The 144,179-nt window shown below is 36.0% G+C and overlaps 3 protein-coding genes and 2 long non-coding RNA genes across 8 annotated transcripts in view; 4 read left to right on the top strand and 1 right to left on the bottom strand.

Moving 5' to 3' along the window:
- LOC138324901 (protein FAM110B-like) overlaps positions 1-33,257 on the top strand; it is a 44,968-nt gene extending 11,711 nt beyond the window's left edge. The window contains exons 3-5 of the mRNA XM_069270131.1: positions 24,404-24,524; positions 28,040-29,053; positions 30,812-33,257. Coding sequence (XP_069126232.1) covers positions 24,404-24,524; positions 28,040-29,033 — 1,115 coding nt within the window. The 3' untranslated portion in view covers positions 29,034-29,053; positions 30,812-33,257. The remainder of the gene's footprint in view (positions 1-24,403; positions 24,525-28,039; positions 29,054-30,811) is intronic.
- Positions 33,258-33,780: 523 nt separating this feature from the next.
- LOC138324899 (myb-like protein X) lies at positions 33,781-43,411 on the bottom strand. The gene is given in 6 exon segments (XM_069270130.1): positions 33,781-36,289; positions 37,039-37,152; positions 38,229-38,321; positions 38,650-39,862; positions 39,865-41,998; positions 43,063-43,411. Coding segments are annotated over 5 exon segments (3,657 nt in total). The 5' UTR covers positions 41,986-41,998; positions 43,063-43,411; the 3' UTR covers positions 33,781-36,173.
- Positions 43,412-43,423: 12 nt separating this feature from the next.
- On the top strand, positions 43,424-53,849 carry LOC138324900 (uncharacterized). Its single transcript, XR_011208701.1, has 3 exons — positions 43,424-43,581; positions 46,871-46,975; positions 53,819-53,849. It is a non-coding gene; the product is annotated as an uncharacterized lncRNA (long non-coding RNA).
- Positions 53,850-68,282: 14,433 nt separating this feature from the next.
- On the top strand, positions 68,283-80,933 carry LOC138324898 (CYFIP-related Rac1 interactor B-like). 4 transcript variants are annotated; one of them, XM_069270129.1, is made up of 8 exons: positions 68,283-68,382; positions 68,863-68,999; positions 70,129-70,203; positions 70,936-71,138; positions 72,216-72,342; positions 73,268-73,338; positions 73,964-74,565; positions 74,906-80,933. In XM_069270129.1, exons 2-7 carry the CDS (start codon positions 68,907-68,909, stop codon positions 74,028-74,030), a joined length of 636 nt encoding a protein of 211 aa, XP_069126230.1. In that variant the 5' UTR covers positions 68,283-68,382; positions 68,863-68,906; the 3' UTR covers positions 74,031-74,565; positions 74,906-80,933. The 4 variants fall into 4 exon arrangements, with proteins under 4 accessions (XP_069126230.1, XP_069126229.1, XP_069126228.1 ...); XM_069270128.1 differs by having other exon boundaries at positions 74,873-80,933; XM_069270127.1 differs by having other exon boundaries at positions 73,964-74,752; positions 74,862-80,933.
- Positions 80,934-82,634: 1,701 nt separating this feature from the next.
- On the top strand, positions 82,635-142,141 carry LOC138324897 (uncharacterized). The gene is made up of 4 exons (XR_011208700.1): positions 82,635-82,736; positions 122,139-122,330; positions 139,016-139,152; positions 140,025-142,141. It is a non-coding gene; the product is annotated as an uncharacterized lncRNA (long non-coding RNA).
- The last annotated feature ends 2,038 nt before the right edge of the window (positions 142,142-144,179 follow it).

The raw sequence follows: 144,179 nt of genomic DNA, 5'->3' as shown, positions 1-144,179 counted from the left end.
TGTCATCTTGACTGTCTTACTTAAGACTGATTAAGACTGACCTGGTCACTTAACGACTGACCCTGGTCACTTAAGAGTGACTATCACGGTTCACTGACTCCACTGGGTCACTTTTAGACTGCCATAGCCACTTAAGACTGACCCTGGCCACTGAAAAGACAAGACCCTGGCCATTTAAGACAGACCCTGGGCCACTTCAAACTGACCATGCGTCACTGACTCCTGGTCACTAAATTAAGACTGACTTAGACTGGTCTGACTAACTTAAGACTGACTTAAGACTATGGCCACTTAAGACTCTGGTTCACTGACCCTGGTCACTTAAGGACTGACTGGTCACTTAAGGGACTGGCACTTACAGTTCCATGGCCAATTAAGACTGACCCTGGTCACTAAAGATGGGTCACTTAATACTGACTCTGGTTCACTTAAGATGACCCTGACCCTGGCCACTTAAGACCTGACCAATAAGGACTGGTCACTTAAGACTACTTTTTGGTCACTTAAGACATGACCCTGGTCACTTTAAGATGGTCTCTGGTCACTTAGACTGACTCTGGTCACATTAGAAATTGACTCATTTACTTACTACTGACTCTGAGTCACTTAAGACTGACCTGGTCTGGTCACCCTTAAAGACTGACTTGGCTCTGGTCACTTAAGACTGACCCTGGGTCATCCTAAGATGACTCACTTAAGACTGACTCTGGTTTACTTAATAATGACTCTGGTCACTTAAGACTGACCTGGTCACTTAAGACTGTCCTTTGGCTCAGGTCACTTAATACTGACCCTCTGGTCACTTAATACTGACTGTGGTCACTTAAGGGACTGACTCTGGTCACTTAAGAAGGTACTGACTTTGGTTCACTTAATACTGACTCTGGTCAACTTAATATGACTCTGGTCACTTAATACTGACTGGATCACTTAAAAAGACTCCTGGTCACTTAAGACTGACCCTGGGTCACTTAAAGACTGACCTTGGATCACTTAAGATGAGCTCTGGGACTCACTTAAGACTGACTCTGGTCACTCTAAGACCTTGACCCTGGTCACTTAAGACTGACTGACTGACTCTGGAAATTGGTCACTTAAGACTGACCCTTGGTCACTTAAGACATTAAAATTGACTCCTTCTGGTCACTTAAGGACTGACCACTGGTCACTTAAGACTGACTCTGGTCACTTAAAGACTGACTATGGTCACTTAAGACTGACCCTGGTCACTTAAAAATGACCCTCTGGTCACTTAAAATGACCCTGGTCACTTAAGACTTAAGACTGACCACTGGTCACTTAAGACTGACTCTGGTCACTTAAAGACTGACTCTGGTCACCTATTTAGGATTGCACTGGTCACTAAGACTGACTCTGGTCACTTAAGACTGACTCTGGTCACTTAAGACTGACCCTGGTCACTTAATACTGACTCTGGTCACTTAAGACTGACCCTGGTCACCTAAGACTGACCCTGGTCACTTAATACTGACTCTGGTCACTTAAGACTGACCTTGGTCACTTAAGACTGACTCTGGTCACTATTAAGAATGACTCTGGTCACTTAATACTGACTCTGGTCACTTAAGACTAGACTCTGGTTCAAATTAGACTGACTCCTGGTTCATTTAAGACTGACTCTGGGTCACTTAAGACTGACCCTGGTCACTTAAATACTGACTCTGGTCACTTAAGACTGACTCTGGTCACTTAAGACTGACTCTGGTCACCTAAAGACTGGAATCCTGGTCATCTTAAGACTGACTTTGGTCACTTAAGGACTGACCCTGGTCACTTAAGACTGACCCTGGTCACTTAAGACTGACTCTGGTCACTTAAGACCTGACTGACTCTGGTCACTTTTAAGACTGACCTGGCCACTTAAGACTGACTCCTGGTCACTTAATACTGACCTGCTTGTCACTTAAGACTGACTCTGGTCACTTAAGACTGACCTGGGCTTCATGGTCACTTAAGACTGACTCTGGTCTCATAAGAAGACAGACCCTGGTCACTTAAGACTGACTCTGGTCACTTAAGACTGACTCTGGTCTCCTTAAGACTGACTCTGGCACATCACTTAAGACTGACCCTGGCCAACTTAAAGACTGACCATCTGGGCCCGCTGGCACTGGACTGACCCTGGTCATTTAAGACTGACCCTGGTCATTAATGACTGACTTGGTCACTTAAGACTGACCCTTGGTCACTTAAGACTGACCTTGGTCACTTAAGACATGGACCTGGTCACTTAAGTCTGACTCCTGGTCACTTAAAGACTGACTCTGGTCACTTAAGGACTGACCCTGGTCACTTAAGACTGACCCCCTGGGTCACTTACGGATGGACCCTGGTCACTTAAGAATGACCCTGGCCACTTTAAGACTGACTCTGGTCACTTAAGACTGACCATTGGTCACTTAAGACTGACTCTGGTCACTTAAAGACTGACCCTGGTCACTTAAGACTGACCCTGGTCACTTAAGACTGACCGCTGGTCACTTAAGACTGACTCTGGTCACTTAAAGGGACTGACCCTGGTAAACTTAAAATTGACTGACCTGGTCACTTAAGAATGACTCTGGTACACTTAAGACTGACTATGGTTCCACTTAAGACTGACTCTGGTCACTTAAGACCTGACCCTGGTCACTTAAGGATGACCTCTGGCACTTAAGACAGACCCTGGTCACTTAATACTGACCCTGGTCTAATTAAGACTGAATCTTGGTCACTTAATGACTGACCATCCTGGTTCACATTTAAGACTGACTCATGGTCACTTTAAGACTGACCCTGGTCACTTAAGACTGACTCTGGTCACTTAAGACTGACTCTGGTACACTTAAGACTTGTCACTGACCCTTGGTCATACTTAAGACTGACTGGGTCGACTGGTCACTTAATACTGACATTGTCTGTCCTTGAAGACTTAAGAACTTGGTCACTTACTTACTGACTCTGGTCTACTTAAGTACTGGTCACTTAAGACAGTTAGACTGACATCTGACTTAAAATTGTACCTGGCCACTTTTAAAAAAGGGACCTGGTCACTGGCCACTGCTGGGGCCACCTTAAGATGACTTTCTGGTCAAACCTAACCTGGTCACTTAAGAAATGACCTTGGTCAGTAAGAATGTCTCTGGTCACTAATACTGACTGACCTCTGGGTCACTTAAGACTGACTCTGGTCACTTAAGACTGACCCTGGTCACCTAAAAAATGATGAGACTTAATTACTGCACTCTCGGTCACTTAAGGAAAGACTACTGACCTCTGACTGACTCACTCTTTCACTTTAAGACTGGCCACCTCTGGGTATGTTTAAGACACCTTAACGCCTCGGCCACTGACTTAAGACTGCCCCTGGCAACAGAAGGACAGGACCGGCAATCAGACCCTTAAGACTGACTGAACCTTGGTCACTTAAGACTGACTATTAGACTGGTCTGAACTTGGTCACATACTGACAGCCCTCTGGTCACTTAATAACTGACTCTGGTCACTTAATATTTAAGGACTGCCCTGTGCACTTAATACTGACCTTAGCCTGAGACCTGGCCATTAAGACTCACACTTAAGACTGAATGCACCTTAGACAGGACCTGGTCTCTTAATACTGACTGGTCACCTTAAGACTGACCTTGGTCCACTTAAGACTGACCTGGTTCTTAGGAATGACTTGGTTAAAAGACTGACTCTGGTCACTATTAAGACTGACCTTGCTCTGGTCACTTAAGCTGAATCTGGACCACTTATTTCTGACTCTGTTTACTTAGACTGACCTGGTCACTTAATACTGACTCTGGTACTTCTAGACTTACCCTGGCCACTTAATACTGACTCTGGTTTACTTAAGACTGACCTGGTCACTAATTAAGTCTGACCCATGGCCACTTAAGACTGACTCTGGTCACTTAAGACTGACTCTGGTCATGACTCTGGTCACTTAAGGCTGGACTTGGTCACTTAAGACTGGTCACTTAAGATTGACCTGGCACACTTAAAACTGACTCTGTCACAAATTAGACTGACCCTGGCCATTACTCTGAGTCAGGTTACTTAGGAATTGACCTGGTCACCTATAATATGACTCTGACTGCTGATGACTCTGACTTAATTAAGACTGCCCTGTGTCACTTAAGACTGACTCTGGTCACTTAAATGACTCTGGTCATTTAAGACTGACCTTGAGTTCACCTTAAGACAGGGATGACCTCTGGTCACTTAATACTGACCTGGTCACTTAAAGGACTGACGTGGTCAATTAATTACTGACTCTTTTCACTTAAGACTGACCCTGGGTAACTCTAAGACTGGACACTGGTCACTTTTAATACTGACTCTGACCTCTGGTCACTTAATACTGACTCTGGTCCTACTTGGACGGTTCACTGAAGAATGACTTCCACTTAAGACTGACATGGTCTGACTGGTCACTTAAGACTGACCCTGGTCACCATAACTGACTCTGGTCACTTACCTTGGTCACTCTAACTCTGACTGACTGGTCACTTAAGACTGACTCTGGCCTTTGGTCACTTGACTCTCTTAATGAACTCTGGTCACTTAAGACTGACTCTCGTCCACTTAAGACTGACCCTGGTCACTTAAGACAGACCCCGGCCACTTAAAATTGACCCTGGCCACTTAAGACTGACTCTGGTCATTTAGATTGACTCTGGTCACTTAAGACAGACCCTGGCCACTTAAGACTGACTCTGGTCTTTTAAGACAGACCCTGGCCACTTTAGACTGCCCCTGACCACTTAAGACTGCCTCTGGCCACTTAAGACAGACCCTGGCCACTTAAGACAGACCCTGGCCACTTCAAACTGACCCTGGTCACTTAAGACTGACTCTGGTCACTAATTAAGACTGTCCCTGGCCACTTAAGACTGACTCTGGTCACTTAAGACAGACCCTGGCCACTTAAGACTGACTCTGGCCGCTTAAGAATGACTCTGGCCACTAAGACAGACCCTGATCACTTAAGACAGACCCTGGCCACTTAAAATGGACCCTGGTCACTTAAGACTAACTCTGGTCACTTAAGACTGACCCTGGTCACTTAAGACTGACTCTGGTCACTTAAGACTGACTCTGGTCACTTAAGACAGACCCTGGTCACTTAAGACAGACCCTGGTCACTTAAAACTGACTCTGGTCACTTAAGACTGACCCTGGTCACTTAAGACAGTCCCTGGCCACTTAAGACTGACTCTGGTTACTTAAGACTGACTCTGGTCATTTTGATTGACTCCGGTCACTTAGACCGACCCTTGTCACTTAAGATTGACTCTAGCCACCGAAGAATGACCCTGGCCACTTAAAACTGACCCTGGTCACTTAAGACTGACACTAGTCACATATGATTGTATGGCTATCTTACGGAACAAGGAGTGTTTCTTCTCATCTTGAGCATTAAGCTGAGCACAACAGGACAGACTTTCTCTTCCAACTAATTGGATGATTGAGTGGTGTAGTGGTTAAGCCATTTGGCTTTCACCTAGCCGGCCGGGGTTTGATCCCCAGTATGTGAAAAGGTCAGGGGTCACCTGCCCGATCACATGGTTTTTCTCTGGGCACTGCGTTTTCCTTCCACAATAATATCCCTCACACACTTACATCTGGGCCATCAAAAGTGATTTTCATAAGTTGTATAATTTGTTTCACAATCGATGTGAAATACAGTAAATAAAGTTTATTTTTAACTAATTTACCTTTGCAAGGTTTAAAGATAACATAGAGAGATCAAGTTGTTGGGGGACAGCAGTTTTACATGTGATAAAATCAGGTGTTTTCATATAAAAGAAAAATTGTGTAAACATTGCGTATATTAGGAAAACTTTTTTAGCATAGGTATTTATTGAGAGGAATACAATAACGTATCCAATTTACCGAGAGTCTGAAAGGAAGTTTTACCTGTCAACTAATAATCTAGGTCCTTAGAGATTACGTATCTCTCACCTGTGTGTGTATAAACAGGTGTCGAGCAGGTAGGGCACTTTCCTTGATAGTTAGACTTCCTGAAGAGTTGATAGTTTTATCCTTGAGAAATGTAAACACAACATCCTGGTGATATCATCCCAGTGAATCAGCAGGTCTGATCCCCAGTAGCTGGGAACAAATCTACTTCTGAGATTAGACTGGACAACTGACCGGTCAGCTTACAATCCAGGATATATACCTTAGACTTGTGTGTATAGTGTGCTAGACAAGGACGCTGAAATCTATTTTTAATAAAACTTTGGCACCTTCTGTTCAAGCAGATTATATTTTCGAATATGTTGATTTCGTAGTGTTGTGTTGAAGAAAGTGATACTGTTACTTGTATCCAATTTTGTCCTCCAGTTGTCAAAGTTTTGTTCTACAATTAATTACATTACATCATTTTTACTTCAATAATTTGTATCCTGCTGACAAACGTTTTTATAGGCCTGGTGTCATTTGAAAAGTTATCGCGGAATCAACTTCTTTGACTGTTTCCACGGAGATATATATATTGATGTTTTGTAGTTACACTATAGCCTTCAAAACCATAATAAACATACTAAATCTCCATTACAAAATTATCTCCCCCTAGTTTGAAATTGAAGTTAGATAAGTCATCAAATTTATTATGATCAATACAAAGGTTTTGGAGATTTTACCGTTGATTAGTCACACCTTCTGGTGATTGTGACGTCATAAAATTCACTTCAAAATATGACGTCACAATCACGGAGTTGGGACTAATCGACAGTAAATCGCACTCCTATTATGCCATGTCAATTTTTGCCTTGTGCCTTGCATGTCATAGAATGAGAAGACTCAGTGTATAGTTATCCGTGTCTGTCACATCCTGTTCAGATTTCATGTTCAGGGAGGCTTCCACATTTATCTTTTACCGATATTGGAGACAATTTAAGATTTGCCTGCAGTCTCAAAGCTTGTTCTATCCCCTATCATTCATAATTATAAGGAATATAGATTTTCCTGACCTTTGACTGCGGTAGTTATGTCATTAGGTGCTTTACCATTACAAGGAAACTGGTCCTGTAGGAAGAAATAAAGCAATCTGTAGTCAGGTTTATGGCCCAGCGCTCATACTGTCTAATCTGCTGACATTGCAAAACGAGACTTCGGGACAAAAGGACTGAAATCAATTGTTGCATTCGTAGAATCTGACTTGATATGACTTCTCTGAGAGAGCTCCACAAAACCAATTAAACAGCATTAACGGCATTACTAGGGTATTACGTTACTAGTCTGGCGTCGGAATGAATATCCTGGTGTTATGACGTAACATCGACACACTCCGACACCCGAAGTTACGGAGGACATGCTCGTATTTATAACATGTTAAGTAGTCATTGACTTTTCCATACAACATTATTATAAAGGCAGTATTGTAAAGGTCTTGAGAATTCATATCTCAAGTCTTGTTAATTTGATTTGCTTCATCAACAAACATGGTAATTGTGGTTGTAATACATACGATGACGTCAATACGGCGGTTGTCTGCGTACTTCAGGCTGCAGAGAATCCACATTGACAGTCTTCAAATTACACTGATAAAGGAATTTTTTCTCAATGGATTTTATTTAATTTGTATAGAACCCGAAGCGATCCCAATTTTTTGCCACCGAGAAATAGAATTTCTTATTGATTATTTTCTGTTGCTTGTTTTTTTTCCTTATGTAATCAAATAGTAATGAAATTCTTTCATATGTAAGGGAATAGTACCTTTAACCAAAAACAGATTCTCTGGTATACATACACTTTTAACCAATACACAAAATCATAAAAGCAGATCATATCATCTAATATTTGTTAGCACTTCGAAAGTACAAATGATGGGCCTTAATACTGGGTGATAATAAAAGATTGTGTTTGTTTGTGATAATGTCCGTGGTATTAACAGCCAGTGGTCTTTGAAGGATATGATAGGTGTAGGAGGTGGAGGAAAGCCAGAATACTCAGAGAAAAACCACCGACCTTTGATCTGTATCTGGCAACTTTCTGTGGAATAAAATGCTGTATAGATTTGAATTGGAGATAGCAATTCTTCCTTTTACTGTGTCTTGTACGCCTCATATGTAGATGATAGTCTCAATGGTCTGTGTGCATGCTAACGGAAACAATAACTTACCCTCACAACAACATCGGACATTGATGGCACTCCAGAATTATACCTCTGTGAGCTAACTGGTGGCTACAGGTTTTAGAATCTACATAGATAACGGCACTCATGGTATAGTTTTGGTTTTTGTCTCTGACAGTTTTTTGCGTAACTGTCACGTACCATACAGTTAAGCCTGTCTTTACTGACACAGTTTTATCTAACTCACTTAATCAGTTCTGAACATTTCACTATATTTAAGGTGAAAATGAAAATGTTTAAGACATGAAAACAAGCTTTCCTAGACATCCGGACTATCAATATATATGATAGTGCAATAGAAGGCTAGTATTGGAGGTGTTCTAGGTAAAGTATGTAAAGTAGTTTTATAAAATAGCATTCTTCGGTGAAGTGTCTTTACGACATGTATTTTGATGTAATTATTGTTTGAGTTAAGTGTTATGAGTTTTGTTTAGGATATGATTAAGACAATTGTCTATTTGGGGTTATAGAGATTGAGGTAAGTGTCTTATTGGGATAATAACGATTGGGGTATTAGGGTCTTATTGGAGTTATCAGGATTGAGGTGTCTTATTGGGGTTATAAGGATTGAGGTAAGTGTCTTATTGGGGTTATACGGATTGAGGTGTCTTGTTGGGGTTATTAGGATTGAGGTGTCTTATTGAGGTTATTAGGATTGAGGTGTCTTATTGAGGTTATAATAGGATTGAGGTGTCTTATTGAGTATGGTTATTAGGATTGAGGTGTCTTATTGAGGTTATAAGGATTGAGGTGTCTTATTGAGGTTATAATAGGATTGAGGTGTCTTATTGAGGTTATTAGGATTGAGGTGTCTTATTGAGGTTATTAGGATTGAGGTGTCTTATTGAGGTTATTAGGATTGAAGTGTCTTATTGAGGTTATAAGGATTGAGGTGTCTTATTCGGGTTATAATAGGATTGAGGTGTCTTATTGAGGTTATTAGGATTGAGGTGTCTTATTGAGGTTATAAGGATTGAGGTGTCTTATTCGGGTTATAAAGATGGAGGTGTCTTATACTCCGGCTTCCTACACTATCAAACCTGGCACGTCTTAACATTATAATTACATTTAAGTGTCTTTACGAATATGTTGTTGAGGTACTAAGCGTCTGACTTAAGCGTCTCTAAGACACATGTTATTGAGGGATTCATGTAAAAGCAGTCTTTAAAAAATGTATTCAGGCACTAATACACTTTGACTTAATTATCTTTAAGACATGTTCACTGTAATAAAAGTTTGCCAAATGTGTCTTTAAGATGTCCGTTTGCTGGTTGGGTAATCCGAGTTTAAGTTGAATGTTGCTGAGTTTGAGATGTAGCTGGAATAGATACATCCGACATTCCGTGTCAGCTGAGCCTGCCTGTCAGAACTCTACAGCACCAGATCTATAGTGCTCATAGACTGGGAAGGACGGGTTAGTGCCGTGTTAGTGCCGTACTTACACAGATGTGGTTTCCTATCACCTGGACCCATTACACCTGTAGCCTCTCATAGGTAGAGAGGCTGAAAACTCGTTATTTCTGCTTTGTTGGAACCAATTATGCCAAGTTAGATATTTTCTGACCAATTTAGCTAGTGTTTTTTTGTGGATTGTAGAGGAGGAACAAATACCTTGGTAAGTACAGAAACATATCGATTCAGGAACTTTTATATAGTCAATGATTTTAACAGTAAGCATGATGGCTTCACAAAATGTGCAGATTCAAAAATTTATCCTTAAACATGGCCATTATTGTTTCTTTAGGAAGAATCCACAGTAATTACAGTCATAGATGAGCTGATATGTAACTGAAGCATTATATCACTGGATATTGTAAAGGAATTCCTTGCCAAGTTGTATTGAAATGACTTAACGGAATGATATACAGTACTGAAAATGACCTGTCTATGTATAAAATCTGACGTCTGTAGAAGGACTTCTAGACAGTTAAGTACACAGAAGGGTGAAACTCATTGATTCTTTGGTTTTATGACTGGAAGTCGTGGTTAACTGGTAAAATATTCTGTTTGGCATTCCTTAGTTTTATGGGGTTTCCTTCAAGTAAGACTGTACAGAATACAGACACATGATTCACTCAGTGTGGTTTTACAGGGGTAATGTAAGACAAAATATGATTAGAAGTCCTCCACAATATATTGATCCTCCTTTTAATGGTATATTTTAGCAGCATGCTTTGTTTAATTTTGATGTGATAGTTTGTGAATACATACAGTCAAACCTGCCTTATATGTACGAAGAGACCTTACACTTTCATATTTTTAGGGGTTTAAAATTGTCAATTTCAACACAATCTGCTCTCTGTGTATAGACCACTTAGCTATAAAGTGGTTTATTTACAAAATATAATTTAAGGGAAATATTTTCAAAATCCATTACACATTGACTGGAAAAAACAACCAAAATCAATTTGTAAATAAGATGGTCATCAGATGATGAGATGATATCAAATATCCTAAAAGCATATGTCATTGTCATTTTAACATTTATTTAGTGTTTCCCTACCAGGAACGGCGTTACAGTTATTGAAGCATTCCGCTATTTATGTTGGGATACAATGAATTTTTGGCATATAGGGAGAAGGACAATGGATTAATTGTAAAACTCATGTCAAAATAGTCATTATTTAAAATTTTAATTTCAAATTCATAATCGGAGTTATTATATATTTTGGTCTCTCCCAAATCATATACATACAACTACCACATGTCTAGTTAGCAATATAAAACAAAAACTCATTTATAGCCATACGCGGAGGTGGATGTTAGGTTATGTGTTCCAGGAGATCAATAAAATTGTGTAATGTAAAATCTGTTAATACAGAAAGTGTATTCACCCTCATCAAATCTCTTCATCAGTTAAATCAGCGCCCACGGAATCGGGCATTGATTACTGACATCAGACTACAAGTATAAGTTCAAAAGTTAACTATAGGGTATATACACAGTGGGATCTAGATGAGGATTGTAGTGTAACTATATACACAGTGGGTTCTAGACAAGGATTGTAGTGTAACTATAGGGTATATATACAGTGGGATTTAGACAAGGATTGTAGTGTAACTATAGGGTATATACACAGTGGGATCTAGACAAGGATTGTAGTGTAACTATAGGGTATATACACAGTGGGATCTAGACGAGGATTGTAGTGTAACTATAGGGTATATACACAGTGGGATCTAGACAAGGATTGTAGTGTAACTATAGGGTATATACACAGTGGGATCTAGACGAGGATTGTAGTGTAACTATAGGGTATATACACAGTGGGATCTAGACGAGGATTGTAGTGTAACTATAGGGTATATACACAGTGGGATCTAGACAAGGATTGTAGTGTAACTATAGGGTATATACACAGTGGGATCTAGACAAGGATTGTAGTGTAACTATAGGGTATATACACAGTGGGATCTAGATGAGGATTGTAGTGTAACTATAGGGTATATACACAGTGGGATCTAGACGAGGATTGTAGTGTAACTATAGGGTATATACACAGTGGGATCTAGATGAGATTGTAGTGTAACTAAAGGGTATATACACAGTGGGATCTAGACGAGGATTGTAGTGTAACTATAGGGTATATACACAGTGGGATCTAGACAAGGATTGTAGTGTAACTATAGGGTATATACACAGTGGGATCTAGACGTGGATTGTAGTGTTACTATAGGGTATATACACAGTGGGATCTAGACAAGGATTGTAGTGTAACTATAGGGTATATACACAGTGGGATCTAGACAAGGATTGTAGTGTAACTATAGGGTATATACACAGTGGGATCTAGACAAGGATTGTAGTGTAACTATAGGGTATATACACAGTGGGATCTAGACAAGGATTGTAGTGTAACTATAGGGTATATACACAGTGGGATCTAGACGAGGATTGTAGTGTAACTATAGGGTATATACACAGTGGGATCTAGACAAGGATTGTAGTGTAACTATAGGGTATATACACAGTGGGATCTAGACAAGGATTGTAGTGTAACTATATACACAGTGGTATCTAGACAAGGATTGTAGTGAACTATGGGGTAGATACACAGTGGGATCTAGACGAGGATTGTAGTGTAACTATAGGTATATACACAGTGGGATCTAGACAGGATTGTAGTGTAACTATAGGGTATATACACAGTGGGATCTAGACAAGGATTGTAGTGTAACTATAGGGTATATACACAGTGGGATCTAGACAAGGATTGTAGTGTAACTATAGGGTATATACACAGTGGGATCTAGACGAGGATTGTAGTGTAACTATAGGGTATATACACAGTGGGATCTAGACGAGGATTGTAGTGTAACTATAGGGTATATACACAGTGGGATCTAGATGAGGATTGTAGTGTAACTATAGGGTATATACACAGTGGGATCTAGACGAGGATTGTAGTGTAACTATAGGGTATATACACAGTGGGATCTAGACAAGGATTGTAGTGTAACTATAGGGTATATACACAGTGGGATCTAGACGAGGATTGTAGTGTAACTATAGGGTATATACACAGTGGGATCTAGACGAGGATTGTAGTGTAACTATAGGGTATATACACAGTGGGATCTAGACGAGGATTGTAGTGTAACTATAGGGTATATACACAGTGGGATCTAGACAAGGATTGTAGTGTAACTATAGGGTATATACACAGTGGGATCTGAGAGGATTGTAGTGTACTATAGGGTATATACACAGTGGGATCTAGATGAGGATTGTAGTGTAACTATAGGGTATATACACAGTGGGATCTAGACGAGGATTGTAGTGTAACTATAGGGTATATACACAGTGGGATCTAGACAAGGATTGTAGTGTAACTATAGGGTATATACACAGTGGGATCTAGACAAGGATTGTAGTGTAACTATAGGGTATATACACAGTGGGATCTAGACAGAGGATTGTAGTGTAACTATAGGGTATATACACAGTGGGATTCTAGACAAGGATTGTAGTGTAACTATAGGGTATATACACAGTGGGATCTAGACAAGGATTGTAGTGTAACTATAGGGTATATACACAGTGGGATCTAGACAAGGATTGTAGTGTAACTATAGGGTATATACACAGTGGGATCTAGACGAGGATTGTAGTGTAACTATAGGGTATATACACAGTGGGATCTAGACGAGGATTGTAGTGTAACTATAGGGTATATACACAGTGGGATCTAGACGAGGATTGTAGTGTAACTATAGGGTATATACACAGTGGGATCTAGACGAGGATTGTAGTGTAACTATAGGGTATATACACAGTGGGATCTAGACGAGGATTGTAGTGTAACTATAGGGTATATACACAGTGGGATCTAGACAAGGATTGTAGTGTAACTATAGGGTATATACACAGTGGGATCTAGACGAGGATTGTAGTGTAACTATAGGGTATATACACAGTGGGATCTAGACAAGGATTGTAGTGTAACTATAGGGTATATACACAGTGGGATCTAGACAAGGATTGTAGTGTAACTATAGGGTATATACACAGTGGGATCTAGACAAGGATTGTAGTGTAACTATAGGGTATATACACAGTGGGATCTAGACGAGGATTGTAGTGTAACTATAGGGTATATACACAGTGGGATCTAGACAAGGATTGTAGTGTAACTATAGGGTATATACACAGTGGGATCTAGACAAGGATTGTAGTGTAACTATAGGGTATATACACAGTGGGATCTAGACAAGGATTGTAGTGTAACTATAGGGTATATACACAGTGGGATCTAGATGAGGATTGTAGTGTTACTATAGGGTATATACACAGTGGGATCTAGACAAGGATTGTAGTGTAACTATAGGGTATATACACAGTGGGATCTAGATGAGGATTGTAGTGTTACTATAGGGTATATACACAGTGGGATCTAGACAAGGATTGTAGTGTAACTATAGGGTATATACACAGTGGGATCTAGACGAGGATTGTAGTGTAACTATAGGGTATATACACAGTGGGATCTAGATGAGGATTGTAGTGTAACTATAGGGTATATACACAGTGGGATCTAGACAAGGATTGTAGTGTAACTATAGGGTATATACACAGTGGGATCTAGACAAGGATTGTAGTGTAACTATAGGGTATATACACAGTGGGATCTAGATGAGGATTGTAGTGTAACTATAGGGTATATACACACAGTGGGATCTAGACAAGGATTGTAGTGTAACTATAGGGTATATACACAGTGGGATCTAGACAAGGATTGTAGTGTAACTATAGGGTATATACACAGTGGGATCTAGACGAGGATTGTAGTGTAACTATAGGGTATATACACAGTGGGATCTAGACAAGGATTGTAGTGTAACTATAGGGTATATACACAGTGGGATCTAGACGAGGATTGTAGTGTAACTATAGGGTATATACACAGTGGGATCTAGACGAGGATTGTAGTGTAACTATAGGGTATATACACAGTGGGATCTAGATGAGGATTGTAGTGTAACTATAGGGTATATACACAGTGGGATCTAGACGAGGATTGTAGTGTTACTATAGGGTATATACACAGTGGGATCTAGACGAGGATTGTAGTGTAACTATAGGGTATATACACAGTGGGATCTAGATACAGGGATTGTAGTGTAACTATAGGGTATATACACAGTGGGATCTAGACGAGGATTGTAGTGTAACTATAGGGTATATACACAGTAGGATCTAGACGTGGATTGTAGTGTTACTATAGGGTATATACACAGTGGGATCTAGACGAGGATTGTAGTGTAACTATAGGGTATATACACAGTGGGATCTAGATAAGGATTGTAGTGTAACTATAGGGTTTATACACAGTGGGATCTAGACGAGGATTGTAGTGTAACTATAGGGTATATACACAGTGGGATCTAGACAAGGATTGTAGTGTAACTATAGGGTATATACACAGTGGGATCTAGACAAGGATTGTAGTGTAACTATAGGGTATATACACAGTGGGATCTAGACGAGGATTGTAGTGTAACTATAGGGTATATACACAGTAGGATCTAGACGAGGATTGTAGTGTAACTATAGGGTATATACACAGTGGGATCTAGATGAGGATTGTAGTGTAACTATAGGGTATATACACAGTGGGATCTAGATGAGGATTGTAGTGTAACTATAGGGTATATACACAGTGGGATCTAGACAAGGATTGTAGTGTAACTATAGGGTATATACACAGTGGGATCTAGACAAGGATTGTAGTGTAACTATAGGGTATATACACAGTGGGATCTAGACGAGGATTGTAGTGTAACTATAGGGTATATACACAGTGGGATCTAGACAAGGATTGTAGTGTAACTATAGGGTATATACACAGTGGGATCTAGACGAGGATTGTAGTGTAACTATAGGGTATATACACAGTGGGATCTAGACAGGATTGTAGTGTAACTATAGGGTATATACACAGTGGGATCTAGACGAGGATTGTAGTGTAACTATAGGGTATATACACAGTGGGATCTAGACAAGGATTGTAGTGTAACTATAGGGTATATACACAGTGGGATCTAGACGAGGATTGTAGTGTAACTATAGGGTATATACACAGTGGGATCTAGACGAGGATTGTAGTGTAACTATAGGGTATATACACAGTGGGATCTAGATGAGGATTGTAGTGTTACTATAGGGTATATACACAGTGGGATCTAGACGAGGATTGTAGTGTAACTATAGGGTATATACACAGTGGGATCTAGACGTGGATTGTAGTGTTAACTATAGTATACACAGTGGGATGTAGACAAGGATTGTAGTGTAACTATAGGGTATATACACAGTGGGATCTAGACGAGGATTGTAGTGTAACTATAGGGTATATACACAGTGGGATCTAGACGTGGATTGTAGTGTAACTATAGGGTATATACACCGTGGGATCTAGACAAGGATTGTAGTGTAACTATAGGGTATATACACAGTAGGATCTAGACGAGGATTGTAGTGTAACTATAGGGTATATACACAGTGGGATCTAGACGAGGATTGTAGTGTAACTATAGGGTATATACACAGTGGGATCTAGACAAGGATTGTAGTGTAACTATAGGGTATATACACAGTGGGATCTAGACAAGGATTGTAGTGTAACTATAGGGTATATACACAGTGGGATCTAGACAAGGATTGTAGTGTAACTATAGGGTATATACACAGTGGGATCTAGACGAGGATTGTAGTGTAACTATAGGGTATATACACAGTGGGATCTAGACAAGGATTGTAGTGTAACTATAGGGTATATACACAGTAGGATCTAGATGAGGATTGTAGTGTTACTATAGGGTATATACACAGTGGGATCTAGATGAGGATTGTAGTGTAACTATAGGGTATATACACAGTGGGATCTAGACGAGGATTGTAGTGTAACTATAGGGTATATACACAGTGGGATCTAGATGAGGATTGTAGTGTTATATAGGGTATATACACAGTGGGATCTAGACAAGGATTGTAGTGTAACTATAGGGTATATACACAGTGGGATCTAGACAAGGATTGTAGTGTAACTATAGGGTATATACACAGTGGGATCTAGACAAGGATTGTAGTGTAACTATAGGGTATATACACAGTGGGATCTAGACGAGGATTGTAGTGTAACTATAGGGTATATACACAGTGGGATCTAGACAAGGATTGTAGTGTAACTATAGGGTATATACACAGTGGGATCTGGACGAGGATTGTAGTGTAACTATAGGGTATATACACAGTGGGATCTAGACAAGGATTGTAGTGTAACTATAGGGTATATACACAGTAGGATCTAGACGAGGATTGTAGTGTAACTATAGGGTATATACACAGTGGGATCTAGACGAGGATTGTAGTGTAACTATAGGGTATATACACAGTGGGATCTAGATGAGGATTGTAGTGTAACTATAGGGTATATACACAGTGGGATCTAGACGTGGATTGTAGTGTTACTATAGGGTATATACACAGTGGGATCTAGACGAGGATTGTAGTGTAACTATAGGGTATATACACAGTGGGATCTAGATAAGGATTGTAGTGTAACTATAGGGTTTATACACAGTGGGATCTAGACGAGGATTGTAGTGTAACTATAGGGTATATACACAGTGGGATCTAGACGAGGATTGTAGTGTAACTATAGGGTATATACACAGTGGGATCTAGACGAGGATTGTAGTGTAACTATAGGGTATATACACAGTGGGATCTAGACGAGGATTGTAGTGTAACTATAGGGTATATACACAGTGGGATCTAGACAAGGATTGTAGTGTAACTATAGGGTATATACACAGTGGGATCTAGACAAGGATTGAAGTGTAACTACAGGGTATATACACAGTGGGATCTAGATGAGGATTGTAGTGTAACTATAGGGTATATACACAGTAGGATCTAGACGAGGATTGTAGTGTAACTATAGGGTATATACACAGTAGGATCTAGACGAGGATTGTAGTGTAACTATAGGGTATATACACAGTGGGATCTAGATGAGGATTGTAGTGTAACTATAGGGTATATACACAGTGGGATCTAGACGAGGATTGTAGTGTAACTATAGGGTATATACACAGTGGGATCTAGAATGAGGATTGTAGTGTAACTATAGGGTATATACACAGTGGGATCTAGACAAGGATTGTAGTGAACTATGGGGATAGATACACAGTGGGATCTAGACGAGGATTGTAGTGTAACTATAGGGTATATACACAGTGGGATCTAGACAAGGATTGTAGTGTAACTATAGGGTATATACACAGTGGGATCTAGACAAGGATTGTAGTGTAACTATAGGGTATATACACAGTGGGATCTAGACGAGGATTGTAGTGTAACTATAGGGTATATACACAGTGGGATCTAGACGAGGATTGTAGTGTAACTATAGGGTATATACACAGTGGGATCTAGACGAGGATTGTAGTGTAAATATAGGGTATATACACAGTGGGATCTAGACAAGGATTGTAGTGTAACTATAGGGTATATACACAGTGGGATCTAGATAAGGATTGTAGTGTAACTATAGGGTAATTATACAGTGGGATCTAGGTTTGAGTTTTACTGTTTCCATATGAGCTGTGCCATTTCCTATCTTACATGTACCTTTGTTGTTTTCCAAATGAGCTTTTTTGTATTCTTTTTGAGTTTTGCATGTTGATACCTCTCGGAGGTTTGCTGTCAGGTTTCATAATGAGGACGTTAAACGTCGTTTGACTGGATGATTAAATTGCAAGGATTTAGATCTCCTGTAATTGAAGTTTGCAGACGGAAACAAATGATATAATAAATAGACTGTTCTGTACGGTTTTACTTTTACTATTATTATTTCTACTAATTTTTTTTTTTTATCTGTTAATATTTAAAAATTTTTGTCTGTGTTTTATATATCACATATATATGAGTATATAATTGAGGTCTAGATCTAGCCTCTCTATAGATAAGAATGTAGATAATACCTCCTACGACTTTATATGTTTCCATAGAGAGATATGATACAGTCATATGAACCGCCCATATCTATCTACAGATGTTGATATTGTGGGATTTTTAGGCAGACATGATCACGGAACAGCAGGAGGTCTAACCGTATAATTACCTTAAATAAACAATGTTTCCTAGACGTTTATGTAAGGAATCAGTTACACCGTCTATATCTAAGTAATTACCATGGCAATGCTTATCAATATTTATCACGATAAAGCTAAAAATAACATCAATATATCTATTTATAGATTAGTTTTTGTCTGTCTGGGATATTTATAGAGCGTGCACAGGTGTGGAAGTGCTTCATTGATTTCCTGTAAATTTTCCTCTGACATTAAAAAAAATTGGCATTTTCTTTTAAAGTACAGAACAGGAATGTTTGTATATATGACAGAGTCTTAGGTTAGGCTGTTGGTGGTATTTTTGAGAGCATATGAACTTCTTAGTGGTGTTATGTAAACATTCAGCAGGTGGCTACTTTTGGATATAGCCATTGAAGCTCTAGCTATTTTTGATACATCAATGTAATCAGTATTTGATGTTCCCTGTACTGCAGGTATCCAACATCCAATTAAATTAAAAATAGTTTTCAAGTAAAAGTCATGAGCTTTGCATCAATTACCAAATTTGTAATATGGGTAGATGTTATTGGTTATTAGTTAATTGTTTTGTAGTGTAGTGAGTTTGAAATAATTGTGAGGAACAAATATTTTGATAACTTTTAAAATTACATGATAAATTTGGTATGATCAAGGCAAAATACCTAGTACAAAGAAATGAAACATGTTTACAGAGAATGAAAATTAAGTGTAAATATATTGAAATCTAACTAGCTACTTTATATTCTAGTTTGAATGATTTAGTCTGGAAGTCTAACAAATCAGTTAATGTATTGCAGAAAATTGATATATGCTGATTGTGACATTTGTTTCTCCTATTTTACTTTTGTTATATCACTTTTGAACCTGCGATTTTGTTATGATGTTTGTGTTCTTGGTTGTTTCCAAGACAATGGCTATTGTGACCTTGGTATGACCTTGAGATTGATGGTAACAGACAGTACAGGTATACCCACACCACACCTTGGGTGGGAAGAATCAATGTTAATCAATCTCTAAGCTATCTCTGTTTTCACACATCCAGTAAACTGTCTGATACAGGCTGCTGATTGATGGTGGGCCTGGTACTGTTACAGTCCAAATCAACATCTCAATTACAGTTCTTTACGAATACAATGTACCTACTGTAAACTGGATAGATTTCTTTGTCCAAGTTAATTAGGTCCTAGAAGATTGATTGGTTGTGCTTATGACTAGCAAGCCAGATTGAGGTTCAAGTCCCAAGTTAAATTTCCATAATCCAGGTAATGAAATAATTTAATCGCTTAATTGTTGAGTGACGTTTGAAACTCCTAAAAGCTTTCTTTCCTTGTGGTGAGTAGCTATTCCTGCCATTGCCCAGATTTCTCAAAACAGAAGTGCAGACTTATTCAAAACCAGTTTATGACTCAAGTTTGTTTCAAGAAACTGAGGCCTGGTAAATAAATATTGAGAGAGATCTTTTCTTCAGCTTAGTGGTTTATTGCAGTACTAGCAAGCCAGATGTGCAGAGTTCATTAATTAACTTTACATATTTGATTGGGAATAAACCTTCTGTATTTTGGTTTTAATAATGCAATGATTGACACCATTGAGGAGGGAGTGCAGATAGTGTTACCATTGTTTGTCCTCTACGTCCCGTCCCTTCTGTCACTTTGTCTGTCCTTTACATTGGACCCCACCCCTCCCTTCAGTCTCTACATCCCGTCCCTTCTGTCACTTTGTCTGTCCTTTACATTGGACCCCTCCCTTCAGTCTCTACATCCCGTCCCTTCTGTCACTTTGTCTGTCCTTTACATTGGACCCCTCCCTTCAGTCTCTACATCCCGTCCCTTCTGTCACTTTGTCTGTCCTTTACATTGGACCCCTCCCTTCAGTCTCTACATCCCGTCCCTTCTGTCACTTTGTCTGTCCTTTACATTGGACCCCTCCCTTCAGTCTCTACATCCCGTCCCTTCTGTCACTTTGTCTGTCCTTTACATTGGACCCCTCCCTTCAGTCTCTACATCCCGTCCCTTCTGTCACTTTGTCTGTCCTTTACATTGGACCCCTCCCTTCAGTCTCTACATCCCGTCCCTTCTGTCCTCTTTGTCTGTCTTTTACATTGGACCCCTCCCTTCAGTCTCTACATCCCGTCCCTTCTGTCACTTTGTCTGTCCTTTACATTGGACCCCTCCCTTCAGTCTCTACATCCTGTCCCTTCTGTCACTTTGTCTGTCCTTTACATTGGACCCCTCCCTTCAGTCTCTACATCCCGTCCCTTCTGTCACTTTGTCTGTCCTTTACATTGGACCCCTCCCTTCAGTCTCTACATCCCGTCCCTTCTGTCACTTTGTCTGTCCTTTACATTGGACCCCTCCCTTCAGTCTCTACATCCTGTCCCTTCTGTCACTTCACATAGCTCACCCTGGCCTATTCTAGTTAGATTTCCTATAGAGGACAAAACATCTAAATGGATACAGTTATAGTAAAATTAGACCTGGTCAGTCATGCAGTGAAGTGATACTGTACATCAATCAGTAGACATCTGGCTGGTGTTTTGATGTCCTGGGTTTGAGTCTGGATCTGATTGCAACATTTTCTCATCCTCTGTTGTACAGTATTGTATATACTGATACCAAAATAATGACCAAGCCATTATATTAACATGAAGGTAGATTTACCAAAGGTATTGAACATAATCATGGCAGAATAAAAACATCAGATAGATTTCTACAAATAATTCTGAATAAAGTTCATGATTATGAAAACTCCTAGCACTGTGTTAGCAGTGGAATAGTCTCTGAATGCTGCTGTTACATATTGAATCTTTGCTTCTCCCACACTTTCTGGGATAGTATGGAGTCACAAAGTATATAAACTTTCCTTTTTTGTGGTGCTTACGTAACAAGGAATTGTGAGACTAATAACATCCATTACTAGACCATTAACTATTTTTATGAATGGTAATTTGTGTTTAGTGAGATGGTCCAGGGAGGGAACTCTGTGTATTTGTTCATCTTTTATAGGTTTGTCTTTACCTTGAAAAGTTGTATACATATATAACTAAAACCGACCAATTCCATGACAAATGCGTCAGCTACTTTAGGGATTCCATCAGACTGGAATCATTCAGAAAGCAGCCACAAGTTTATAGTGTATTGTATATATATACCTTCACAACAACAGCTTGCACTTTTGTAAGGATACATGAATAATGTCTGGCATGAGAAAAGTTGATTATGCAGATATCACACATTTGGTGAATGCAAGCAGCCTGTAAGGCAGGACCAACACCTTGGGGAATAACTTCATACACGTCATGTTGGACCATCAAACACCATCAGGACTGCACGGCATGCCTAAGAAACTCTGATGTGTCTATAGATATGTCCTACATCATAGGTTACAATAGAAGTATTTGTCATGCTCAGCTGTATAGGTCTCTTTTGACTAGAGATTCTTTGTAAAATGCCACTGTAAGGCAGTCTATGATATTTAAGATGCTCCCCGCTGACAAATGGTATTTTTTTCACTATCAAAATCATGAGCATGATTCAGTTACAAAAGTTACTTACTTTACACCATTGCCACCATTGAAAAGTTTAAGCTTCTAATTTTACTTCAAGTTAAAAATATGAAAAATCAATTTAATTGCATCCCGAAAAAAATTCCATGTCACTATATCCTATATGGAATAAAGTAATGATTGCGCTTGCACCAAGGACAAAATAAATTAATTTAAAAAAAAAATTTGTGTTAATTAGACATATATATACACGAGTAAACACCAATTATTGTTCAAATGATGAATATCATTTATGCTATGTCGGCGGTGGAGCATCTTTAACGACAAAGATCTGAAAAATAACAAGGTTCTGATCAGGAAAGAAGAAGGGTGTTTCTTTTGTTCAAGCGTGTAAAAAGTCCATGGGGTCGACTTATTACATAGCTAAAAAGGTAATTGATTATGTTGGACGATATTGACTAATTAAGTGTCACAAAAAGTTGACTAATTAGCCAAGACATTGCTTACAAATTAGGTTAATTAGTATATGTTAACTAAATAGGTCATTATTACTTTTACATGGTTTATTTTGATAATAACCTCCTATTAACAGCAAGGGTCATTTAAGTATGTGCCATGGTTAAGGAGGGAAACCAGAGTACCTGGAGAAAAACCACTGACCTACAATCACTACTTGACAACTGTCCCACATGGATTTCTAACAAATAATTTTGCCGGGTACCATAGTAACTATAATGATGTCAGTACACACCATGTTAACTAATTAGGTCAATATTTACCACAACATTAATTCAATATTGACATTTGTTCATTTCGACTGATATAATTCAATATTGACATTTGTTCATTTCGAGTGATATACAATTTCATCTCTGGAATGTAGATATTTAAAGTATCTTCTGTAACAGTCTGTTAGATGTCTACAGTGGCTAATTACCTTTAGTTTTTGAAAGTCTGTATTGAGTTTGGCTGGTTTCTATAGATACCAGATATATCATATAATACCAGTTTGTATACAGGACTCCAGCCAAGTCACCCAAAGTTATTATAAACAACCTAGATCACTTCCTGGTGATGAATCACAAGTTGGCTTATGATATTAACTACATTATAAACTTAATTTATTGATTGTAAGACAAGTTATATAACTTACTGTACACAAATCACTTTGGATGGCTCGGATGTCAATGCAAGGGGTATTGAAGTGGGAGAAAACTGGAGTGCCTAGAGAAAACTTATGTGATATGGTAGGTGAATGAATCATTGAACCTCGGCCAGCTTAGTGAAAGGCTCCCCCCCCCCCCCCCCCCCAACCCTTCTATTATCTATTAGCTATATACTAGTTGTCACTAAACTCCAGGAAAATTCTCACCTGGGCTGTCAGTTTCAAGTTTCAGGGCTATTTCCAATCATACCTGTTTTTATAGCACATGTTTGCAAAATTTCAGGGGAAATTTCAATCCCACAGTACGTGCTGTCAGCAGATTTTAGGGAAATTTTTATTATCTTTTTTATTATCGAATGACACAATATCCACATGGTAAATTTTAAGATGAGAGGTTTTCAGTAAAATAGAGAAAATATCAAGGCTGTTTGATTTAGAAGAAAAAAAGCATTTGGTTTATTATAATGCTTTCAAGAGAAGGGTGTCTGATATCAAACACAGGTAAAAATATCTGGCATTGTTATACACCAGATTACACGACATAACTTCAATACATCTGTTTGCTTTATCAATATATTCAGAGATGGTTGTCAGGTAAACTTTTAAAAAAAGTACACATTGCTGTGTAGTTATGTATGATGTTGAGATAGAATCTGCAGTGTGATTTAAAATCAAAGGTGTCGCTATAAACATTGCTGTGATGCTATGTAAAACATTTGTAGTTGGGACAGAGGACATTGTCCCATAGACTATACAGCCGAGAGCTCTGATTGTTTACACAGACAGTGTTTATTCTCCTCAGTAAATATACTCTTGAATACACATCAGGCAACTAGGAGAATCTATCGGCTGCTGAAGTAGCCTCATGAAAATTAATATATTTATACATCGCAGTCATTAAATTAGCTCGAGGCCAGGCATTATTCTGTTACATTAGCTGCATAATAATCAAGGATTTTTCCGTCCTGTAGCACACCGCCGTAAGAGTGCAGTGGAGCTGCTGGAAGCTTCCAAGAGCGAGTATGTGAAGAGTCGGAGCGTCCTAAAAACCAAACAGGAGCTCAAACATCCAGAGAATCTCCACATCGGAAAGTAAGTATCATACATATCTCTATGGATGTAAGGCTATGTAAGTATCACACATATCTCTATGGATGTAAGGCTATGTAAGTATCACACATATCTCTATGGATGTAAGACTATGTAAGTATCACACATATCTCTATGGATGTAAGGCAGTGTGATCAACTATAACAACGTCTTATGATGTTTGACTATACAGTACAGTATTTTACCGACCACTGACTTTGACTGACCACTGACTTTACCGACAACTGATTTTATAGTCTTGTTACATCTGACTAAAGTGGATCTTTACTTTACTGACCACTGACTTTACTGACAACTGTGTTTACCGACATCTGACTACAGTTAAACCTGACTTTACCCACCACTGACTTTACCGACCACTGACTTTACTAACCACTTACTATACCAACCACTGACTTTACTGACCATTGACTTTACCGATCATTGACTCTACTGACCACTGACCTGAATGACCACTGACTTTAACAACATCTGTTATCATCTGACTACAGTGGAACTTTACTTTACTGACCCCTGATTTTCCTGACCACTGATCGAACAACATCTCGTGACACCTGACTACAGTGGAACTTTACTTTACTGACCCCTGACTTTACTGACCACTGATCGAACAACATCTCGTGACACCTGACTACAGTTGAACTTTACTTTACTGACCCCTGACTTTGCTGACCACTGACTTGAACAGCTTCTCGTGACATCTGACTTCATGCAATGAAATCTGAGTTTAGTACTGAATTTTGATAACACCCTGTCACATCAGACATATTGACTTAGTTCTGTGCAGTGTCAGTAGAGCCAGTTTTCATTACCTGAATCATTCATTTGTTTAAATGGAGCACTCCTAGATAGTCATAGATATGGTGTAAATATCATAATTCACAACTATTCTATTTCATTATTTCTCTCTCAAATAAGACTTCATATTTGAGATATAAAGACAATATATGGTTCAATCGATGAAATTTATGTTGAAATTACGTCTGATGATTTTATCTTTTGTGAGACCTTTACAAGGTTATATAGACTAGTAGCAAATTATTGTTATATAATGAGTATGGTCTATAATTCACCACATTTTGATTAGCTGACACATGAGCACAAAGGCGATTTTCTATGTGTTACCTGTAATAGGTTTAGTTTTATGTGATGTGAGGATTGAAAAACAGCTTATCATGCAGGCGAACCCTGCAGCTGTGAAATGGTGTAAATGGTATCTGTGATAGAGGTAAGCATATGATATATTGTATGTTAGATCTGAAAAAGACGTAAACGTTCCACGAGAGATTTCTTTGGTTTTGGTATCGGAGGATGTAGCTCTGGTTCCATGTATACATACATATATCTAAGCTTGGTAAGTAATTTTTTGACATATGTCAAAGGTTTTTTGGGGAAAATCCATTAAGTGTTCAAAATACATATCTGTGTTAGATGAAGGCTTTTTGTGGTTTGCTGCTCCACTGGGTCTGAGGAGCCAGCTAATAGATATCAGAAGTGTCTAGTGGGCAGTAATACTAGAGGGCTAACAATACATTACAAAAAATGGTTTGAATTTAGAAAACATTTTCATGCTGTGTTTTCATTCAAACCAGAGAGATTCTGATGTTTTTTCTGCTCTCTGTTGATACAACTAGACATTAGTGTACACTATACACACAGTAGGCAAAGTCTTTAGTCAGAATGTAAACAGGGACAAACCCGTAACCAATTCAATCATGTTTGTTTGAAAACAGATGTAAGACCGAGACATTTAATTGCAGTGTAGAGCTCTTGGATCATCAAATTATAGACTTTGCATGTGACAGACATTGCACCAATGCTTTTATAATCGATATTGTCTACATTACTACAGGCCAAAGACAAGCTGTCTGGGGCGATCTAAATCGGAATACTCCCTGGACTGGGGAGACTCGGAACGGAATGGAAACTGCTCTTTTATCATTGGAGGAGGACCTACAGCCTCTGTGTCTCCGTTTGATGAAAGAGATAAAACCAAGACTCGCCCCCCAGAACTTCCACCGAAACCATCAAAATCAACAATCTCGGAACGATTAAATCAGGTGCTTCAGGGTGTCAGTGACTCACCATCCAAAATCAACAATTCAGAAAATGGTCGACCTCGATCTATCAGTGCCAATTCTGCCTCGTCAAATTGTATAAGTGACAAATCTGACCAAAGTAACAATAACTGTGTTAGGAGCAGGACTAAAAGTATGAACTCCAAATCAAAGGATAGTGACAAGTCTCGGGAGTCCGAACCCAAACCGTCACGGTCCAGGGATCCGGAGAGACCTCCGCGATCACGTGACTGCCTTTTGCCTTCCACTTACCAGTCCTTAAGTACGTCCGTCACCGTGCTTGTAGAGAAACGATGTGCTGGATCCGCCACTACGCACACGCCCTCTGACACAGCAATCTTACGACGGAAGAAAAAAAACACTTCACAGGTCACAGTCTGACCTCAGCTGTCGTCATTCCAGAAATAGTTCCGATTTCTCCGATCTGAGTTCTAGACTTTCTCGTACGAGCACAGAGTTAGAACGCTTCTTCAATGAAATGGGCATAGACAAAAGTGTTCTTGATCCTATGATGAAGTTACAGCGCAACCATAAAAAAGAAAGTGACTATTTTGAGAGTTTAAGTTCGTTAGAACTCGGTTCCGAGGACCGCAGCTCATTGAGCGGAGTTTCTCAAGGCGCGAAGAGTCTAACAGAAAAGGATAAAAAAGAGGAAATTAAGGAACGAAGCTCATCTCAAGGAACACAGGTTGAGAAAAACGCACGAATAATCAAATGGCTGTGTAATGTGAAGAAGGCCAGATTCCCGCCCCCACAACAAGCATCCTAACATTTCATATTAAAGTATTGGTGAGTATCTAAAAGTCTGGGCAAATAATTCAGTGATGTTGTGATAATTATATACATATATATGTTAGACATATTTGTGCATAAGGGCAATTCATCTAGAATAGAATACATACATATATCTAAGCTTGGTAAGTAATTTTTTTAGACATATGTACCAAAGGTTTTTTGGGGAAAATCCATTAAGTGTTCAAAATACATATCTGTGTTAGATGAAGGCTTTTTGTGGTTTGCTGCTCCACTGGGTCTGAGGAGCCAGCTAATAGATATCAGAAGTGTCTAGTGGGCAGTAATACTAGAGGGCTAACAATACATTACAAAAAATGGTTTGAATTTAGAAAACATTTTCATGCTGTGTTTTCATTCAAACCAGAGAGATTCTGATGTTTTTTCTGCTCTCTGTTGATACAACTAGACATTAGTGTACGCTATACACACAGTAGGCAAAGTCTTTAGTCAGAATGTAAACAGGGACAAACCCGTAACCAATTCAATCATGTTTGTTTGAAAACAGATGTAAGACCGAGACATTTAATTGCAGTGTAGAGCTCTTGGATCATCAAATTATAGACTTTGCATGTGACAGACATTGCACCAATGCTTTTATAATCAATATTGTCTACATTACTACAGGCCAAAGACAAGCTGTCTGGGGCGGTCTAAATCGGAATACTCCCTGGACTCGGGAGACTCGGAACGGAATGGAAACTGCTCTTTTATCATTGGAGGAGGACCTACAGCCTCTGTGTCTCCGTTTGGTGAAAGAGATAAAACCAAGACTCGCCCCCCAGAACTTCCACCGAAACCATCAAAATCAACAATCTCGGAACGATTAAATCAGGTGCTTCAGGGTGTCAGTGACTCACCATCCAAAATCAACAATTCAGAAAATGGTCGACCTCGATCTATCAGTGCCAATTCTGCCTCGTCAAATTGTATAAGTGACAAATCTGACCAAAGTAACAATAACTGTGTTAGGAGCAGGACTAAAAGTATGAACTCCAAATCAAAGGATAGTGACAAGTCTTGGGAGTCCGAACCCAAACCGTCACGGTCCAGGGATCCGGAGAGACCTCCGCGATCACGTGACTGCCTTTTGCCTTCCACTTACCAGTCCTTAAGTACGTCTGTCACCGTGCTTGTAGAGAAACGATGTGCTGGATCCGCCACTACGCACACGCCCTCTGACACAGCAATCTTACGACGGAAGAAAAAAACACTTCACAGGTCACAGTCTGACCTCAGCTGTCGTCATTCCAGGAATAGTTCCGATTTCTCCGATCTGAGTTCTAGACTTTCTCGTACGAGCACAGAGTTAGAACGCTTCTTCAATGAAATGGGCATAGACAAAAGTGTTCTTGATCCTATGATGAAGTTACAGCGCAACCATAAAAAAGAAAGTGACTATTTTGAGAGTTTAAGTTCGTTAGAACTCGGTTCTGAGGACCGCAGCTCATTGAGTGGAGTTTCTCAAGGCGCGAAGAGTCTAACAGAAAAGGATAAAAAAGAGGAAATTAAGGAACGAAGCTCATCTCAAGGAACACAGGTTGAGAAAAACGCACGAATAATCAAATGGCTGTGTAATGTGAAGAAGGCCAGATTCCCGCCCCCACAACAAGCATCCTAACATTTCATCGTAAAGTATTGGTGAGTATCTACAAGTCTTGAGAAAGTATTCAGTGATGTTGTGATAATTATATATATATGTTAGACATATTTGTGCATAAGGGCAATTCATCTGAATAGAACATTTGGCCACAAAAAAATCTCTTTACTATTCATTTGTGTAGCATAATAGATAGATTTTATGTAACGAAAAATGGGACCGCAGTGGCCAAATGGTTAAGATGTCTCGAATCCCATGTGGGGCAGTTGCCAGGTACCAGTGCTGGTTGGTAGTTTTTCTCTGGGAACTCTGGCTTTCCTCCACCAACGCCCTGTATTGGTGTAAACACCTTTATTTTAGTGAAAAGTTCATTTTGAACACTATATAGTGCAATGGTAAATTTACGTAATTACCATGATATATGCTTATTATTCAAGTGCTAACATTTTCACTGGCAGTGTTCCAACGCATGTAAGATTTTTTTCCAACTTCCTTCAGGCTGCCAATAAATCATTGTTGGAATTTTGTGAAACATTTTCACTGAATAGAAATTTATAATTGATGTTAAGAAAAATTGATTTCTTCTCTTCAATTATTAATTGCTAGAAATATGATACATTGAATACAAAGAAAATTGATTTGATCTTTTCATCATCTGTTATGATGTGCAACTGCAGGTGGTATGAGTCTGACAATGTAAATTGTTTATTCATGTTAACTGATCACTTAATGAGGCAGATTTTATTGAAAACATTTGTAGTGTCTTCATTAGCTTCTATTGTTGTTTCTTTCAAGGTCAAACTAGAATGATTTATTGATAAGTCAACAATGTCTAAGTGTTGCTGTTCAAAAACCCATGACAAACAACTTTGACTAAATATTTATCTAATTCCACCCTCCCCCTCCACAACGAAGTTAGTGTGGAGGTGTAGTAGACACAATGATTGACTGACTACTCCTCCTGAACAACTGGAGGGATTTTGATGAAACTTGGTGGCAGTGATCCTTACACAGTGAAGAATCATGTTGAGTGGGGAGTGGGTTTTAAGTTGGCCTCCTGGACGATGGTTCTAGTTATGAAAGTAAATTGCATTGTTTGATACATTCTTTGCTGACAGATATTACCCTCCCTTTCACTCATTTATACAATAACACAAAGACACAAGACAAATTCAAATGATTTAATGGAAGTTTCCTAATTATATAAAGTCACATTATGAATTTTGGCATTTCTTAGGGCTACTTTGTAAGGTTATTTAGGATATAAATAACTCAGGCAATTTTTATAGATATAAATACCCCAATGCACCAGGGGAATTCCCTTAGATGTGAGGTTGACAAAGTTCCCAAAATATGTACAACTTGGGGGATAAAAATTCAAATATGTTGAATTATAAGGCCAGCTAAGTAAGATAGGATTAAGTTGACGTGATAACATTAATGTAAATCACATTTATGACTATGGAAAAAGGAAATTGTTTCTTGTGGAGATTGGCCATACAAAAGAAAAATAGAGACCATATGAACACATTTCAGTCAAACCTGTCTATAATGTCCACGCTGAAAACCAACAAAATTGATCTTTATACACAGGTCAAATTGTGCTGATGAAATTAGAATTATGGGATCAAAAGTAATTTATTTTCTTGTTAAACAGATGGTCTTTGTATAAAGCTAATCACTGAGACAGATCATTTCCTTTGTCTTTTACTACATTTAATATACTGAAATTTTCCTTTTGTTAAATTTCATGTATATAATGTGATTTTATATTTTGATATTATTTTGTCTGTTTCTAGTTCCAGTTTGTGAGTGTTGGTGTGTATGATAGTGACCTTTCTGTGCTTCCTTGACCTTCCTGAGCCAACCAATCAACTCCAAATCTATTTAAAGAAAAAACTTCATCAAAGACTGCCACATCCAAATACGGAAAACATGCAGATCCTACATACAGAATTATAGAGCAAGGCATTCACCATTGTCAGCTAAGGCACAAAGTACCTGTATAGTTACCTGTATGTAAACAAAGTACCTGTATGTATACCATATTGGTATTTTACAGAGTTATCTACCCTTAGTGTTGAAAAAAACCAACACTAGTTTCAATTACAAAATAATGAGGTCACAATCGATACCTACCTTCAAGGGCAGATAACTCTGTAATATACAAAGACGGACGATAGTGTTAGTGTTACAATTTTATTTCATGTACAGCAGGCACAAATGATGGATTAATTGTAAAATACAAAGTGAAGTATTATTTTCATGGCTGGTAATGGGAATAAAACAGAATTAGAAAAAGATATAATCCATAATTCCATGATGTAACATGTGTTTATAATACAAATTTTTCAGTTTATGTGTAAATTCATTCTTCTCAATGGTCAAATTCAATGCAGAGCTCCGGAGGACAAATGGTTTTATGATTGAACATTCTTAAAAAGAAACTTTTTTGAGCATTTTAATTTCAATATTTTTACTGTAAAATCTCGTTAGACCGTTATCTTATTCAACTAGGTTGCATACCAACCGTAAGTAGTCTGTATCTTATCATGAAATTGTTATTAGTTATCTTTATAACATTGAACAGTTGTATGATTATTTTGCATATAGTACAATCTTTTTTTTTAAATAAACATTTTAAAATCAAATTAATTGCTCTGTGTACAAGTTTTGGGTTAAAGTTGAACCTGGTATTACGATGTGTTGTTTGTTTGATGTTTGTGTTACTTTAAGTGCTGTAACTGACATGTAACATACATACCACTCTTTCTTTTCCTTTTTATATAATTTTATTCTAAACCCTATTAATACAGTTTTATGTATTTATCAATTATACAATTATATATCATATTGATATACAGCATTTGTTTATGATTAGTGTTCAAAAACTAACAACATAGGATTTAATTACATCTAAATCCGTACAAAAAAAAAGTTACCACAAAACCATGTAAAATCTTCTGGATTTATTGGAAAACAAATATTTGGGTCAAAGTTTATGCTGTGGTTCACAAACTTTTATGCAACATTGATAAAATTTGTTACGTTTTCAATTTTATTTTTAGTTAATATTGTATAATTAAAATGTAGCATATAATTATATACCAGTACTACACACAAAGAATGTTGTTTGATTGGAATATGGAGATGTTTTTTATGGAGATGATTGTGAATTTTTTTTATTTGTGAAAGTGCATAGAGAACTATAGTTGTTTGTAAAATGTATCTGTGAAGTTTGTGAGAATGAAATACAGATTTTTTTTTGTCAGTAGAAAACATCTAGGATACACTTTTATATGATGTAACTGCCTTTACAGCAGCATAGTCTATCATATAGATTTCAAAACTCAGGGGCTTGACAGGAAATACCAACGCATGTACCATCTCTATGTATGATCACAATACTTTTATGTATACCAGTAAGGAACATCAGAAATTTTTGTCAAGTCCCTGTGATTTCAAATTACATGTATCAAGGTTCTGCACTGTATCAGAGTGCCTTTGTGTGTGTGGTCAGAATTTAAGTGCTTGGTGATTAAGAACTTTTTAAGTCAGAAATGATGTTTAAATGATTATCATGCTCATTAAAATTAACCAAGAGATGATTTAATAATCGTAATTGTTTATATTGCATATTAACCAATACATTCAATTGGCTGAAGATAATAGTAACTGATGTGTTCTGCTAATAATCTGTCTCTTTCCGTTTTAAAAAAAACATGACTGATGTAAAACATTCAGCTGATGGGTTTCTTAGGGTTAAAATTTTCAGGATATGATCAACGTTTATGATCATTTCTTGATATACAAATTACTGTCATGCAAATACATATTCTGTATATATATATATATATATATATGGTGGTTAAGATGTCCCCACATGTTACCACCAGCCCTCTGGGTCACAGCTAGGTTTGAATCCTATGTGGTACAATTTCCAGTTACAGTGACCATAGCTTAGTGGTTTTTCTCTGGGTACTCCAGCTTTCATCCACCTGCTAATTAAATCGGATACGTCTTGAAATGACCCTGGCTGTTACCATTCAAACCAAAGTTATATGATCATTCATTCATTTATAGCTGTGCTGGTTTAAAATTCACAAATTGTTTTATATCTATAAGTGATACATTATATTGATATGTTTATAAAGCAAGCAGACACCAAATTAGAATTTTAGATCTATGAAATGATTTGTCATATTTATGCAATATGTAATATAAAATAAAGGAGTATAAATGTAATTTCTTTAGTATGTGTTGTGGATACTCTATGGATATTCAGTCAAGGGGACATAACTCCTCAGTATGGATGTCAATTCTTAAGTAGTGAAAAATTCATCAAATTATGTAAAGGGCTATTCCATTAAAACATCAACCCCTGCCCCTGAACTCTAGGTTTTGTTTGTAAAGGGCACCTGCTAATTTCCATCTTCACATACAAAAATTTTATAATTGGGAAGGATATTCAGCCATGGTTGTATTGATTTGTTTTTACATTATATCTTGGTTGGATAGTATTTTTATGGAAAGGTCCATTTAAAAATACCAAATCGCACTCTTTCAAAATTTAATTTTTAAATATGAAAATAATGCTTCAATTCAGTGTGAAAAAACTCTGTTTCCTACTGAATGTTGTTTTAGAATCTTTCGTAAGTAAAATCTTGAATATTAAATTATGAACAGTGAAATATCAGTGGTAATTTCAATGTTCCATTTTTGGTAATAGATAATTATACATAATGTAAATAACAGAACACACGAGAGATACAATAACAATTTAATTTATTAACAACACGATTTACCAGACACATTTAATTTACACATCAGTATGTTCTGAAAATGTATCGATTTACAACAAATCACAGAATAGCTTAGATGACTATTATATCAATCAAATAATACTCAATGGTATACATGTATTGTATGCACACTTTAAGACAACATTAATAACGCTAATTGAAGTACTTTTTACTATTTACATAAATGTATATAATGGTCCTTTACCTCGATTCTTTGAAAAATCTTATTTTACAAGAGTATGAGGATATCATCATAATACCCCCTCCCCCATCCAATAACATCGTGTTTATATATACACAATAATTTTTCATTTTAATTTATAGACTTGAATTAATAGATTTAAACAAAAATGATTGATTGATCAATCAAACAAACAAGGATTATACATCTAATTATGAGCACCAGTCAAACATAAAACTGAAGAAGAAAAAAAGTTGAATTATTCTTATGAATTGTGCACTGCACTGATTTGCATCTCGACACTAGATATGAAAACTTGTATACATACATACTTCAACATAGAATTCGATTAAAAACTCAACAGAACACAATATAATTAACACCAACAATTTAACTGTAGTAACAAATCACAGTACAGCTTAGATGTCCAAATTGTTATTTAACAATTCAATGATATTCAATGGTATTGTTTGCTTATAGAAAAAAAAATCATATAATATTCTATTTACATATTTGTTGCTTGACTACCATGTAGCTTCTAGGAGAAAAATAACACTTCTCTGGTGCAAAACATTTGAAAGAATCATTATACATGTAATGCAAAAAAATATGTTATAAATCTTAAAATAAATGTTATTAATCTTCAAGTGTATTTAACCTGAATTAATCAGATTTCAAACACATACTTATTCCAAACAACAACAATGATAAAGTTAAATGGGGCAACCACAAATACTATTATTTTATAAACTGACTGTGCACTGCACTAGGGAAGCATTTCATCTACTTCAAACATGGAAAAAATGATAAAGAATACAAGTTGAACATCTTGGCGACATACATTATGATCTATTAGAGGAACTTCCTTTCGTTTTACTCATGTCATTACTGAGAGAGTGAAACAAAGGGAACTATTAAACAAATTTATAAATTATATATCAATTTACCTGAATTTTGCTTTATGATTCTTCATAACAAATAACTATGGTATAAATCTATATTATTTAACATTGATAAGTTATCACATTTTAATTGGAACCAAATACCTAATCAATGAGTAGAAACACATTGACAAGCTTAAATGAAACAACAGATTAACAATGAAACAAAATAACACACTGATGATTAAGGGGAAGTAACTCAGTATCTTCTCGCTTACTTATCAGTGTTGGATATCACAGTACTGCTTGGTTCAGCTATTTGGCTGTTTTCTTACAGAAATACAGCCTCAAAACATAATATATATATTAACATCATTGGTTCTCAAAACAAATGAACCCACATATGATCAACAAAGTGTAACTCATACTTGTAAATTAATGCTCCGTTACACTGCACCCAGCTGCATGTTTGTGTACAAAAAAGAAGACTTGCACACCTGTACATACATTGTATGTATGCAGAAATACAGATGTAGATAAAACTGAATCTGTCCAATAAATACTCAATCTCAAATTGGTCATTGGGATTCAGATGGACAGCTCTATGGAGGATCCATTATTGAGAACATGTAACAATATAAATTAATAACTTGAAAACAGGAATTAATGAGAGAACAAATTGATTACACATAATACATCTTTTTTGAAGTTATAAATGAATTAAAAACAGACTGGTAAACAAATAAACCTAGAATAGAAACAGGTATTCATTGCAGTTATAGTAAAACTATCACTCCATTCTAAACTATTCAGGCTTCGGATAGCCATCAGTACCATACACGATGTCATTAGTTATGTGTACCATTTTTAAAATTGGTAGGCCTATATCAGTTTTTCTAAATTTTATCATGGTCTGAGACCAATAGCTAATTTCACTATGCTATACTGTACTTATCAGCAATGCATTGTGTGTAACATAAAGTCATGCAATCAACCATGGGTCTACGATGATGATATTTTATTGGCCAAACAAAATCGTATACCATTCAGTTCAGAATGCACTTTTCATTGACTAAACAGAAAAGAGATGAAAATTAATTTTAAACACATTTTATAGCAATAAATATGTGTGGCCTGACATAATGACTGTTTTCTTTTGTTTTCTTTTTTTTTTTTTTTTTTACTTGGAGAATTTATATAAAACACTGAAAATTGACATATGATCAATTACAATATTTCCATTGGCATTAACTTCCGATCCAAGTTAACATTATTTCCTTGTACTATAATTTCTTGTTCAGTGTGGTTTAAAGTTTGGATGTAAATGTTGAATCTTCTGCCTTTTTGACAGTCCAATTCTCCGGGGTTTTCTACATAAAGGTAGGGGTGTCACCTGAATCAGCTGAACATAACCTGAAAATCAATTATACATAATATAAAAATATCTATAACATCTTTACCATACACATTGTCAATCTATCGTGGATAACATATGCTGTATATGCTTTCCATCCTGTTTACAAAATGTTTCTGTACCTCAATCACTTTTAAACTTTAAACTTAATTGTAATTCTTTTTAGGTTCCCCTTTCTCACAGGAAATTGAAAATAGTTTGAGCTGTCACTTTAAAATAGATAAAAAAACGTCTTTAAAAAAAAAGGAATTGCATGAACTAGTGGATTATCAAAACATCAACAATTACTTTCAGATATTCAAAGGTTCTCTTCTTTCCACCATATTAGAGCAAAAGTATACAGTGCTAGTTTACTTGGTTTAACTGTTTTTCTAAAATTTTAGCACAAAAATGCAGTTGATACTCATTCATCCCCTGAAGTCCAGTCTTAATTGATGAAAGTATGCAATACTGTAAAACGACTTTCTTTCATTAACATTCGCAGATTAAATGAAATTATTATCACTATAAATGAAGTAGATACTAATTCACAAAGATAAACTATAGCCAATTTACTTGGATTGCGAAATTAACAATAACACAATTAAGTTGTGAAAGAAAGTTGGTTTACAATAAATTGTCACCTAATTTCTAAATATTTCTACTGAAAGTTGAAATGGCCAGAAATATCCATATGCTATGACTTTTTATGGATTTATTTAAACTTCTATCCATCACTGATATTACCTAAATAAAACAACAAACTTACCATCATGTTCATCTTTCTTTGGAACAATAGCATCAGTATCAAATGAAGGCACATATTTCCATTTAAAGGCCCCACCTTCCCTTACAGTTGTGTCCTCATCAGGTAAGCCATCATCTATAACAGAATTTCACATCATTATATTTCAGGTAAAAAAGATATTTCTGTTTTAAACATAATACCAAAGATATGTAAATACTTATCCTCTTAAATGCCCCTTACTTATGCACTAATCATGTCAAATAAATACTACTATATAATGACATAGTAACTAAAAAGTTTTATTTATTTATCTTTTTTTATTTTTTTTTTTTTTTTTTTTTTTTTTTTATAATTTTGAGATAGGGAAATCATAACTTCTTTTTCTTAAGAAGCAAATGGTTCTTGGAACACAATATAAAGTTTAGATTTTTGTTGTTTGGACCAACCAAATTAGCATTAATTTATTATTTTGTGGATTTGCCACCTGAGTCTCAGAATATCAAACTCATCATTATTATTGTCTATGACAAAAAGAAAAGTTTTAAACTGAGGAGAGATAATCAAGTATATAAGAATTATAAGCTTAGAAATTCTTATCAGCAACTTTAGAGACTGGTGGCCTGTCTTAATAAGTCCTAATTTTAAACTAAGGGGAGATAATCCAGTATTTCTTTTTTTCTTTTATGTTTTTTTTTTTTTTTTTTAACATTTTACATGTTAATATAATTCAGCTGCAGAATTCTTATGAACATTGGCGGCCAGTTTAACATTCTCCTGCATTTTACTTGAATACATAACGGTATATCAAATTTAAAAGTAGGGGGAGATAATCTACTTTTAGAATTTACTTTAATACATATTAAATCAAATGCATTTGAGTATAAGAAAAAAGTTGGATGTTATAAGCAAATGTGTCATTCAAATGACCTAGTAAAAGCTACATACACAAAAGTAGTCTTTGAATGAGACTGATCAAAATGATAACATCTTTAGTTCAATATTATGAAAAACTATGCATGGAGAATATGATAAATAACAGTTTTGATAAACCTATAACCTAATTCTAATTACTTTTCTAAATACTAAACTTAATCATGTAGAATTCAAAGATCTTGAGTATGATTGACTCATAAACACTTAGGAGAAGACTAAATATAATGTCTTTTTTTAAGTTTTCAGTTTATGTGCTTTATTACCCAATTCTACCTTACCATTTTGAATTCCTTGCTTATCTGTATCCACAGCAGAAACTTCAGCACACATCTCATTTCCTATTGATGAATTTTCATTCCATTTCTTCGAAGCTATAAAGAAAATAGCATATTTTACAGGGTGGAATATCAGATAGTTATAATATTGAACCTCATTGGAAAAATAAAGTGTGCAAATAAGTTGCAAGATTTCAATACATGTACATGTATTATATTACACAAGAGTTTAAGATGATTTCACTTGGATATACTTGTGAGTGTGTACATATATTATAAATTGACTTTTTCTTCAATTTTCATGCACTTTAATCACTAAACAAGATTAGATAACTCTGTAATAGACAAAGATGGAATATATACTGATGCCTACATCATAAACCAAATGATCATATGTGAAAATTTGACACAACCATGCTATTACCTCTAGAACAGCTATAAATGCAGGCATCTTCCTGTGGCAGAATCTGTTCAGCAGCCTCAACAGATGGCACCGCCTGATCATCTATCCTTGTTTTATATTGCATGTTGATGCATCTCCTTTTCACATTTGGCTCCTCTGTCATAAACTTAGACTCCTCTATACCAGCAAATGTTCTTTTAGATCCACACAGCATTTCTTCAGAACGATTCTGAACCTGCTTACATTGTAGAGCTCCATTTTGTTTTGCTTCTAGTGTTTGATCTTTCAAATGTTTACGTAAATCAAAACTACTCTCAGGTCCTTCCATCTCAAGATAAGTGGAGATCTTAGTGTCACACTCATCGGCCAATGGTCTGTGGGATTTAGTTATTGTAATAGGACATTGAACATTAGGCTGGTATTCAGTGCTGTGATAATGTTTGAAGTTGTTGCTTTCAGATTCTGAAATAATATTTGGTTGTTTGGCATTTTCATCTTCATAAAACATCTTTTCCTCCTGAAGTGTTGTGCCCTCTATAGTATGTTTCCCTACAACGACAGATTGTTGTGATACTTGCCCAAGAGGACCACCTTCGTGTGGGTCTTGTTCTTGTTTAGCAGATTCAATAACCAATTGGTCCAATTCCTTGTCTTTCATATATGATTTGTCTGACTGAACGTTTTCAATGAATTCTTCATTTGCTTGATTTTGTGTCCAATTTTTCAAATAAGTCTGGTCTTGTTCCTTCAATTCTTTGGTTGCTTCAGTTTGTATCTTATCTTGTTTAGAAGTTATTGATTCTTGCCCATTAATTCCTACACTCACTCCACCTTGTTCAGAAGTCTGATATTGTCCAACAGATCCTATGATGATTTTATCCTGCTCCTGATTCTCCTCACAAGTCCAATATTGTTCTGTTGATTGTATGGTGGAATGATTTTGTATGCCAGAGTCCAAACAAGAATGATCTTGTTCAATTAAGTCTTCAGCTGTTTGCTCATATACATCTCTCTGCTCTGTAGACAAATCTTGTTCAATCAATTTATTAGGTTTGAGATTTTTTTCCTCATTCTTCTTGGATGTAAAATCTTTATCAATAATTTCTGCTGTTCTACATTGCTCAGTATTTTGCTTAGAAGTTGGATCTTGTTCTGAAGTTTCTTTTGCACTTTTTGCTCGAAAGTTGGATCTTGTTGAACAGTTTCTGAATGGATCACATGATCTTTTGCGCCATTTTGCTCAGAAGTTGAGTCTTGTTTAACAGTTTCTGCATCCACATGATCTTTTCCACCATTTTGCTCGAAAGATGAATAGTGTTGATTATATTTCATTATCATTTGCTCTTGATCATTTATAAGATTCTCAGATTTTTCACGTTCAGTTGATTTTATTGTTGTTTGATATTGTTTGGTCTCATTTTGGCATAAAGTCTTGTTTTGTTCTGTAGATTCTATTGTCATCAGATGTTGTTCTCCATTACTGTTTTCAGAAGTTGTGTTTTGTTCATCATTTAGTTCAGAAGTCTTCTTTTTTTCATTGTTTAACTTAGAAAACTCTTCTAGTTCAACAAATTCAGAATTTGGATGACTCTGTTGCTCATTTCCTTCAGGAGACTTGTCATAATCAACAGATTGTTCGGACATTTCACATTTTGAACTCTCTGGTATTTCTATTGTGGGATCTTGCTTCACACATTCTTTACATTGATTTCCTTTCATGATGTTTTCTTGACAGTTCATTTCCTCATCTTTTTCAATATTTCGGATATATACTTGTTCCTGCTGAGTTTCCTGTGACTGCTGGTCTTGTGAAACACATTGCTCATACAATGATTCTTCTGTCACATCTTCCTGTTCAAAGGATGCTTCAAATTTCTGGTTTTTTAATTCATTTTGTTGAGTGACCTGATTTTGATCAAGTTCTTGCTCTACTTTTCCTTCATCTTTCTGAGACTGAACAAAAAGATCAAACACTTGACATTGTACGATTTCCAGAATACTGTTATCTTTTTCAGCACATTGCTTTGATGTCTGTGATTCTGTGTGTTTGTTTTCTTTGGTGATTTTTAACAGATCTGTGTGCTGCTCTTCAAGTATTGGTATTTCAACAGATAAATGACCTTCAAACAGTGTTTGACCTTCAATACCAAAATCATGCTTGTATAGTTTTTCCACAGTAGTAGTTACATTGTTTTGAACTTGTGTTTTAATATCACAATTTAGATGTACTTCAATGCTGTTTGTATGATCCATATCTTTATCCTTCAGACATGAAGGATTGGGCATTGGATTGAGTTTATTTGCGCGATCCATATCTTCTTTCCTCTGACATGAATGGACATTGTATGCTGGACTTTGTTGATATGTCTGATCAGCGCCTTCATCCTCCTGACATGAATGAATGCTGTGCTCTGAATTTGACAAATTTGTTGGATCCTTATCATCATCTTCCGGACATGAATGAATGTTTTGCTCTGGATTGGGTATAATCATCAAATCCATATCTCCATCAGCACATAAATGATCACTGCACTCTGGATTAGGAATAATTGTCAAATTCATATTCTTATGCTCCAAACATGAACGAACTTTGTGCAATGTATTGGGAATGTTCGTCAAAGTCTTATTTTTATCTTCCTGACAAGAATGTACAATTTGTTCCTGAATGGGTAGCTTTGCGTGGTCGTCTTCTGTATCTCCTTCAACAAGCTCCACAAGGACTTCTTCAATATGTGCTTCTTTTATATCAAAGAGTTTTACTTTGTCATCATGAAGATTATACTTATTTTTCACAAAATTGTCATCTTCATCAACGATCAATTTATTCCCTATTTTTCCTGGAGATGAAACATCAGGCTTCCACTGCCTAGATTCTGTGTGATCTGTACCTATTACCAAATGATCATCCATTTCTGAATGAGTAACAGAACTGTTTCCTTCTCCCTCAAAAAGGTGTCCATCCGCATTGTTAATTTCTGTTTCTGTATGATCTGTGTCTATTACCAAATGATCATTCATTCCTGAATGATAATTAATAGAATTGTTTCCTTCAATCTCAGAAAGATGTTCGTCTGAATTGTTTCTGGTTTCTTTTTCAGACTGAGCTGAAGTTGAGGAATAATGGTCCAAAGTTGATTTTTTTTCATTATCTTCAATACTTCCTCTAAGTTCTTGACTTGGAATTAACCCCTGAGAACATCTGTCAACTATGTAGGAAAGGACATCTCGGACACTTTTTGTTATATTCATATCAATAATCACTGAATTTCCCTTTTTTCCAACACTTTGCTCAAAAGCTAGATCACCTAGTTCAAGTAAGATGTCAACCATCACTTTCTTGCTTCCTTCAATGTCCATCTTTGGATTTTACCTGCAAAAATTACTTTTGAAAATAAGAAAAGTCATATTAACCTTTTATCACTCAATCATCAGGCAAAAAAAAAAATTTAAAATGTTGGTTGTTAAAGTGAACAGTCGGGCAAGGATGGCTAAAGTCGGTAAAAATGGTGTGAATGTATCCAGTATAATTTCTTATGAAATGGAAAAATAAAATCTCTCGCCAAAATCTGTCTGCGTACGAAGAAATTAATTTAAAGTATAGGAATCCTAATACGTCCTCCCGGCTGACTATGTCCATAGTTACATTTACACACAGCCTCGCTTTCAATGTTTTCAACGTTCCTTTACTTTAATAGTCAGAACTGGGAAACGCAAGCAGAACTTGGCCGTCGTATTAATATGTGAGAACTTTTGGAAGGCCAATGAACGCATTTAGACTGGTTTTCTTTGCCCGACTATTCACTTTAACTTGTTTTGCGAAAAATCAATATTTTTTATCAGTACCGGCAGGTGACCAGTTCACGCTGGATATCAATTCTCGCCATCGCATTATTGACTAAATTTTCGGGGATATTGTAGAGATACAGATGCGATGGTGAGAATTGGCATTTGGCTATAACTGGTCGCCTGCCAGTTCATATTCTGTCTTTAATATGGGATACATGTAGCATAGCAAGGCCACTAATATTCTAGGAATCAAACCCATGGTTTAGAATCAGGTAAGATGATTAAAGTCTTAATAAATTTCAGATTATATTTCAAACTTTCATTGCAACATGCTTCCCTTTTGATGATAGGCCTGCCTACCACAAGTACTGGCAGTAGGCTACATTTTCTCTTGTTTTTATCCTTAAATTGAAACTGTCTGAATTTCATTTAAACCGTGATAAATAAAATTGAAATTTAAACAATGACAATGTGTATTTTTGATCACAAAACGTGTAAAGAACAAGCCGATTTTAAGTTTAGCCTATTCTGTCATTACTGGTAGCCACTTCCTAGCAGACGACAAACCCGTAAATCTTATTTAGTTCGTGCTAAAAGGAAATTGTAACATAAAACATATTTTATATCGGCAAAAACTTTCAAACTTACATATTAGATACTCTTATGTTTTAGTCTTCTTCTCTATACATGTCAATGAAAACAAGACGAAACACATTCCACTTTCATGTCGGGAACTCTGGACGACGTCTGCTTTTGACAAACGAGCACGTGCTTTTGTTGTGTGTATTTGAAGTCTCGCGAGACTCTCGTGTCCAGCGAGAACTTATCAGATGTGACTTCCGACGATATTTTCATCTTCTGTAACCCTAGCTTGTCACCAGAGAAGACTCGTATTGATTTTGCAGTTAAATACCAGGAACGTTCAGGCTGATCACCAGTTGATATTAGGTAAGAACTCGAGGTTCAGCGTGACTTAGATAAGTCCTAATATGGAAGCCAGCATGTTACTCTGACCCGGAAATACACTTGACGCTGTTGGTGAAACCAGGAACTGCAACTTGGAAGCCTGGTAAAGCTGCTTTTTTGCCTAACGGGTCTTCTATAATTAGTATAATTAACATCTTTTAGGCTCATGTGTGTCTCGTGCCTATAGATATACTAACAAAGGTATGTATTCATATAATATTGTGTATCAGTAATTATAATCAACATCTGCACTGCTAGTGCTAGCTGCCTTCGGCTTCACAAAAAGTACAGAACTGTTCATCAGTGTTCAGTTAGTTTACAAATGCCCCGAGGCATCCATATTTACGGTCTGTCTGTACATTTGACACTACATACACATGTAAGTTTGTATGGTGAAGTGTTTTCAGATGGCAATGGTATGTTGAGATTCTGCCTACATATTTTGAGGCATTTTGAACCTGTACACATTTTTACACTGTTTTCAGGTGAAGATCATTGATCCACAATGACCTTAGAAACCCTATAACCCCACTGGTTAATTGATTCATTATATCATCGAGCATTACTTCTCATGTTTTACCTTTAACTCGGCCTTGGAGTAAGAATAATCTAGCTATATAGAAAGAAAATGGAAACGACAACTGCAAGGATGTATTACATATGCAGAGTAAATGTGTTGGGTAGGTCTATTCAATAGGGGTTCATCTTGGATAAAATTGGCTTTGGTATAATTAGAAAGTGAGGTCCTTTTCATTTTCTATGAGTAAAAAAGGATATGGAAATCACATAATGATCATAAACTCTGAATATACTACATGTGTGTATCATGTATATGATGGACGTTACACCTCACCAGGTGTCGCAGGCACCAAAACATTTACAGATAAAAAAGTAAATTTGATTCTTATAATGATGACAAAATGCTTCAGATGGCACTGTATAATAGGGACAAATTTATAGATCTAGAGTAGAGGAAAATTGCAACAACCAATTAAATTGTTCCTTTGTGGAAATTGTGCAGTTTTAGAAATAGTGCTGCAATGATAAACCATGGGACGATATATCACGCTATAAACTACACAATTCTGTTCACTGTATTTTTTTCCTCTATCACGGTACGCCCCACATATTTCCGGATCGGATGTAATCCAGAATTTTTGAGCGGTTATAGTATCTCCCAATTACAAACAAACATGGCTGTGCATGCATTTACACAAAGCCACACAAAGCATTTTAGATTCTGCATTATTGAAAAAGAAGGGGTAAAATCGACAGTGAAAGAAGTAGAAAATTTTCATTTTTTGACTGATTAATGATTATTTATTTAATACATATCGTAATACATATTCTATTGTGAGGCAAGTATCACAATACATATCATATCATGGGGAAGCTTATCGTTGCAGCACTATCTAGGAACTAATGATTTTATTGTGTTTCCTGGCTATATACACAACATTTCTAAGTCTGCCATACACATCCATCTTCCCCCACCCCCCATCCCCACCCACCCACCTCATAAATATATATTTAGTGGTCATAAGGGGTAAATTAGTTAATGCAGATTTCTGTACTCCTACAGCCATGGTGTACATGTAGCTATATAGGTAGGGCATAGCCTTTATGGTATATCCCTGCTTTCCCCATTGTATGATCCTAAAATGAGACTATATCGGTAAATCTTCTTTTTAACATCTTCTTTGATGTCTCACTTTTTCGCCTTGAGTTTTAAAGTTTAATTTTGCGATAATGGCGCAATGAAAAAGCTGGAAACCAAGTGGAATTTTCATCATTTTTTCTTCTAAGTATGGGAGAAAAAGAATCAAACATGGGTCTGTGAAGTGGAAAGGGATATCTCAACCCTCGTGAAAGATTTTGGCCGTCAACCCTCAGCAAGCCTGAGGTTGTTGGTGGAGGAAAGCCAGAGTACCTGGAGAAAAGCAGTGGTCAGTACCTGGCAACTGTAACTGCCCCACGTAGGATTCAAACTTGTGACCCAGAGGTTGAGGGCTTGTGGTAATATGTCGTGACACCACTCAGCCATCACAGCCGTTCCAACTGCACAAATATACCAACAGTGATTTATCATTAATATCAAGTGTTTGAGAACGGAATGTGACATCCAGGCCAAGAACGGCACTCAGGATGTATCTAACACAAACAATTTTTGCTGTATTGTCAAGTTTTTATTCATGCTGTAGCCTTCCAGCATAGCAAGTGGCCGTGAACTACGGAATATAACTTTACACTTGTGGTTATTTACAGGCAAATTACATGTTATAATGGTGTTACATATTAGTTATTCTCCAGTACTGTTATTTTTTAGTTAACAGGTGTAAGTTTATTTAATTAACCTTGTCAGTTAATTCCCCAAACAAACGAGGAACAGTCCGAACATAGCTACAAACAGGAAGTGTTCTGTCATTTCCCTTCTTTTGTTCCTAAACAGACAATACCATAAACGAAAAATCTGGTTTATGTTTAGATAATGAATGAAAAACAAATTTTCATTTACGATTATAGAATAAAGTTGAACAAATGGTTAAAATTGGTACATTTTCAAGGTTAGATATCGAAACAGTTTATTTGGCATGGGTTACTTTTTTAGTTTGGTGTTTATTTAACCTTGTCAGTTATGAGGAGTTGCTGACCTCCTCGCCAAAAAAAAAAAATCGAAACTTTTTTATTTCAAACCTAGGAAGTGTTTGTCATTTCTTTTTGTTCTATAACCGTGCTACTACCATAAATGGTGTTAGTTCGTGATATGTTATGAATGAAAACAAATTTGATTCTAGTTGGATTCTATAATAGATCAATCGACATATGTATGGAAATGAAAAACTGATTTTCCATGAATTTCCTGGTGTTACAAAACTAATCAAAAAACCTACACTATGCTTATGAGTCTCTGTGTTTCACAATGGAAAACATATTTGTTTTTCTAGTTAGTCAGGGAATAAGAGGGACCCAATATATGTAATTTTCCAGTTTTTTTTGTTCGTCGAATCACAAATTTTGTGAATCATATACAATGATCAAACATTTTTACCAATGGCCTAAATAAAGTTGAACAATGTGTATTTAACATTATTCCACGCAGATAAAAAACCATAATATAGAACGGTCAAATATTGTCTTGTAAACATGCCTGCCATCTTGAAACAGCCACCATTGCAAAACCGATAATTACAGATTACGAGCCATATAAATTGTTGGTCTTAATAACAACTTACCTGGCTTTAGTCTATGCTAAATGCAGAGAAGGTGGTAATTTTCTTGTAAATGTTTGTGATTCCAAAAAAAACACAACTGAAAAGTTACGTATATTTGGCATTTAAAAACGTTTTTTTAAGTGTGCGTTTCCTTATTTACACTCTAGTGAAAGTTTACATAGTTATTAAATACGGTATGTATTTTGTGGGTTTCAGAATATATATTTTACAATATCTTTTCATAATTAAGAATGGAGTTAATTTGCTTGATATTACAGATCTTTCGACATAAAGTGGCCTTGTAAGACTTGAAGTTGTTGAAGGAAATCGTAAAAATTCAGGTGAGAGGAGTACCATATTTAATTGGCAGCTTGGGGCTTGAGGTAATTAAAGCAACCATTATTAAGCAGTTTGTAATGTTTGCATTTCAAAAATTGATTTAGCGTTTTAGTTCTTTACTACCCATATGGTACATCAGTGGTGCAAACAGAAAAATAGAAACATAATTTTAACTCACTCACACAACTCACGCTCAACTCCAATTAAAGGCATGGTAATCAATAATGATTTGGCTGATGCCTATAGTTTAATTTAATGATGGAGCTATCTGATATACACCCTAACATTGCCTTAGTTACATTGTAAACAGAATTAGCTCACTCCAGGATATCACTATATATACACCTAACATATTATGATGTAGAAACCATTCTTAAATAAACTTGTGTACATGACTATACACATGTGATCAAGCAAAAAACAAACAAAAAAATTAAGGACAATTATTAAAGACATATTTGGTCTGGTAAAGTTTCATATGGTCTGGTACTATATAACATGAAATGTTCGTTGTATAAAAACCACATACCATATTCGACCATATAATCGCCCAGGCCGTTTAAAAAATTTGAAAAAAAAATGAATAGGGGCTAATAAGAAGAAATAATTGCAAATCTATACAGTTTTGTTTAGTTTTGGTCTTTATTTATGCCTGGGCAATTAAAATCAAGGCCTCAAAAATGGGAAAGGGCGCTTATTATCACTATTTCTCCTTTCTCACAAGGAATGTTTCCATCCACAGAATGTTGGAAATCTCTGAATAAATTACGTATGAATATTTTATTTTGTACAGCATTTCATATTAATTTTACCAGACTAAATGGGTTTTTTTTGAGAGTTTGGCCTTGTCTAGGATGATTTAATCAAGCTGTATTGATGTGTAATGCTACAAGGTGATAAAGTGAATATCTATGACACACCATTATCCATTAGGTCAATATCGATACCATTGGATCACCAACAACCCTATAGCAGTATTGTTGTACACGGATCCACCAGTGTTATCTGGACCGAGATATCTAAACTTCCTCTATAGAAAACGAACGATTCCAATTCTGATAAAATTCATTTGAACTTACATTTTAATTATCTACAGTTTTATCTGTACAGGAATGTAATCAGATATTTATTCATTACTTACACTGAATTATATAATTTATCAATTTGACCTACATAGATATTAATTGATGCTTGCATGAATGTTGGTCACCACCCACAAAATAAAATAGGGTTTGAGTAAAAGATAAGCATAGATAAGTGTCCAGATTAATTTGGTCATGAAAGATAATGAAAAAATATATATTGATGTGAAAAAGAAAAATGGTTTGGAAAAACAATAAAAAAAATTCAGCTAGAAGGTTATTGTTGTTACCGTATTTGCCGTAATTAGTGCCCTTCCCTCTTTTAGCACCCCTCCCCTTTTCTGGAGAAAAGTTGAAGTTGTATAAGTGCCCCAATCTCATGGATTTAACAATATTTTACAACATGTGATGCCTCTAACATCAGCATTGTATCCCATATTACATGAACTTGTGAGTCTTTTACATGTGAATGAAGACATGATAATGGGTCGCAATGAGATGTCAACCGGCCCGGGGATTTGATGATATTCTTTGCATAATAAATATCCTAAAAAGCCAAGTAAAGGCCCATAGATGACACTACTTTTAATGGTATATCAGATGATATTGGGTCTTTTTGTTTGTTTACAAAAATAGTTCATATTATTCTAAATCTTTTGTTACAATAGAAGATAACCCGTGCTCCTATATATAACATTATAATTGTTGTTCCTAGAGAAAACCTGTACATTCACTTGTCAGGCAGATGACTCCATATACCACTTAGGTGTACTGTTACACATGTACAATTTCTTTTTGCTTTGCTTTATGTTTTGTCTTCTTAAATCAAGCCCTTGTACAACTAATACCATCATATTTTTATCAGGGATTAAAATCATTTATCTAACTTTATGTAAATTGTAACTAAAACGAAATAATTAGATGTTTTTATTGTAAAGCAAATCTTTATTCAAAATTCTAAAAAAATTATATAATTTCGAATATATAGTGTATTTGCCTTACCATAGTATGTACCAGTACCGGTAGATACTGGCCTGTTAGAACACCTAACTTGTACATGTGATAGGTCGCATGTCTGGTAATTCTACTGGGAAGGGTGTGACTGAACCAGGAAGTGCATGAGCACACAAAGGTTGGTATAGGATGACTGATACCACATAGATCTCTATATATTTACATATCACCTCATTATCATGTGTAAACAAACATCTACATACTCATGTTAGTTACTAAGTGTGTACACCGCCAATAAATGTATCATACGCACACTAATCCAATTTACGATTGGGTCATAATTAGGCCTGTAGTACCTATCTTCATGATCAGTTAAGTACATTTATACATATACATGTAAATGAAAAGGGTTGGAAATGCTTTCAACTGTTAGGAATTAATTAAGTCTATATTTGGACATGAAGGTTTATATTTATAAGTATGATGCATACATGGACACAGTTGTTAACTATATATATATACAATATGGAGAGTGTATGCTTATATGTAGGTATATATGATGATAATGTATAATACTTTGTCATGTTTACCAGTATGTATTTTGATAGATGCCCCCGGTAATGTAATTGTGATGTGATTAAATTTTGATAGATTGATAATATCTTATTTCTTTTATTATCATATTTTAGTCTGACAAATGGAACATGGCATTAAGCAGTTTCTACTGTGTATACCTGTTCACAACCAGAACTTAATGCGTAACAATGAACACTCTTTGGGTATCATAATTTGTGATCAAAGTCCATATAGAGCCAGCTAGCACCACACAGTATATTGTACTAACCTGTGTGTATGTATATCTTTAGAAACCACATCCCTATCCACCCAGTGTTATTGTTAAATTTCTCCAGACCTCATAACCTACATCCCTATAGCTATACCCTTTCCTCCCCTCTACCTCCACTCCTATCTCAATCCTGATATATTCTTCTCCACCTTGCACCTTTCTCCCCTTCAACCTTCCATCTTTCTCCCTTCCAACCTTGCACCTTTATGCCTTCATCCCTCCCCCCAACCTTTGATTCCATCTCTCCCCACTCCAACCTTCCATCTCTCCCCACTCCAACCTTCCATCTCTCCCCACTCCAACCTTCCATTTCCCCACTCCAACCTTCCACCACTCCCCCTCCAACCTTCCATCTCTTCCCCCCCCCCCCCCCTCCAACTTTGCATCTTTCTCCCCTCCAACCTTCCGTTTTTCTCCCCTCCAATCTTCCGTCTTTTTCCATTCCAACCTTGCACCTTTATCCCCTTCAAACTTCCACCTTCTCCCTCCCATCTTCTACCTTCCCCCTCCAACCTTCCACCTTCCCCTCCCCTCCAATCTTCTATCTTTCTCCCCTTAAACCTTCTATCTTTCTCCCCTCCAATCTTCCATCTTTTTCCATTCCAATCTTGCACCTTTATCCCCTTCAAACTTCCACCCTCTCCCTCCCACCTTCTACTTTCCCCCTCCAACCTTCCACCTTCCCCTCCCCTCCGATCTTCTATCTTTCTCCCCTTAAACCTTCTATCTTTCTCCCCTCCAACCTTCCACCTTTATCCCCTTCATCCTTCCACCTTTCCCCTCCAACCTTCCACCTTCCATTCCCCCTCCATCCAACCATCTACCTTTCTCCCCTCCAACCTGCCACCTTCCCCTCTCCAACCTTCCACCTTTATCCCCTTCATTCTTCCACCTCCTCCCTCTCCCCTCCAACCTTTCATCTCCCCCCTCCAACCTTCCACCGTACACCCTCCAACCTTCCACCTTCCCCTCCCGTCCAACCTTCTATTTCCCCCTCCAATCTTTCATCTTTCTCCCCTCCAACCTTGCACCTTTCTCCTCTTCAACCTTCCATATTAATTGTACATGTGTGTTCTCCTTAGATAAAAGGTAAATTGTCTGTCTTAGATAAAAGGTAAATTGCCAGTTCTCCTTAGTGAAATGGTAAATTGTACAGAAATGGTAAATTGTGCATGTCTGTTCTCACTAGAGAAATGTCTGCTTTCCCTATAGACAAGGTAAATTGTCTGCTTTCCCATGGGAAATGCTAAATTGTTTACCCTTTCTGAGTATACAGCCCAGGAGAAGATAGCTGTTTCAATCAATACTGCAGCAATGCTGTACATCTCCATTACCAAACTATACAACATGTACAATTGTATATAATTATGTAGTCAATCATTACTGAAATTCAAATTACATCATGATGATTTTTGCTGTAAATAGAATCTCCGTGTAGGCAGCTTCCATCTAGGATAGTTAGTTGTAAACTACAAATGATAGATTAGACTCAATTAGCTGAGTCATAGTTTACATTCAGGAAATTCTCTGTACATAACAATTACAACTGTAGAATGGTGATCATGCATACAGTTTAATGTGGCTTTTGAACAGAATTTCTTTACAATGCTTCAAACCAGTATATTGGATATATCATATTGGTAGTTGATACATAATTCATTAACTGAAGCCAATAGATTCAAATTCAGGTTCCACTACATATTATACATGGACTGATAGGCTGAGGAGATAGATACACACACTATTATGTTTTATTTGAAGATGACTTAAGATAGGCATTAATTGCCCTATACCAAATTATTTTTGGTCTATTGAAATTTGTTAAAATCAAATCAATTTACTACGTAGTAGTTTTTAACGAACATGATATGATATGATTTATAAAATAGTAAATTACAAAAAAAACAGCACTATGATATGATTTATAAAATAGTCGGAGTGAACTTCCTTTTTATTTTTACTTCAGTGAATATTTCCCGGCCATAATAAAGCAATATTTTATGTTTGTGGTTTAATAGCACCCATCAAACTGAAAAAGAAACAAATGATTTATATAATTGTTCGACACACTGCAATAAGGAAACTTCAATATAAGGCTATACTTTGTTATTGTTTGTGGTTAGGAGCTCATCCTGTGTGTCATTATCTAATGATGTCATCCTCTCTCAAATTCTCATCAACAGTACATCATATCCGTCCTGTTACCCCTATCAATCAGGAAATGGACTTGCCCATCAATGGTTAAATGGTAGAGTCTATATATAAAATGGGTGAGGTACACAAAGATCTATAGAATCTACACATGATGCTGCTAGGGTTTCGTATCTAAAGAATATAGGTGTTTAGAGGATGAAATATTGATGTAGTTCTCGGTATTGGATCAAGATAATTCCTATGTAACATTTGTAGGGTGTGATGTGAGGAAAGGTTGTAAGTTTACTCCTAGGGTGTAGGTATTGTAGACAGATTGTAAGTTTACACCTACTCCTATATAGGGTGTACGTATTGTAGACAGGTTGTAAGTTTACACCTACTCCTATATAGGGTGTACGTATTGTAGACAGGTTGTAAGTTTACTCCTACTCCTATACAGGGTGTACATATTGTAGACAGGTTGTAAGTTTACTCCTACTCCTATATAGGGTGTACGTATTGTAGACAGGTTGTAAGTTTACTCCTACTCCTATACAGGGTGTACATATTGTAGACAGGTTGTAAGTTTACTCCTACTCCTATATAGGGTGTACATATTGTAGACAGGTTGTAAGTTTACTCCTACTCCTATACAGGGTGTACGTATTGTAGACAGGTTGTAAGTTTACTCCTACTCCTATAGGGTGTACATATTGTAGACAGGTTGTAAGTTTACACCTACTCCTATATAGGGTGTACATATTGTAGACAGGTTGTAAGTTTACTCCTACTCCTATATAGGGTGTACATATTGTAGACAGGTTGTAAGTTTACTCCTACTCCTATATAGGGTGTACATATTGTAGACAGGTTGTAAGTTTACTCCTACTCCTATATAGGGTGTACGTATTGTAGACAGGTTGTAAGTTTACTCCTACTCCTATATAGGGTGTACATATTGTAGACAGGTTGTAAGTTTTACTCCTACTCCTATATAGGGTGTACATATTGTAGACAGGTTGTAAGTTTACTCCTACTCCTATATAGGGTGTACATATTGTAGACAGGTTGTAAGTTTACTCCTACTCCTATAGGGTGTACATATTGTAGACAGGTTGTAAGTTTACTCCTACTCCTATATAGGGTGTACATATTGTAGACAGGTTGTAAGTTTACACCTACTCCTATATAGGGTGTACATATTGTAGACAGGTTGTAAGTTTACTCCTACTCCTATATAGGGTGTACGTATTGTAGACAGGTTGTAAGTTTACTCCTACTCCTATATAGGGTGTACATATTGTAGACAGGTTGTAAGTTTACTCCTACTCCTATATAGGGTGTACATATTGTAGACAGGTTGTAAGTTTACTCCTACTCCTATACAGGGTGTACGTATTGTAGACAGGTTGTAAGTTTACTCCTACTCCTATATAGGGTGTACATATTGTAGACAGGTTGTAAGTTTACTCCTACTCCTATATAGGGTGTACATATTGTAGACAGGTTTGTAAGTTTACTCCTACTCCTATATAGGGTGTACATATTGTAGACAGGTTGTAAGTTTACTCCTACTCCTATATAGGGTGTACATATTGTAGACAGGTTGTAAGTTTACTCCTACTCCTATAGGGTGTACATATTGTAGACAGGTTGTAATTTACTCCTACTCCTATATAGGGTGTACATATTGTAGACAGGTTGTAAGTTTACTCCTACTCCTATACAGTGTGTACATATTGTAGACAGGTTGTAAGTTTACTCCTACTCCTATATAGGGTGACAAGTTTACTTTGGTTTTTGTTCTCGCATGCATTGAATGCTTTACCAACATCATTTTATGTAACTAATTTGTATTTCGTCTGTTTTAGATACATTGATGTGCACAGCCCTAAGATGGGCAACCTTCTCCGTCTGATCCTACCCAAGGAATCACCAAAGGATACAGACTTCTTTGTGGATTTTGAAAGTAAGAATCCATTTTACATGAGAAAGCTTTTAATTCCACTTAAACTAAATATTGGAGCCATGTTCAGTACTTATAGCTTTGCTGGCGGTATGGGATTGACCAGAGTTTTCCTAATTGTTTTTTCAAAGCTCTGTATCATTATCAAACTAAAAAGATAAATCTGCCAGTTTCAAAGAAAACAAATGTATAGATTGGGTGATGGAATTATTTAGCATACCTAATTTATGTATTTTAACAAAAAATAGAATACTCCTCTGGGAAATATGCTCTTAGTTGTCCTGCAGATCTCATGCATAGCTGCCTATGAAAATCGAAGATAAAATATAGACAAACAATACCAACGTTTCACTGTGTCCCATCAAACGAAATCCTTGGCAGCGTTGTTAGCTAATGGCACCGATGCGGCCGGTGAGCTTTTCTGTCATGGCGCGGCGTCCGCTTCAGTCAGTAGTCGTCGTACGTGCAGTCAGTCTGTCCGTCGACTAGTTCACTTTATATCGACTACTAGTCATTAGAAGTTTCTGCCATGGATTGTAACGCCAAATTTGGCCACAAACAATCCTTGGGGAGTGGGGGTGGGAACAGAACTTGTATAAAATGTTGGCTAATGACAACCAGGGGGGCAGGAGGGGCGGGGGCCAATAGGGGAAAATATAGGTTAAATCTTTTAAATTCGCTTACTTGTCATAGAGTTCTGTATGGAATGTAAACAAATATTTGGCCACAAACATCACTTGGGGAAATTAGGTACAACTGAACTTGTTTAAACTTTTGGCATCTGTACCGGCTGGATGGAGGGTTAACGGGGCCATTAGGTGGGGTATTACTTATAGGGTAAATCCTTTAAAATCGTACTCACGTCATGAGTTCTTACATGGATTGTAACTAAATTTTGCCACAAACATCCTTGGGGGAAGGGGAAAGAACTGTATAAATATGACCCCCCGGGGGACAGGATGTACCCCAAACCAGGTAAACCTTAAATCGCTACTTGTCATAGAGTTCTACATGGATTGTAACCAAATACAAACATTTAATTTCTAACTTGTATAAATTATTGCATACAGGTAACAGGTATCATATAAATCCTCTAAAATCGCTACTTGTCATAGAGTTCTGGTATGGAATTGTAACAAAATTTTGCCACAATATAAGGTAACAGAACTGTTGTATAAATTTTGGCTCTTGGTGTCTGTGGGGCCCAACTGTTGGGGTTAAATACTAGGTAAATCCTTGTAAGCTAACTGTTTGACCATAGAGTTTAGGTAAGTTAACTAAATACAAAATATCCTTGACCAAAAATACAGAACTTGTATAAAATTTTGGCTCTGACCCCCCGGGGGTCAGAAGGGGCACCCAATAGGGGAAATAAGGTAAAATTGACCTTTAAATAACTATAGTCATAGATTCTGTATGATTTGTAACCAAATTTGGCCACAAACATAAAAGGGGAAACAGAACTTGTATAAATTTTGGGCTCTGACCCCCCCGGGGCAGGTAAATAGGTGTCTAAATAGAGGTAAATCTTATAAATAGCTATTGTTATGTTCTACATGTTGTAACCAAATTTGGCACAATACCGTAAGGTAACAGAACTAACTTGTATAATTAACCCCCCGGGGGCATAGGTAGGGGCGGGGCCCAATAGGGTCTAACTGTTGGTAAAACCTATAAATTGCTAACAGTGTCTAGAGTTCTGCATGGATGTAACCAAATTTGGCCAGAAACAGGTCCTCCTAAAGGGGAACAGAACTTGTATAAATTTTGGCTCTTGCCCCCCGGGGGCAGGAGGGGTGGGGCCCAATAGTTAATAGTGGTAAATCTGTTTAATTCGTACTTGTCAATAGAGTTTTAATGCATGGAAAACATATATGCTCCAATTTGGCCAGAAATATCTGTTGGAGAATAAGAAAGATCTGAGTTTCAAAAATTTTGGCTTGGTCCATAGGGGCATTAACCAATAGGGGAATTATAGTAAATTCTAAATTGATACTTAATTGTCCAAGAATACTAAATTTGGCCACAAACATCCTAGGAGAACAAAGTAACTTGTATAAATGTTGGCTCTGATACAGGGTGCAGGGCCCAATAGGGGAATATTGGTAATAATTCTATAAATCGCTACTTGTCAAGTTCTACATGGATTGTAACCAAATTTGGCCATAAACATCCGTGTTAGGGGAACAGAACTTGTATAAATTTTGGCTAACCTCTGTAACTGTTGACCCCAATAGGGGAAATAACAGTAAAATCCTTTAAATGTTGACCACTCATAGGTAACATGTCTAACTGTTGACCAAAATAGGTAACAGTGTCAACTGTTGACCACAATAGGTAACAGTGTCTAACTGTTGACAATATAGGTAAACAGAATATAACTGTTGACCACAATAATAGGTAACAGTGGTAACATGTTGACCACAATACTTAACAGTGTCTACTGTTGACCACATACTAGGTAACAGTGTCTAACTGTTGACCACAATACTAGGTAACAGTGTCTAAACTGTTGACCACAATAAGGTGTTTTAACTAGGTAACAGTGTCTAACTGTTGACCACAATACTAGGTAACAGTGATCTAACTGTTGACCACAATAGGACTAGTAACAGTGTCTAACATAACTGTTGACCACAATAATAGTAACAGTGTCTAATTTAATGTTGACCATAATAATAGGTAACAGTAAACTGTTACATCAATAACTAGTAACAGTCTGTTGAACTATAGTTATAACTGTTGACTGTGACAGGTATACATAGGTAACAGTGTCTAACTGTTGACCTCAATACATAGGTAACAGTGTCTAACTGTTGACCACAATATAACTAGGTAACAGTCAGTTGTCTGTCCACAATACTAGGTAACAGTGTCTAACTGTTGACCAAATACTAGGTAACAGTTTAACTGTTGACCACAGTTACTAGGTAACAGTGTCTAACTGTTGACATAATAACTAGGTAACAGTGTCTAACTGTTGACCACAATACTAGGTAACAGTGTCTAAACTGTTAACAAAACTAGGTAACAGTGTCTGTCTAACTGTTGACATAATATAGGTAACAGTGTCTAAACTGTTGTCACTAACTAGGTAACAGTGTCTAACTTTGACCACAATAATAGGTAACAGTGTCTAACTGTTGACCACAATAAAGGTAACAGTGTCTAACTGTTGACCACAATACTAGGTAGTTAACAGTTTAACAGTTTTACCACAATACTAGGTTTTTTACAGTGTTAACATGTTGACCACAATACTAGGTAACAGTGTAAGGTTGACCACAATAATAGGTAACAGTGTCTAACTGTTGACAACAATTTAATAGGTAACAGGTAACAGTGTCTAACTGTTGACCACATACAGGTAACAGTGTCTAATAATGTTGACCACAATACTAGGTAACTGTGTCTAACTGTTGACCACAATAATAGGTAACAACATATTAACTGTTGACCACAATAACATAGGTAGGTAACAGTGTCTAACTGTTGACCATAATACTAGGTAACAGTGTCTAACTGTTGATCACAATACTAGGTAACAGTGTCTAACTGTTGACCATAATACTAGGTAACAGTGTCTAACTGTTGATCACAATACTAGGTAACAGTGTCTAACTGTTGACCACAATACTAGGTAACAGTGTCTAACTGTTGACCACAATACTAGGTAACAGTGTCTAACTGTTGACCACAATACTAGGTAACAGTGTCTAACTGTTGACCACAATACTAGGTAACAGTGTCTAACTGTTGACCACAATACTAGGTAACAGTGTCTAACTGTTGACCACAATACTAGGTAACAGTGTCTAACTGTTGACCACAATACTAGGTAACAGTGTCTAACTGTTGACACAAACTAGGTAAACAGTGTCTAACTGTGACCACAATACTAGGTAACAGTGTCTAACTGTTGACCACAATACAAGGGTATCAGTGTCTAACTGTTGACCACAATAATAGGTAACAGTGTCTAACTGTTGACCACAATACTAGGTAACAGTGTCTAACTGTTGATCACAATACTAGGTAACAGTGTCTAACTGTTGACCACAATACTAGGTAACAGTGTCTAACTGTTGACCATAATACTAGGTAACAGTGTCTGACTGTTGATCCACAATACTAGGTATACACGTGTCTAACTGTTGACCACAATACTAGGTAACAGTGTCTAACTGTTGACCACAATAGGTAACAGTGTCTAACTGTTGACCACAATACTAGGTAACAGTGTCTAACTGTTGACCACAATACTAGGTAACAGTGTCTAACTGTTGACCACAATACTAGGTAACAGTGTCTAACTGTTGACCACAATTAGGTAAAACAGTGTCGTAACTGTTGACCACAATACTAGGTATCAGTGTCTAACTGTTGACCATAATACTAGGTAACAGTGTCTAACTGTTTGACCACAATAGGTAACATTGTCTAACTGTTGACCACAATACTAGGTAACAGTGTCTAACTGTTGACCACAATACCTAGGTAACAGTGTCTAACTGTTGACCACAATACTAGGTAACAGTGTCTAACTGTTGACCACAATACTAGGTAACAGTGTCTAACTGTTGACCACAATACTAGGTAACAGTGTCTAACTGTTGACCACAATACTAGGTAACAGTGTCTAACTGTTGACCACAATACTAGGTAACAGTGTCTAACTGTTGACCACAATACTAGGTAACAGTGTCTAACTGTTGACCACAATAGGTAACAGTGTCTAACTGTTGACCACAATACTAGGTAACAGTGTCTAACTGTTGACCACAATACTAGGTAACAGTGTCTAACTGTTGACCACAATACTAGGTAACAGTGTCTAACTGTTGACCACAATACTAGGTAACAGTGTCTAACTGTTGACCACAATACTAGGTAACAGTGTCTAACTGTTGATCACAATACTAGGTAACAGTGTCTAACTGTTGACCACAATACTAGGTAACAGTGTCTAACTGTTGACCACAATACTAGGTAACAGTGTCTAACTGTTGACCACAATACTAGGTAACAGTGTCTAACTGTTGATCACAATATATAGGTAACAGTGTCTAACTGTTGACCACAATAATACTAGGTAACAGTGTCTAACTGTTGACCACAATACTAGGTAACAGTGTCTAACTGTTTGATCACAATACTAGGTAACAGTGTCTAACTGTTGACCACAATACTAGTAACAGTGTCTAACTGTTGACCACAATACTAGGTAACAGTGTCTAACTGTTGACCACAATACTAGGTAACAGTGTCTAAACTGTTGACCACAATACTAGGTAACAGTGTCTAACTGTTGACCACAATACTAGGTAACAGTGTCTAACTGTTGATCACAATACTAGGTAACAGTGTCTAACTGTTGACCATAATACTAGGTAACAGTGTCTAACTGTTGATCACAATACTAGGTAACAGTGTCTAACTGTTGACCACAATACTAGGTAACAGTGTCTAACTGTTGACCACAATACTAGGTAACAGTGTCTAACTGTTGACCACAATACTATATAAAGGTAACAGTGTCTAACTGTTGACCACAATACTAGGTAACAGTGTCTAACTGTTGACCACAATACTAGGTAACAGTGTCTAACTGTTGACCACAATACTAGGTAACAGTGTCTAACTGTTGACCACAATACTAGGTAACAGTGTCTAACTGTTTACCACAATACTAGGTAACAGTGTCTAACTGTTGATCACAATACTAGGTAACAGTGTCTAACTGTTGACCACAATACTAGGTAACAGTGTCTAACTGTTGACCACTAATATTAGGTAACAGTGTTAACTGTTGACCACATAATAGGTAACAGTGTCTAACTGTTGACCACAATATACTAGGTATCAGTGTCTAACTGTTGACCACAATACTAGGTATTTCAGTGTCTAAAATGTTGACCACAATACCTAGGTAACTGTGTCTAACTGTTGACACAATATACTAGGTAACAGTGTCTAACTGTTTGACCACAATACTAGGTATCCAGTGTCTAACTGTTGACCACAATAATAGGTAACAGTATCTAACTGTTGACCACAATACTAGGTAACAGTGGTCTAACTGTTGACCACAATACTATGGTAACAGTGTTTAACTGTTGACCACAATACTAGGTATCAGTTGTCTACAAAAAACTGTTGACCACAATACTAGGTACACAGTGTCTAACTGTTGACCACAATACTAGGTATCAGTGTCTAACTGTTGACCATAATAGGTAACAGTGTCTAACTGTTGACCACTTATACTAGGTAAACAGTGTCTAACTGTTGCCACAATACTAGGTAACAGTGTTCTGAACTGTTGACCACAATAAATAGGTAACAGTGTCTAACTGTTGACCAGTAACATAACTAAACAGTAACTAGTGTCCATTTAACATACATATAGGTAACAGTGTCTAACTGTTGACCACAATATAGGTAACAGTGTCTAACTGTTGACCACAATACTAAGGTAAACAGTGTCTAACTGTTGACCACAATATACTAGGTTTGAACAGTGTCTAACTGTTGACCAATAATAGGTTTAACAGTGTCTAACTGTTAACCAAATATCTAGGTAACAGTGTCTAACTGTTGACCACACAATACTATAACATGTCAAACTGTTGAATACACAATACTAGGTAACAGTGTCTAACTGTTAACCAAATATAGGTAACAGTGTCTAACTGTTACCACAAGGTATAAACAGTGTTAACTTTTAAATACTGTAATGTAACAGTATTTAACTTTGACATTTATAATTAGTGTCTAACATGTTGTATGTAATAGGTAACAGTGGTAACACAATACTTAACAGTTCCTGCTTTGAACAATATATAACAGTGTCAATGTACTATAACCAGTGTCAGAACTCTGTTGACCACAATACTATAACTAAACTGTTTGATCACAATACTGGTAACAGTTCTAACTGGTGACTTAGTTGAAGTCTAATTTAGTAGAATCACATTGGTAACAGTGTCTAACTGTTTGTGTTTTGCCACAATATAGTGTAACAGTGTAACTGTTGACACAATACTTTTAACTGTCTAACTGATTTTCACAATACTAGGTAAAGTGTAAAATTTGGTTATTTTTTTACTTGTAACCCTAATGTTGACCAAAATGTAGGTAACAGTTAATTTTTGAAAAACATACAGTGTATGATCACATGCAACATGCATTGTATCTAACTGTTGTATTAGCTTACAGTAACATTGTCTAAAATTGTTGACAATATTAGAAACAGTGTTATAAAGAGTTGACCACATGTATAAACAGTTTTAGTTGATTACAATAATTTGGTAACATATGTCTAACTGTTGTAAAAATCACTTACTAGGTAACAGTGTCTAACTATTGAAAAATTGAACTGCAGTTGTTAAAATTTGACAAATACTATTGGTAATGTTTGTAACTGTTTTGAATGTTTGCACATGATTTAATTAAAAGTTAATTTGCACTCATAAACATTTGATCTACATAGGTAACAGTGTTATAACTGTTGACAAATACAGGTAACAGTGTTAACTGTTGACAACAATAACTAGGTAACAGTGTCTAACTGTTGACCATAACTTTATGTGTCTAACTGTTGACCATCAAATACTTTAAGTGTATAATGTTGACCTATTTATACTACAGGTATCATGTCTAATGTTGGACCATAACTAGGTAACAGTGTCATTAACTAACCCAATATAGGTATGTGTGAACTAATAATACTATATACAATAAACTGTCTTAACTTTGACCACAATACTAGGTAAAGTGTCTGATGTTACCATAATGGTAAAGTGTAATCAGCATGGCAACATTGTAGGTAAAGGTAAACAGTGTCTACTGTTGACCATTAACACAGGTAAACTGTTGACAAAATACAGGTAACATGTCAACTGTTGCAATACAAGTTAAGGTATTGTTAATGGATAACAGTATCAGATCACAAGTCACAATGTAGGTATTGCTATAGTATGCAAACTGTTTACCACAATATAGGTCATGTGTAACATTGCATATAGGTAACTCAAGATTTGACAAACATGTTGTCTAAGTTTTGACCACATACTAGTAACATGTCTAACTGCATAGATACTGTAACAGTGTCAACTATATACAATACAGGTCATTATAGTAACTCATTGACCAACTAGGTAAAATTTTACATAACTTACACAATACTAGGTAAGTGTTCAATATAAAAAAATAAACAAACAGTAACAGTGTCTACATGTAACATATAGGCTAGGTAACAGTGAAGATCATATGTAACATAGCTTCATTTCTGTCAGGATCAAAATTTATAATGAAGGACAATAACAACAGGTAATGTGTACAGGTAAGGTCAAGAATTTCCATTCTTCTGAGTATACCATATAATGCACAATACGACAGGTCTCTTATTATTGGGAAGAAATTTCAGTAATATAACAAGGCAATACTTAAATTTTGTTAACAAGGCAACAGTTTGCAGGTTATAGTGTATTACCTCAATAATACTTGGACAGGTATACTCATATACAAGGCCAATGACAGGTTTTTTTTAACTCATGAATGGTACATAATTGCAATATCATGCATGCTGACTTTTAAAGTATAATGTACCCTGTTCTGATGCTTATGTATAGTACTAGTGGTATTAGCTTACTTTTTGTTTCGCCCTAACAATTTTTTAGAAATTTGATAGTTGTTATAGAGTGTTGTAAATTTTATAGGTGTTACTTATTTTTGGTAAATTCTGAAGCTAAAAATCACCTTATCAACCATTAGAAAAATGAATGATGCAGTTGTTTTCTTTAGAAAAAATTTGTCATTTTGTCTTTTGTAGACTTGCATTATGTTTGCACATGCATGTTTTAACATGCTTTCTACACTGATAATCATTTCTTCACTTCACTACACGCGTATATAAGATCTGAATTCAGTTTTTGTAATGAATTGCAAAAATGCACATATTTGAATTTTTCAGAATTTGTTTGTTAGAATTTTAAGGGCAATAATTGGCAGGTAACGTGATGAATTAATGAGTATTTTATCCGAGCTGGGTATGAAACTCATATAACTAGAGGTTGTCAATTGAATTTTGTTGAGGAATTCTCATGATACAGTGGGCCTGAATGTGTACACAGTCACTTGATGTACTCAAGTGTATTTGTGTACACGTCACTTTGCAATCTACACATGAAACTCTATATAAACAATTACAACAGTTCAATCATGTAGACATCTAGGAAAATTATGAATAGGTTGGTCATTAATGACTTACATTGGATTCCTGTATAAAAGCTCATTATGTGAGTTATTTATAGGTCATGGTGTACATGGCACAGTCTCTATATAGCTTGTATTTTATTTTTTTTAAATTACACATTTATAAAACTGACGAGTGCAAGAAATAATTTTCTAATGATGTGAATACGTCACAGTAACTCATATCCAACCCCTGCAATATTTTACAGCAATACTAGAGACAATTCCGCGCATTATGAAAGGCTAACTCAGACCATCAACAAGCTCTACGATTGGTAAACTCATTATAATGATTGAATAGAGAGTCAGAGTAAGCTAACTTATAACAAGAGGCAATTACGACAGGTAACTTCTTATAATGAGTCAAGTTATGACAGGTTACTCATATATACAAGGGCCCATACAACAGTGTTACTCACAATAGATAGTGCATTACTGTTCAGGTAACTCTCATAAAGTCCAGGCAAAACGGACACGGTAACTCTTATACAGTGATAGTCAATATGACGAGTGATCTCATGGATGGAGTAATACTTAGGTCTATATTCCATTCAACAAGCAATACTGTCAGGTCATTGACTCATAATAGTGTGGTACGTCAGGTAACTACATATAACAGGTAAATTCAACAGATGTAACTCACAAAATGATAGTTTAATGGATACAGGTAACTCATATAACAAGGCAAGTACGTGACAGGTAACTCATATAACCAAGGTCCAATACGGACATGGTAACTCTTATAACAAGGCAATACTTACGACAGGTAACTCATATAAATCATTAGGACTAATATAAACAGGTAACTCATATAACAAGGCAATACGGACAGGTTACTCACCTATAACAAGTTGCAATACAGTGAAAAAAACAAACCTGGGAAAGTGTTACAGGTTGTTCTTAATACGACAGGTAACTCATAGAACAAAGGCTATCATACAACTCATATAGTGAGTCAATACTGTTCAGGTAACTCATATAACAAGGCAACTACAACAGGTAACTCATATAACTGAGTGCAATACGACAGGTAACTCATATAACAAGTCAATACGACAGGTAACTCATTATAACAAGGGCAATACGACAGGTAACTCATATAACAAGGCAATACAACAGGTAACTCATATAACAAAGGCAATAGGACAGTGTTAATCATAAAAGGTCACTCATTATCATAATAACAAGGCAATACAACAGGTTACTCATGATAACAAGGCAATACAACAGGTAACTCATATTAACAAGGCAATACGACAGGTAAACTCATATAAACCTAGGCAATACGTACAGGTAACTCATATAACAAGGGCAATACGACAGGGGATTCATAGGTCAATATACATCAGGTAACTTGCGGGTGTATAAACAAGGTGGTACCAGTCAGGTAACTTCATATAATGAGTCAATACGTTAGGTAACTCATATAAACAATTGGCAATACGTCTTTTTTTTTTTCAGGTTTACTCATATAACAAGGCAATACGACAGGTAACTCATATAACAAGGCAATATGACAGGTAAACTCATATAACAAGGCAATACCCACAGGTAACTCATATAACAATGCAATACGACAGGTAACTCATATTAACAAGGCAATACGACAGGTAACTCATAAACATGTGTAATACAACAGGTTAACTCTTAACAACAGGGGGCATTAACACAGAAACCAACTCATATAACCAAGGCAATACGACAGGGTAATCATATACCAAGGCAATACGACATGTAACTCATATAACAAGGCAATATGACAGTGTTAACTCATATAATAGTGAATACAGTAGGTAACTCATATAACAAGGCAATACAGGTTCTCATATAACAGTAACTCTCATATAACAAGGCAATACGTCAGGTAACTCATATAACAAGGCAATACGACAGGTAACTCATATAACAAGGCAATACGACAGGTAACTCATATAACAAGGCAATACGACAGGTAACTCATATAACAAGGCAATACGACAGGTAACTCATATAACAAGGCAATACGACAGGTAACTCATATAATGAGTCAATATGTCAGGTAACTCATATAACAAGGCAATACGACAGGTAACTCATATAACAAGGCAATACCACAGGTAACTCATATAATGAGTGAATACGTCAGGTAACTCATATAACAAGTCAATACGACAGGTAACTCATATAACAAGGCAATACGACAGGTAACTCATATAACAAGGCAATACGACAGGTAACTCATATAACAAGGCAATACGACAGGTAACTCATATAACAAGGCAATACGACAGGTAACTCATATAACAAGGCAATACGACAGGTAACTCATATAACAAGGCAATACGACAGGTAACTCATATAACAAGGCAATACAACAGGTAACTCATATAACAAGGCAATACGACAGGTAACTCATATAACAAGGCAATACGACAGGTAACTCATATAACAAGGCAATACGACAGGTAACTCATATAACAAGGCAATACGACAGGTAACTCATATAACAAGGCAATACGACAGGTAACTCATATAACAAGGCAATATGACAGGTAACTCATATAATGAGTCAATACGTCAGGTAACTCATATAACAAGGCAATACGACAGGTAACTCATATAACAAGGCAATACGACAGGTAACTCATATAACAAGGCAATACGACAGGTAACTCATATAACAAGGCAATACAACAGGTAACTCATATAACATGAGTCAATACGACAGGTAAACTCATATAACAAGGCAATACGACAGGTAACTCATATAACAAGGCAATACGACAGGTAACTCATATAACAAGGCAATACGTCAGGTAACTCATATAACAAGGCAATACGACAGGTAACTCATATAACAAGGCAATACAACAGGTAACTCATTATAATGTGTCAAAGGCAATACGACAGGTAAATCATATATACAAGGCAATATGACAGGTAATCTCATATAACAAGGCAATACGACAGGTAACTCATATAACAAGGCAATACGAAAGGTAACTCATATAACAAGGCAATACGTCAGGTAAACTCATATAACAAGGCAATATGACAGGTAAAACTCATATAACAAGGCAATACAACAGGTAACTCATATAACAAGGCAATACGACAGGTAACTCATATAACAATGAGGCAATATGACAGGTTACTCATATAACAAGGCAATACGACAGGTAACTCATATAACAAGGCAATACAACAGTGTAACTCATATAAACAATGGCAATACGACAGGTTAAACTCATATAACAAGGCAATACGTGACAGGTAAACTCATATAATGAGGCAATATGACAGGTAACTCATATAACAAGGCAATACGACAGGTAACTCATATAACAAGAGTCAATAATTGACAGGTAAACTCATATAAAGAGTCAATAAGTCAGGTAACTAATATTAACAAAAGGCCAATATGACAGGTAACTCATATTATGAGTCAATACGTCAGGTTACTCAATGTTTTATAACAAGGCAATACTGACAGGTAACTCATATAAGCAGTACCACAGGTTAATAAACATTACATGAGTAATACACTATAAACTCAATAATGAGTTGAATACGTCAGGTAACTATTATAACAAGCAATACAGGTAAAACTCATATAATGAGTCAATATGACGTTACTAGTTAAAAAGACGCAATGTATGCAGTAAAATGACAGGTAACTCATGTAATGAGTCACAATATGACAGGTTACTCATATAATGAGTCAATATGACAGGTAACTCATTTAATGAGTCAATATGTCAGGTAACTCATATTATGAGTCAATACAACAGGTAACTTGTGTAACGACTCAGTACTTTTAAAACAGGTGAAGTAAAGGTATAACAGTTTAAAACATTTCCATGTTGAAACCACTGATAGTTTTAAATGTTTTTAACTTTTAAAAGGTAAATGAAAATACAGTAACTCGTGTGATGTGTTAATAAGTTAATGTTACTCATGGTAACTCATTGTTAAGGTAATACAATGTTACAGGTAACTATTGTCGGTAATGAGTTAATGTTACAGGTAACTTGTGTGATGAGTTTAATGTTACAGGTAACTCATGTGAATGAGTTAATGTTACAGGTAACTCGTGTAATGAGTTAATGTTACAGGTAACTCGTGTAATGAGTTAATGTTACAGGTAACTCGTGTGATGAGTTAATGTTACAGGTAACTCGTGTAATGAGTTAATGTTACAGGTAACTCGTGTCATGAGTTAATGTTACAGGTAACTCTATGTACATGAGTTAATGTTACAGGTAACTCTGTAATGAGTTAATGTTACAGGTAACTCTCGTGTCATGAGTTAATGTTACAGGTAACTCCTGTCATGAGTTAATGTTATAACAGTAACTCAGGTTGTGTAATGAGTTTAATGTTACAGGTAACTTGTCAAGTTGTATAATGAGTTAATGTTACAGGTAACTCTGTGTGATGAGTTAATGTTACAGGTAACTCTGTGTGATGAGTTAATGTTACAGGTAACTCTTGTAATGAGTTAATGTTACAGGTAACTCGTAAATGATGAGTTAATGTTATAGGTAAACTCATGTAATGAGTTAATTTAAGGTAACTCATGTAATGAGTTAATGTTATAGGTAACTCGTGTGATGAGTTAATGTTACAGGTAACTCGTGTCATGAGTTAATGTTACAGGTAACTCTGTGTAATGAGTTAATGTTACAGGTAACTCGTGTAATGAGTTAATGTTACAGGTAACTCATGATGTAATGAGTTAATGTTACAGGTAACCTCATGATAATGAGTTAATGTACAGGTAACTCATGTCGTCTAATGAGTTTATGTTAGTGTAACTTGTATGATGAGTTAATGTTACGGGTAACTCGTGATCGTTAAATGAGTTAATGTTACAGGTAAATTGTGTCATGAGTTAATGTTACAGGTAACTCATGATCGTCTAATGAGTTAATGTTACGTGTACAGTTCAATATGGCAGGTAACACATGTAGCACACAAAATGTAACTCATTAACTAGTCAATGTCAAAGCCAATATGATGTTGGAAAGTTAATTTGTTATCCTGATCAAAGGGCTGTATATAGGTCAAAAGTGATTCAGAAGCTCGAGAGTATGTGGAAACAGTTTTGTGATGTTGGTGTGTTGTAGGCAATATCCAATCCGAACAATGACGAGCTCCAGGAGAAGGCGTGGGAAGCAGTCTGTCCCCTGGTGGAGAAACTCAAAACCTACTTTGAATTTAGTGCACAGCTAGGTAAGTCTAATGCAGGACAGTATGGAGTGACTGGGTCAAGGTCATAGATACAAAAAGGAAAAATCAAAAGTTTTGATTAATTTGCATCATTTTATAAACTGATAGTATTTATGTGAACGAGCATATTATATTTTGCCATGTATTGATTTTTAGCTCACTTGGCTCAAAGGCCTCTGTCTTTCTGCCAACATTTCCTTGAAATCACTACTAGGCATAAAGTTCTGCATGATTGTAACCAATCTGGCCAGAAACATTCTTGAGGGACGGTGAACTCTTTGGAACTTTCCACAATCTGACAATTTGGTTTTGCTACATTGATTTGTATAGTTTCCTCAGGCTTATCAAATGTTTTAAAGAAGGATTGAAAGAAGAGAGAACCAATATCATCAAAATTTCTTTTCTACATGCATTCAATAGTGGGGACAAGCCAAGATCCTTCTTAAAGATTTTGTTGTAAATTCTGTTTTCTTGTTTCCACAGAACATGTGATACCAGTGTTACTCTCAGATCTTTGCTCCAACAACATGGTTCCCCAGGAACACCTCGAGTCACAACAGGCATTATTTAAACAATTTGCTGAAATTCTAGATTTTGTCCTCAGATTTGATGACTTAAAAGTAAGTATGAACACTTGTTGTTTCTATCTTCATCTATAACTAGTCAGCATCAGGCTTGCATTGTGCTGACGAGCCAAAGTTTTCATAAGGATTAATAGAGTCTTTACCCTACCTAAAGGGTGTGACAACGAAATCACAACTTAAGGGGTAATTCACGAACATCCAACCCGAGGCTTGCCGAGGGTTAGACATTCAGGAATTTTCCCGAGGGTTGTGATATTGTTGTCATACCCTCATAGGTAGGGAATGATTCTTTTTCTCCTGTATGCAAAAGAAAAAAGATGGATATAGCCAAATACATACCTTGGAGTGAACATTGTCCGTCGCTGCACATCATATTGAAATCTGTCACGGCAAAAACCGCATGGTCATGACAAATCAGGTTCTGAATGGCACAGAGACCTTAAGGGTTGTAGATCTCTCATCAGTCTACTGTGACAAGCTCGAGTATGATCATATGTTCATGGTTCTCCCATGCTCAAAATGAGGATGAAATTTCAATTGTTCAAAGGTATCTTTATCTGCACCATCAGTTAAAAGCCAGTCAAGAATGCTTTAAAATTAATGATGCTATCATTACAATAAGTGCCATGGTCATGTATTGATAATGTCCCATAATTGGTTTAGTGTTTGTTAGCTCTCTTGGTATTCCTTGATACAAAACGTCCAGTTTTCTCTTAACCTGGACAGAGATATTTGTACTTTCAATGAGGGTAAGATATCTATCTAGGTTAAATTTTATCTCGCCTAGCTAGGGCAAAACAGCTTTAAAATGTCACAACAACAACAGCATGGTGTTACACCATTCCAATGTATCATGTGAATGTTTCGAGTATCTATGCCAGTCAACTGGAAATACATCAGAAAGCAAACAATTTAAAGAGAAGAAAAAAACATTCACTCCCTTGAAGATTGAGACAAGGAGAATCTAAAACCCTCTGGATTTAGATCTTCTTAAGCAGACAAATGCTTGTCAAAAAATGTGCTTGACAACTTAATGATGTTACCCCTCCAGTTGAGATTTCCCTGTTTCACCCTTAAAGGAGTGAAAGGTTCCATTCATAATTTCCCTACCTGCTCTCACACTGACCTGATTTCCGACTGTTAAACCTGATTTCTATTTTGGCAGATGACAAACCCATCAATACAGAATGACTTCAGCTACTACAGAAGGACACTCAGTCGGATGAAGATGGTCAATGAGGTGAGACATCAGTCAAAGTCGGAGACTTTTCATTTCAAAATATTTTATTAAATCGAAAAGATTTGGATCAGGCAGCAGGCAAAGCCTATATACACCCTCTCCACAAAGTCGGAGATTTAGAGTTTACTTAAAAATACAATCAAATAAATAAAATGTTTACATTGTATGCTTATATTGAAGTGTTGGAATAATTCTGTAAAATAATCCTATTTTGAAAAGCTCAACTAATCAAAAACCTGCATCATGCAAACAAAAAATAGAAAGTAGTTCTTTATGTACAATGTTCCAAACAATTCTTATCTTGATAATTTGTTTGCATGTTTTGGATCAGATTAACTTCTGCAGCTAATAAACGGTTCTGAAATGTTATAAATTGGTTGAAAGGACCAAAGATAGCACCCAAAAGTTTGACATTTTCTGTCTTAAAAATGAAGTCAAAATTTTATTTGTTACCATTGTGTACATATTTGTTATCATAATATGTAATTATTTATACTCGTCACTAAATAATACAGTTTTAAGACATAAAACATGATTTTGATACTGTTTTGGATCAAAAAGGTAACCCTGCCAAACCCTTTTACAGGGCAATTTTAATTTGGCCACAGCACAGGCCTCTGGGACCTTTTGAATTTTCTAAACGTATTTTAAGGGTTCATGGGCAAATGTCCATTGTTGGTGAAAGATGACCTTTATTTGAAACCTGGATGACCTAGATTGTTGTATTTTCAGGATGATAACCATAGTGAAAACGTTGTATCAAACGAGATGGCCAACAGAATGTCGCTATTCTACGCCAACGCCACGCCCATGCTGAAGGTACTGAGTGAGGCCACCACCAAGTTTGTTACCCATAATAAGGAACTTCCTGTGGAAAACACAACGGAATGTCTGGGCGCCATGGCCAACATCTGTCGGGTGATGATCGAGAATCCGTGAGTATAATTATATTCCTATTAATTTGTGAGTATAATGATATCATTCTTTTTAATTCATGTGCATAATGATATAATTTCAATGAAATACTTCAAGTACAGTAAAACAGGGTTATAAAGAAACTCTGGGGACCAACCAAATTACTTTGTTATCGGCATACCACAGGTAGTTTGTGCGAGGGTACTGTTATAGTATTATTTTCATTGTCGGTGTTGAGTCTGTATACTTCTGCTATGTGCAAATTCCAACTGCCCACGCGATACCAGAAGTCATTGACTTATCTCATTAAATAGATTTCACTGTTATTTAGTGCCACCAGCCTTTTTTTTTAAATAAATGATATAAATTGGATTTTCACCAGCAGTTGCATTCCTATGTGTAATTATCTAATTATTTATGTAATTATTTGTTACATGTAAAATGTCTCATAACACAGGCCTTATAGATGCATGTACAGGAAATAAAGGTTTTAGGAAGTAGTTTGTGAGCAGTTAATGTCTAACAGACATATTTCTATTTTATAAACTTGTTGGGGAAAAAAACTACAACGTTATAACCATGTACAGTGAAAGAAAAACATTTATAACGAACATGCTGCAACGTTTCATTCCCAGTCAAGAATCCTATAAGCCGTCTGTAATATTGAATAACGAACTATGTTTATAGTGAAGTTTTTGTGTTGGTCCCAAGAGGTTTTATATAACCGTGTTTTACTGTAAATGTTTTAATGTACTGGCAAAACCCGCTTTACTGATTCAGTACTGACTGCTGGATGGTGGTTTTTCTCTGGTACTCTGGCTTTCATCCACAAACAAACCTAGCACATCCTCAAATGACCCTGGCTGTTTATAGGACGTTAAACTAATGAAACTCAAACCCTGGCTTTACTGATTCAGTGATGTGGGGTCTGTCGCTTTGGTCCAAAAACAATTAAACCTTAAAAAATTTAAACAATCAAAATAAAGCAAAGTGTCATCTCCGCTTAGCTAAGTCAAACATAGACCTCAGATCTTTTGTTTGATAGCGAGGCAGCAGCAACTTCAATGATATATGTGATGTCTGTTTCTATTTGACAGGGAATTCAATGCCCGATTCCAGAACGCTGACACAAGGATGTTCTGCATGCGAGTGATGGTCGGAGTCATTATACTCTACGATCATGTACATCCTACTGGAGCATTTACCAAAAACTCATTAATAGATGTAAGTTCAAAGGTTAAGAGTTCATAGTATGATAGATGCGAGTTCAAAGGTTAAGAGTTCATAGTATGATAGATGCGAGTTCAAAGGTTAAGAGTTCATAGTATGATAGATGCAAGTTCAAAGGTTAAGAGTTTATTACAAAGCTTAAATGCCATACATGGTTAATGTAAAATATGAAATGTGTAGCAAATGTTAGAAATTGATAAATTAGTAAATGAATGTAAACAGATTATTGAAAGAAAACTCCATTTTGATTTCACTTTGAAGAACTATAGTATACAATATTGTTTCTCTCTAGTCATTACATCTGTATGACATCAACAGAGGAAATGTAGATTCCCTTCAAGTTGTCCTCACAGTTGCAATTTTATTGATCTTTGAGGCCATGTTTTATGCTTCTTTATCTACTATAAAGGCAACAAAACAGTTTACGGTATCTTACTGTTAGCCATTTTATATTTACATATTTAATATTGTGCCCCTTCTTATTTTCAGCATATTAATTAATACATAAATTCGCAATTAATTGCTCTTAATTGACAATGGTGTATTCATATATAATGCATATACATTTTATCTAATCATTCGCAATTGGTAATTTTTGTTCGAGCATTCTTGCAAAAATTTGTATCTCACGAAAAAAAGAAGTGGTTGACTGTATTTGATGACACTACTTAAAGGCTTTATCAACTATACAATGTTGTTAAACTTCGGAAAATTTAGACATGATTTAGTTATATTACAAAATATGATATTATTGAAAAATGCTATATTTCCATATGATGGGCAAAGGTAGATAACTCTATAATCAGGCACTGAAAGCAATGGACCATCATGAAAATTTACCTGTGGGAAAGATTGGCTAAGATAAATAATGGTCTGATGCTATTATCTGCTAACCAATACTGTGGTTGTTTCTTTACAGGTAAGAGCATCAATTAAAGTATTAAAAGAGCAACACATAGGTCGAGTAGACGGATTATTAAACGCTTTAAGGTACGTATATCCCATCACATGAAGGCCAACATTAAAAGATAAAGACAAGGTCTCTTTTTCCTTTGTCAAGGATGTTTATATATAAGCTTCAGTATTGCATTATATACAAATTATGTGGCTCCAAAACATCTATTCTTATGCTCGTTAGTGGATGATTCTGTGTACATTAAGCCATGACATTTGTCAGAGTTGTATAAGCTTTAATATCCTATTGTATAGCTGGTAATTTTGGGGCGGAATGATGATATCCAAGGAGTGGCAACCTTTTATTTACTAAAGTGCTAGATAAATCACATATAGACGTTTATTCAAGCCCCAAATCTTTAATTTTATTGGTGGAATTCAAAATGACAAATTTTCAGATTCTACATAAAACACAACACATACTTGGGAGGCTGTCCTTACATGATTGACTCAGGCTGTTACCATATTCAAACAAGCTGTCTTCAGTAGATCAATCTTTAATATGACGGATTGTTTTACAGATATACAACAACCCATCTAAACGACGAGTCTTTGGTAGATAAGTCTTTAATATGACGGTTTGTTTTACAGATATACAACAACCCATCTAAACGATGAGTCTTCGGTAGATATATCTTTAATATGATGGTTTGTTTTACAGATATACAACAACCCATCTAAACGACGAGTCCACACCCAAGGCTATAAAACAAGTACTGGCTGAATGAGTGTGTCGTCTGTGTAGAAACCATGACAGAGTCCAGCTTCATAGACAGTAGTGCTATAAACCTAAAGACTTGTGGACTGACCACTGGTCAGAAGGGTCAAAGGTCCTGTGATTCAGTGGAAGGGTTGTGGTGGGGCAGTGTGTTATCCCCTGTGTACAGTGGACTGTTGTTAGTCAGGCACAGCTCAACGTCTAAACGAGATCTCGATTTTACTTCTACATGTTTGTGATTATTCTACAGTCAGCTACCTGATACTTGGATCAACGGTTTTCACAGGTGATCTAGTTAGTTTCTCTGGTGGTTATCAGAGTTAACTCTTTGTTAACTACCAGGTTATCCTAACTATAACCATGTTAAGCAGGATAACAGAACCAGGTTATATGTTGGCTAGTTGATATAACATATATAACCAGGTTATCTACATTATCAGGTTATATACTATGATCAATTACATTATAACCATGTTAAGTAGTACATCAGCCTGTCCAGGACATAACTAGGTTAACTACAGTATCAGATGATTGGTTATACCCAGGTTAACTAGTTAAGTTTTGTAGGTTATACCCAGGTTAACTAGTTAAGTTCTGTAGGTTATATCCAGGTTAACTAGTTAAGTTTTGTAGGTTATACCCAGGTTAACTAGTTAAGTTCTGTAGGTTATACCCAGGTTAACTAGTTAAGTTCTGTAGGTTATATCCAGGTTAACTAGTTAAGTTCTGTAGGTTATATCCAGGTTAACTAGTTAAGTTTTGTAGGTTATACCCAGGTTAACTAGTTAAGTTCTGTAGGTTATATCCAGGTTAACTAGTTAAGTTCAGTATCAGATGATAGGTTATACCCAGGTTAACTAGTTAAGTTCTGTAGGTTATATCCAGGTTAACTAGTTAAGTTCTGTAGGTTATATCCAGAATTATTACGAAACTTAAACCAGGTTTATCCTACTTGTTATAACCATGTTAAATACAAGTTTAGTTTTTACAAGGTTTACTAGTTCAGTAGCCAAGTTAACCTAGTTAAGTGAACCAATTTAGAACTGATTGACAATGTTCCACTGTACTATGGTATCACCAACATTGGCTCCTACCAAAGTTAAGGCGTTTATGAAGGATCCCTGAACGGAAGTAACCAACAAAGATAAGCTGAAGTGATGGAAGAGACATTAACCGAGTTACACAGCTGGACAGTAACGGCAGCAGAGAAAGTTGATCATTCCACTTGTCTAGCTGGAATTGTTTTTATGTCATAATTAATTATCAGCAATTACGTGTCATTGGATGTGGTTCATAGCGGTATAAATATGTTTAAGATTGTATATACCATTTCGTCATATCGTACAGAATAACATAAGTCATCTTTAGTGCTCGTCAATCAATGGTCATGAAAATCTCTTAATAGAGTATCTTAGATGTAGTGAATTTAGTATCTCGCTTATTCTCTTCAAAATAATGACGAAAAGTGCCAATTTGTACTCGTGTCTATGTGACGATCGCGATAATGCTTAAAAAAAATTTTCAAAGACTGAAGATCAGATTAGATACTGTTGATATATTTGTGAGGAAGCTTTTATATTACATTGTTATTAAGAGATGATTATAGTTTCCAACACCAGTATCTGTTACCTAGCAACACGTTACCTAGCAACAATGATACCTAACAAAGGTTTTACGTAACGCTGATGTACACTGTGAAACATGATAGACTATGATATGCGTTGTATCTAGTGAATCAGAATTTGTACCTTGAAATTTTTGTGAAATGTTAAGTGCCATAGAAGATATATTGAAGAGGACAACACTTTTGCACTGCATAAAATCAAATTTTAATTTGGTTATTAACCGGTTTAGTTACATGCATGTAAAGACAATGTTCTCCTGTCTACGTTGTGAGTAGTCCCAGACAGAACCTTTTGGTTTCCTGTAAGTTAAGATTTAGGGAGAATGTCAGACAGTGATGTTCAGTGCATGCCCAGCTAATTAAGGCATTGATCGGCTGTACAGAGGTATATTTGATATCAGAGATAATTTATTGCTATTGTTTTCTGCTTGTGTGTGGCACTGTATATGTAATTAGGTGTTAAACATGTTATACACAAACTGTTTGTGTAAACTGCACTGTTGATGAAAAATGGAATTTGATCATTCTTTCTTGGTACAGAATAATGTATCTAACCTTACAAACATAAGAGTTGGATAGCAAAACTAGATTATTGTATCTCCTGATCATGGTTCCTCAACATATTTCATAGAAAGAATAACCTGACACAGAATTTTACCATTTGTTATAAAATCATTACCAAAAGTATCAGTTTATTATACAATTTACAAATTTAGACCAATCCTTTTGTGTTTAGGAGACCAACTGACATCAAACTGTAGAATTATCCTTACAAACATTCCAAACAGGCAGTGAGAGTGTTAGGTTGTCATATCTAGTCTTTTCACAAAGAGGAAATAATTGTCATATTTGTTCTCTTCATCGATATAAAGAGTAAATAATTGCCATATTCAGTCTTCACAGCAGTTTCAAAAACAGATGATTATCATATCTGGTCTGTTCATCTATGTTAAGAAAATAGTCATATCAGGTCAATACACTCATGTTAAAGAATAAATAATGGTCATATCCAGTCAATACACCAGTGTTAAATAATAAATACCGGTAGTTGTCATATCCGGTCAATACACCGGTGTTAAATAATAAATAGTTGTCATATCCGGTCAATACACCGGTGTTCAAGAATAATGGTTATATCTGGTCAATACACCGGTGTTAAATAAAATAAATAATTGTCATGATATCCACTTGTTGGGGGTAGAAGTCTATTAGTGAAGGAATATTATACAAATTACATTCAGAAACTGGTTTTCATTTGTTCTTAGAAGAATGTTCATTATAATTTTGGATTTACGTTTGCAATGTAAATTCTGAGTGATTTAACACATATCCAGTAATTAAACCTTGTGTATGGTTTAATTCATATTCTATTCCGTACAATGACGAAAGGTGAAGGGTAGATAACTCCCTGTAGTGGTATTATATCCCTTAACTAGACCACGGTGTAGCGAAATGTGATCTAGGATATTTATTCTATATCTATTTTTATATTTGTGGCAGAAAAACAACACAAGATAGGTTTTTTTCATGACGAGCAAGATAATAAAAATAGTGTATGACTCCATGTATTAAAATATTTAATATATAGAAGTTTTGCTTGATGAAATGAGATTCCTAAGATGCAAATGTTTGTTGAATATCACTCTGTACATTTAATATATTACAACTTATCTTCTTTTTAAAGAAGTAAATACAACTTGTTTTTCAACATTCCATAGCAAGAAGAAATGGTATTGGATTAGACACAAGACTTATTCAAAATATCTGTGTGAACTTAAACCTTAATTACCATATAAAATTATATAGTTTATTTGTTTTTTTAAGGCTAAAAAGAAAGTGATACTGTTGTCATGTACACAAAAATCACATAATGTATTTTTGCAACGACTTAATTTTACGCTTTTGGGACATACCATGGATTTGCAGCGATCTAGAGAAATTTTGCAAGTTCTAACATATTTAGAGTTCATTGTTTGTGTTTGCCATCAAATTCATGGTCATGTGTTTTTGCGATTTCTTCCGTGGCAATGAAATTCGTAAAATTAAATGGCACACAAAAGTATACTTGTTTGCAGTATGTCAAAATGCAGTGTGGACAAAAACAGTACAAGGGAGATAACTCCAGATTAAAAACTGATCTATTTACCGAAGTAAACTGGTGATTCAAGAAATGTATTAAGTAATTACCTGTAAACGTTATTGAATGTTTTGTATTTTGTAATTCATGTTTGTTCTGTATGTTAGATACCAGGAATTGTTAGCATAACAAAGCTTGTTCTGTATGTTAGATACCAGGTATTGTTAGCTTAACAAAGCTTGTTCTGTATGTTAGATACCAGGTATTGTTAGCGTAACAAAGCTTGTTCTGTATGTTAGATACCAGGTATTGTTAGCTTAACAAAGCTTGTTCTGTATGTTAGATACCAGGTATTGTTAGCTTAACAAAGCTTGTTCTGTATGTTAGATACCAGGTATTGTTAGCTTAACAAAGCTTGTTCTGTATGTTAGATACCAGGTATTGTTAGCTTAACAAAGCTTTTGTTTTGCATAATATAACAATAACAAGTATAACAATATCTAAATCACAATCACTATACATCACTTCTGTCAAAGGTCTGGTTCTATTTCATTCTGGACTCCCTTTTTATGTCTGTATGTTCACATTCAGTGAAGATATCCAAGTTGATTTAGAAATGTTACATCAGTCGTCCTATAGTTATCTTACAAACTATAAAACCCAGGCACAAGTATTTTGTTTGATAGTGTTGCTTGTGAGAAATGGCTTTATTGTTAATTTGGTGCATGAAATTTTTGTGTCATAGAGATGAGTTAAGTTTGTGTTTCCATCTAGGAGAGTTACCTCCCCTGTAATTAATAGCACAGATTCCAGCCAAAAAGCGTGTTGTGTGATTGCTATATAAAGTAAACCTTCGGATAGTTGTTACATGACTTGGTGCATTCAGCTTTGTAAATTCAGCAAGGCTTTTTTGCCAATCTTTTAGAAGTCTTTTCATGTGAAGAAGTTATGTCGCTTCGTAAATTGTTACTATAACTTGTGAGGGTCTTGATGAGAGAGGAGCGTCTGGTCCTTTGGCCTATCAGTACTAGCCTTTATAGATTCTAGAAGGTATTTCAACATCATCCAACAGGTATTCTGTTTCATAAGTCCATATAATGTAATTTTTCATTGACTTCATCACTCTGAATTTGATAAAATTGTGTGTGGCATATTTACATGAATGTTAAATACATTAATAAATGATCACCACACGAGACAAAAATAGCTTCTTCCATTGCTTATGTCACCTGTGATTTCAATTCTGAAATCTCAAACTACATATTTTCTAAGTGATGTGAAGGACATTTCTCCGCCTTATATCATTTTTCATGAGATTGTATAAATTATGTAATTATCCAAAAGAATTCTCACTAAATAATTTATAAACTCTGAGCACTTTTTTTTTATTAAATAATACATTATCTCATATTCTTTCTATTTCACATTGATGTTTAGAACTTGTACTATCACTATGCGCATCAATAGTGCTGTACTATACATTGCCAAGCCACACTGTCATCCAATGATGTAGAATTATTATTATGTAAGACTGACATACTTTACTATATTGAATGTTGATGTAGATCTAATAAGTTGATAATGAAAGATATATTTAAAACAATGTAAGTTTTCTGTTATTGCGGCTCTCTGTATGTCACTGCTGTGTAGGCTTCGTCCTGAATTATTCCCCCCTGCTGGATACTAGGGTATAGTGTCGTGTTCAGTAATACTGTAGATATATGTTGGTCTGTATAAAGTCTATACATGTTACTGCTTTTGTTACATTTGTTGTATAGTCTACCACAGAAGTCATTTCTTTCAATCGTAAGGATTCAGAATAAGGTGCGAACTATTCGACATCTAACATTTTATATAACATCTAGAAAGGCTTGTGTGTTGTGAGGATAAGACAGCTTCTTTTCTTTAGTAAACCTAGAACATCTTAATATATAGGTTAGTACTTGATACTCCGGGAGTTAGATTGACTTTTGAGCATGTTCCAAGGGCTGTTTGGCACCTGTTCCAAGGGCATCTGTTTGGCACCTGTTCCAAGGGTAGCAGTGATTTTAAGCATGTGACTTCTGAACCTGTTCTTAGGTTAATACTTGATACTTCAGGACTTAGATTGACTTTTGAGCATGTTCCAAGGGCACCTGTTCTAGGGCCAATAGACTTTCGAACATGTGACAGGACTTGGTCACAGGACTTGGTCACATGACTCCTGACCATACTGTAAAAGTAACATTGAATTTTGAGCATGCTGATGCGCCTTTGTTTACTTGATACTTTTGAATATGCTCATAACATGCTCAAAAAGTCAAAATACAAACATTGTCTTCTAGTAGAGAGATTACAACAACAACCATCTATTGAAATTGTGCTTCTAATCTGTTGTTATTCCCGTACCATTAACCTCCTCATTAAGTTTGACCTGTTACCTTCTCGCTAACATGCTGTTACCGTGCTTGTTACAGTGCGATGCAGTTGGCCTGGTGACGATTGTGTTGGAATGTGCCTTTTGTAATGATGTGTGATTTTTTGTGTGAGAGACGTGTAGACCTAATATTTGTTGACTCAATCTGCTTTCTATTTTGTTTTATATACATTTTATGATTTGTTGCCGTTATTGACGATGTGAAATGGCTGTACTACATTAGAATGTTATTACAAAGTGTCGGGTCAATCTGCCTTATACATCTTTCTCATCCCACCATTTATATCTTAACCAGATTGGAAAGAACTTCTCACCTCATCTTTGTAGTGATTCAGATCTTTACAACTCCTCATTTTCCACATTCAGTTTGATATTCCCTTTTCGTGAATATGGATAAGATTTACATTTTATCAATTTAGGTACATTTTTAAAGTTTGAAAATTTGTGAATTTAATGAAAAATTCTAAAAATACAATTCTGATAAAGTGAAAAAAAAATTTTTTATTATGGATTAAAAGTTGAAAAACATCATGTATTAAAATTTTCAAATGTAAAATGACTATTTAGTGTAATGTAACTAAAATGTTCCGTATAAATCGGTGTACTGGAATCATGTACTGTATTCTATATGTAATTAACATTAAAGCTATAACTAACTGTAACAAGAGTGTTGCTCCCATTTATCATATAGATTTGGCTAATATATTATACAAACTCAGATTCCTGAGTGATTTCTGTATTGAATGTTTGTGTCTACTACAACAAAAAATAAATCTTATTTTCTCTTTCTATCAAATGGATGTTTTATTGTGATTCCAATCTGAGCTCACCAGATTACGGTGATCTTGAGCATGACGAAAATGCTTACTAGTGAACCTCATTACCCCTTACATGGAACTCATCAGATGGAACAGACTCACCAAATAACTCAGCTAGAGCTTTCCAGAATAATACAGATCTGTGTTGAGCTCACTATTTAGCGTAGACCTGCATGGAGCTCACCAACTTTGAGCTCATATATGATAAACCTCACCACATAGTACATGTACATAATCAGAACTCACCACATTACTCAGATTCACAGCTAACCAGGTAACACGGAAATAGGAGCCGATATCTCTGACTCAGAGCTCACCAGGTAACACAGAAATAGGAGCTCATATCTTTACCTCAGAGCTCACCAGGTAACACAGAAATAGGAGCTCAAAGCTCACCACATAGCTCAGAGCATTTCAAGCTCACAAAATTGCCAAATAGCATGGAGTCAAAACTATGCAGTACTATACAAAAAAAAAAGTAATGTGTTGATTGATTTCTGCTGATCGAGACACAGACTATTACATATAACATTTCATTAGCTATTTGCACTTAATTTTCATTTTTGGCAAACATATTTCATGCCGTCCCTAACAAATATAAAATTGCAAACTCTCAATTTTATCAAGTAAATTAATGATAAGTTTTAGAAGATGTAATTTATTGTTCCTTAGGACCCACATCGTCAGAGACCCACGGGTGATCGCACTACACAACACTACACTTATCACCGGGTGTGTGATGAGTGTAGCGTAGTGTAATGCGATTACCCGAGGGTCTCCGACGATGTAAGACCCAATACTTTTCCAAAACAGCTTTTAATTTTCAGAGATGCTCCACCGCTGACAAATGGTATTTTTTCTCTTCAAAACACAGGAGCAGACGATTTATTATTTTTCTTCATTTACAAAAAATACTTACTATACACCATTACCACCATTGAAAAGTTTGAGCTTCTGATAAGATAAAAACATTAAAAATGATTAACTGCATTCTGAAAAATTTCCCTGGCACTATGTCCTATATGGAATGAGGTACTGTTTATACATTCACCAAATGCAAAATAAATCATTTTATATTATAATTTGTGTTAATCATACACATATACACGATAAAACACCAATTATTGTTAAAATTATGAGTACAATGTATGTGTTGTGCTCTGTCGGCGATGTGGAGCATCTTTAAAATCATGATATAAAATAAGATTAACAATTTTGTAGAATCTAAAAAGTTCTAAGCTAAGTAATATTACACTTATCATCACCTTCTGAAATAAATTAAATGTTAATTTTCGTAATGAGAGAGTCCATCATCCTAATATTACTGCACGTTTACTATCACTGCAAAACAGTGAAACAAATCTTCACTGTTACCATAGATTACACAAGGAGTCTTACATTTTATTGTTTTTGTAACTTTATTTTTAGGCCATTGATATAAATTTTCATTTTTTTGAGAAACTTATTTTTTGTTTCGGAAAATTTAAAGTGGGATTTTAATTAATCAATTAATAGTTAACTACTGATACTTAAAGTTACTTAACCTTTGTAAAAAATATGTATTCATGCAAAAAGTCTAGTCTAAGATTATGACGCTTGCAAAAGCATTTAAAGCTATAACGAAATATAACACAAACAAAATCATTAATTTTTCACCAACATTTCTTCATCGAGTTATCCCCCCTTGGACAATAATGACCAAGATGAAAGCGCACATGTTCACAGTTACACATCACAAGTATATTCTGTCTGCTGTTTACGTACGGATCGGGACGCGTGTTGTAAGTATCAAAAAACATAGAAAATGTCATAATCTTCAATGTACATCTTTCTATATCCTAGCTTTGGAACTCGAAGGCTAAGTTTCCAGTGGACATGCATGATGTTATTTCCTATTCGTAAGATTATTTGTGGGATTTCGCTTCCATTTTTACAAAATAGTGTTTATATTTATGCTAATAATAATAAATCCGAACTACTCCACATTTTACATCCTTTACATCCGTAAATTATTTAATAACACGTGTTTGTCTAGATTTTACAACAGTTCGGCAAATAAAAATAATTGAGTTGCCTCCCTTCCACCATGGTTGTAGGTAGGTATTTAAAGTAAAAAAGTTCTGACTTGCTGGAAAAGGGCTATGTGTGTAATGTGTGAAGCCTATAGCCTTAGGCTTAATATTAAGTTATTAACACAGAATGTGAATAACATTTATTATTCAAGAACATGACATCATATATGACAAGTTGTCTACTAATTTCTATATATTGTGACATGTATTGGCGTACATTGAAAAAACTATTTTATTAATTATTGAGCTTTAATCAGAAATTTGTCAACTGATATGTATACCAACATAACACAGTAAAACTTGTTCTTATAGACCACCAAAAGGTTGAAGTAAAATGATCTTAATGGTCTAACTATTAATGTGCTTGAGGACCCCAAATTGTCCCCAATAAAACAGGTGCTCTTTATACAGAGGTGGTTGCTATGACATGTTTTACTGTATCCTGTAAATTGTCTTAATGTGAAAAAGGAACATTACGAAAATAGTTGACAGAAATTTTTACGAGGCATTTTGTATGTCAAGTGCTTTTTTTGTCAGAAAACAAATATAACATATTATAATAAACTTGATCCTTGCTGGCAGAACAATACAGTTGATTGTTCAGGGTGGAGAGAAAGAATGGCGGTGTTTTGTGCGACAGGGGCAGGGTTACTGGGGGAGCAAAGGACATGCTTAAATCATGATAACATAAAACCTATAGGTAATGTGTATTCTATAGGATTAACCTAGTGCAGAAAGTGATAAAACCACACAAGTTTCTAACAAATGGCTCTCGATCATATTTCCACTTTTTATGGTCCACGCTGAACGGTTATGACACGTTATAGTTATTATGGAGATTTGATATGTAAACTTAACTTGAACTGCCTGCTAAAATGTGAAGCAAAAACAATTTATGAGGGGATTGTTCCAGGTCTACAACACTGTTGAATTATTCACCTGGTGATGTGAGATTTTACGAGCGAGGAGTCTGTCACAGGAACAAAAATTTGCTGTAATCCGTGACCTGTATAGCTGACCTTGTGTGGTTCCTGTCATGTGACTGTCATGTGATGCCACAGCTAATGTAGATGCCCCCATTGATGTGGTCAGCTGAAAGGTGTGCCTTGTTAATGAAGAGAAACAAATTCATAAAGTATTAGTTTATATTTCTAGTGCATTTTTCATGGTTTTTTTTATGTCAAGGCCATAACTCAGTAGTATCTGTAAGCTGATTTGGGCAATAACTCCTAGTAAACGTTCTAGATATTCCTTGAAAATACTTTTGGGTTAGCCAAGTGTGTTATTTATTCACCCAAGTTTGACAATGATGAAAACGTTACTTTAACTTAAGTACTGTAGTATGGATCCCATGAAGTGTAAAGGTTTTTGATATAGTCAATCTCTTAAATTCTAGGTAGCTCAGTCGGTAGAGCATTGATCTGGCTAATGTTCGGGGGTCCTTGGTTCAGTCCTTGGTCTGGTAATCATTTCTCTGATCCTACAGACAAATATGTGAATTGGTGTGTTTTGTGTCCATGTCCTTGAACTTGTGAGTGATCCCAAATTATATAATTATAGTTTGACCTTGAACTATAAAGTGAAAGGTCATTTGAGTGCAAAATTAATTGCTTTTAAGGTAAAAGGGAGAGCTAGTCTGTCAATTTCTGATAAACTCTTGTACTATCGGGGACACTTTTGTCCAACTTGAGCTATTCCTGAGATATTTCTTATCGTTGGCAAGGTCATTAGTCTCGGACCGTTTAAACGGTAATGTAGATCAGTGGCCTGGAGTTAGCTCCCTTTATATCAAACAGAATTTGGTAATTTGCCTTTTCATGTGTTGATTAGAAGCAGCAATGTTTATTGTCCATTCCACAGATAAAATGTGTGCTGTGTGATGATAGGTATGTGTTGGAAGTGGCCGATATGGGGGTCCAAGGGAGGTAACTATGTCATTTGTTTGTTGTTGGCTATCAGCATGTGGTAAACATTTACTGCTGTGAGGTTAAGGCCCCAGACCACACTGTCGTTAGACAGGTATAACACCAACAGATCACTTCATGATCAATTAATAAATCCACCATTTAGATAATATTTGGATGTTTGTCATATATCTCTCAATGCCCTTATCCCCCATCTTAACCCACCTTCCTCTTTCATCCCTTTTTGCCCAGTCCATCAATGCAAACATTTTCAAATGCCTCATTCTTGTGCCCATCGGTATTCTATATTCTTAACTGACCTTACATCCCCTACATCCTCTATTGCTTTGTGCCTTACAATTGGTATAACTTCTACCCCATATAACAAAATGATCTGCCCATCTATCGTAACCACCTGTATGTGGAAGTAAGACATGTGATGTAGATCTGGATTCTATAAATAGACCACCAAAATATTGATCTAGTTCCTGTCATTGATCTCTGGTGCCCTTGGCCTGAGACGACCTCACCACTGACCTTAAATCACCCTGTATAACGACCCCTGCTGCTACTCCATGTTGTTTACATTCCGTGGCCAGTGGCCCAGCATATGTAGTCCTCTTCTGTTGTCCTGGGGATGTATTTACTGCGGGGGTATTCTGTTGTGACTGTCCAATCAATAAGTAATGTTCATGTCTGTACTGGACATCAGAATGTTTATAAAAGTCTCTCCAAGTTTCCAAGCTTGATCTAACACCAAAAGTATGGTTAGATAGAATAGACACGAGTGCTGTAATATTTCTGAAAATTTATGTTATATTAACTTGTGTACACACACTCATCACAAACCCGTACTTCATTATGAAATAACTATGTTCGATATATAAGCATTTAACTGTCTTTGAAATTCTTGGTCCTGTTTTAGCTCAGTATGCAAGTGAACTAGTATTCGAATCACTATATCTATAATGACCGCCCAGAGTACATCATCTTTTAAACACAAAAAAGTGAAGTTGTTTTGCTCTTGATACAAAACAATACCACAGTTATGGCCATGTCAATGCTTTTGTTACCAAATGGATGACCATTGTTATGACCATTGTTATCATTTAAATACATTCTGAACTATGTTTGTTCAGGGATGGTCAACACCTAAAAAACTCTTGTTTTGGTAGGAAGAGAGAGTTGAAGAGGTCATGCCTACCAATACACACTGGTACCATTATTGAAAAGCGGTGTTTCTGCAGATGGTATGGAAATAATGGAAATTATATTTTCCTATTGTAAAATGTACGCTTGTATCTCCAGGAAAAGATATCAATGACAAACTCTCCACAGACCTACATTATTAAAGGACTTTTCATCAAACTTTTTTTCTGTGAAATTTTTATATCAATTGAGGTGTATTTTGAAAATGTCTATGTGTATTAATGCATACTTATGACTTTATCTACTGTCAAATGACTATATCTACAGTCAAATGACTATATATACTGTCAAATGGCTATATCTACTGTCAAATAATCATATCTACTGTCAAATGACTATATATACTGTCAAATGGCTATATCTACTGTCAAATAATCATATCTACTGTCAAATGACTATATATACTGTCAAATGGCTATATCTACTGTCAAATAATCATATCTACTGTCAAATAATCATATCTACTGTCAAATGACTATATATACTGTCAAATGACTATATCTACAGTCAAATGACTATATCTTCTGTCAAATGGCTATATCTACTGTCAAATGACTATATATCTACAGTCAAATGACTATATCTACTGTCATTTAATGACTATATCTACTGTCAAATGACTATATCTACTGTCAAATGACTATATCTACTGTCAAATGACTATATCTACTGTCAAATGACTATATCTACAGTCAAATGACTATTTCTACTGTCAAATGGCTATTTCCACTGTCAAATGACTATATCTACTGTCAAATGACTATATCTACAGTCAAATGACTATATCTACTGTCATTTAATGACTATATCTACTGTCAAATGGCTATATCTACTGTCAAATGACTATATCTGTAGTCAAATGACAATATCTACTGTCAAATGACTATATCTACAGTCAAATGACTATTTCTACTGTCAAATGGCTATATCTACTGTCAAATGATCATATCTACTGTCAAATGACTATATCTACAGTCAAGTAACTATATCTACTGTCAAATGATCATATCTACTGTCAAATGACTATATCTACAGTCAAATTAAACATAATGTCTGATAGAGGTTATACCTTGACCACTGACAGTACCTTTCAGTAGCTGGTAGTTCTGGTTATATTAATATACAGGGTTCTCATCCCACAAGCTGGTGCATTTTTCAACACATGTGAAACGTGTTTGGATTTTATTGGGGTTTTTTTCATTCATTAACTGTCAGATATTTATAGTTTTTTGATGTAATCCATTTGTTGTTCTTTTGTTATGCCGTACACATGTTCTAATGTAATTTGAGAAGGGATTATTGAATTTTAACGTTTAATGTATATGACTAGTTTCCTCTATACGGGATGTGTTGGTGATAATTAATGGAGAGTTCCGTGTCAGAGGAGGTGGGAACGCAACAGCTGGTTAAATTCCGGCATATCTGTAGTCACAATGTTTTCGCTTCTCTGATCTGCTCCTCTGAACCAGACAATGTAATTTGATAAAAGGCTTCCCAAGTGATCTGACAGTTGTATTGTGAATATCTACCGTTCCTCAATGATATTAGGGGGTCATCCCTGGCTATTTATAGCAACAGAAACATTGTATCTGGTCCCTATTATAAAATTTGTCTCCCTTTTGTAGAATTGTAGAAATATGTTGGCTATTATAACCAGGTGTGGCTGAATCACTTTTCTGTCTAATTGGGGAATCTTTGTTGTTGGATCGTTCCTTTAAGTTGAAGGCTCTAATTTGATGATCGGGCTCGGCCTCCATTGACAGCTCGCATTTTCTACATAATTCGGACAGATTGTCACATTCAAAGCCATTAACCAATTGTTAGGTCAATATCTGTAAAACTGGGCCCTTTATTTCTTTAAAACTCGTCCCTTTATTTCTGTAAATCTGGGACCTTTATTTCTGAGCATTTGACATTTTAAAAGTCAGCAGGTATTGGTGAAAATATAGAAGCTTCTTATTTATGAAATCTTTCTTACAACATCATTAATGCAAAGCATCTGCTCATCTGTGATGAACATAAATTAAACAGAATATTTTGCTTTACATTTACCTGTAGACAGATAGTAGACACCAATGAACAAATAAATGGTTTTAGTACAGAGCTTACTGTTTAAGACAATAATAGTATAGACTCTGTAACCAATGTAAAGGTTGCTAATTACTAGAAAACAAACTTAAGGCTATATCTTGCACATTTCCCAGTTTATTGGTAGTTACCTCCCTTGACATAATGTAGTAAACAAACTTAAGGCTATATCTAACACATTCGGTTCCCCAGTTCATTGGTAGTTACCTCCCTTGACATACTGTAGTAAACAAACTTAAGGCTATATCTTACACATTCCCCCAGTAAATGGGTAGTTACCTCCCTTGGCATACTGTAATTAACCATGCTTGATCATCGCCATGAAAAACAATTACCATTCTATATTTACTTGTGTACAATCGACAGGGAAGTAATTAGTAAGGTGAAGGTTAATAGGTGTAATACTTATAAAATTCCCTTCCATTCTCGTAACTGAGGTTGCATAATTAGAAGATATTGTACATGAGTGGCTAGCTATATATATGTAATATGAAATTTATAAAACCAATTCACTAATTTGATATGCCACGAGTGAACCTTTAAGCGAGTCGCACTTCAGATTATTTAACTAGTTTGATAAATATTAATATCACATAGCTACAAGTGTAAGATTCTGTTTCTCGCATAACTTTTATTACTGGAATTATAAATAAAACTTTAAGATTTGTCTCTATATAAAACAGTAGAAATCAGACTCAGATATAACGTTTCTGTCTACAGAGTCAATAATGTCACAATATATTGATTATAGACAAAACTACTTTGTCTTACAATATTATGGCATGGCCATAAAATTTGAATTCTACATTAGAGATATAACTAAAACATTTATATCTTCTTTAGGTAGTATGTTTTAAACTAGATTCAGGTGTAATAGTTTGAACAACATTCTCACTGTTTTTGAGAAATTTCAATTTAATTCAGTTTTAAATTAAATCTCACATAATGATAAAATGATACCTGAATTAACGTATAATCCATATAAATACAGTAAATTAAGGGCAACAGGTAAAAATAGAAACCTACTTATTCATGAAAGTTTTATTATCGATGATAGACTTAGAGAATAACACGCTCTGTGAGTGAGACGAATGGATTACGGCAATTGATAACGACCAGTCGCGCTTGACAATTTAAACCTACATTTATTTCAGTTCAGTCCTAATATGATGGACTAATGCATATTTGTAATTTTGATTAAAGCGGATGTTTGTTTTTTACATGAAAGAATTTGATGTAAGTATATAAGGTACCATATATATACACCATGTTTTTATATTTACCTATCATTTAGTGACGATATTGAGCACTTCAGCCTGAGGAGATTGTGGTCACGATCATACGACTGGCGTTACGAACATCAATATATTACGAATTATCTGGTACTCTGACACACGTTATAACTATTTTCATGCTCAGGTATTTCGCTATATAATCATCTTTTTCTTTTCTTTTTTTTTCAAACATGCATACTTATTAAATAAAATTTGAATATGCCATGCATATACATTCAAAAGATCTTGTAATTCTAGAGATTAAATGAGGGATTATCTATCTTAGAGACAAGACTGTGATCCTTTTGGTCTAGTAACATGTTGTTTTCAGATGAAATAATGTGATTGGTGACAGAGGTCATAATTTACATGTACTTAAAATATTAATACCTCTGCTACTAATTTAGGAACTCTGGCTAAAATCTAGACTGGCCGCCCAACCCTAAGCTATTAATCAGAATTTCTCAGATCTATGCCCCTAGTTTGAACAATTATAGTTTGGTTTGTTTAGTTTTACGTCCTATTAACAGCCAGGGTCATGTAAGGACGCAAAAATAATAAAGAAAAAGCGTCAGTTTGAATATTTCTAGAGACTGGTGTTTAGCTAGAACTATAAAAGTGGCAAGGTCGTTTGTTGTGGTCAAGCGGTGAAGCAGTACAAATTTTTCACTACTAGTTCTTTAACTTTAGGTCTCAAAAATTGAAATATATAAACAAGCAAGGGGTAGTGACCAGGTGGAACACATAATACAGTAGTTTGATGGGTTTTCACTGGGTACTCCCATCTTTCTTCCATCACCAAAACCTGACCTTGGTTGTTAAAAGGACATAGAAACCAAACTTCCTTTCCTGGTATATTAATTTCTACATCCTAATTAATACAGAGACCTGCCCCTCATGTCCCCTGGCCGAGACACACCAAAGCCTATAAAAATGGTAGTTTCTGCTGCTGCTTAGCGCTCAGCAAAGGGGAGTGGGACGACTGGTTTGCCCGTTGTCAGTATAATGTGACCGGGTGGGATGTGTTGCTTGGTGTCTTCGGCGGCATGCTTCAGTGATATAGCACTAAAAAAGGCACTAAAAAAAAGGCAAAAATTTCCACAGTATACAAAAAAGACACTAACAGACACAACATGAATTTACCACAGTCTCCCAAAACACGCACCTCGCACAACATACACGCAACACACCACATGGGAGGCCGTCCTTATGTGACCATATCTGTTAAATAGGACGTTAAAATAATCAAACAAACAAACAAACTTCTCACACCAGGGTACAGCTCATATATATATATATATGCAGACTTTACAGGTAGGATCTGGACATTTTGAAATCCTAGTAAAACTGTTCTATTATAAAGTCAAAGACTTCCATGTATTCATTGAATAGGAATTTGTATAGTGCATTATAATGATAAATTAGTCATTTATTTGTGAGAACTTTTCAGTCACGGACTCTGCATATGAAGCCGCTGGTTAACTATAACTTTAGCTAATTGATGTGCATCTTGTTTTTCTATGGTATCTGGTTGTGCCATCTTCTATGAAATCTATGGAAAAAATTGTACGGAATTTTATGCCAGCAGGCATTTAGGCGACTTTTGAAAGCATTCACTAAGGTTGGAGTTTTTACTGAGTAGAGGGAAGTTCCACAAATCCATCCAGAGTTTTATTACAATTTTATTGCATTATTTTGGACAACATTTATGATTATTATAAACATGGATATGTTTCTCTAGATAACAATGAGTATGATATTTATTATAAGATTTCAATTATCATAAATATGAGACATTGAATATTGTGTACTTGAAAATATGTTATAAGTTTGAAATGCTAGATATAACGTTTAATTGAGGATAATTTGATGGTACATGTATATAAAAATACTTTGATGTAACATATCCTTTATTATTATAAGTAATCAACAACCCGATTTAAATGATATTTACGTATTTTACGTATTAGACACCTCAGTATTATCAATATTTATTATAAGTATGCAACACCTCGATGTAATTGATATATGATAACCAGTTGACCTGGTCAGTCTTTGACCACAATGGTCAGACAGATTTGTATATATGTTGACCTGCTCAGCCCTTTTACATGTTGTTAACGACATATTCAATACAAGTAATTATCAGCGGTCCATCACCAAAGCTAGCGGCTCACACATTCCTGCCCAGGGCTGCGAGGTCTTGTGGTAAAGGTAATAATTGACATCCCTAGTAACATATTCCATGTTTGTCAGGAGGACAGTCCTACCATGATGATTTATCGTTTTGTTGTGACGTGTCGCCAGGGGCCCTCCGGCTAATACACATTCCTTGGCCTGCGGTTTATATGTCTCACAGAAATTTACCTTCCATCTTCGTCATCTTTTACGTCATCACTTGTTTTGCAGTTTGCAATATTCCTTCCATGAATCAGGTTCCAGTATGGGGCCAAAAGCGTTTAAGAGTTGTCTCCCCTTGACCAAGGTTTTAAAGGTTTTAAAGGGACCAACAGGGAAGAGTTCTATAGTTTGGGCCCAAAGAGTTCTAAGTGTTGAAGTTTAGGAAAGGACACAAAGTGCTTTAGAAGATGTTGTTTTATGTATCATTTATCGGTAACCTTGCATGGACGAAGAACAATTTCTAGGTTGTTAAAATCATATCCAAGAAATGTATAAGAAAGCTACCGTCTGGTGAGAGTAATGAAACGGAGATTCTCACGACCAGCATTTGTCGTGACGTTGTAGATATATCGAAGATTTCTGTGGGAAGATTTGTTTATATATCTGGATTGACAGTAAAGTCACAAATGTGATTATGTAATATAAAGATTTTTTTTTACAAACCCAAAATTTTTCCTAACAGCAATTAATCCTTCGTCACAGTACATATAAACCAAGGTGGAGACTATCAAATGCATTCCACAAACTTTTATTGATGTTCATAAGTCTTTTGAACTATCAAGAATGATGTAATATATACCTCAGAATTTAGTCTGCAGAGTTCTAGGCCTGATGTAATAGTAAATGGTACCATATAAGACTTTGGGTTTGTTCCCATAGCAGAGGACTTCAATTTCAGAGGTGTATTACATCAGTATGACCAGGCTCCGATTTCTCTATACAAAAGTACCGACTTAAGTCAAAACTGTTTTTGACTTAAGTTTGTTTCGAGAAATCGGGGCCAGATGATGGACTAGCTTATAATATCTGTGTCAGTATGATCAGAGGAGGGACTAGCTTGTAGTATCTGTGTCAGTATGATCAGAGGAGGGACCAGCTTGTAATATCTGTGTCAGTATGATCAGAGGAGGGACTAGCTTGTAATATATGTGTCAGTATGATCAGAGGAGGGACCAGCTTGTAATATCTGTGTCAGTATGACCAGAGGGGGGACCAGCTTGTAATATCTGTGTAAGTATGATCAGAGGAGGGACCAGCTTGTAATATCTGTGTCAGTATGACCAAAGGGGGGACTAGCTTGTAATATCTGTGTCAGTATGACCAGAGGGGGGACTAGCTTGTAATATCTTTGTCAGTATGACCAGAGGGGGGACTAGCTTGTAATATCTGTGTCAGTATGATCAGAGGAGGGACCAGCTTGTAATATCTGTGTCAGTATGATCAGAGGAGGGACCAGCTTGTAATATCTGTCAGTATGACCAGAGGAGGGACCAGTTTGTAATGTCTGTGTCAGTATGATCAGTGGAGGGACCAGCTTGTAATATCTGTGTCAGTATGATCAGAGGGGGGACCAGCTTGTAATATCTGTGTCAGTATGATCAGAGGAGGGACCAGCTTGTAATATCTGTGTAAGTATGATCAGAGGAGGGACCAGCTTGTAATATCTGTGTCAGTATGATCAGAGGAGGGACCAGCTTGTAATATCTGTGTCAGTATGACCAGAGGGGGGACCAGCTTGTAATATCTGTGTAAGTATGATCAGAGGAGGGACTAGCTTGTAATATATGTGTCAGTATGATCAGAGGAGGGACCAGCTTGTAATATCTGTATCAGTATGACCAGAGGGGGGACCAGCTTGTAATATCTGTGTCAGTATGACCAGAGGTGGAACTAGCTTGTAATATCTGTGTCAGTATGATCAGAGGAGGGACCAGCTTGTAATATCTGTGTCAGTATGACCAGAGGGGGGACTAGCTTGTAATATCTGTGTCAGTATGATCAGAGGGGGGACCAGCTTGTAATATCTGTGTCAGTATGACCAGAGGGGGGACTAGCTTGTAATATCTGTGTCAGTATGATCAGAGGAGGGACCAGCTTGTAATATCTGTGTCAGTATGATCAGAGGAGGGACCAGCTTGTAATATCTGTCAGTATGACCAGAGGAGGGACCAGTTTGTAATGTCTGTGTCAGTATGATCAGAGGGGGGACTAGCTTGTAATATCTGTGTCAGTATGATCAGAGGAGGGACTAGCTTGTAATATCTGTGTCAGTATGATCAGAGGAGGGACTAGCTTGTAATATATGTGTTAGTATGATCAGAGGAGGGACCAGCTTGTAATATCTGTATCAGTATGACCAGAGGGGGGACCAGCTTGTAATATCTGTGTCAGTATGATCAGAGGAGGGACCAGCTTGTAATATCTGTGTAAGTATGATCAGAGGAGGGACTAGCTTGTAATATATGTGTCAGTATGATCAGAGGAGGGACCAGCTTGTAATATCTGTATCAGTATGACCAGAGGGGGGACCAGCTTGTAATATCTGTGTCAGTATGACCAGAGGGGGGACTAGCTTGTAATATCTGTGTCAGTATGATCAGAGGAGGGACCAGCTTGTAATATCTGTGTCAGTATGATCAGAGGAGGGACCAGCTTGTAATATCTGTCAGTATGACCAGATGACGGACCAGTTTGTAATGTCTGTGTCAGTATGATCAGTGGAGGGACCAGCTTGTAATATCTGTGTCAGTATGATCAGAGGGGAGACCAGCTTGTAATATCTGTGTCAGTATGATCAGAGGGGGGACCAGCTTGTAATATCTGTGTCAGTATGATCAGAGGAGGAACTAGCTTGTAATATCTGTGTCAGTATGATCAGTGAAGGGACTAGCTTGTAATATATGTGTCAGTATGACCAGAGGAGAGACCAGCTTGTAATATCTGTATCAGTATGATCAGAGGAGGGACCAGTTTGTAATGTCTGTGTCAGTATGACCAGAGGGGGACCAGCTTGTAATATCTGTGTCAGTATGATCAGAGGAGGGACCAGCTTGTAATATCTGTGTCAGTATGATCAGAGGGGGGACTAGCTTGTAATATCTGTGTCAGTATGACCAGAGGGGGGACCAGCTTGTAATATCTGTGTCAGTATGATCAGAGGAGGGACCAGCTTGTAATATCTGTGTTTGACAGTTCAATAAGACAGCACTATAAATCTTAATCTTGTACTTGGTGGAGGTTGTCGTTTGTGACTATAGTAACATGACTAAATAACTTAACTTAATCAAAGGTTTTAGAGAAATTCAATGCTAAAATTGAACATAGGAGAACTGTCATGAAAAGAAAATTTGATGTTAGGAAGTGTATGTGTACTTGAGTTGGAAGTCTTAGCATACAGTCTTTCTAATATATGTTGAATTTAAAGGTTGGGAATAGAATAAGCTTAGTATACTATAATGATAATGACCATTTTGGTTTTAATTGATCCTGCGATTATACCTGAGGGAGATATTGATGTTTCTTGATCAAAAGTTTAAATGTGGAGTGGATTCACGAAATGATACCATTCTGAATGACTCCCATGGGCCTGGTGCTGACAGGGCTGGGAAACAACTGCTGTTCCCTTAACTGATCCTATGTAGACACTGATCCAGTGGTCAGTACAGTGGTCAGTGCAGTGGTCAATACAGGGATTTTTCCCTAATCCCCTGTGATAACAGAGCCTCCTGTTAGGTGGCCATGGGTGTTTGTCTGCATCTTCCCAAGACATCCTGTGTCCAGGAACGGTGACCTTCAGGTGTCCAAAAAGTCCTTGACCAATATAATCGGCTTAATAGGCTGCAGAAGTGACCACTTACCGTATTCCACCGCAAATAAGACCCCTCCCGCAAATAAGACCCCCCACCTATTTTGACACATTTTCAGACTTAGGGGGGATGTCTGCAAATAAGACCCCCACCTATTTTCCAGTTTACTGGATGATGGATTTGAGCAATGGAGTAATTAAAAATATCACCAAAATGACTTTGTATCGGAACTTTTTTTTGTTATATTTGTGAACGTAACGTACCTGTAGTTCACGATCAGTTGGAGAAACCATGCTTTACTTTTCGGCCGCCATGTTTTGTTTACGCAGTCAGTATAATATGATTAGCCGCAAAGTTTCGTATTTTACTCTGGATACAAAAATACTTGCTACGATGTTTTAATGCAGTTAATACTTGGATTAATATCTGAAATATTATCAAAAACTATCGTCGTATCAATAGCAATACCGATCAAATTCCCAAACACGACCCGGTGTGAAAATGTGAAAGTATGGCTTCAACCCGGCGCCATTTTCCTACACGTGTGTACGATGTTACAAACAACTGCATCAGTGCATGTCGGCACGTTGAAGTTAAATCACGATCGTTTGCTCATTTGACTGAGACAAATGTACGTAAATTCTTCTGTCTATGAATAAATTTGATATGTAAACGTTTGCAGTGAATTTTTAAATAGGCCTGAGTCTGAACGGCGATCGTCCTTCCGATTCACGGCGATTGATTCACGTGTTTACTAAGACGGAGATGTAGTTGTGATCGTAAACAGTAACCTAATTTGAATATTTTAAAATAACAAAATGATTACTAAACCTTCTAGATTAAAATGACATTGCTTATGATGCTGTTTCTTCGTTTTGATTCATTGGTGAATGTCCGCGTGACTCTTGCAAAAATGTGCGTTTCCTTTCAGACTTACGTTACAACTGCCCTAATATTGTTTAACAAATTATATTTTAATTTGTCATAACATTTGATTTAATTTTACTCATGCGTCTTCATTATTATTATAAATACTTGAACATCTTGCTATTACCCATCTGTCATACGACTGTTACAACAATAACAGGATATTAAAAAATCCAAGATGGCGACCTCATAGATCGATGTTATCAGGCGGGTTGTCCGCAAATAAGACCCCCCACCACTTTTGACCTTTATTTATTCTCTGGGAGGGGGGTCTTATTTGCGGTGAAATACCACTTACATCAGAAAAAACAGACCGCAATTGGCAAACCTTAATCCTAGTCTGGGTTAGTATTTAACATGTAATTTCAAAAGTAATTATATATTCATACTTAGCACCAATCTTAGCATAGGTAAGGAGTCTATGTATATGTATGTAAGTAAGTATAGCGTTTGATCTGGTGTAGAATTATTCGTAATCCCAGTTATCTCCCTTGAGTTAATTGCCCGTATAATGTGTCTATCAACACTTTGACTATAATGGTCATTGGTCTTAGCACTTCTTACTGAACAGTAGCCAGACTGTACCAGATAGAAATGGAAGGAATCCTTTATATCAATAATTAGGACATATTAGCAGATTATATCCATGTGTAGCAGGATTGGACTGGGTCGATCATCGGTGACCAGGTAGCTCAGTTGGTAGAGCACTCGGCTAGTGTTCGGAGGGTCCCGGGTTTGAATCCTGGTCTTGCCGCTACATTTCCTCCTCTCCTGTTAGAAAATTGGCGCCCAACTAAATAACCTATGGTGGTGGTTTTTTGAAGGGTCTTGTATGTCTTCGAGGGAGAAGACTTCGAGAAAGGAGGGAGGAGTGTAGCGGGATTGGACTGGGTCGGTCATTAGTGACCAGGTAGCTCAGTTGGTAGAGCACTTGGCTAGTGTTCAGAGGGTCCCGGGTTCGAATCCCTGTCTGGCCACTACATTTTCTCCTCTCCTGTTACATATGAATAATTGGTATGTATCATATGTAGCAGGAACTTAATGTAACCATATTGTAGTAGAGCTTAACTCATTTGCCCCTGAAATTGCATAATGCACAGTTTCAGCCTTTGATTGGAAGAATTTAAATGTGTCTCCAAGGGTGGATTATTGATGTATACTTACAATTATCAAGTTAGAAGTGGAAGGGAACTTTTTATCAATAACTTATTGGTCAAAAGGATTATCATTAGTGGAATAATCTGAGTACATGTGTACCTGGACAAATTTTATCTTCAAAACTTTAATGTTGGTTATGTCATAAGTCGGGATCCTAAGTAGATTGTCAAGCTAATTATGTAATGATGTGTAACGTAAGTACAGTGGTCAGCCTTGGGACAGGTCAGGGGGTCATACTGACCACTGGTTTATCTGTGATATCATACCCCACCAAGTCCTTGTAAGCCTTTCTGCACACATTGGCACTAGGTCAAACTTCCCTACCTGCTCGCCATTGTAAACCTTACCATTGTCGTATCTTCCTAAGGACTGGTCCTTTGATGGCACGGAAATTTGATCAATCTTTCTCTGAGTAGGAATGCAGATCCATTTTTCCATTGATGGCCTTGGGGAGAGGGGGGTCGCCTACCCCTATACATGGGGGCGGAGTAATCCCTTGCTTCCTGTGGTGGGCTGATAAATACCTTATTTAAATTAAATCTTCATTTTAAATAAACTATTGACTCGGCTGGGTTAGTGTAGCAAGACTGTTGCATAACCAATACCGTCTTTGGAAAGGTCAAGTCGGAAAGGTCAAGTCGGCATAGCCAGTCGGAAAGTTCGGAAAGGTCAACTGTAAGGTTCGGAGGAGAATAGGGGAGACCAGACCCATTTATACAGTTTTATTGCTATCTGATAATGAATTTGTTGTTATGGAACTGGTGTTGAGATTAATGTTTAATGACAATGAAATTCTTTACAACAATGTCCTTCTTAGGATTGAATTTTAAAATGGCTGTTATATTCTTTGTAGACGGTTTTTGTATGGTTGTCCAACTGCTGGTGTATTTTGTTTGATTCTCTGTAGAAAGTTTGTGGCTGACGATCAAAACAAGCTTAGTGTTGAGATCAAAGCCATTTACCTTTAAAGATGAACCCATCCTCTCCACAAAGATAAAATCTTTTGTGGAGATAAAGTCATCAGGTGATATTTCATTGTTTGACATCAATTGTTCTGTAAATAAGGTAAAAAAAAGATTAACGTTGATTTTTATTTTAGGATATTGTATTAACAATGTGCAGGTGTAAATATTTATAGCTACATGGATTAGAATGGGTTGGAGAACAGGTATCTCAATATGATTAGAGCTTTGGTTGTTGTGTCTTATAATTTTGAGGTGAAATCTTAGTGAAAGGCAGTCAGAGTGCCCGTAGGACTTGACTTATTCCAGATCCAGTTTTTCATGTGGTTAGGTTATACTCTGTACTTGAATCACATTTTAACCAAAATTTTCTAATCTTGACAATTCTGATGTACCCATTCCACTTTCCATCCTCCAATTTAAAGGGTGGTTGTAATCACAGGGTATGTACTCCAACTATGTCTGAAGTTTAGCAAGACCAGACATTTTGAAACATCATGTCACACCACCACAAGTTTCTCAATGTGGTACATCTAATATAATTGGATGAATAGGAAATGAAATGTTTACTAACCAAACTGGTTCTTCACCTTTCGAACAAATTAATCCAGATTTTAAAACATAATCATAGTTTCCCAACAAAATAGCTTTGTACTATGTGAGACATAATTGTTATTAACATTAATTATTGGTATCCTTTTCTTAGTGTCTGAGATGGTATGTTTTCTGACTTACTAAATGTTTGTCACAAAATCAACAAATCCTGTGAGTAAATATTGAGATAAAAACTACGACCAGGGTACGACTCAATAATTATCAAAATCATAAACTTCCGTACATTTATCGTAATATATAGTCCTGTTCAAGTGAATGTTTACCAATTAGGGCAAGAAACTTTATCTTCTATATTTAGCAAAAAGGTCACAATAAAATGGGAAAGCAAAAGTTTGAATAACCTTTAGTTTAATCTGTGGTTGTTAGGCATCGAGATGGTCATTGACTCTGTTTGATTACACTGCATGTGTGTCAAGTCGTCAACCTGAGATCTACGACCTTGTTCAAGGTATCAAGAGTAATAGGTACATGTGTACTTCTCATATAGTCACTTATAGTCAAACTCTCACCCATCGCATCAAATTTCAAAAGTAAATGTGAAGTTAGCGAGGCTTATAGAAGTATCGCTGTTTGAATTTCATCAAAATTTTGTGATATTGAAATTCCCTTTCTCCCAGAATGCTTTTAAAAATGGGATTTGTTTAATTCAGTATGATAAATCTTTCAATTCATCTTAAATATCATGCATGTAATTGAATGATGTCAGCTGTATGACATGAAAAGTATTATTATATCATTTTTATTTTACAAAAAATTATAATCTTTAATTATCAACGAATATCTTGCTTCTTGACTTCAGCAACTTGCAAACTTTTCAGCCAAGAATTAAAAATTTTCAGGAGTTGGACTATACATTAACAGAAAATATTTGTTATATCAAACATCATTCAACTATTGATTTGGCCATGCTGTTGTATTGGCCTAACCCAATATGACCTCGATGTCAGCTGATCATCAGCTGATTTGACCACAGTAAGGCAGATTAATGGGTCATCCAAAGGAACTACTTTCTTATTGTCAATCACAAGGGGGAGGAGCTAAGGTACTTTAGTACACATGTTCTCAGCGGGGTTTTTTTCTGAGAAGTTCTGAAAATATTACACTTAATCATTGATGTGTCAGTTTTATTCCTACATTTGATATAGCAATGATTTACATGTACTTATATTTGAAAATTGGATTGTAATAAACTTTGAACAGCAAGATTGTAACATATAGCATCTCATTGAAATAAGTATCCAGCTATATTCTTTTTTCTTTTTTTATCTTTTTTAGGGCAAAGATTTTGTCTTTTTGAGATTGTATTGATAGCATTTCCTTTATATTGTTTCTCCTCACTGTACATATCAGTTAATTACCAGGTTAGATCCTTATGTTAAATCCTTATAAGAACCGCTGAGTCCGAGTGGTTTAGGTACGGTGTTCTCATATATTACCACTAACCCTCCACCTCTAGATTTCAGGTTCAAATTCTTTGTAAAGCAGTTGCCACTAGGGCCCAGTATCATGAACATATTTCTGAACTTTAAGGAATCCCTTACCTTTAAGTTCTCTGAAGAAAAGCATTAGAAATTTTAATGAAGGTTCCTTACTAAGATTTTCCCTTAAATTTTAAGTTAAGGAATGTTCATGAAACTGGGCCCACATATGGGCCTAAAGATGATGGTTTTTCTCTTTTAAGTTAAGGAATGTTCATGAAACTGGGCCCACATATGGGCCTAAAGATGATGGTTTTTCTCTGGGTACTCCAGCTTTCCTTCACTTAAAAATGGTAATTGTCCTTAAATGATCCTGACTGTTGGTATAAATTAATTAAAAGTAAGATAAAACAATATCACACTCCTTACAGGAAAACTTCAATCGGCTTATAAGTTTAATGATGGAAAGAAATTGTGTGTGAGTGTTTTTTGAGTGACATCTCCGCATTGGGTTATTGAGCAAAACAGAAAAGGGAGCGGTGGCAATCAGCTCTAGGTTAACAATTAGTACTAGAACATGCACATGGTGCAATAGCTGCATAGTGGTGCATCTGGTACGAGTGAACCGCTGAAACCCTAACACATATACCAGATGGAGGCTGAGATGATAACACTGGATCAGACAACTGATACGTTCATTTAAAGTCCTTCTTTATTAGGGACTTCTGTTTTACGATTCCGCACCAATTTGTGATTATCGAAGTCACTCAACCGTGTGTGTTTTTTTGTTGTCATGCATGGTGATCACTTCAGTTAGCACCATGGATTTTGCTGTTACAAGATTTGTCTGTGCATGACTTCAAATGATGCTTGTACTTGCTGTAACATAACATTTTCACCATCACATTACATAATAATGTACGTTATTTGTTTCGTACGAAACTCAGATACAATTACTTCTGTACCTGGGTTAATAATTTGCTTCTTCCTGTTGCCATCTTTAAAACCTATTTCTTCCTTTTATTTTTCCATTATTATCAGACCTATTATTGCACACAGAATTAAAACTTGACAAGATTTGGGATGAGGACCCAACATGGTGTCTGCTTCGACCTTGGGTGGCCATTTTGATCTAAAGGAATCTAAAGTTACATAACAGCTTAAAAATACTCAACCTCTTCAAAAAAAACCTCAGTATTGTAATTTGGATAGTAATTTAATTAGAGCTGTTTTAAATAGCCATGCAAAGTAAAGATAAAATTCACAGAAAACCTTATCTGTAAGAGCTTAACATCTGCAGCAAATCAACAGTTTCGTGTGTTAGTAACTACAGTTTAAATTCTCACTTTAATTTTAATTTATTTCTTTAGTTAAGTTCACTATTTGATTTTTAAATTCCTTCTTTTTGCCTTTTGATGTGCACTTTTACAAAAGTAAAATTAGATTTGCGTTTTTAATTTTATGGTAACGCTGAATGTTTCATGCGTTGTGAGGCGTTTAGCATATAGGGGACATGTGTTTGTGGTGGGGATGACCCTAGTACTGTACCACGGAGTCTAAAATACATCATTTATACATGCACAGATGTAAAAGTGTAAGAATTAAATCAGAGAAAGTGATAATTATTTTGACTAATCTATTGATTAAGTTAAAACAACAATGGCTGGGCCCAGATGACCGAGGTGGAGACAGAATGGTGCCAAGCATCGTATCGCTATATCATATCCTACAATATCATAGTGTATTCCCAGCCTCTGTGTATTCCCTCCCTAGTCTGGGAGGAGACAGGAGGGTCAGGCCTGGTCGTAAACAATAGTGTGTACCGAGGGGACCGAGTTACCTTTAGTGTGGGTGCACATCTAATCCTAACCTGCCTCACGGGTCAACTGGTCCGATGGTACAGGTAATTACGGGTGTGTGAAACTGTACCCCCACACACTTCCTACATGCCGTTTTTTATCTCCCTTGGCGGGTCACGGATCACGACCCTAATTCATTGTCAAGAGCCGAGTCATCATCTTACATACATGCAATGAGATACGACAAAGAAATTATAGGCATTAGAGAGTTCCACCCCTTCTCAGTCCCGAGTATCGAATAGAGTCGAACATCTCGCGTGTGAATCGTCCTCAAAAGACAAACACTCTCTTGTCTAACTCGCAAATACTTCTCATGGGCTTAATTACATTAGGTATGTTTATATTTCATTGTTATATAAGGTGGATACTTATGACCCTGGTCATATGCACTTTAATATAGTACGATTGTTCAGTTAGATTTTCATTGATGACGATAGCTTCACAAGTATTTATTTGAACAAATAACAAGAAAAATATTCTGAACAAAGATATAAGATAAATAAATCTTCTTCAACAAACATCAATAAGGTCCTTTTAGGGCCTCAAAAATCCCGTAACATTAATTGATACTCTGTAACAGACGCTTAGTTTGTCTGTGCAGCTGAAGTTGTCTGTGCACCAAGCTCTGAGGTCCTTGTCTGTCAATAAGTACAGTTAATAGCGATAATATTTTACATCTTTAAATATGTATGATTCAATGTTTATTTATAACAAGGCATTCATTCGGTATATATATATAAATCTAGATATCGTTCCAGTCGGCAGAAATCACAGGATATGTATGGTCCCAGAACACGATTTAATGGCCTTCAAACATAGGTACAAACTGTACAACAATGACTTCAAATTAATAAATTGTAGAGAAAATAGAAGAAAGACTTTCCCAAGTGTGATTATGAGATACGATTATTTTAAAACATGGCTTCGATGATTTACTGTTTGATTACAGACAGGAAGTTGTCTGAACTATAGAGAATAATGATGTCTCCATTTTAGATATTACAATACGACTGAACGATGACTGATTCCATCCGATGACTAGTCTAATATCAAATTAGGTTTCAATTATGATGACTGGAATAATGTGATAATATTCCTTGCTTGAGTTGTCGTTGTGATATTAAAAGTAAAAGGCCATGATCTGGGACCAATATCAGGGTTTTGTTTGCTGATCAGAGTAAATATTTATGGTACAGATATTGGACAATTAATTTTTTAGATGCTGAAATGATATACAGAAACTTGTAATTGGGTTAGAAGAGAAAGTTCATGCAAATTTTCGACAGTGAAACCTGACATATTAAACGTTACCCCGACTTAATGACTTCCTGTATTGTAAAACCATATTGACCAATGAAACCCAACTTTACATACGATGCTACACAACCGCCAATTGATTTTTTTTATTGATAGGAGTATTAAAGTATTTTACTTCAGTTATAAAAAAGTAACATACTTTACACTTTTACCACCATTGAAAAAGTTTTAGCTTCTCGTTTATCTTTCCAATTCCATCCAAAAAATCATTTCTGTTTTTGACACTCTGCAAATGCAACAAAAGCAAAATACCAGTTTATTTGTTAAAGTTTTAGGAGTTGACATATATCTGCATATTAAATGTAATTAATTGTCCAAATGATAACTATTTATTACATTACTCTGTGTCAGTGATGTAGCCTCTTTAACACCAGGCTGTAAGGTGTCTCTATATCATTTCTCAACAAGATGTCTGCTTATAGATTCTGTCTGTTAATGCTGACATTTTTACAACAGACTTTTTTATGAACTGATAAAAATCTCTTCCTTTTGTTCGAAAAATGCTTGTCATTTGTCAACAAAAAATCAATGAAACAACAGTTAATATATAATTTGACAAAACACACGCGATGACGCATTTGACAAACTTTCCGTAGTAGTAGTATTTAATAATGGCTATGAATGCCATTGTTACGACGTCATGGCAGTCACGGTGTGTGCTGCTGGTCCTTTTCCACGATCGACCTTAACACGGTTGACATTTAATATCAATTATCTGTGATGTTCTGTAATAATGTTACCCGATTCAGGCCTTTGTTTAATGCCTTTTGTGTTGTTGTGTTAGAAGTGCCACCTTCTCAGTCAACTTATTCACTATGTTAATGATCGAAATCAACAACTACTCTTGCATGGTGTCGATTTCACTTTAAGGAATTACGCCATTTAATTCAAAACAGCGAGGGGAGATAATTCCCTGAACAGGTACCAGCTATATGAGATTTATCGTAATTGACAGGTATAAATCAAAGGACTAATTACCGGTAAACAGCTTGTTAGACTTAAAATTGATTTTGACGAGGGCTGTCAAATTGTACCAAAGAATGTCAATTATTGATAATAATTAAATTTCATACTATCCGGCAATAATCCAGACAGAAAATTATGTCTGGAAAAGTTGTGACACAGGGAAAAAAATCTTTTCTGTTCAATAGCTTTGTGAACTACAAAGAAATGCGGATAAATACATTTCCTACTGATAATTACATTATTTTTATATGTACATACTTACCAGTCCCAAAATGATAATAAAATAAAAATAATAAAGTACATGATTATTATAAAAAAAAAATTCAAATGGGTGAGATAAGGAGAAGATATCTGTTATGTATTTAAATTGTGCTTAATCAGTGTATGTAAAGTGACTTTTCCTAAAAATGAAGTTTCTCAAAATTGTCTCGTCACATTGGAAAATCGGTGTTCAATAGTCCAATAACTATGGTAACATGTTCCATGGCAGTGGGGGTCATACTATGTGGGCGGTGAATATAAATCCCTTTATCCTAAATTTCTGAATTTCATCACCGGATTAGAAGGGTAAATGTTGCCTCTATTATCTCCCCTTAGTTGGTGTGCGCTGATTGTGTGTATTGTTTGTAGGGTCATGTTGTTATAATAACTGACCACCGTCCAGTAGCTGTGTCATTGTGTCCAGGTTTCTTTGTCCACTACCAGTGTGTATTATGTTACAAAGTCTGTGTGGTCACTTTTAACACCAAAGTTATGGTAGGATTAGCTTAAGGGGGTATGTCACCTCACTCATTACCGCATCTAATAGAAACTCTTGAGAAACTCCGAAATGTTTCAATGGTATATACAGGATGTAGTATTGTGTGGTCATCTCAAACAATTGCTATAAGAACATTATGTACATCTTAAAATCTTATACAACATTAAGCTAACCTAACTAGACCGTGGTGTTGGTATCCAGTTAGCCTCTGGGCAGACAGGAAGTTCATTCCAACCTTTTAATTATGTCGCCTCATTTCAGGGACTTTTGTACAACTGTACTTCATACTCTCACATACAGCATTTTGTTTTTAATATTTCTATGATACATAAAATAAATAGTTTATAGATTGGTATCACTTATAACTGTCACTCACTATCAGACATGCTCAGATTGGACTGGGCAGTACTGCATAATTGACATATCTTACCGATCATATTCATTTAAAGTATAATTAAAGTTTTAATTTTATATTCATACATTTATAGAGATTTTCAAATTATCTTTAATAAAAAATTACACTTTTTGCAGTTTTTACCACTTTTAACCTGTAGATATCTCACCATAGCAACTGGGACTCTAGTTGATGGGAGGTGGGGGAGGATAAAACCAAGTTAGTGCATCGCAACTTTAGAGATCATATGAATGCTTCACTATATAGCTATAAAACCATATTAATTGGCATTTGTCTTCCAAGGAGGCCTACTACCAATGAAATCAAGAAGGAGTTGTTTTCCATGGATCCTTTTTATTGCTGTCTGTCATTCAATTCTTCAGGTGTAATTAAACTTTTGTTATAGAACAATTTCAAAAATAATTCATGACAAATACTACGACAAAAATTCCCTGTTATAAATGTTGTCTCTATACCCAATATTCTGTGAAAATTAAAATTCTGTGCAAGATCAGTGTATACATGTATATATGATGGTAGATTTTCTAAGTAGTATTATTAATTAGTATCCTCTACATCATTTCGGTGGCTTATGGAAAAAATTTATTCTCTTTTACACAAAATCAGATGATTTTATCAAAGATATATTACTCAGTTCAGCAAGTTAATGCCCAAGTTAGTTTCTTTTTCGATGATTTTTTCCCAATATTATTACACGTTTCAGATCTTCAGTATGAATTTGTATTGAGTGAAAAAAACCAGTTGAGTGCACTTTAGATTAGAGATAAATTCTGTATTGATCTGGAGGGTACTATTCCGTAACTAAGGCTGGTGGTCCCGTAATAAAAAGGGAATGATAAATGTAAATCTGCAGGTAAGAGATTAAACTGCTAACAACCTCACTGTACACCTATAATAGACTACCGGAAGCTTACATTTATGATGCTTTTATGAGAGAATAAGCTTTCGGAGTTTATCGGCATGTCGGAAATTTGTGTACTATAATGACGTTAATATGTAATGCAGTCAGCCACCCGTGCTGTTCCATCCTTGGAACGATTGGACCGTAATTACGACAGAAGTAAGACGTCCATGCACACTTTCACTGTCCCGAATAGCCACTCTGTTTTTATTTCACATAATCATAGACTACCCGTGACAAATTACACTGTTTGTTGGGTGTAGCTGTATTAGAGGGTGATTTTCAGTTTACGACCCTATATTTATGTTGGGTGTATTTTGGGTACGTTGTCGGGTCTGTTAATCAATGGGTGACAGAGCCCATTAGGCTGCTGACCCAGTAGAACACTGATGTAGAACTCGTGACCTTTCCTACAGGTCAGGTAGTCCCAGTACGCTGTGGCTGACACTTAAAAAACAAAAATTGAAATTGCTGAAAATTCAACTTAAAATTTTGATGAATCAAACGATTTTCAGACTAAAAAGCCAACTTTGAAACATTGAAATTATTAGTGAATTTCTTAGCTGAAAAGTCAACTTTAAATTCAACAAATCATTGAACAGAATATATCTTGAATGAATCTGAATCATTTGAAAAACAGAACATTTTGTTGGCTACATGAACTAAAAACTTAAATATTTCTCATCTGAAACGTCAACTTCAAAATATAAAAAAAACCCAGAAGATTTGTTGACAAAAGCTGAAACAAAGACCAAAAATCCTTTTATGAAACAATTTCTTGTATGTAATAAATTACAAGAACATTCAGGTAACATTGGTGTCCCAATCCTTGCTACAGTGGTGTTAAAATACAAGTCCATATCTGATAGTAAGGAATATGACACCGGTATACTACTGAACTAACACACTTTATTCTAATTCAGTAAAATGATACACAAACAGAATTTATAGGATTAGACAAGTTTGAAAGATATAGTTAAATGTGTCCAGTTTGTCAAATCAAGAATTCAAGATAGGTTGGAAGAGGGGAGAACTATTTTACAGGGATGAAAGTGGGGAGGGGTATGGTAGGGAATGGGGCTGTCATGTGATCTTGCAAGGGATTTTGTTGACTATGCTTAAGTTAATTCTTAGCCTATTGAGTACTGCATAAGATGAATTAAAAAATCATTGTTGTGTAGATCGAAATTTATATAGTTTTCAGGGTTGCTTTAAACCCATGAATGGAAATACAATGAATTTTGTTTTATACCTTGATGTTCTTTCGAATCACTTCATAGTTACTCTTTATTCCTATAATGTTTGTTTTGAAGCATTGTCTCAAAGACTAATTACAATTAACTCTACTAGTTGAACGATTCAAATGAAATTACTCACAAATATTTCATTTTTATAACGACTTACTATTTATACTTGGATGGATTTGGCTTTCTAGGTCAGTCTGACATCTGTGTACTGTAGATCAAATGTATTACTATACTTATACAGCCTATTCATATCACAGATTAAAACTTCATAACATTTCGTATCAATGAAAAGAAATCTATGACCAAATATAATACAATAAATTTAAGTAGCTGATTCAGAGTCCCTAGGTCAGTGACTTCTCACACATTTGTGGAGTGAGGCACCCACAACCATCCATCTCAGGCAATCAAACAATTCTATAGGTAAAAAATGAGTACAGTTCACCAAAATCTAATGTTCCATGTAACGGTAACAGCTTGATATCTTAAGGTAAAACCAGAAACAAGTGATTATCCTCTTTGGTGTTGAGTCATAGTAAGGGTTGGATACAAGCTGTGACATCAAATGAATAAAAGTACAATCATTTAGGATATTCTCTGAGATACTGTAAGTCTACATATTGTAGATTTTACAATGAATCCTTGAGAATCTGGACATTTTCGTCCCCAACCCAAACTATCCGGTTTGATAATTTTCCGACTCCCAAATCCTGTTAACTAAGTCAATAATGCAATCTATTCCCTGACATTTCTGTCCAGATTGTGAGTTTTTCAGACTAATGGCGTCCAAATTATCGGGTCGTCCATTGTACATACATTATACAATTATCGTAGCAGTTATTCTGTATTTGCATTTTATAGGATTGTCTGCCCTTGTGGTTAGGTATTGATTATGACGTCATGTGCTTGCAAGTGTAACACCATACTTTTCAGAGAAAATGATGTGAATTTTAATTACAAAATAATGATGTGTCGTCACAAACCCACATGGGAGGCAACTCTGTAAAATGCAAAGATGGAATAGCACACAGTACAAACCTGTTCATAACCTTAAACTTTGATGGCATATTTATAATATATTTTGACTTCCTGTTAACAGTATCATTTGTGCAGATGTCGGGTTATAATTAACAGTCTTTGAAAACAATACCAAAATATATGTGCTATACGTATAAGGACATTACTGCATTAATGTTCATCTGCTATATAACATATGTATCCTAAAATAAAGCTTTTGTATTCAGAGACATTTGTCAAATTTATGTCTAGGAATGTGGAATTAGAGTCATTTATTTAATTTAATCTGACACTCAACTTAATTAATATAAATAGTATTAATTTCATTTGTTTTTTTATCAGTAACCAAACCATGTTTGAAGGTCTTGTACAATTTAATCCAATTATTCTCAGAAATACATTATCCTATTTTGACATGAGTTTTTGTATTAAGCTTATCAAGGTCTGCGGCACTTAATAAAACAAATGTATCTCCTTACTTAAGAGTCATACATATAGATTGTCATAATCGCCGTCGATTTAAATGACGCATACAGGAAACAAGAATGTAGGAATTAACCTGATAATTGTTTAAAGTTTACGAATTATCATTCCATTTATAGTTATCTTGTTTTCTCAGCTCCCAGATAAACATCAGTTATTACAGATGTAAATTGTGTGGTTAGTAGAAAGTGGTGTTTTCCTGCTTAGCCTACGTCATTTCACTTCTGACCCAGTTGTTTTTTTACCGATTGTATATTTGTCTTACTTCTGGATCTCTTGTAGATAATAGTTTTGTGACGTCATGCTTTTTCTGTTGAATTCCGTTTTGACGTTATTTTTAGATCAACAACTGGAATGAAACTGTATACATAAGTTTTAACGAATACGCTGTGTATGAGAATTTTAAAAGTGCATAATCATATTGAAACAATGAATACATAGGAATGACAACTGGAGTTGGTTTTTGTGGCATCAGCATCACACGACTGGCAGGTCTGTTTATTCAATGCAAAAAAAAGTTCACAGTTGCAATATCAATTCTTCACACAAAAAACAATAATATTGATGTGGTAAAGAATTACCAAGTTTGTTCAAATGAAGGACCTTTACCTTTATTCAAACTGAAGGTCATATAAGTTAAGGGCTAAAATGAAATTATTTCAATTGGCTATACTGTAAACCAATTTTCTTCCACGATTTTCATAGCCGGAGTTAATCTGCGAAAGTTTATTTCTGCGAATTACCATCTGCATCATAATGATTCATAGGAATTTTCATTTAATTTTTCAATCTGCGAATTTTAATCTTCGCGAATATGAAGCCAGTCTTATGGCCTCTCTGCAACAGTTCTAGATCAGGTATAACTTGATGAGAATATCCGGCTTTTGTTCAGAGGTCCCAGGCACGAACATTGTGCAGACCGTTGGCATATTTCCCATCCTATTTATTTTTTCCAATTCAGTGGTATATTCTGATGGACTTATGATAAGCTGGATTTACATGTATACGTACAGTTTGACTTGATAGCTCTAAATATAACCCTAATTTCTTGAACTTAAAGTGTTTAAATTTTTCCTTGAATTAAACAAAAGAGATGTCGCCCTATTAACTACTTAATCCTCTTAGATAAATGACTTTTTTCCTCTGGAATATAATTTCTGAGAAGGGAAGGGAGTCCTTCTGTAGGGGGTCAGTGATACAGAGATAGGTGACCACTTAACGTCCAGCGCCGTCAACTTAGCACCGCAAGTGGGGACTACTTGACACGACGGTTCAAATCCTCAAGACACAAGTGTTATCTGCTCTGTAAAGTAGCTTGCAGGAGCTGGTCAAACTGCCATTGTTTTAGTTTCTGTATAGTCATGTCTAACATCAGTACTATGGATTAGTGGAAATAGAAACTTTGTGAACTGTTTACTAAGAAAATATAGTGATTAATAGTAGAAATAGAAACTATGTGAAATACTGCCTGACAGTGATGGACTCGGATGTTGATATTTATAAATTCTCCCTATATAGGTGCAAGTATAGGATGTTAATTCAGTGATTTCCTGTGTAATTGTAGGACATTTAGCAGTGTGTTTCATGCTGTTGTCCATTAACTCTTGGTTACGGGGTTCATGTACCCTTGCAATCTCCCAGCATCCTCCACATCAATGTCAAGAACTCCTCCACATCAACTCGTCACTGTATCGTCAGCACCATGCAAACATTTCATTCCCCAATTAAATTTACTTTGTTCTTTGAAGGGTTTTGATCAAGTGAACATTGATTTTCTTTAAGACGGGCAGTTACTGTTAGACATCTCTATAAAATGGTGATTTGTCAGACAAGCATTGTTTTCTGTTCGACTGATGTTCACTTATTATGGGGGACCTTTATCTGTTAAAGTTTATAATCGTTCCAAAAGCAAAGAGAATGTTTATTGAACTTCAGAGTCTGGCTTTAATAGAATAACGTCTGACCTTAGTGTTCGTTCATTCATTCAATCGTTTGTCCACTAATTTGTTTCTGTGTGTATATATATATATATATATACAGTTAAAAAGATAAAATCACCGTATGCCTCATATAGAAAATCAATCTCATTTATTCATTATTCTTTCACAATCATTTATTCATTCATGAAATTGATCACTTATTTGCTTGCTTGCTTATTGATTGATTGATTGATTCATTCATTCATTGATTGATTCATTCATTCATTCATTCACTTATTTGGTTGTTCATCCATTCATTCATTCATTTGTCTTTGTGCATTTATCCTGAAACCTGCAAAATATAAACTGAATGCTAAATCATGTAGAAAAATGTGTTTAAAATTATGAAAATAAAAAATGCTGCAAAGCAGAAAGTTAAGTTGTAAAGAAAAGTTGAATTGTGAGGAAAGAGGACCTGGACTATTAGTATCAGATGATAGCTATAAAGTCTGTGTATCAGTTTAACGGTCATTGTCAACGTGTTTTACTACAGAAAACACTGTAAGACTAGGAATATCACTGTAAAACTAGGAATATCACTGTAAAACAAGGAATATCACTGTAAAACTCTAGGAATATCACTGTAAAACTAGGAATATCACTGTAAAACTAGGAATATCACTGTAAGGACTATCACTGTAAAACTAGGAATATCACTGTAAAACTAGGAATATCACTGTAAAACAAGGAATATCACTGTAAAACAAGAAATATCACTGTAAAACTAGGAATATCACTGTAAAACTAGGAATATCACTGTATAAACTAGGAATATCACTGTAAAACTAGGAATATCACTGTAAAACTAAGAATATCACTGTAAAACTAGGAATATCACTAAAACTAGGAATATCACTGTAAAATTTAGCACTGTAAAACTAGGAATATCGCTGTAAAACTAGGAATATAATCACTGTAAAACTAGGAATATCACCGTAAAATGGATCATGTGACCTTGTTAAAACTAGGAATATCACTAAAACTAGGAATATCACTGTAAAATTTAGCACTGTAAAACTAGGAATATCGCTGTAAAACTAGGAATATCATCACTGTAAAACTAGGAATATCACCGTAAAACGGATCATGTGACCTTGTCTCAGGAGGTGCATACTGTCACATGCCTTCCTAGATAAATCTTATATGGAATATGTATTGCCCTGATACACATGTAGTAGTTCTGACCTCAAATAATCTAACTACATGTATATATATATATATTATAAAATGATAAAATTGTAAAGTTCTACCCTAAAATGATCTTTGCATTATTGCAATCTGAAACTGGAAATCAAACCCACCCTGAGTGTCCATTAAATAGGGGATGTTTGAACCTAATATAGCATTACAATTCTGACACTTGCCCTACACAAATACACAGGTAACGGAATTTTTCAAATGTAAACGAGCTGTTAGCCTCACCGTGTCAGTATGGTGATTCTCATTCAAATGTGTGTACATAAAACGGTTTTCACAATGATTTACTATTTAAGCCTGTATTTAAATTAATTCATGAGACATTTATGTGTTGGCATTTTAGAATTCCTGATGCAGTGAAGTATGTCGTCTTTGTGATGTGGGCCTCCGTTAGACCATTGACGCGATGTTTTCTGCGGTGGTAATTTCGATTTTAATTATCCCGTTGTGACACCTGTTGGCGACACTTCGGGATGAAGGGACTTTGCTTTCAGCTTCTATACCACTCCACATGAGTCCATCTTCCGAATCAAAATATCGTTAACAATTGCTGACCCAACTCAACTTTGAAATTCATTAAACAAATTAAAGTGTCATGTCAGAGGATTAAAATATGTCGTCTTTGTGCAAGTTTCCAGTGTAAACAGACCCCCTACCCGTCACAATGCTATGATACTGACCGATGAAGGGATCTCAACTATTTCTGATACATTATGTACCCTGCTACTGATTTCGACAGTTTTGAAGATCTCTTATTTTCCATATCCTCTATTGTTTAGGCTAAAAAATTTGTCCATTTTTCATAGAAATATTATAGTTTTAGGCAGAATGAAAAGATTTTTCAAGATTATTAAAATGTTGGAGAAGTTTGCAACAGTGACATTCAGATTTGTTTTGTCAAGTAATGTTAACTACTAGAATGTTTGATTTTTATCAAGGTTACCAAGGTGATTGTATTTTGAGTTGATTTATCAAGGTTACCAAGGTGATGGTATTTTGAGTTGATTTATCCAGGTTACCAAGGTGATGGTATTTTGAGTTGATTTATCCAGGTTACCAAGGTGATGGCATTTTGAGTTGATTTATCCAGGTTACCAAGGTGATGGCATTTTGAGTTGATTTATCCAGGTTACTAAGGTGATGGTATTTTGAGTTGATTTATCAAGGTTACCAAGGCAATAGAACTCTATGTTACCAATCTGTTTTAAAGTACAGTATCACAGTAGAAAGCTGTCATCCCCAAGGTGAAGTGTACTTTTTATATTCCTGATAAAAATAACCACACAGTATGTAAGTTGTGTAGAATTAATGTTTCCTGGTTTACACAAGTTTATTTCAATGAGTGAAACTGAAACCTGTTTGTTGAGACTAACCATGTGTTATTCATAAAAAAGGCCGTGAAACATTCTCTTATAACTTAACAATGAGTATTAATGTGTTATATACACATTTCAAAACTTGCATAATGATTAGCATTTTATGTTCCTACTCTAAGAGGTCTTCGAGCATTTAAAGGATAAAGTGAATTAATTTGGGGAAAAGTTAACTAGTGCAGGTATTGGTGTCTGTGTTAATGCAGTATAAAATACAAAGTTTCTATTTAAATCTCTTTAAAAGGAAGTTAAACTGCTTCAGAATATGTACCCAGTAACGTCATAGTCACCTTGGTGCAGATACGACGATTCTGACAAAAAACCGTTTTAAAGAAAATTGCTATCCTCTATAAAAGTAGATGTATGAATTAATAAGTTCATACTTGTATAAAACCTTGTACTATTATCGCGATAATCTGCTTTTCAGGAAGTTCTTTGTCTAGCCAAGAGTACCATTATAAGGATGAGTCGGGCTGGATATATAGCTCGGTAAGACTAGATCTTATCAAAGAAAGGAATTCACTATTATACCTATATTTTATTGATTTGAAATCTCATCTCAGATTTAATGTACCTCATCACATTTTTATATCCATTTATATTAAAATCTGTTTTGAGATAATGTATGTGCCTCTTTGGAGTAGATACCTACCAGGTAACAAAAAGATTTAGAAGATACATAGCCTCAATAAAATCTTTTTGATCCATGTTACAATGTTACATATAGTAAAATGTAAAGCGCATCATAAATAAAGTCCACGTTTGTGCTGTTTTCAGAGCTATGAACATTTTACCTGTGTGTTGCCTATTACTGGAGATGTACCATTAAACGTGATCGTAACAAACGAGAACAAATTTTATTGCCTCTTAGAGAGTTGTCAATAGCCTTTTTATGGTAAAAGGTATTAATTAGGCAATTACAGGTAATTAATTTGTGTCATCATTCAGGTGAAAATCCGTGGAGGGAATGGCTACATTGTGACAGCTAATACCACTGATGAGTTATAGGAATGTCTTACTCAATTGACGTAGTATTGGCTTAGTTCGTCCAAAAATGAAAAATGGAAATATGTGATACTGAAGTTGTCCTAAGGTCCTATGCCACTCAATGATAAGTTGTCCTAAGGTCCTATACCACTCAGTGATAAGTTGTCCTAAGGTCCTATACCACTCAGTGATAAGTTGTCCTAAGGTCCTATACCACTTAGTGATAAGTTGTCCTAAGGTCCTATACCACTCAGTGATAAGTTGTCCTAAGGTCCTATACCACTCAGTGATAAGTTGTCCTAAGGTCCTATACCACTCAGTGATAAGTTGTCCTAAGGTCCTATACCACTCAGTGATAAGTTGTCCTAAGGTCCTATACCACTCAGTGATAAGTTGTCCTAAGGTCCTATACCACTCAGTGATAAGTTGTCCTTAGGTCCTATACCACTCAGTGAGATGTTGTTGTAAGGTCCTATACCACTCAGTGGTGTGTTGTCCTAAGGTCCTACACCACTCAGTGATAAGTTGTCGTAAGGTCCTATACCACTCAGTGGTGTGTTGTCCTAAGGTTCTTTACCACTCAGTGATACACCACACCTGCCAGAGAAAGGTGTTAGAGTAATCATTAAGCAGTGATTACCTTATACAGATTTAGGATGTGCTCGATAACTACAGATACACTATAAAACAGCTACTATCTCCATCTGAATGGGCAGGAAATCACCTCTGGAGCAGTAAAATAGATTATGTCCTGTTAAATATAACAGACTTTAAACATTTGTTTGATGTTTTTATCATCTGTCAAAATACACATATAAGTTATTTTGACCTGTCAGAATTCAGAAAACGGAATGTCATTATTGTATTAACACTAGCCTTCCATCCCTGGTTTGTGAGATCAATATTTGTATGAGCCAAATTTTCTTTTGTGAAGTAAGGTGCCACTGTCATTTCATGCTTGTTTGAGGTACTACTGTCATTTTATACCAGTTTGAGGTACTACTGTCATTTTATACCAGTTTGAGGTACTACTGTCATTTTATACCAGTTTGAGGTACCACTGTCATTTTATACCAGTTTGAGGTACTACTGTCATTTTATACCAGTTTGAGGTACCACTGTCATTTTATACCAGTTTGAGGTACCACTGTCATTTTATACCAGTTTGAGGTACCACTGTCATTTTATACCAGTTTGAGGTACCACTGTCATTTTGTACCATTTTGAGGTACCACTGTCATTTTATAGCATTTTGAGGTACCACTGTCATTTTATACCAGTTTGAGGTACCACTGTCATTTTATACCAGTTTGAAGTGCCACTGTCATTTTATACCAGTTTGAAGTGCCACTGTCATTTTATACCAGTTTGAGGTACCACTGTCATTTTATACCAGTTTGAGGTACTACTGTCATTTTATACCAGTTTGAGGTACCACTGTCATTTTATACCAGTTTGAGGTACCACTGTCATTTTATACCAGTTTGAGGTACCACTGTCATTTTATACCAGTTTGACGTACCACTGTCATTTTATACCAGTTTGACGTACCACTGTCATTTTATACCAGTTTGACGTACCACTGTCATTTTATACCAGTTTGACGTACCACTGTCATTTTATACCAGTTTGATGTACCACTGTCATTTTATACCAGTTTGATGTACCACTGTCATTTTATACCAGTTTGAGGTACCACTGTCATTTTATACCAGTTTGAGGTACCACTATCATTTTATACCAGTTTGACGTACCACTGTCATTTTATACCAGTTTGACGTACCACTGTCATTTTATACCAGTTTGACGTACCACTGTCATTTTATACCAGTTTGACGTACCACTGTCATTTTATACCAGTTTGATGTACCACTGTCATTTTATACCAGTTTGACGTACCACTGTCATTTTATACCAGTTTGATGTACCACTGTCATTTTATACCAGTTTGATGTACCACTGTCATTTTATACCAGTTTGAGGTACCACTGTCATTTTATACCAGTTTGAGGTACCACTGTCATTTTATACCAGTTTGAGGTACCACTGTCATTTTATACCAGTTTGAGGTACCACTGTCATTTTATACCAGTTTGAGGTACTACTGTCATTTTATACCAGTTTGAGGTACTACTGTCATTTTATACCAGTTTGAGGTACTACTGTCATTTTATACCAGTTTGACGTACCACTGTCATTTTATACCAGTTTGAGGTACCACTGTCATTTTATACCAGTTTGAGGTACCACTGTCATTTTATACCAGTTTGAGGTACCACTGTCATTTTATACCAGTTTGAGGTACCACTGTCATTTTATACCAGTTTGAGGTACCACTGTCATTTTATACCAGTTTGAGGTACCACTGTCATTTTATACCAGTTTGAGGTACCACTGTCATTTTATACCAGTTTGACGTACCACTGTCATTTTATACCAGTTTGAGTACCACTGTCATTTTATACCAGTTTGAGGTACCACTGTCATTTTATACCAGTTTGAGGTACACTGTCATTTTATACCAGTTTGAGGTACCACTGTCATTTTATACCAGTTTGAGGTACCACTGTCATTTTATACCAGTTTGAAGTGCCACTGTCATTTTAAACCAGTTTGAGGTACCACTGTCATTTTATACCAGTTTGACGTACCACTGTCATTTTATACCAGTTTGAGGTACCACTGTCATTTTATACCAGTTTGAGGTACCACTGTCATTTTATACCAGTTTGAGGTACCACTGTCATTTTATACCAGTTTGAGGTACCACTGTCATTTTGTACCATTTTGAGGTACCACTGTCATTTTATACCAGTTTGAAGTACCACTGTCATTTTATACCAGTTTGAGGTACCACTGTCATTTTATACCAGTTTGAGGTACCACTGTCATTTTATACCAGTTTGGTTTTACTCACTAACAAATAATCCGGCTTCTGTAACAAATAAACATTCACATAAAAATGATCGATGCTAAACTACAATGAAAACTGACAAACCAATTTAGAAGAGACAATGACATAGCGAAAATGGAAATCTCAGAAAATGTTACAGTTTTTGTTTTTTGTTCAAAAGGTGTTAATAGATAACTTAGTTTATAAATGATCTATATAAAGATATCTATGACAGCTGGTATGGGCTTTGTAGTTATTTTATTAGCTTAATAAGGAAGGATACGTCTTACATGTAAATATGCATCTCATCTACATTTACCATAATTAACGTAATTAATACCCAGGTCACTAAACTTAAGTAGAGTCGACCTACGCAGACCTGTTTACCCTTACGCTTTTTGCGTAATTGTTACGCATTTGACACCTATTTTACGCCATTACGCGCAAACATGAAAAATTACGCATTTAGCTCATCTGCTGGTAAAAGGTAATATTGTATATCGAACGCACCCGATATTCTTAGTCGAACTCACCTTATACTGTCAATTGGGCGCAATCGAATGCACCCCGCCTATTTCACGTCATTGGAACGCTTCACATCGTGTATGAGCACATGGCAATCAAACGTTTGTAGCATCACGAATTCATAACAAAAACGACAGTAAACACGAGGGAGGCTAAGCTGAAGCGGTTTATGGCATGCCTAAACGGAAAAATTGAATTCGAACTGTCAAGGCCACAAAAGAAGTGTGGACAATCATTTAAATCCAGTTACACCATCCAGTTGAATGGAACTGTATTGTTGCCTCACTAAAAGGAAATCATTTTGTTCATTACATCGTCTGCAAGTCTGACTTTAGATTCAAAGTACTGTGATTAATGTAATTAGCAAATTGTTGTTGATGTAATTATGATATGGATAAGAACTATTTATTCGTTTACTTATAAATGAAATTCATTAATTAAGTAATTTTTATTATTTTAGTAAGGTCATCTTTGATCAATATCTAAGTGTCTTAAACTGACAGTGACTCAACCGTTATTTTTTGTTGAACATAAGAAAATGAAACTTGCTTTTCAAAAGCTGTTTTGATTCTGTTTTGATAGTCATGTAAATTCTTAAAATCTGATTCAGTGCATATTGTCAAATGCTATGGTTGTTTTTTCCGTTTTTGTTTTGGCTTATCTTACCAGTTGTAATGTTCAGTATAAAAAAACATTCTGAAAATCAAATGTCAATAATGTGTTTATTATTTAGATATACACATTCATACTACCACTGTCTTTGTGTCCTGAATTCAGTTGGGGCTCTTTGAAACACTAAAACCTCTATAATGATTATGATCTAGTATAGAGTTTATCTGTATGTACCTGACTGAAGGAGATATTTTTCATACATGACTTAGTAAAACGTTCATTTCCACAATCAATGGGAGAAGAACATGCACATTAATAATGATTAACAGTAAATGCCTGAAATATGCAAGTTTAATGATATATTCAGATTGAACAGAGGGACATCAATTAGCTAATGAACAAATCTGAAAATTACACATTGGAGGTTAAAATTACACATTTCAATCGTGGCTATTACACATGGGCAATTTTTCGGGTAAACAGGTCTGCCTACGGAGTGTTCTTATAAATCACATTTTTCACTCATTTACAATCAAAAATGTTAATTGTATTAATTAGAGATTAGTTTATTATATTAATTTAATTAACTGACTATTGTAAAGGACCTTATCTAGTATTGTCCCCTTTATCTTTTTTAATCAATTGGTTGGATTGGTTTGACATCCTATGAACAGCCATTTAAAAACATGCCATTGTATAGATGGTGACAGGAAGCAAGATTTCTCAAAAAAAGCCACCAACCTGCAGTCAGTATCTGGCAGCAGCCCCACACGAGATTCAAACTTGTGGCCCTCAGAGGTCAGCTTGTTGTACTTAAATATCTGGATACCTTAATCACTTGGCCGTCATGGCCCCTTATCAAACACCCAAAAAATTGTCATACAAACATGGGCTCTTATGGAGTGGAATACGGTAATTGTGCAGCGGACAGCACAATCGGATGCATGGTAAGCTTTGTCTGTAATGGTGAATCTGTGCACCGATCCTTTAAGGAGCTTTTGTCGCTACTCATTATAATGACATACCAGGATAATTAGGCAGGTAAATTTGACAGGTATTCTATACCTGTAGAGGTCAAGGTCACACGTCTGAGAGGCCTTTACCAGGTACAACAAGTTTACAGGTCTGTCATAGGGACTTATCACAATACATAAACATAAGTGGGGTCAGGTAAACACAGAAATGACCTTGACCTTTTCAGCGAATAATTAAGCGTGCATATTAACCTTCACTTAGCCTTACTTACTGGTGAATGGTGACGGTGAACCAGAAAGTGGCTAATCATACCTCCATTGTTAGAGTACTGAATGACTTTGTCTAACATTACATCGGACTGATCAAATCCAGCTCAGGTTCTAAAGTTTTGGCATTATATTCATAATTTATCGAGACACACCATTTCCTTTTTCATTTCACTGATTGGACAGACCACAGGCTTTGACAGTATAACTAGATCATAATAAATTGTAATTTAGAGGAACAGATCCTGAATTACTGCAAAAAATGAAAATTTGATTGTATATTTGTCTTGTTTAAAGTGAAGTGGAATCATAATGTACACATCCGATATTTATCCACTGTCATAAACTTACTCCCTGTCATATAAAAACTCTGTCTACAACAGTCGACAGTCGTTTGAGCTAGTCGAGTTTCGATCAGATTGTGTCCTTAACTGCTGTCGAGATTGACTGATTACGCTATGATGATTTCATTATAAATACCCATAGTAAAATTAACATTTTAAAATCGTATTTGAAATTGATACAGTCTTCCTTTGATATTATATATTATGGATTTATGATAACTTTTTTGCATTAATTTTATTTAAATATTTTTTTTCCAAATTGACTATAGATATTAAAATTTACTTTTCTGTGAAAGTGGTTTCCTTTGGGTAATGATTATGAGGAGATATATCGGGTTGATAGCGATTGTTGAGACGCACTGACACATGGATCAGGAGGACGGGTATTGGGTAGATCGGGTACGGAGTACACATTGACTTACACCTGACGTAGCACCTGTCTGCCTCATCTCACTGAAGCCAAGCTCAGTATCTGCTGCATCTTTATGTAGTTTCTAATTAACAAATCATAACAACACCTGCCTGTTCATTTAAGTGACCTTGACCTTGATTACTCTGAATTTACGCTTCATCATCCTTGACCTTACAGATGAAGGACCTTATGTTTTAAAGTATAATTTTGAACTGCAACTTTGCTTAAAATATGCTTGAATGTCCTTGACCTTTGATTTTGGGCACAACAACGTCCTTAACATTTACCATGATATTATTTCTCTCACTTTAATCCACTTTTTTCTAGAATTATGAATTATCAAGACCTTTTGTATTTATTTATTTGGTCAGTCAGTTTTAAATCACATCCTACCTTATTCATTTGGTGTATTAAGGTCAAATCACCAAGGGTCAATTTTCAGTGGAAGGTCATGTCCAGACTGCTGACCTCAGCTAGAGGTCATCATCCAGACGATAGATAGACACCTTAATGCGTTGCTATCATGTAGGTAATCACACATTAGCACTGGCCACTGGCCTTGTCCATCAGTTACGCTCAGGAAGCTGGTGTCATCTTCAGCCATCACTCATGTCCAGAAACGGTCAGTAGTGGTCAAGCTTCAGTAACTGACCACTGTCTCACCTGAGATTTACCGTCCACTGTGCCTAATTTATTCCCCTTATCTGCATCTCCTCATCACTTTCTCACACTTAAACATTTCCTCTATTCCTGCCCTAAACCTGTGATTGTAATAGGTCCGTGGATTCCTCCATCAGAGATTTACATATCTATATAGATATCTTGTTGTTATAATTGATAAATGATTTCAGTCATTGCTTTAATATAATATTCTTTTTCTTTTAAAGCTGTTTTGAATATTCAATTAAATGTATTTACAAGAACATTTGATTGATTGGTGTCTCTTTAAATATTTAAACAAAATTCCATATCTGACAAAAGATTTATGAATTATGTTGATATATATATATTGTAGTAAATGCTATTTGATGGTCATTGTAGGTCAAGACAAAAGCGAAGGTCAAGGCAAAGATAGGTATGAAACCTGATTGTCTGCTGAATGGGGATTCAATCCTGCTTGATCCTGTGACCCCATAAATGGACAAATCAGCGAACCATGACCAATAGAGCATCTGGACTGACCCGAAAAGTTCTGTTTGGAAACATTTGGGAATTTTAGCTGGTATTCAACAGGTAATTTGCCGCTCGTCATTTCTCTGTTTTAATCACCACATGATAGGGATATGATTATATAATTGAAGTCAGTACCTGTTGGGAGTATTGGACTGTATACTTCGGCGAGACAACACTATAATGTCTGAGCAGGGTATCCTGCTCAGAGTCTTGGACTGTATATTTCAGTAAGACAACACTATGATATGTCTGAGCGGGGTATCCTGCTCTGCGTCTTTGACTGTATACTTCAGTTACACAACACTGGTAATAGATACATGTTCCGTTTAGTATTTTTTCTACTTTCTTAAGACAGAACTATAAATTCAATCCAACACTATCAAAGAGATAAAAATCCCAGAAAAAAAAGATTAATTGATTTACCAATGACTTATTCACTTGAACACATCATAAACAGTTTTATAACATATTTAAGAAAGAAAAGAAGAAGAAAGAAATTTTATTTCTTTTCCAAAATGATACTGACAATGTTATCAGATGAAACCTGTTGCCGATGGTGCCATCAGGTTTTCATTCAGTTCTTAAGAATTGTGTTTTTGATAGACTAGCGAGGTCATAAGTGTGTTGTTCGGAGAAAGATGATATCCAACTCTGCATACTTTGTGAAAGCTTCTTTTGAATTGTAAATGTTGGTCACCATCTGCATATTAATGATAACATCTTGTGCTCTGAATCCATCCCAAGGAATCTGGAGCAGAGTGCTGCTTTTCACTTTCTCTGAAAATGTGTCATTTTTGTTCTAGTTTACGGAGTTCTGAGATGCCTAGGGTTTTTATGCCTCTGACAATTGTATTGTATTTCTTAACGGCCCATCAACAATTCTAGTCATTTAGGACTGAAATGCGTCTGACAAAGTTACCAAGTTACCCAACTGTGTGCAGCAGATGTTTGTCACCTGATCCCTGGGTATATATATATGTTTATGTCACTGTGTCGGCCATCAGCCACGCGCCATCATTTCCGCGCCATCGTCGCACCAACAACCAGCACATATCTGAAATATTAATTGTAATGTACCCTAGGAACGTACACAAGATGTTCAGTGAAATACACTCTGAACATTTCTATTAAACACATCAATTACCCAATTTGATTTTGTTACGACTGTCATAAAAGCTCTTAGTAAAAGTGATATTATTCAACAAGCAAACAGAAGTTAGAGAGATTAGCGGCTGATTACGATCAGCCTACCTTGATGATGATGGTAATTAACATTGTTATTCGGTGATCTGGACAGCAGCCTCCATCTCACCACGACAACGTTGTCACACTTATGTGTGTAAGTAAAGCCCCCACGCGACACCACTCAAGTGTACAGCAGCTGTGAGACTAACCAACCGTGACCATCAAGTAATTGTTCTTTCATGCTCCACGGAATATTGATCGATTTGAATATATATTGCAATTTCCCAAATAGTCTAAGTGAGATATATGGTATTTGGTTTGATTGAAATTATCACTCAAAAAAATCTGCTCTTTTTATTAAGATATATAATGGTGTGTTGGAATGCTAAGTTGTTGGATTTTACAAAGGTTTGGGATATTAAATATACATAAGTGGAACCAGGTGTGAGGATTGGCTTTTATTGTGTATATTGATCAGCTGATCAATGCTGTGGTCATTATAATGATTGGCTCTTCTCGGTTTTCAATGATCATTTTGATTGGATGATCTCTTTTCTGCGATAATTTCGATTGACTTAAATGTCTCAATTTTCGGTGTTTATTTTCATTGGTTTATCTTTATTTTCTGTGATCATTTTGATTGGTTCATCTTTATTTTCTGTGATCATTTTGATTGGTTTATCTTTATTTTCTGTGATCATTTTGATTGGTTTATCTTTATTTTCTGTGATCATTTTAATTGGTTTATCTTTATTTTCTGTGATCATTTTGATTGGTTTATCTTTATTTTCTGTGATCATTTTGATTGGTTCATCTTTATTTTTCTGTGATCATTTTGATTGGCTTATAACTTTTTCTGTGATGTTGATTGGTTCATCTTTGTTTTCAGTGACCATTTAATTTGCTTATAACTGATCTTTATGATTATTTGAGTGGTTTTATCACTTTTCTGTATCATTATGATCATTTTGATTCGCTAATATATGATAATACATCAATTGACCAATCCTGGCCATCTTTGTCTTTGAATGCTACAAGTTTCCATTGCCCTTAGATATTTGCTTAACTTAACTCTTATTTGTTTGATTTTGTCAACTTGATAAGTTATTGATAGGTCATTTTAAGCAATCTAAAATTCAACAGATGTTTCAGAAGATTTTAATGGGTTTTGAATTCCCTGCCAGTTAAACTGTCAGACTTTTTATTCTCCAGAGGCATTCCATCTGAACTTCCTATCAATGTTCATTCATATGTCTGCCTCATCAAACTCCGACAGACCATTTACCTGGTAAAACAGTATCATCGGGTATCATAGAATTATAGTTATTAGGTTTGACATGCCCACCGGAACATCAACAATGACAAGTGAAAAGAAAATTATAAAAACTTCAATTTGGCAGAAAATCATTGGCTATATGACTTGTCATAGGAGTATTGAACGTCTGGCATTTGACGTAGAATGGTTCAGGTATATAGAGTGTGTGAGAGAAGTACTTATTATAGATGTCGTGAGCACTGACCATTACAGTAATCCTCCGTCTGCTATCTCGTCTCATCATTCATTTTACTGACGGAACGCCTGGCATTTCTTTGATGTGATTTTAACAGAGTAAGTTAAAGCGACAGTCACCGTCTCTCACTAGTTTTCTCACATGAGTACCTCTGCATACAAATGAAATGTTATAACTGAATTCTTGAAACAAAACTGGCATTTGCTATTTTTTTTTCTCAGGCTACTGAATGCTTGAGGACACCCAGGTGGAAACGTAAACGAAGACAGTGTCAGTTGTCATGATGGCTTTTATCAGGCGATGTTCACAGGTCATCCTATACGCTTACCTCTTGCTTTTCAGATCCCTCATAAACGTACTGATGATCGGGGTTAAAACGACAGAAACTCGTGATCATCGGAGTTATCTTTTGTGGTGTTGGTGTATCTGACAGACAAATGTAGCGGAAATGTAACTTTGTATATGATATACAGATAAACGGTAGAAATAATCTGTGACAAAGCGCCAATTATCTCCCCCCTAATTTTCGCAATAATAGACGAGATTTCTATCAGCCAACCAATTAACAGATCATAGGTCATGACCTTTCTCATTGATCTTTCATCGGAACTGACCTTAGATAATAGGTATTGTTTTTTACCCGGCACTCTTACCCTTGTGGCCCGGCACAATGAGTTTGGTATGAAATTGGAAGTTAGCGGGTGATAGACGATAATAGATATAGGCATGGCAATGGGACTATATCCTTTTGGTAGGTTACTCTGATAAAGTCTGTATACCACTGATGTTCAGTATGACTGTCATCTTCAAAAACATCAAAGAGCTGACCACCAGACCACCTAGATAATCTAACTGTGCTGGACTGTCTGGAAGTCTGGATTACCTACATCCACACAAATGTTTGGATTGCTCAGAGTTAGTCTTTTGTGAGGAGGAAATAACACCCTAATACTGTATCTTTGAGTCCTTTATTGTCATTTATTACTTTTTTCACAGTGAAATATAAGGTTTTATGGTGAAAATATAAGTGAGTGAAAATATGACTTTTGATATTTTCATTCGCTTTAGACCAATCGGAATGTAGCATTGACAGAGATATTTTCACTGTTAATGCTGCATATCAAAGTTTGCACCTCACGAGATGAAATATTTCTAGTATTCATCGATAAACAAGGAATATCCTCCATATTCTGTCTACTGCCTAGACCTACCTGGTGTGCCATCTATTAAGTTACCCACACAAACTCAGGCAATTAACACTTTTCCTGAGGCCAACAAGTATGCTCTTAATTCTTACTCTACAAAACAAAATGGAACTTATTACTATTATTTTATTACAACTAATTTATAGTCTGGCATTCTATCGTCATGGTCTAATGAATATTTCCAACTCGTAGTACATGGCCTGAAAACAAGCAAATTAATATGTTCTGTTATGTTTACAATTAAATCCAGCCACAGAAATGCCTCCATGTATTATGCAGCTTGCCCATTCTCCACCTTTTCTTGACCCATTATCTAGTTGAAGTCATTAAGGCATGAAAATTAATGCTTACAAAATATTACTAGTAATGAGTGTAGCTAGTACTTTTAGTGGTGTAAATAATCTATGAGGATTGTGTATTGTAACCCCTAGTACAGCTGTTTGACCTTTGTTTGGACTTTGGGATCATTAAAGTCTTTTATTTAGCTGTTGTTTGTGTCTATTGTATATTTCTATGGTAACCTGTTCATTAGTGGACCAAACGCTTTACCATCGTCAATATTATGTGATATGATAAAGTGTCATGCTGATTTCTTTCAAAAGTATATTTCAGAGAGATAAAACTATAAATTTTACCTGTTTCTATCAAAGTGATATAAAGGTCATGATTTACCTGGTTCATGTACAGATTGGAAACCAGATATAGTTGTCAAAGTCATGTGAAGGCCATGACCTTTGTTTTATGTAGATTGGAAACCAGACCTAGTTGTCAAGGTCATGTGAAGGTCATGACCTCTGTTCTATGTAGATTGGAAACCAGATATTGTTGTCAAGGTCATGTGAAGGTCATGACCTCTGTTCTATATAGATTGGAAACCAGACCTAATTGTCAAGGTCATGTGAAGGTCATGACCTCTGTTTTATTTAGATTGTAAACTAGAGCTTCTTGCCAAGGTCATCTCAGTTTAATGTACAGATTTGTGGAATTGAGTGTTGGTTGTCAAGGTCATGTGAAGGTCATGATCTAGCTGATGAAAACTGATACTGGTGGTGACTAATGAATGTATATGGTTGTTATGATAGCTGATCTTCATATCATATGTTAGAATTGGAAGGTATATAACATAGTAACACTATATACTGTGGTGTTGGATGACCTATTATACTTATTTATGTGTATCAAGTTTGTGTCGACTCCTCTTGGTGTTACACCCTGTCCCTTTTGTCAAGGAGATAAATGGTACAACAAGAGTCTGGCTTTTCAGACACATTTCAGCCCATTTTCCTGCCTCTCTGATCACACTGTCTAAACCTTTCAGCTATAATAATCTGTTTAAACTGTCTGTTGCTGTATACAATGGTGTGACCGCTATGTGACAAAAATACAAGCCTTAACACTTAATTGAACACCAAATACCAGAACATCTTTGGTAGACGTGTTCATTGAGGGTCGGAACTCATCCCTCCGCTCCGATTACAAGATCCTGTGATTAAGACCACTATTGTATTGTTGTAGGATTTTATGTCTGCGACTTTGGTCACCTTTGGTCAGCGGTGCATGTGCTGTAGTTATCAGGGCATCCAGGTATAATTCTATTGTTACCATAATATTTACCTGGGTTTTAACCCTAACGACCTCATTGACTCGGAGATAATTGTTTTGACTGTCAACGGAATTTTATTTTTTTCGAATTCAATTCTTTAATCTATTTCAATGATTGGTCAGCTGAGAGAATTTATGTTGTGACTGCCGTTTTTTGGAAATAAATATGTCAACGTTAAATCTGAAATCTGGTTGACTGTTGACCTGCTCATTAACTTGTTACATATTGACTGATGCTGTACCCCTGAGGGGTTGATCCAGATATATTGCTAATTAGAGACGATCATCTTTGATAAGTCAGTATTTAAGTGAAATAAAAACATGCCCTGGAAACATGTAGTAAGTCTCTCCATTGTACAGGGATTAGAAATTAAGTATCAGAATTGTTTGTCATGCGGTAAAGATTATCCTATCAGGAACAGTAGGTATAACCTTGATCTTCTGATCTGTGAAAATACTCAGTAATACATTAATATCCCAGAGAGTCAAATTTTAGGTTACTCAAAAATATGTCTGACGCCATCAAACAAATTGTGTGATGTTCCAAGCAACTTCAGTAGCATTATTTGTACATACTAGAAACTTCACTGCCATAAAATTAATAGCAAACCGAAAGAAAAATTTAAAAAATTTTAATATGAAATAAAAAAAATTGTATTTCAAAATCAGTGATATTCTTGACCTGCAAAAGTATTCAGCAAAATTGGTAAATGACCACCAAAACCCAATCAAACATTTACCATTTACAATTGACCTTGGAACCATTTTCTGAAATTTGAGTACTCCAAAATGCAATGGATTGCAGTATCTGCATTCTACCTTAAGAAAACAGATGGTTAACTGTCACAAATATATAAATGAGTTCTTTTACCTGTGACAGAACAATGGAAGGAGATACACAGGTAATCGGTGATGATGTCAACAACACAGTGAAATAATTCTCAGATCTACAGCATATGTTAGCATTAGTGTGCCCCCTCGCTTCTGTCATTGTACGTAGCTGTCAAACATCGTTACCAAGCTTGCGAAGCAATCTGGTCATGCTGACATCTGTTCCCTTCATCTAAAACAAATGTTACACAACAGTTTGGCTGTGTTGCTTTGTGTGTGTGTGTATTTGTATGCAGTGACATGGAGGGCATCGACCTTTCCTCGGATGCTGTGCTGCCAGCATACATTTGTATGCCAACGCATAGGCCCGCTGCCCCGATGTATTACAACATGTCTATAAGTTGGTGCTAAAGGTGTTTTACACACAGTAAACTGATACAATTGTCTATAATTATAGTGTGTCCCGTTATCACAGTGGTCTAACATAGATTACGTAACCCCATTTTTCCTCCCCGTAACCATAATGCATGCACCTAAAGCACTGGAAATGCAGTCTACAGTGTACTTTACAGTCCATGGTGCACTTACCTGTCGACATGTGCTTACCTGTAAACTCGTTAACTTTAAGGGCATGCGTGAGTGAAGCAGTTTTTCACACCTGCAGTTGCTGCATTTGTTGATAATGGTTTTGACATCACGACATGGCTAGAGGCATTGTTTCACCTGCTTCATCAACAATGTACTCACCTGTACAGTTTTTACCTGCTTCATCAACCATATACTTACCTATACAGTTTTCAGCTGCTTTATCAACCAACTACTCACCTGTACAGTTTTCACCTACTTCATCAACCATATACTTACCTGTACAGTTTTTACCTGCTTCATCAACCATATACTTACATATTTACATGCAGTTTTCACCTGCTTCATCAACCAACTACTCACCTGTACAGTTCTTACCTGCTTCATCAACCACATACACACCTGTACAGTTTTGCCTTGATTCTCTATTGTCTTTATTTAAATTTTTCATTTTGCATGTTTGATTTAATTTATGCATGGCTGAGATTTGAAAAATGCTAACTACTAAAAGACATTTATCACAAATTATCTGTCACTGTGAAGCTGACAAGTATAGAATCTAGGCCTTGGCTTTGAATTACATATCCTACACAATTCATGTATTCAGTTCTTAAAGTAACATTCAATATTGTAATTATATGTAAACTTGTTGATATTTGAGGCTTGGAGAAAGGTGTGTGTTTGAATAAAGAAAGCAGTTCATCACAATTACAAAAAAAAATAACATCCTGACAGGCGGTTTAAGTCTGTGATAAACCTAGCCCCCCTGTAACAGGCTATAGGCCCAGACACTCCCAGGTTTGGGGACGTTTCTATGAAAAGCTTAGCGTCTGATTATTTAAAATCACCTTCTTTAGTGAAGTAACGATCGGGTACTTGCGTTCATGACTGCGTAACTGTCAGGTAACTGTTAGATAAGTTATAGTAACGACACCAGTTTTGTCGCTATCACTAGCAGATATCTGGGCACCCACTTTACTGCGTTTAAGTTTTACACCTGACTTTTCACCTGAGGTTTTGTACGTCCCTTGAAATCTGAGTGCACAGACTAGTACAGGATCGACAAAGTACAGTGACTAGTACAGGAATATAGGTGATCATGCCGATTACATGATTTGTAATAACATACTTAGATAGAGTATAACAGTATGACATGGCAGAATGAGGTTACCGGGTACTGGGACGTGGGATGGTTATAGTAACCACCTGGGACTATATACCTGGTCGTCCGTGTGTGTTATAGGGGACGATCAATGAGATAGGGGAGGGGGGGGGGCTTCCTCAGGGTCTTTAAGTACAGGTATCAAACCTTCCCTAACTTTTTGTCTCCTTTGCGAGTTTGTCTTCTCATTATTGTCAGATAGCATGAGTTCTGTTTATTGAAAACCATGTATGGTACAGTGTATGTTCATTTTGGCCAAAAAAATTCTTCATTGTGTAAAAGGAAAAGAAATATAAAATAGTAATTACAGATGATGTTTTTTCTCTGGAACTCACTATTAGGTTTAAAACATCTATAACTCCGAAAATTATTTTACCCACAGTATATTTTAAATGTTTCATAGTCTTCTTTAACCGATTGCTCTCATAGTGTCTTATGGCCATGCACTTCTAAGTGACGCTTTTAAAATATACCATTGAATTACATTATTGTCTGAATAATGGGAAATTCGAAATCTAACATGTAAGTGTGTTCTACAATACTATTTTGAAAATTCTAAGTTAACAGATTTTTCAATGAACCATCCAATCCCTTGTTTTTTTTACAAGATTCTTTATACATGTATACAAGTTGATTGTGTCAATGAAGATCAATTGCTTTCAATCTTCATCATCAAATTAGGAATCATGGAGAAAATGCCATTTTATTTATAGTACACAACTGTCAGCACCATGTCCAATAATCAGAATCTATGATGTCTAGTAGAGAGATATAGAGAATCAACTATTCCCGTGGGCTCCATATCACTACAACACTCAAACCATCTTATTTCCGATTCCTTTGTCCTGAGTCATGTTCCGATTTCAAATTATGCAAAATGTTTGTATTGATTTTAAACATCGGTGACCTAATTTGTTTTTGAGATTTGTAGCAGCCTAGATCCTGTTGTATCAACTGATCTGCTAACATTCACATTTATTTGTGGTGTCTGGGTCGATGCCCTGGTCTGTACAGAGCTTGATTGTGAGAATAAAATTTTGCTTCAAAAATGCATCCTTGCATGATGTCATTAAAGCCTGTGTTGTTATGCCACAACCAAATTAGTAATTTACATATCATAAACAAGACACATACATCTTATAAAACATTGGTGAAAGCGGTACATTAAATTAAGATATTTATTTTTATTTCATCCCTTAATCTGTCTTTATGCATTTGTTTCAAATAAATCTCAGTAATTTATCACATTTCTCTTCTCAAATTCTACAGCTAATGTATTGTTGAAGCCATCACTTGACGCACAAGACCTCGCACAAATGATCTTAACGACTACATGTTTATGTCCATTACGAGGAATAAATTAAAACGACGCGACGTTCCCGCAGGCAAACTTGTCCAGGGCCTGATCTGATAGGTATAGTCTTGTATTTCTAGGAATTTCCCTACATGTAAAAACCCACGTTCACATTCACCTTGAAATTTCAGTACAGCTATATGTAATAGGGAGTTATTTGGGATAGGCCTTGTCTATTATGTAGGACATTCTACAAAGTTTTTTCATGCAAATTGCAAACTTATTCATATTTGTTATCTAAAATCTAAATATCACTTTCTTTTGCACACATCTTGTAGACATGTTCTAGTTTTGTTTTGTTTTTGCCGTCCATCTTGACGGTCAATATGTGATACACAATAGTGATAACCTTTACATGTTTTTCAGTCCTATTTGTGTTACATATTCATTAATATGTATATCATATGTCGTTTATTACCGATAGGTGTGGAGGAATGTTTCACCTCGGAGCTAATTAAAATCGGCGACCTTGAAGACTTTATGTGTGATGATTTTGATGAATGGGAATCGTTGACACTACAAGTCAATGTCCAGCTACCTCAAACACTTCTCTCTTGTAAATGAATAATTCACACAGGATTCAGCCATGCTCATCTATGTTTTGTCAGCATTCTTCACCCAATTTATTATAAATGATGTTTTGTTTTCTTTAAATTATTCAGTTCCATTCTAAATCTACTATGAGCAATGCTAGCTGGGACAACCAAACTATAAAGACTGTGGATGTCCTGATATTTTACGTTAAAGCCTCCTTTTCTAAAATTGAACCCGGAGTTGAAAAAGTTTTAAGAAAAGACAGTTGCTATATGGTTTACTAAAAGTACTCTGCCTTTCCCGAACAACAAAGCAAAGCATTAATTGACTAGGAAGTTATATTCTGAATACAAATTGAAGTGATATAAAGAACTGCTTTTAAGGTAAGGTTTAAAAAGTAAATAGAAGCCTCCCACATATAGCTAACATTTATTGCTGATTGTGCATTCATCGTATTTTTTAATTGTTTTGTGCCAGTAATACAACTATTTTATACAAGATGGCCAATTATTCATCCTCGCCCACGGATGATCTGAGCGTAAATAAAGTCGTAACGCTGACAAACTCGATTTTGGTCATCATCTACCTGTGTAGCTGTAAAAGGACGCAGAGGCTTGTAAATATTTTTCACTCTGATAAATACTTAAACTTTAAGAAAAACAGTTTGATACCGGTAATCAGGAAATGTGTGTATTATAGTGTCCCTGTTTGATTGACCCACCCACAGTTAGGATTGGGGTCAGATACTACAAAGGTGACAATGGAGACTCATTCATGCAGAAGTCAAGGCGGCCCACTAAAATACCCCACTATCGCCTGTATCGTAGCCGGGGAACTACTTTTAGATCAACCAATCAAAGTAAAGGGGCGGAGTTGTTTATTTTGAAATCAGGTATTTCCTAGCGTCTCAAATTTGACCCAGTGTTGGCTACGTCATATCAGAATAAAAGGCCCCCATATGCTGTTTCACTGCCTGATAACTATAGGAAAAAATTCGTTTGAAAGACGATATGTGAATGAATGAAATGCGTGGGTTTAATTCTTTTGTGAACAATATTAATGCATTGATGGTTGAAAAACAAGAATATTAACAACATTAAGTTAAACTCATATGATATTCAAACCGATAATAATGAGATTTTATCAATGAATACCGCTGAATTTCAATTGGTATCCATAGACACGGAAATAAGTATATATCTGTACTGGTCTCCTTGTTGAACGACAAAAAATTAAAAAAATAAATAATTTTTTTTAAAAAGATCAGACTGTCAATCGGTACTTATGGATATTATCATGAAGTCACAAAGACTGAACTAGACAAGAGAATATATAAAGGGTAAAGACCTTCTGAAAACCATTATATACCCCCAAAAAGAATGAAGAAAAAAAATAACCAGTTTCCATTATTAAGTAAATACCATGTTTTAACTTTTTTTCTTGAGAATCAGATGAAATCAAGTTCCCTGAAATATTTGAAGACCATCAGGGAATCAGTCACCAGATCAAAACTTTCTGTGAACTAGATTCAAACTTTCATAAACCTCTATGAACCAGAGACAAAAGCATTTCTTTTCTTTTTTAAATGGGAAAAGGTAGTTCTTTTATCCGTATTGATTTAAGTAAAACATATATCTGGTCATAATGTGACTCTGTCGATTGTCAGCAAAGGTGTCCTATTCAATCACACAGGCATAAAAGGGGTAACAAGTTAAAAATAATCAGTTTGAAAAAGTTGGCGATTATTTTTGTAAGATTTAAACTACTACGTCACCTGTTTTAAGAACGACATGGGTATGATTAGAGCCAGGGCTTAAAATTAGGCAACCATCGGCCTAATCTGAGGCTAATTAGCTGAGACTTTAATCTGGGAGGATTATAGAGAGGTGCGATAACTCGACTGAGACAGAGACATTTTGTTATATAACTGAGGAAAGTATATACATCAGTATCTGATGGTATAATTACTGTACATGCTGTTCCAGGGTTATCCTTTAGCCTTTCCTTCCCTCCTCCTTCCATAGTAGCCATTGTCCATTCCTCGCCTCCTTCCTTAGAAGCCATTGTTTGTTTCATAGATGGTCTCCATTATAAGTATAGGTACTAGTCCATTGGTCAGTATTTAGTCGTCAGCAGGTAGCACCACATCCAATACCTTGCAGCAAGAGGTCAAGTATACCTGCTGATTGTGAAGGCATGAAAATTGTTAACGTACAATTAGCGTCATTTCATCCTCAAAGTTTTAATCCCCAAACTTTAATCATCTCTCCTCGAGTATTTAGATAGTTTATGCAATTTTAATCCCAAGATTTAGACTTTGGAAATTGTAAAGAGAGTTTTGTTAGTTTTTACTCTGAACTTGGTAATCTTCTTACGACAGTTAGATTTGAATTTTGCGGTTTGTCTGACAAGGTCACGGTACTTATTAAGTTGTTTTGACGGTACCAGAAAAACTTGACCTAGGTCATGATTGTGGTTTTGAAAAATGAATTGATCCCTACCTAATGTTTCATTCTTATAACAATGACATTTAAAGCTAATATACACTTAACATTGCCATTTAAAACTACCGCTTTGTCCACCGTCTTTTCAGTATGCTTAGTAGAAATATTCTTCAAAGTACTTCTTTAAAACACATGCCATCGTAATGACGCTCAGTAAGGTGTTAAGCAGTGTCACAAGTTGTATAAGAACTTGTGTACTTGACTTATCATTAGACTATAGTATTGGTAATATGTTAATTCCCCTGCTTTACTTTTTTGTAACAAAATTTTAAGTCTTTAATTCTGTTTGCTTTGTCACATGCCTTACTTTTGAGTTCTGTAGTTCATTTGCCTCTTTTGACATCCAAAAACTCTTGTGCTTTGTAATGAAAGTGCTGTCCCCTTGTATTTAACTGAAGCTGCATACAAAAATTTTAAATTTTGTTGATGATTTGTCACATATTCAATATCAATTGTTGATGATTGTGTTTATTGTTTTCATATCACAATTAATTGTTTGTGGAACATGTTTGATTAGATTTAACATCCTAGTAACTGCCAGGGTCACTCAGGATCTACCTCCCATACACATGTGTGTAGTATGGTGGGTGTGTGAAGTGTGTGCATGTTTTGGGAGACTGCAGTATGTTTGTGTGGTGTGTGTGTGTGCATGTGTGTGTGTGTGTGTGTGTGCTGACAGACAGACAACATAGCAGGATAAGTTAGTGGGGAGATTTGAATTCCGTATGACGTTACAAACTCTATGGTCTTAAAAACTTACCTGTACTGAACACTCAATCGTATTATATTGTTAGTTTGTATGCTTACCAGGTTGTAATTTTCAGGTGCAGTGTGATCTGTACATTGTTAGGAATAGATAAAAATTGTTTTAAAATTTTAAAAATTGAATTTAAAAACATCAATTTTAATCGCAAGGAAGTGTAGAGGTCGTCCTATGTAGGGGTATGGGCTATGAGAACTACTAATATTTGGTTATAGTTTGACATGACATGATTATAGATCTCGCTGTACTAATCTGCTGACCCAGTACCCAGAGTGCTGTACACATATTGACTTAGTACAAGTAAGACAGTGAAATGTAAATATGGGTAGGTTGGTGTGACATTGTCGGCCAATCAGCTCCTTCGTTACACTCCACACACCGAAATCAGCTAATCTCCTTTCCATTGCGTGACTTTAATGTCTTAAGACAGTTTTATGGTCGTTTGAGGACGATGTGCCATTTGTGATGTTAAAACAGAAATTTCTTTACTTCATATGTACATCTCAAACTTCTCTGAATTACTCTAAAACTTAAATGACACTGGTTATCTCGAAGTTAACATTCAGAAATCAGATTTTAGCTTTTGACAGTAACATTTTCTAGAAATTTGCCCATGTTATCTAAAGTACTTGGATGTCTCCAATATTTGTTTTGGTCTTGTGGATATTGGGTCAACAGAATCTTCAACCGATTTTATTGTAGTGCTCTCAGATTTTAGAGCATATAAGTTAAAACAGATCAAACTAGCTGTGAGAAAAATCACAGAATATTGTGGTTAGCAGTAGTTATTAGAGTTATGTGGGATGGGACAGCTTACAATTGTAAGGCAAATTCATGAATATGAATAACTCACAAACAGTTAATGATGTTATCTTGATTTTCAAAATAAACATATAAAATTTCTCATCTTTTGTCATCAGCTTTATTGCTCATATTGGTCTGACCAGTATTTTTAAATAGGTTTATTTAGGTACATGTGTACTAGTTAAGTAACATGCTTTGTACGAATATCAATGTTATCTACTTAAGCAGATATCCTAGCGAATTTCATCTGATTATTTGAAATGATCTTTATCTTCAGTTGTATTGAACTGGTGAACAGCTTGGCTGGCTCAGTCAGACAAATCAGGTATAGAACGCTATTACAAAGACATAAATTTAATGACATTTTATTATGAGGTGTATCATATTTCTCTATTTGCTTCATCCCCACATCATCTCGACACATTTGCTGTAATTGCTATTGTAATTTATTGCTACATTTGCTGTAATTGCTATCATAATCTTTTGGCATATTTGCTGTAATTGCTATCAAAATTTAAGAACATTTACTGTAATTCCCGTGGAATCTAGAAACTTTTGCTGTAATTCCTATGGAATCTAGGAACTTTTGTTGTAACTGCTATCACAGTCTAGAAAACATTGCTAGTGTTATAATCTCAGTAGATTTGCTGTACTAGCTAGAAGCGTACAGGTGTCAATCTAAGTGTAAATGCCATCGCGGTCCTGATATTGAGATATTTTTTCTTGCATTAAAGCGCCAAATCTTAATCTGCTCGAATGAAGCAAGATAATCGGACATGCACTGTAGCATGAGCCAGATAGCGTGTACCTGCCGTTCAATACAGGTTGGTGAACATGTGTATTTCAGGGAGATTCACCTTGAACTAAGATGAGGCAATGGTCAACAGCGATAAGTGTATCGAGCTCAAAAAAACACGGAAACATGATCCGATTGTTTGACCTTATCAGCCGAGCTATCATCTTGTGTTCGTTACATGTTTGGAAACATTAACACCGCAACAAAACATTGTGTTTATCAAGTCAAATCTCGTGCAGAACTTCAAATTGTCTGTGTCTAATTTATATAAGTTTAAATACCGTTGTAAGTATCTGTTAGCATTGATATTGTGCGTCATTCAGACAGAGTAAAAAATGTATTTGATCGAGTGCGAAGATGAGATTCTGAGAGTGATCAGAGATATACAGAGTGAAATATGATCTACTGTAACCCGGCGCGGTGACACACACCCCTAACTTTGTATACTGTTAGCAGGTGATGTTAAATACTGACACCATTGTATCCAATACATTGTCCTTTAGGTATTTTGTATCAATACTCCAGACCTACTGACAAACTCCCGCTATTGATCCCATACACTATCTAAACTGTATGTACTTTATACTCCATGTAAGACATCCAGGTAAAATGTTCAATATATTCAGTTTTATAGAAATTTATGTACATCAATATCGTGACCAAAATTGCTTAAAGGTTTCCTTGCTGTATAAAAAGACTTAAAAGTTCCTCTTTTGAGAATTAAAATGACAATTCTAATTCTTTACTTTCAATATTGGTCTTATTAATAATCGGAGACGATCATTTCAGTCCGTCTGTTGAATAATCTTGGTACAGAAATCAGTTGAAGCCTTCGCTGTTGACTATTGTCACAACTACAATTGTAAGCTTTGACAACAACCTCAGACATCTCTGGAATGTTGTCTTTCCGAAGTTCTTTGTAGAAATATCTATAAATAGACGGCAGAAATTTCTGTTGGATCTGTACCTGACAAAGATATTACATGATAATACAGGTCGAAGTCTAGACTTTTCTATCTTCCATAGTTCATTTATGTCAAATTTGCTGGTATTTCTTCTGACTACGAGAACTAGTTAGATTTGAGAATCCAGACTGCTTAGGGACATTGCAGATCTATATAGTACCTATAGAGGGTTGATGAGTAAGACCTCCAGGCGACTGGTACTGAGTGTCTTTATGTACCAGCTGGGAGAACGAATGCTGTATATGGCCGTCTGCTCAGCTCCAAGTATTTACGTCCAATCAAATGTTTTCTCTGTCTGGTACTGTTTTAATTCCTTTGTTTCTTCCCGCTGTTAACACCTAGCTAGCTGTCATATAGGCATTGTTGTCTGGCACAGAACTCTATAAATCCACAGAATATAGATGGATTTATTTCTGATATTACAATGACTAATATCAATAAAGATTGTACTGTATCTTTTATGAGTATAGTGGTTTAAGGTTGTCATGACTTATTTTACTAGTTATGAAAATAAAAATGTCACTTTGCTGAAAAGACACAAACTATTGAATAACATGTAAGTTTTGACATACCAAAATGATGTGGGTAAAGTACCATTTACCGTCGATTAGTCCTGCCATTTGCTCATATTTTGATGTGATTTCACCGGAAGGTGGGACTAATTGATGGTAAATTGTACTTTACCCATGTTGTTTTGGTATTGAAACTCTCGTATTGAAAATTGTGAAGTATAAGAAGACGGTCTTTGGCCATGAGGATATCAAGCTTATCCATCGTTTATGACCTTAACATAACTGCACTCATTTTTAACTAAGATTTATAACAGCTTAGATATAGTGTAAAAAGTAGACATACGTAGATATCTACAAGATTAAAAATTTTTATAACAAATGAAATTAAATTATATGCAAATAAACTAAAATGCTGTCATTTTTTTTCGGTAGAACCGGAACATGCTGACATTGGAGCCAGGTGCCGCAGGTGACTATGGGAGGGGTGCTGTTCACCCTCCAGACACGGATCTGTGAAATTACGTATTTCATATCTGACAAATAGATTTACATCCTCGTTACCATCCAAGGTATTTGTTTTCAGGACCCTATTGTCTAGCTTTGTACGTAGAAAATGATAAATTCATGTGTTTTTACCATTTTTAGAAGGCAAACAAAATTCTCATGGTATTTGTTTTTGCTGTTTCCCTGCACGAAATAATTGTGAAAAGATAATTCACATGTGTTAGATTTATGAGTTTTGTAAATGTACATATATCTTACGTGCTTAAAACGACATTTACTTAGGTGGTAGGGCTGTATTGTTTATCCTGTGAGCAGTTGAATGTATAACTGTTTTAAACGTTTATCACCAATCTTTCTGTTATTTGTCTGAAAAGCAATGAAATTCGAGAATTATGAGTCAAAATTCTATACACTGTGTTTGAAAGAAACAAACAATATGCTTAAAACTGTGAAGAAGGCATTTTCAGAATTCTCACCATGTACCTAAACAAAAATATCAGCTGATGGGTTTATTTACTGTGAAAAAGAACATTTATGAAAAACACAATAGCTTGCTGTTCTGTTACTTAGTCTTCCATTTAGGTTAGGTATTACATAGGTATCACGGTCGTTGGATGACGTTAATAAACAGTATTCAGTCCAGTAAATTCCCCCGTCAGCGTTATACTCTTAACTGCATAATTAGATAATTACTTGCAGTATTTCTGATTAAGTTTAAATTAATTCAGTAGATTTAATGACTTTGAGTCTCAATACTCTGGTCCATTTTTTAAAACGCTCATCATATTTCTTTACATCTTTCACCTTCTAGGCGAGTACTATTGGGTTAAGTACAGTCTATATAGAAGACTAGGTCATCAATGACGTTAATTGACCTATTTGCATATTATACACAATCAGTACTGGGCATTACCACAATGTGTATTGTTTTTTACAGGTACATCACCGAAGGATGTTCGCAGCTTCCTGTCCTGAACAATGGTCACCGTGGGATACAATGACAGTGACGTAGACCACAGCCAGGTCAGAGGTCAACACTTCAAAGAGTCGACCCTTGACCAGCAAATAGTCAGAGAAATGAATTTATACGATGTTTTGATAGATTTATTAGTGTTTGTTTAGAATTGGACTACCTGAATGTAGTAGACACTCACAGGCCCTTATGAGCAGACGGACAGTTATGTCGGGTGTGGGAAATGAAGAATTAAATCTTTATCTCTCTTTGAACATTGATAAGGTAGAGTAATTGTGAAAACATCCTGTCACACCTGAAGGTGTAGTAAATCGGCTTGTGTCAATGATATAGGCTTAGAGAAGGTATTGTCCAGTACGGAGTCTAACAATGTCCATGGTGATGTCACCATGATAGCACACTTTCATTGTGTATTCCCTGCTACCTCATAATAATCAGATTCATAATAAAAGTCCCAACATTTAATGATGTCAATGTGTGTAAGAATTCCTTATTGCCTTATGTGCTGATATATGTTATATCATTGAAAAAAAAAAGTTTTTTGTGCCACGAAGAGTTTCTTGCTTAGATTTCCATCGGCATTTACTTCAGACTAGCCAAACTTCTTTATGGCCTAGACACCAAACCTATAGATTGCCCAAATTCTTGCTTTCTCTGACATCCTTAAATTTACCCAAATTCTCCACCTTGGACTTTCCCAAATATCCTAGTCAAATGTCAAGATCAGAAGTCTCAAGTTATAGGCAAATTTTGCAGTGGTGTTGAAGATATTAAACATACAGGTATTGTTGAATTTATTATATTAAGAATGAGGACGAGGAATCTTGCTGCTTCAGATGAAGGTCGAGGAGTCAGGGATACTGAACACAACTGACCCTTAATGGGAGTGTGAATGTACCTCTGTAACTTACAGACACAAAGGATGGGGGGGGGGGAAATCATACGATACATTTACCACTAAGATCCTTTTTTTTACGATTTTAAACATGAATGGTATGTCCCGAAAATCCTCTAACAGGGTCACTCCTCCGTAAAGTGTAAATTGATGGAATCGTAAAACGGGGCCGATAAAGTACAATACCCGCTTAAGTGCATATCAGTGGTGATGATAATATCAATGTTCATACACGTGTTTTAGACAACATTCCTATGAATTGATACACGTCCTCATATACCCTAACACCACTTAACACTACGCCAATTGATATTTATCTCCAAAAGGAATTGATATCAATTTATGATTATTAAAATCAAGAGTGGATAAAATGGTAATGTAGCAGGCCTGCCCGCCATGACATGACCCAGAGTAAACAGCCATTTGGTTATCTTAAAGTTTGATATCTATTAAAGAAACGAGTGAAATCATCAGGGATTACTTTGATAGACTCCTCCCGGGTATAAATGTATCAAATTAAATACTGGAAACTTTTTATTGTTGGAAGTAAATAGATTTAATCTAAAACACCTCTGTGCCTTTTTCCTCTTTGATAAAAAGAAGCCATACTTACTATGGATGCCAGTAGATGTTAAAAGCTAGATTTATTACTGAGATAGTAGCAAAATGGTTCGTCAGTGTGTCAATGAAAGCGAGAATTGCCACCTTCGAGACGAAGAATCCAGGTTGCTACAGTAAGCCCAAAGACGGGAATGTGAGACGATAAAAGCATTATTTGGTATCCCGGATCATTAGATGTATGTGGGGCGAGCGAGACAGACGCTGTGATAAGTTTATGATTTATGTCCAGCTAGGTGTGAAGGTGAATGTATAGGGTGTGGGGTCGACCTGTTGACCACTGTCCAGTAGTATGGTGGTCAGTCAGTTTTTACCTCTAATAGGGAGATATCATTGCTCTGATTTACCTGTAATTGACCACTAAGGTGGTATTATGTCTCAAGTAAAGAACATTTGACAGGTACAATAGTTAACGGTGCTTTGATAAAGTCAGGACTGGGGAGATATAGAGGAGGGCCATGGTCTGGGTATAACTGTATATGGGAGTGGATATGGGTAAAGTAGACTGTACCCAGTAAGTATAAGGAGGGAGGGGGGTGGGAGGTATAGAGAACAGCGGACAGTCTGGGTACAACTGTATATGGGAGTGGGTATGGGTAAAGTAGACTGTACCCGTAAGTATAGGGGGGAGGGGGGTGGGAGGTATAGAGAACAGCGGACAGTCTGGGGTTTATGGGAGTGGGTATGGGTAGGGTGTCGGTGGGGGAGTAACTGGAAAGCAGAGTATGGCTTTTGGGTAAGGAGGAGGTGTATTGATAAGTAGGGAAAGGTCTCGTACTTCAGGAAGGGTCATCGGTGGGGAACGGATTGGTAGAAAGGGCTGAGTGATGGGGGAGGGGTGTATGGTAGGTAGGGAGGGATGTAGTTTGGAATGGATTGTAGCTATAGGTATGGGGGAGGGGGTGTATTGGTAGGTATAGGAGAACAGCGTAGACAGGATCTGGTAGAAAGGTAGGTATGGGAGGGGTTTATTGGTAGGGAGGGAGGGATCGTAGTTTGGAATGGATTGGTAGGCTATAGGTATGTATTGGTAGGTAGGGAGGACTGTATTGGATTGGATTGATAGGCTATAGGTATGGGGGGCGGTGTATTGGTAGGTAGGGAAGGATGTAGGTTGGATTGGATTGGTAGGCTATAGGTATGGGGGGAGGGGTATTGGTAGGTAGGGAAGGACTGTGGTTGGAATGGATTGGTAGGCTATAGGTATGGGGGAGCTGGTGTATTGGTAGGTAGGGAAGGTCTGTAGGTTGGATTGGATTGGTAGGCTATAGGTATGGGGGAGCTGGTGTATTGGTAGGTAGGAGGTCTGTAGGTATGGGGAGGGGGTGTATTGGTAGGTAGGGAAGGATCGTAGGTTGGATTGGATTGATAGCCTAGGCTAAAAGTAAAGGGAGGGGGCATTACTGTACTTTACGCATGAAGGAGGGAACAGGTAACAAAGTTTTAAATAAAGGAGGTCAAAGACTTGCTATTGTGATAGAGCAAGATAGTGTACTGCCAGCCTGGCTCGAACCCTTGACCCTGGACCTACTGGTCCGTTGCTCTACCGACTGAGCTAAAGGGAAATTCCCCTTAAAAGTCGAACGTATCGCTATTTACAATTAAATACTGCTACACTATATAAGGGAGTGGAGGAGGGGTCAGTCTTCCTTATATAGGTGTATCTGTCCTAAGGAGGGTCTGTGGTAACAATCTTTGATCAGTACATATTGTTACATCGCCATTATCAGAATCAACAAGACCACCTCCTGTTAAAGACACTTCAAAATGGCCACTGGACTTTGAAAGTTTGAAGACAGTAGGTCAAGAGTTGATATATAGAGGAAGTGGGGATAAGGGGATGGGCCCTAATCTACCTGATCCAGCGGGCCACTCCAGGTCCGGCCAGTGATAGGGGCTGAACAGCTTATTTACCCCTACTGATTACTGGATTACCTTACCACTTTGAAAGTGATCGGCCCTGCTGATAGACAAGGTGATATGGGCCGGGTAGGTTGGACAGGTGATAAAGTTATGTAAAGGGGAGATAATTATAGGGCCTTCAGGCTACACAGACAAATCACTGCCCACACGATAATCATCTCTGGTTATTTAGTTTCTGGATCTGTTGAACAATATATGCTGTTGATAACAAAATTCCGTCCAATTGAATAATACATTTTGTTTACATAGTGTAAGTTCTGTTTGAAATACTCTTCATGCATAATGTGCATGTAAATACTTTTGTTTGAATATTCCTGAATAAATTATTACCTGTCAAATTCAAATTGTTGTGTTGTGTTGTTTTAAGACGTTTGTTATGTTGTAAATAGACAGTTTGACTCTTACTTTAGATTCCTCTTTTGATGATGACGAGGATAAAACATACCATATTCAACAAAATAATTGTCCTTGTATGTGACTCTAATTTCAGGTAAAAATCTTTATCATTACTCCATATTTGCATACTATAAACATGCATGTACTTATTTTGGGGCAAAACAAATTTTAGAGAAAAAAAGCAACCTTGAACAGGTGTATGGTTAGTGCATATGATGAATTCACACAATCTACATACATTAAATATAATGGCTATATAAATAATATATAGAAAATTCAATTTACAT

The sequence above is a fragment of the Argopecten irradians genome, chromosome 6 (genome assembly GCF_041381155.1).
Source record: "Argopecten irradians isolate NY chromosome 6, Ai_NY, whole genome shotgun sequence".
NCBI lineage: Eukaryota > Metazoa > Mollusca > Bivalvia > Pectinida > Pectinidae > Argopecten > Argopecten irradians.
Note: the sequence above shows the minus strand (reverse complement) of the source record. Positions and strands in the feature narration are given on the sequence as shown.

Bases quoted from the DNA above. Each gene is read 5' to 3' on its own strand.
- LOC138324898 (XM_069270129.1), top strand. From the start codon at position 68,907: ATGGTTCCCCAGGAACACCTCGAGTCACAACAGGCATTATTTAAACAA. The intron at 71,139-72,215 runs GTGAGTATAATT...TCTATTTGACAG, and splicing joins CGGGTGATGATCGAGAATCC to GGAATTCAATGCCCGATTCC. The intron at 73,339-73,963 runs GTACGTATATCC...TTTGTTTTACAG, and splicing joins GGATTATTAAACGCTTTAAG to ATATACAACAACCCATCTAA.